Consider the following 144,179-nt stretch of genomic DNA (forward strand, 5'->3'; position numbering starts at 1 on the left):
AGCTGGGGAGGTCTCCGGACGAGGTGGCCCACACCCTGGTAAGCTCTGGCTGCCTCCTGCCCTCAGGTCTCAGCAGGCTCTCGCCTCTGGGCCCCGTGGTGGGGAAGGCCTGGCCGATACATACGCAGGGCTGAGGGGCCTGCAGAGCCAGTCCCCAGGCAGGGTGAGCTCTGGAGGAGGCTTCCACAGTCCCCAACAGTCTCCGCATGGTGGCCCATCTGGTGCCAAACACCTGCCACCCACAGCGAGAAGTCCCAGCCACTAGAAAGTCCAGAAGGGGCCCCGCCCTTTGCCTTTGGGCCGGGGTTAAGCCACCAGCTGGGCTTGCGTGTGACCCCTGCCACGCCCCCTGCCACGCCCACCCTTTCTCTGTGACACGTACAATGGATATGTCATAAAGCCAGGCTGAGCCAGTGCTATAAATTCGGAGGAGTTAGAATCTAGGAAGAAGCTCTCCCACTTTCACTCTCTGCTCTCAGATCAGGCAGGCAGTACCTCTAATATGGAAGCTATGGACACCACACCTCCCTCCCAGGCTGTCCTCTTCCATTCTGCTCATGTTTTCCCCAGCACCCCACTGACGGCTTTGGCGGGTATCGGTGCTTCAGCAGGCAGCACGTCTCACCCCGAACCTATGGACACCACACCTCCTTCTCACGCTGCCATCTTCCATTCTGCTCCTGTTTTCCCCAGCACCCAATCTATGGCTTTGGCGGGCATCGGTGCTTCAGCAGGCAGCACCTCAGACCCCGAACCTATGGACACCACACCTCCTTCACACGCTGTCATCTTCCATTCTGCTCCTGTTTTCCCCAGCACCCCACTGACGGCTTTGGCGGGCATCGGTGCTTCAGCAGGAAGCACGTCAGACCCCGAACCTATGGACACCACACCTCCTTCACACGCTGTCATCTTCCATTCTGCTCCTGTTTTCCCCAGCACCCAATCTATGGCTTTGGCGGGCATTGGTGCTTCAGCAGGCAGCACCTCAGTCCCCGAACCTATGGACACCACACCTCCTTCTCACGCTGCCATCTTTCATTCTGCTCCTGTTTTCCCCAGCACCCCATTGACGGCTTTGGCGGGCATCGGTGCTTCAGCAGGAAGCACGTCAGGCCCCGAACCTATGGACACCACACCTCCTTCACACGCTGTCATCTTCCATTCTTCTCCCGTTTTCCCCAACTCCAGCCTGAGAATGTGCTGAGCCCTGTAGCCTAGTTACGCCAGCTCAGAACAATGATGAGCACACCTTTTTCCAATCACCTTTCCTCATGCTCCCCATGCCTCATACTGCCCTGCTTCTTTATTCTTTATGCCACAGATACCCAAAGCCCCTTGCATTTGGGGAGGCGGATTTGAGACCTATTGTCAGGTCACGTCCTCGCTTGGCTGCCCTGTGAATAAACCTCCTCTTTGCTGCAAACCTCAGCATTTCAGTGTTTTGGCTTGCTGCGCCTCAGACAGAATGGTTGGGAGCAGTGGTACAGGTCCCTTGCCTGTGAGGGAAGCTGCTTCCTAGTGGTCACGTTGTGGATGTTTTCTCCTCTCGGGGTGGGGGCGGGGCAGACATCCTGCTCTTCAGGAAAGGGAGAAACGCAGGTGCCAAACCCTTGCCCTCAGCATCACCGTCACCTAGGAACTTGTTAGAAGCACAGAATCCAGGCCCCACCCAGAACTACTGAATACCAGCCTGCATTTAACAAGATCCACAAGAGAGGCATACCCATATTAAAGTTGGAGAGGCACCAAGCTGTCATCGTCTTCTCCACGGCTAATGAAAACGAAGCAAAGGTTCATCCCGAGCCGACTCTGCCTCAGTCACCTGGATATCACATGAGCTCATTTCATCCTCCCCAGAACCTGCAAATGAGACTGAGGGTCAGAGTGGTCTAGCACCCAAGGATCCATAAAAGAACATGACCAAGGCTCACTGGAGCCCAGACTTCCAAAAAAGAAGGCCCCTGAGCACAGCATGGCACCACTGCAGCCCAAACCGTGGGCCTGGAGGGTAGGCCAGGCTCCCCACGCAGAGTTCACACCATCCGACAGATGCCCACAGCAGACCGCAAGGCGATATGAGAAGTAAGTTCTGATTGTGGAATCTCTGAATTTTGAGATTTGAAGAAAAAAATCTGTTTTCGGGGGATGGTTAAAACAGTTCTACCAAGGAGTAAAGAGAGGGCATCTCAAGGCCCCTTCTGGACTTAGAATTTAATGCCTACTTATTGAGAAATGCTCCGTGCATTTGCTCAGCCCTACGTCGAGATGAAGTTCTCTGTGCCGTAGAAGCTTAGGTTCTAAAAAGGCCACAGAAATGGGTGAGACCTAAAAAATGCCAGAACAATGCAACGGCCTTAATCAGACTGTCTTTGCTTTGCCTTGCTTACAAGTCACTGACTTTAAACTGAATATGGTGTCATGTCTTTATGTTTCTTGAAGCTTTTTTTACAAAAGATCATATAAAGATTTTCTTCCATGGTAAGACTTTTATAATGTATTTTTTTCTTAAACTGGAGTGTGGTACATTTACCCTCCATCGGATGATTGCTTATAACTCACCTTGCTTTATTAAGGATACCGCTAGAGGCTTCTATGACCCTACTAAAAAAAATACATTTTCAGGCCCATTCAAACCAATGAAAATCCAAGATTTCAGAGCACAAGATAATGAAAATTCTCTCTATCCGCGTCTTTTACTACTTTTAACCTGTTAACTGTCCCTAAGTGTGTCAGATGAAAGGTACTGTCGCGGGAATTGACATCGTTAACAGCATTCCATACAGGTAAGTCTTGCTTGTTCCAATTTCTCAAAAAGTTGGACACATTTACTGCCTCTATGTCATCTCTAGGGTGTGTGGAAGAAATAAAAAAGAGGCCTGTGCAATGTATTTCTCAAAATATACACACAAAGAATTTGCACATACAAACAGGGAAACCTTATAAATAATGTATGGGGAGCAACGTAATGTCAGTAACGGAACTACTCATTTCGAAAGACAACACGGTCACCAAGTGTCCCCTCACCAAAACTGACTGGGAATTTTTAGGGGTCGCCAAACCAGAGGTGGAGATTTATAGGAACCTGAGATGTTTGAAAAATGGTTTTGGACGTCCTCCTCGAGGAAGGCAACAAGCGCCATCCCAAATTGCAAAAATGGCTCCAGGTTGACTCCTTGTGTCCTCACTCTTTGTAGTGTAACATTCCAACTTCTCCCATCAAGAGGCAGAGTTGATTTCCCCACTCTTGAAGTTAGGTGACTTGCCACGGCCAATAGAAGGCAGCAGAAACGATGGTGTGCCAGCTCAGAGCTAGGTCCCACAATGCTTCTACTCTCCCTCTCGGAGCCCTGCCACCCCCATGAGCACAAGCCCCAGTTACTAGCTGGGGCATAAGAGGCATGTGGCCCAGTCAGTCCCCCGGCCCGGCTACAGCCAGCCCACAGCTGACCCCACAGGGGTAGCAGCAATTCCAGCCATGATAAGCAGGGTTGTGAGGAAGAATTAAGAGCATAAGCGTATGCTATTATTTATAAACCACTTGGTCAACCTATGACATTATTTTTCAAAAGCATTTTTGTTATTTTGAATCCCTGCGTGGACATATTGAAAACAGCACTCCAATGATTGCTGGAGAGCAAAGGACGCAACCTGAAATTGAGAGTAAAATATATTAGTTTATCCAGATTCACATATTTGTATAAATTACTAGAAAATCATCTGAAGAAAAACAGACCCGAATGAAAAAAATGTCCAGGGTCAGCTGGGGAGTGGCTGTGTTTGGGAAAGTGGTCACACCAGGGACTCTTCAACAGGAATGGTAATGTTTCACTTCACACAGTGGCTGGAGGACACAGGAGTGTCTGCGATGTTATAATGTGAGCACGTTGCATGTAAAAGCCATTGCTGACCTCATCTAGGGGATCTGATGCGCGGGAGCTGGTAGTGGGTGGAGGCACCCAGAAGGTGGTGGTAGAAGAGGAACGTTGTACACGTAACGCCTAAGGCCTGACCAGAGGACGACCACTGTTCTAGAAACTGGACACAAATCCAACTTCTACGGCCAATCTTAGAAGACAAACTGAGGCATATTTAAAGTTTTAACACTTTATGTGAGCAAAAATAGATTCAATTCAGGCACCACAAAGCAGAAGAGGTGAGGAGCACTCCAGCCACAGGAGCTGCAGAGATGTTTATTTTAAAAGGGCAGAAGCAAAGCAAGGAAATGACTGATTTACTATGGCTTTAACGCCTAGTTGGTCGTTTGTGACTGGTTGTCCTCAGCGGTTTTCGTCACCCTGAGGCGTTGACAGGCTTAGATTTTGGTTGGTTTACGTAGGCAGCCGCATCACTAGAGCCACTGCAGTCTAACGGCCTCCTTGCAGGGTTAATTTACTGACACCAATCGTCTGAGTCCTTCCTCTCACTCAGTCACTTCACTTCCTACGCCTCAGTTTCTCCTCTGTAAAGTGGATATTCAGTAGTAAATTCTCGGAGTTGTCAGTACAAATAAATAAAGAAAGTGATTATTAGTAACCACAATCATGTCCTGAATGCACGGAACACGTCACCGTTTGCCAACCACCGTGTCAAGTCAGCAGAAACTGCAGAAATTAAGGGCTCTCCGCAGAAATTCACACACCCGCGCACCAGGTAACGGACCACAGGCAAACGTTCGCTCAGCCTCTCCTGTGTCCCTCGCGAAGTGCACACTCCTGGGCGGCGCGAGCACAGACACTTAGCGGGAGTTTACTTTTAAAATGCGCTGATACCATCATGTCTCACTTTTGTTTGGATCAGTCAGCAAACGCGTTTTCGAAACCCCAAATTCTCCACATCTCCTACCTTTCGCGCCGTCCTAGTCTCGAAGCTTCCACCACTGCTCCTCAAGCCGGGTCCCCGTGGGAGGCGGGGTTGCGTGCTGGCGCACAGGGCGTGCACTGACGTCCTCGAGCCCCGCCCCCACGGGCCCGCCCGGAAGTTTAAACCGCCACGCCGCGTCTCGCGAGGCGTTGAAGCCGGCGCCAACAGCCGGCGATGCGGGGGTGCGGGGTCGTGGCATGGAGGGGGCCGGCGTAGCTGGGGCCCGTGGCCCTGCGTCTTCCGCCTGCTACGCGGGTCCTGCCCACGCTGCGGCGCCGCAGCCGCCGGGCGGTGGGCGCCCGAGGGGCCGGGAGGCGAGCAGGGACCGCCAGGCGGCTGTGGGCATCGTGTCCGCAGCCAGCGTCCCCGAGGCCACGCTCTGGTCATGATCACTCGGTGAAGCTGCGCCGCGACAGCGTGGCCGACTTCTGGCGCTGTGAGGACCTGTGTGCGCTGCAGGACTCACTGCCTCTGCCCGCCGTTCGCGCTTCCCTGCGGGAGGGCTGCTGACTTCAACACCGACCGCCTCGTGGGATAGACTGGACGCCGCTCTTGAGCACCCTCTGCCCGTGATCTGTATCCAGAGTTTCTTCCAGCCACGGCTTGGCGAGACAGGTTTGTAGTTCCCGCTTCCAGGGGCCCTCATGTGGGCGCTGAGAAGCGAGGTTTTAGATGGTGCAAGGTGGAGGGTGGGCACTAGAACCGGTGCCCAGTGCCCGGGTGTGCGTGCACTAGACGGGGCGTGCGGCTTAGGACCCCTGCCAGCTCGGTGACCCCGGCCGAGTGCTTTAAGGCTTCAAGGTCTCAGTGTTCTCATCTGAAGCATGGGCTTAACAGGACCCACTCTCTGTGGGGGTTACAAGGGTGCACTCTGTTAATGCTTGTAGACTCTACAATGTAGAACACTTAGCACAGTTTGGAGCGTCGTTAATAGTTGCACAGATGTTACCTGGTGTGTTGAATGACTTTGCCTGGTACAGACCAAAGCGATTAGGAAATTGATATATCCCAGCTTCATTTCCTTTCCATTCAAACAGGGCTCAGGAAAAAGAAATTTTTTTTCAATAGTATCCTATAGTGGAAAGAGCACCAGTGTGAAGGCAGCTTAGGGTTCGAATTCCAGGCCTTATGCTCACTGTGGCCTGGGCAGGTTTCTTTTCGCTACAATCCCCACACTTGTAAAATGACATTAAAAACCACTCTTTCTGTGGGTTCTTAGAATTAATTAAGCAGGTTATGTGTGTAAAGTATCCTGGCACTTGAATGAGTTGTCAGAACCAAGGGCTGCTGGAGATGACGCTTCTGCCCTAGGTAAGCTCCCCTTCTACTGGGTGGCAAGTAAACACAAGCACAGTAGTCAGTGTTCTGGAAGAAGTGAGTTCTGGTGCTACAGAACATAGAATCTCTTTTTTCTTTAATTTAATTTTTATTTTATATTGGAGTATAGTTGATTTACAATATTGTGTTAGTTTCAGGTGTACAGCAAAGTGATTCAGTTATACATATATCCATTCCTTTTCAGATTCTTTTCCCGTACAGTTTGTTACAGGATACGGAGTAGAATTCCCTGTGCTATGCAGTAGGTCCCTGTTGACTATATATTTTATATATAGTCGTGTGTACATGTTAATCCCAAACTCCTAATGTATCCCTCCCCACCATCTTTCCCCTTTGCAGAGCACAGAATCTTGGAAGGGAAAGTTCAGGGTAGGCTCCTTGGAGGAGGTGCCATCCTTTCTAAGGATATGTAGAAGCTCCTGGGGTGGCAGGAGGGAGCAGTGTGTGTCAAAGTTTGAGAAATATAAAAAAATATGGCAAAACTCAGGCACAGGACTGGAACTCAGGGTTTGGGAAAGCAATGAGAGTTGATACTGGAAACCTAGTGGGGCCCCACAGAAAGGGGCCTTGTTTGTCATGTCAGAAGTTTGGATGTTTATCCTGAAGGCTGTGGGAAACACCAAAGAACAGTGAAATGGAATTCTGGTTTAGAGGCTCCCTGGGACTTCCATGTGGAAGGCAGTTGATTGGGTGCAGCGTGAATTGTAATCAAAGGGTCCCACTTAAGTTATAAAAGGTGGGACTGGATTTTGCAGATCTGAGAGAGAATGGGTGAGGCCTGGTGACCAGTTAGAAAAGGGAGGGCAGCAAGTGTGGGTGACAGTTTACAGCTGCATCTTTTTGTGAGATACAGAGCACAGTAGAGGGGGATTGGGGGTGGCGAGAGGACCTTACTTGATCTTCAGTGCTTTAGAGGGACCTGGTAGAGGGGCCAGGTCTGGGCCCAAGATACAGATCTGGGCTTTCTGGAAGGACAGGTGTTTGAAGGCATGGGAGAGACTTAGGTTATCCACAAGAATATCCAAAGAATTATAGGTCTGAGAGTTTTTTAAGTGGGTATATTTGAGGATGTTTATAAGCTGAGAGAAAGTAGCCAGCAGAGGAAGGGTGTGAAGATCTAGGAAAGGAAATGATTGTTCGTTTGTTTTCGAAAAGCTGAATACTTATCGTGTGCCTGGCCCTTTACTAGGATCTGGGGTTCACACCATCTGTTATCTCTCCTGCAAGGACAGTTCAATTGTACCTCTGAAGGGACTTTACTTAAGCAGAGTAATAAGTTAGAAATCAAAAGAAATTAGAGCTGGAAGGGACCTTAAAGCCCACTGTACTTAATTTTGCCACATATTTTACATTGAATGTAACAAAAATTTATTGTTGAGCCCATTCTCTTCAGAGTTCCTTCACTGAACTTCCTTTATGTCTTGCATCCAGTGGGGCTAGCTTGTAGATTTTGGCCTCCTCTTAAATTTGCTTCTTCATCCATATTACATTTTGCCCAGACTATGGCAGAAACTCCTGGGTGGTTTCGCAGCTCCTGGGCTCAGCTCCTCTAAGTTCATCTGCCTACTCGGGTTGAGTGATCTTGTAACATAAAAAGCTATGCTTAAAATAATGCTGCTAATGGCTTGCCCACACAGAGTTAGTGCATACTAGCCACCCAGCATTTGCCCTGCCTAGAGGCGTGTAGTCTGAACTGTGCTGGGCCAAGCCTCATGGGGCTCTTTTTTTTTTTTTTTTTTTTTTTGCGGTACACGGGCCTCTCACTGTTGTGGCCTCTCCCGTTGCAGAGCATAGGCTCCGCACGCGCAGGCTCAGCAGCCATGGCTCACGGACCTAGCCTCTCCGTGGCATGTGGGATCTTCCCGGACCGGGGCATGAACCCGTGTCCCCTGCATCGGCAGGCGGACTCTCAACCACTGCGCCACCAGGGAAGCCCCGTCATGGGGCTCTTTGGCCCTGAGGAAGGGGAACTTTTGGGGATCACTCCCTTTATCTAATTGGTCCTTCAGCAGCGGGGCACCCTTTTCTAATCAGCGGAGGCACCCTTACTCAGCCAGTGGTAGTCCCAGGCCTCATCACCTGTGGGATAAAAGCCATGCTCGCTCCCAGGCTTGCTTCTGCCAGCATCTCTATTTTCCTTTGTGTCTCTTCTCACACTTGGACCCCTGGCCTTTAGTCGTCCCCACCTGAAGTATTTACAGTGCCCAGCAGGAGTCAGGCTTGAGTGTCTTTTCACAGATGTTCCCTCTGCAGTTAATGCACCTCCTACTCCAACTCTGCATAGCCTCATCTTTCTAGATTCTACTTCAGGGTTCTCATGAAGCTGTCACTTAGATATAACTTTTTGCCTCCATAGGCACCTCTATGCATAAAGGTTATGTTTATTTATCTCATGTGATTGAAATTTTGAGTTTATACATCTTCCTCCTTAACGAAGGCTTTAAGGGCAGGAGTCGTTTCTAATCCTTAGCACAGAGCAGATGCTTTTTTTCTTTTTATTTAGGTGCTTTTTAATGATGATAAAATGTATGGTTTAAACCACTCATTTTACAATATTTTTGCTTTAGGTTGTGACAGAAATGAAGTTTACATAAGTCGTGTTCCTGAGATAAGAAATAAAGATGTGACCTTCCAGTTGTGTAAAGCTCATGAAGGCTGTAAGTGCATCGGGTGCGCTAAGGAACCTGGAGCTAAGTGGGCTAGTTCTGAGAGAGAGAGACTTAACTATGTTAACAAAGGTAAGCCTTCATTGTGTCCTGCCAACCTTTGATAGTTGCTTTTGGGGCAAACTAAAGCAATAAAATTTTAAACTGTTCCTCCCTATTAAAGGGATTGAATATTTGGCCACTTTGTTGCACCTGTGTCTTGCGAATTGTCCAGTTGGAGACGGAGGTTTCGAAAGTGAGTTTCAGTCTTGTTTAAGTCTCTTCCCATCGGACTGGTCTCGTGATTTCCTACACACCATGTCTGTCTACCTTTTCCTGTCTACCTTTTCTTGGTGTTGTGCATGCGTGGATTGTCTCCTGTACCTGCTCAAACCTTGGTCCATTTTCATTTGTATCATGGAAGTTTGTCATGCTGGATACTGTCAGAATTAATCTTACTTAAGTTTGTGTTAAGCCACAAACCACACGTTTTGTATATTTCCTGTTTTTTGTGTTTGTCTATATTTTTATGGTTTCTCTTCAAGAAATATTATGGGAAGGGAAATAGCAAGATGTAAAGAGCAAAAAAGTCATCATTCTCTTTAAATTGTTAGAACATCTATCTGCAATCATAATTGTAATGCACTGTGGTATGTGTTCAAATAGGAAATATATGTAACGTCCCGTAGGAGCAGCAAACTCAGTGGTGTTGGTCAGGGTGTATGATGGACCTAATCACAAAGCAGGTGATTCTTGATTGGGGTCCTGAAACATTAGTGTACGTTCCCTGTGTCCATTAGTGGTCTGAAGGGGTAAGGAAGCCTGCCTTTCAATTTGAGGGAACAGAGGGTTTGAGGTCCTCCCTCTTCTATTGCTCTAGCAGCTAATAAAATACTGGGTTTATAGTTGACATTTAAATCGCTGATTGATCATCAAGATTGGCATGTATCATTGGAACTGAAAATCGGAAGAGTCTTAGGCTCTTTAGGTTTTTCTTTTTTTTTCCTTTGTCTCAAAAGTATGTAGTACTTTACTGAGTGGTTGGGAAGAAAGTTTGCAGTATCCAGTGTATTCAGTTTTAGTACTAAATAGAATTAAACTGTTGCTGTAAACTGGAATAACTTTGTTACTGACAAGCTTTAGAATGCATCAGTTCATCAGTTACCTGTTTGGGAAGATTGTAGTTAATGATTTTAAGAATGTGGCTGTAAACCTCCAATTGACTCAAGAAAAGCAAATAAGTCAAGATTGACAAATGTATAGGCTCTTCATCTTACTGTGTGTGTGGGTTTTTTTTTTTTTCCTTTTAGTTATTTGGCAAGGTGTAAAGAACTCTATCACTCTTAAGACAGTAAACTTCACGGGGTATAATCTGACATGGCAGGGAGCAGATTACATGGCCAAGATCTTAAAGGTGATTTTATGTTTAAACTTTCATGAAAACATATGTGATTGAAGCACATTAATACATTGACACAGATGGCAGTTAATTTTTGTCTTTTGATACCTGTGAGTGCATCTTTCATTTTTTTGAAAGAATAAGACCAGTTTTCAGTTTGGGATTCTACCATTTAGTAAAGATAGTCCACTTAATTTTAGAAATAGGAGATTTAATATATAATACATAATAATACTTCTATGTATTTTTAGTTACTGAAAACATTGATTGTGATGCTGTGAAGAAACTATGCCATTATAGTCTTCAAGATTTTAATGAATCAAGTGTCTATTAGCTGCTGTAGTTTATAAACTAATAAACATCACTACATCGGCAACTTGTAAATACAGTTTTTAAACTAATGCCTTAACAACTTTACAGTGGTTATAATTACTGTATTTAGACCTAAATTATTTAATAATTTGACATGAAGTCTTTTTAATAGTTTGATGGTGCAGAGCAGGGATAGGTAAACTATGGCTGGTGGGCAGATCCAGCCCGTCGCCTGATTTTGTAAAGAAAGTTTTTTGGAACATAGTGGAACCCATTGTTTACATGGTAGCTATGGCTACTTTCAGCCTACGCCAGGGGGGTTGAGTAGTTGCAACAGAAACTGTATAGCCCACAAAGCTGGAAATGTTTAAATTTAGATTTTAGAAATTGAAAAATTCTTTGAGCCTATACAGGGCAAGTCCATTGACCCCTCGGGTAGAGAACAGTCAAGAACCTGGGTGCCGAAGCCAAATGGCCTAGGTTCAAATTCCCTTTCTCCCTTTTCATAGCTAGTGACCATGGACAAATCACTTAACGTCTATGCCTCATTGTGAGGTTTAAATGAACTCATTTGTATAAATAGTGCTTGGCACATACTAAGCACTGTGTAAGTGATTGCTGTTATTTCTGCTTGGAGCTTTTATAAGCCATTGTTAATAGGAAAATGACACTAATGATTTTGCTTTTAGAGTGTCAAAGGCACTTTGAGTCTTTTATGTTTTCAAGAATGTAACAAGACTTTTTTGATTTAAAGTCAGTGTTCCCTGTTACCAAAATTGATTTTATGAATATAAAGAATTGAATGTCTTTTAAGACAAGACTTGTGGTTAAATGTCAAACCATTATCTTCCCAAGGCACATCAAACTGCTGTGCATAGTCCAGGCCTCTGAAGTTTGTGTCCACATGCTAGGTAGCATGTAAGATCCATTTTGTAAATATAGTTTTAAAAATAATGCCTGGGACTTCCCTAGCGGTCCAGCAGTTAACACTCTGCGCTCCCAATGCAGGGGGCCTGTGTTCGATCCCTGCTCAAGGAACTAGATCCCACATGCAATAAGTAAAAGATCTGGCAGGCTGCAACTAAAGACCCGGTACAGCCAAACAAAGAAACAAATAAATAAATAAATACTTTTTAAAAATAAATAAAATTCAATAATGCCTTAGGAGTTAGGAAAAGAAAATATTAGAACCTATTTAGCTTTGTATCATTTAAAAAATATCTGTGTAGTTTATAATGTACCTAAATTATATGTATAGAACTTTGTGTATATAATTTGTTAAAAAATAAGATGCATATTAAAAAGTTTTCTTATGGGTTGCCCAGTCAGGTGTTTGGAGACCATTGGAGGACAGAATGATGAAATTTAGAGCCTCAGCAATGATAGAATTTAGAATCAATTCCCTGACTTAGATGATAAGGAAAATAATTCTTAGACTGTAATTGAGTTATACAACTTTACATAACTGTTCAAAAACAGGTCATCCAGTGGCTGGAATCTAATCACTGACCAACTAGAATGTGGGTCACTGGACTCGTAAAGCAGAACTGTTTAATTTCTCAGCTTGATTCTTCTGGCATATATGCGTGATATGTGTGTGTGTAAATCTCTGACATAATAAGCCATACTCAGTAGGCACATCCTGTTTCCTTATTGAAACATCTTAATTTTGTCCCATTAAATCTTTGAAGTGTCAGACTATCAGAAGGCATGAAGAAACCTGGGCTGAGAGTCTTCGTTACAGGAGACCTGATCTTGACTGTATGCCTGGTTTGAGGCGCATCGCTCTGAACTGCAACAAGCTCATTGGTGACCTGGGTGCTCGTGCTTTTGCAGAATCTCTTAGTGAGGATTTATGGCTTGGAGGTAAATTCTTAAATTGAAAATACTGAATTTTTAATATAATATATGCTTAGCTTTTGGCATGATACTGTTGTGATAGGACTTTTTTTAAGGCCTCATTTTTCTGATAGCTTTTATGTTGCTTTTAAACTTTCTCTAAGAGTTACATATATTCTTTACAGAAAATACAGAGTAACAAGAGAACAATTACCTATAAATTTAATACCCAGACATAATCACTGTTCATTTTGGTGTATATATTCTCAGTCTTTTTATTGTTTTCTATAAATATATTTGTACACTTAGGGATTACAAAAATAGAATTGTAGTATACTTGCTATTTCATATTCCTGCTTTTTTCACTTAATGAGGTATCATGTAGTGTTCCATCATATTGATGTCCCATAGTTTAATCAATTCTTTGCAATTAGATTGAGACAGTTTGCTTTTCCCTGTCAGAAACAACGTGAATACGTTGTATATACATCTCTGTGTCCATCGGGCTTACTTCTGTAGAATAAGGTACTACAAGTGGAATGACTAAGTGTGACATATTTTTAAGACTTTTCATACACATTGCCAAATTACCACCCAGAAAGGCTATGCCAATTTGTAGTCCACCCCAAGAGTGGATGTGAATGAAGCCTGCCTCTCACAAACACTGGCTGGTAGCACTTTTAAAAAACCGTAAGACTACAAAAATGAGTACCTCTCCCTTTTTTATGCAAGTGGGATTACTCCAAATTTTATAACTTTTTTCAGTTAATTCAGTATGACCATCTTAGCAAGTCAGTAAATTTGCATCTTTTTTTTTTTTTTTTTTTTGCGGTACGCGAGCCTCTCACTGTTGTGGCCTCTCCCGTTGCGGAGCACAGGCTCAGCGGGAATGGCTCACGGGCCCAGCCGCTCCGCAGCATGTGGGATCTTCCTGGACCAGGGCATGAACCCGTGTCCCCTGCATCGGCAGGCGGACTCTCAACCAGTGCGCCACCAGGGAAGCCTTACTGCATCATTTTTTTTGTGACCCTTCAGTGTTCCATTATATGAATATGCCACAGTGCACATAGCTTATCCGATCTTGTATAAAAGGTATGTCCAGTTTTTCAGTTACAGATAGTACTCTGATATATATCCTTACCTATATCTCTGACTATTTCTTTTGTATCAAAAGGGTATAGACATTTTAAAGACTTCTCTTACAGAATCTTGGCTTAATCTGATAGAATAACCACATTTTGTTTTATTTTGTATTCATTTGATTTACTGGTGAGGTTTACTGGCTGTTTGTATTCATTTGGCTAGTTGGTTAGTTACACCAGGTGTCCATTCTTCTGTAGTGAGAGTTTGTAAGGGTTGTATCATATGCTGTTAGTTCCATATGTCTGACTTGCTATTTCTGTATGTCATGGGGTGTTGAAAGACTCCAGTTATTTTAATGTGATGGTCCACTCAACACTTAAATGACTCATGATAGTTTCCTTTCATGTAATATTTTTTAATACCTGTGCTTTTGCGATGATCCCTTTTGATTAAGTGAGTAGGTTGTTCAGCCCCAGAACTACTAGAATTCATGATCATTTGTTCTGGTTTTTGTCTGACCTTTTACCGTGAGAGTTCTTGACCATCATACTTTCATGATAGGTTTTTAGTGTGTATTCTCTATACACACATTGTTTGAATTTGTTAATTGTTTGTATCCTAGAAAACAGTACTTTTCTAATGTTGTACTTCCCTTATGGTTTGAGCAGATAATTTACTGATTAAAGTGATTTATACTTGTAAATTGTTCTTATCTCTACTCTGAATAGAGGTGAACCTAGATACTAAGCCTGCTTCCACCAAGAGCATTATTTGCTTCTTGTGCAACCTCTGAATTCTTGCAAGGAGTACTTTATTCATTTGTCAGTTTCACAAGTAATTTTTTTAATACCTTCTGTGTGCCAGATACGGGTTTAGGCACTACGGATAAAGCAGTGAACCAGACAGACAAAAGTCTTGCCCTCATGGAGCTTACATTCTAGTGAAGGAGTTCAGATAGAAATTAGTAAAGAGATAAGTAATATCATTTTAGAGAGTAGGAAGTGCAAAAATATGTTAATGTAAGAAGAGTGGGGGGGGGCAGGTAGGACTCCATTGGACAGGTTTGTTAGGGGCCAGCTTCACTGGAGAAGTGGCATTTGAACGGAGACCTGAATGAAGAGAGGAGCAAGCCATGGAAGATCTGGGGTAAGCACATTCCAGGACAAGGGGGCAATGAATATGCAGGCATGTAGGTGGGTGGAGTATTTAAGGAAAAGCAAGAAGGCCAATCTGGGCAGAGTACTGAGTGAAGAAGAATGTGGTATGACATGAGGTCAAGGAGCTAGCCAGGGGTCTGCTCTTGTAAAGTCTTGAAGGCCAGAGTAAAGATGTGGATTATTCTAAATGAGTAGAGGGTTTCAAACTGGAAGAAGGCATGATCCAAATAGTATCTGAATAAGGTGACCTGGTATAGAGAATGGACTTGGGAGGATAAAGAAGAGAAACAGGGAGACCAGTTAGGAGACTATCACAGTGGTCCAGATAAGAGATGTTTATGGCCTAGGTTAGGTTGGAAGTTTGCAGCAAGTGAAAAGTGGTTGAATTCAGGTTGTGTTTTCAGGGTGTAGCTAACAAGACCTGCAGATAGATTAGTTGTGAGGTATGAAGGGAATAGTAACAAGGAGACAAGTCGTTGATGATTATGTGTGCAACTGGGTGGTATTACTTAGAAAAAGGGGGCTGATGGGAGGAGCAGCTTTTGAGGGAATATCAGGACTTTGATTTGTTATCTTAGATGCCCTTTAGGTATCTAAGTGTCTGGACAGTGCTCAGACTGTACTTTCAATCCAAAGGTATCCAAAGCCACTTTAGATGCAAAATGTTTGAAGTTGACCTTTGCTGCTGCCAAAATAGTAGCCACTGGGGGCAGTCTGCAAGATGGCATCTTAGGTTTCTGAGGAAGAAATTAGAATACACAAAGGGGTATTAAGTATATAATTACATAATGTAGATTTCATATTTAAATTTATGGGAAAAGCAATAATTAGTTGGCTTTTGGTTTTAAATGGAAATAGACACTCATTGGGAAATAATTACTCTAACTTCAGTTCATTTTACTTTAGATCATTCTGTGATGAAAGCAATTATCAAAAAAGTTCTCCAGATGGAAGGAGTGCCAAGTCAGACATACATAACATGTTTCAGTTCGCTCAGAAGAATTTCTCTTTAATGGCTTGTTTTTCTTTCTTTCTTAAAAGAATATTATCAAGGTACTTTCTGCCATCTTAAAACTAAGTTTTTAGTCAAATCAAATGGCTTTTCTGTTTTTGAAAATGTTGTGTGATGCTTTAATTTAGGTTCCCAGAAATGCAGATTGAAAACCTTTTAACTTTTTATTTTCTGGAACATATTATCGTTAGTCACAAATAGTCTTTTCTTTTTTTGGTGATAAGAATGAACAGCAGGAGCAGCATTTGTGAAACCAAATCTAATATGAAACTGACTCTTTCTTGTGAGTAAATTTGAATTTTGAAACAGCAAAACAATAAGGTTTGATATAAAGCAAAATAAATATTTTATGTTTATGATCTGCCAATTTCCCAGAAAGAGTTTTGTGGTGACTTTAGTTATATACCAGATACATTAAAATCACCAATGGACAACACATCTTTTATTCAGGTTCCCTCTGAAAGTTTTAAAAATGTGTTGACTTAATATCACTGAACGGTTCGCTTTAAAATGGTTAAAATGATAAACTTTCTGTTTTGTGTAGTTTACCACAATTTTTTTAAAATGTGTTGTTTGAAGATTTTTGGGTTTTATAAAGGTATTGTATTAGCATAAAAATGAAAAATTTAAAAGACCACCTCTAATTGCGTTATCCTATCTAGCAATATTTACTTTTTTATTTTCTCTTCCTGCTGTCTATAAACATAATTCCACATAACTTCAATATAATTTGCCATCCTTATCTTTTCATACTAAATTTAAATTCTGTGATTCATAGTTATACTTTTTAACATTGTATTCACAAGGTTTCATTGAGTTGGTCAGTTTTTTAAATTGGTGAACAATTGGAAATAACCTAAAATAAACTATTGTAAACATCTTCATAAATACAGCTTTTTTTTTTTTCTACTTAAAGATGTATGTTTTTGATTCTCTGTTAATCAACTTGCTTGGACAATAGTGTATTAAATAAGTTGTTAAGAGTGTTTATGAAGTCAAAAAAAAGCTTATGATTGTCTGCCAATTGTTATTTCAAGAGAGTGATATTTTAATAATCAAATAGTACATACAAAGAAGTTAAGATTTGTGGTATCACACTAATTAGATATTATTATTAAAAATTTATATCATGTGTACAGTATTCTTAAAATAGCTAAGTTGACTTTCGCTATGATATTAGAAATGGAAATATATATATTAATAAAGCATGTATATTAGGAATTCTGTAAAATTAGTACCTGGTAGTATATAATAGGGCATCATGGAATGAGAAGAAAACAGTTAAACGTTTTTTTTTTATTTAGCATGATGAAACAAAGTGGAAATATAACTGAAATATACAAACTCATTGAGCTATTTTAAGAGTAATTTTATTTCTTGGGCTTTTTTTTTCTATTTGCCTCAGTTATTTGGAGACATAGAGGTAAGCCAGTCAGTATCTGGGTATATACCTAGATCCTGGTGAGTATAGGGTGAAATAATGGTGTGAATTGTGTCACATTTATATTGTCATTTTGTATGCCTAAAAAAAGATGGGAACTTTTATTAGAAATTTTTTTATCTCCTAACAAGAAAAGTATAATTTAAAAAACTTTTAATACAAATGTATTTGCATTCGTTTCTGAAAGTAAATGAAGGGTATACACATACAAACCACATGCATACAAACATTTTTTTGACTGTAATTAAGTTAAAAAACACAATAAAATAGCACAAAATGAACTGAGCTCCTATATATTTTTAAGAGGCATGTAAATCACACAGGATCGTGTGGTGATTATCAATAAGCTACACTCTATGAAATATTTGTCCTATATTACCACATACACTCCATTTTACCCTGCATCCTAATGTTGCTAAACTATAGTAGAAAGCAACAGCATAGCACAGGGAGATCAGCTCGGTGCTTTGCGATGACCTAGAGGGGTGGGATAGGGAGGGTGGGAGGGAGGCTCAAGAGGGAGGGGATATGGGGACATGTGTATGCATATGGCTGATTCGCTTTGTTGTGTAACAGAAACTAACACAGAATTGTGAAGCAATTATACTCCAATAAAGATCTATTAAAATAAATAAATAAAATAACACAAAATATAGTAGCTTTGAAGGATAAATATAACCATTTTAACCTATGATGTTTGTTTTCAGTAAATTCAAATTAAATATTTAAATGTGAATTTTAATATGTGGCTTGTTGTAAATAAAATATTAACACGTAGGTCTAGTTTTTGCAACCAAATATTTCATATAAAGATACTTGCCTCTTTACTACTGAAATATAGGATAAGTCTCCACATTTCACTCTTTTATCCAGTGGGTTTCATTTGTGTTTTTGTGTGTTTTCTGTATGAAATCAAAGGAGCAGTGAAGGTTGACAGGCTTATAGGAGAGTAACATTGACTCACCTACCACCCAGCAACTTGCAGCCTTATAACTTTTATTGTTTTCACATAGAAAAATTCATCTTAAATTGAAATTTTGGTCTAATTCTGAAGATTCTGTTTGGCAGAAGTCATGGGTGTATCTGTGTTTCTGTGTCCTTGAGATTCAGAAATGCCAAAGGTGTTCTAAGATTCAGTAAACTTGAGTGTTTCTGCATAATACATAAAATGTATCATACTTCGGGAGTATTTTAAAAATTTATTTTTGCATTTCTGCACATCTCAATACTTTTGTTTTAGTTAAAATAACTTGTTACTGTAGAGAACTTATATTTTTTAAAAATGCTGGCTTATGTAAAACCTTTGTACAAAACAATCCTCTTTTTAATGGCCTTGGCATCATTGTCAAGTCCCTGTTTGATTCCTTTCAAAGTGTACACATGTGACAGTTGCTCTGTAGACCTTTGGTGCATCTTGATTCCTTCGTTTCATGCTTTGTCAAACATAGGCTTGGCCGCAAAGCAACCTGTAAGTAATGGAAGGAAACACTCTGCTGGTAAAGAATGTTATGGTCCTGAACCTCTACCACCTGGTGTGTCTGGTTTCTGGCCGTGGCGTACTGCAGAACGTGCAAAAAGCAACAGGTAACGTGTTTGCATTCCCTGTCTTTTTCAATCATTCAGAGTCCTTTATTTTGGAACTTCTGTTATGTGAGCGGTCTCTGGTGCTTTCTATAGAGGAAAAAAGATAACTCACACATGGCTTCTGCCTAATGAGCCCTCTAAGGAAGAAAAACAAAAAGTAATTGGGAGTTTCAAGTTGTTTCTCAAGTGTCACAACAGAGCTAACCCCGTGGGAGTCTTGAGGAGACTAAAATTATCACCAATTGTGCATGTGAGAAAAGTTTCATTAAAGGCAGGTGTAGTTGCGTGAAGCCCTACAGCACAGAAGTAGGAATTTGGATATGTACGAATGGGCAAAAAGACATTTTAGACATGGGAAATAGTTTAATACAGAATGGATGAAAATTATGCATTAGACCTTTTCTAAAACAACTGGCTTATTAACTCAGTAAATCAGATTTAGTGAGTCAAACTAGCTTTACCTGATTCCTTATCCAGGGGATAGCTGTTGAGAGTAATTTTTGTCACAGAACAGTAAATAAAATGGTTGAACTATAGCTTTAGGCTTGCTAAGTGAAATAGATTGCTCTAGATGATTTTCAAGTGACTGACTTGGTAGTATTCACGAAATTGGGGATTAACAATTGCTTAAGAAAACAAAGAGAATTGATTTTAAATAGTACTTGAAGTAGTTACTGTGTAAAATATCTGTTCAGTTGCTCATGTTAAATGGATGTTTATAATCCCCATTCGACAACCGACTACTTTTTTGCAAATGGTAATGTGAATTGCTGTGGCATAAACTATAGTGTTGAATCCCCAGTCTTTGCACTTGAGTTTAACAACTTTGTGGTTTCCTATCTTCTTCCTGAGACACTTAATCTCAGGTCCATCCTCCTCACACAGGGTGGTAAATTAGAGAATGATTAATATCACCATTTAAAGAAGTGAGACTGAAATCTCAAGCATCCTGAACATAGGAACTGAAGGGGTCTCTCAGCAGTTCAGAGAGTTATTACCGAGCCAGTCAGCTGAATTCTGTTCAGTTTTCTCCATAGCAGAGCCCTCCAGGTCCTTGTTTTGAGCTTATTTATTTTTATACACAATTCTGTGTGGATACTGTACATAATAATAAATAGTTGTATTAACTGGGTTTAACTGGTGATGTATTTACATGAAGATCTAACTTCGTTTTGTTGATATCTTTTTAGGGGCTTTCCATTCATCAAAGCTCGTGATGTATGTAATCCGTTGCTGGTGTTTAGCTATCATATTTATGATATATAGGGCTTGAATTGGGAAAGGTGGATGGTCATTCTCCTTGCTTTTTAAACTGACAGAGCCTTACAAGAAGCATTTCCCTCTCTGAAATAAATCCATGTAAAACATGTTTGGTCACTCTCCCAATGCAACTGTGTAGTTGTGTGGATTTGGCACACAACTGGCAGCCTTGTGGTTATGCCTGTAAACAAGGAAGCCTGTTTTCCAGTCCGCAAATCAGCTGTTACCCAGTGAAACGAACTTGAGTGCCATTTCTGACCCCTCACATGGAGCTCTCATACTGAAGAATGTTCACATGTTTTCAAGAAACGTTGTTTGCAGGCTATATGTACAAATTCCTGATCTGAAAGCCAATATAAAGCAACATCTCCCAAACCTCTGCTCTCTCACCAAGGCCACACACATTCCCTCGCTTATGGCCTCATGGCAAGCTAATACTGTCAGTATCAGATTCTCCTTCCCAGTGGTTCTGGGAGACTGCATAGTTGCTCTGTGAAAGGCACCACTGCTGAGGTTGAGAGAAGAGCATCTTGGGTGTCAGTCCTGCCCTTGCATGCCCAGAGAGAGAGGTGTGCACCTCGTTCTCCTGTTACGGTTTTCCTGTGCTGCAGGGTTTGCTGCTTGTTGTCAAAATGATGTCCTAGTGACTTGTCTTCTGCGTGGTTATATAATCCCAGCACACTTCTTTATGATCTGTAGACTTTTATGGGGTTGTGGCCAGGTCAGGTTTTAAATGTTTGGAACTGTCCTATTAAACAACATTGCAGTGGCAGTGAGTCTTGATGGGAGAATTGTATTACTGTTACCCTAGTTTTGGCTTAAGTGTGGTGAGAAGATGAAATTTTTGATGGGTTAGTTTTAGTTGTGTATGTGTATGTGATTTCTTTTTTAAAGTTCTAATGTCTGTTATTCCCAGCTTAGATATGTTGACTTTCTGATTATTCATCAGTCCCTTTACTGATGTATTTTCCTCTGAAAAACTACATTTTCTTCCAGACTGTTTGTGTCTGATGGTGAAGAATAAATTTTTCATTTGCAGTATAAAGTTGATCTGAGAAAAAATGTTTACCTTGGCTCTTCACTTGGCTTCTGTGAAAGAAACTTAATAAAATAATATGGGCAGTTCCCATTACTAATCCTAACCATGTACAACAGAGGTCTGTACAGTAACATAGCAAAAATAAGTTCCTGTAATTTTACTTAGTCATTGCCTGTTTTAGACTAAGGAGCAGTGAGAGACATTTATAAATAATGATACCTCAGATCACTTTTGTTAAATGTCCTCTAATATTTGGATATTTGGATCTGGCTTGTGTTATCTTTTTTTACAATCTTGTCTTCTTTCTTTGCACTTTAGTGTAACAACTCTGTGATTTCCTGTCTTCTTCTTCAGACACTCAGGTCCATCAGAATTTCCTGTGACTGTGACAGTAGAGAGTCCTTCCTCCTCAGAAGTCGAAGAGGCCGATGATTCCTCAGAAAGTGTTCAGGAAGAGCCAGAGAAAATCCGTTTGAAACAAGAAGCACTGCAGGTACAAAGTTATCACTTTAAAGCTATAGAGAAGATTATTTTTCAAATGGAAGCCTGATTGCAACACGGCACAGCTTGTGTGAGGGTTCTGTTTTCCCCTCCCATCTGCATTGTATCCCCTTGAATGGTTCCTTAAGCTTAGACCAAGGTGAATGGTGGACATTTGAACTCTAAGAAATAAAAATCAAAACATGTCGTTAGTAATATACTTTCCTTTCCTCAGAACCTTAGTATATTAGATTTAGGTGATGTATGTAATCAGTTGCTGGTGTTTAGCTGTCGTATTTATGATACAAATGATAGCTAAACACCCATCACTAAGGTGATAGTGACCATACGATAAAGAAATTGAGTTCTGAATGAATATAGTCAGCTGATTCAGTGTTCTTGTTTTACAGATGAGAAAATTGACAGTTCTAGTTGAACTCTGTTTTTATAAGAGGAAAATATGGCCTCATTTTAAATAAAAGTAAAAAAAAAGTTTTGATGTTGATATCCTCCTTTCCTAAAATAAAAAATATCAAGAAGCTACATTCTATTACCAACTAAACCTGACCTCTAATGTCATTCCATACTTTTGTTTGTATGGACAGAAAAGAAAAACTGATTTTCATAAGAAATTTTTGTACCTCAAAAATAATATGTTTCTTTTTTTTTCAACTTTAATGCAGAGCTGAACATTTCTAGTAAATAAAGGAACAACATTTTGGGGGACCTTGTCTTTGTGCTACAAAGTTCATGTTTAATTTTTTTAAATTATTTAATGTGATTTTCTTTTCATATGAAACATGAAACTTGACAGGTTTCAGAACTAATTATCCCATTATTGTAGGACTATGGGAATTACTCTTTGGTTTTCAAAAGAGAGTTAGATTTTTATTTTTTTAATTAAAATTAATGATAATATAGAGAAATTTTAAGAAAAGAACTTAGAAAATTATGAAATGTTAGAGTAGGAGAAATCTATAGTTCGTGTAGGGTTACCCCCTTTCGTTTTATAAATGAGCACCTACAATTTGTAGCACGTAGTGGTTTATTAGTAAATGGCAGAGTACGACAAGACCCTAGAGCATCTAACCCGCCTTCCTTGTCATTTTAGATGTGATGTATTCATTTCCTTCACGAATAGACCAGGAGATTGTATTTCTAAAAGCAATGATAGACACTGGGGAAGACCAAGAAGTTTAAACACTGGACCACAGAATAGCAGATTCAGAAGGCACTGAGAACCCTTTTAGCTCTTCTCCGTTTTCACAAGACACTACAATGATGGTATCAAAGTGTTTAAGTATATAAGCCCACAAGAATCAAGAGATTTCAACATAGTTTTGAAAGACGGAAGACAAGTGGAAGAGTGTGAAACTGAAGCAGTAGAACAGAGGAAAAGCATCACCTAGAATATGCACAGTGAACACCTGCAACTGAGGAGGATTCTGACCCCACCTGCAGAAGTAGGCCCATGCTCAGATGCGCATGTAGGAGAGAGGGTGGAGTTAGTTAAAAGTGTGACTGAAATAGGGGAGCTCATTGAAGGGTTGTGTTTGGAGGAGTGGACTCCCAGCCCCGCCCTCACACTCCTGAAATGAGATGATTTCATTTTGAAACCAGTGAAACTGGCGAGAACTAGGGCAGCTAGTGTGAGTTTTTACACCCTAGAAAATTGTGTTTGGGAGAGATCCTATTACAGTTACTCCCCGCTTTTTCCTGCATAAGAAACCAATCAATCGTTGACTTCAGGGAGCTTTCTGCACTCATTCTTAAATAGAAAGTAACTGTCATTTGCCTGATAGTTGAGTAAAGCTTCCAACATGAGAGGGGGAAAAAGAGTGAAAACGTATCCTAGTAGGACCAGGGACAATTTAGGGAACAAAATAATTTAAGAAAAAACCCTAATTAGTATCCTGAGAGAGGTTTAAAAAGAGCTAGCAACTATAAAATAAGATTAGGGTGTTAATTAAAAAGAGAATGGTCAGAAAGCAAGAGAGGTCTCTTGGAAATGAAAATATGGTTGCTGAAATAAATTCAGTAGGAATTTAAAACATTTCTCAGTATATAAAGAAGAAAGACATAATGGAAAATGTGATAGAAATATGTTAGAGAGGCTGCATCTGGGAGATCCAACATGTTACTATTAGATACTCCAGACCCAGAAAAAAAATGGAAGGAAGCTGTCAAAGGGCAACAAAATTCCCCACAGCTGAAAGTAGACATCAGGCCTCAGACTGAAAATAGTTACACAAAATGAGCAAGAATAGACTCATACCTAGGCACCCTTCATTGTGAAACATTAAAATACTGAAAAAATAAATTAAAATAGAATAAAATACTGAGAGGATACATCCATTCCCAAGAGAAAAATACCGCCCACCTAAAAAAAAGAGTTAAGGGCTTCCCTGGTGGCGCAGTGGTTGAGAGTCCGCCTGCCGGTGCAGGGGACACGGGTTCGTGCCCCGGTCGGGGAAGATCCCACATGCTGCGGAGAAGCTAGGCCTGTGAGCCATGGCCGCTGAGCCTGCACGTCCGCAGCCTGTGCTCCGCAGCGGGAGAGGCCACAACAGTGAGAGGCCCGCGTACTGCAAAAAAAAAAAAAAAAAAAAAAAAGAGTTAAAATCTGACCTTATCATACTTGTCATCAGCACCATGCATCCTGGAAGGCATTAGAAAGATACCTCCAAAGTTTTTCAGGCACATAATTTTCACCCTAGGGGTTTGTATCCAGCCAAACTATCAGTCATAAGTGGAGGCTGAAGAAGATATTTTGTACACAAAGAAATTTGAAAAATTGACCTCCTGTGCTACACCTTAAGCTATTTATAGAAATAATCCAGCACAATGAGGCAATAAACCAAGAAGGAAGGTAATAGGGGATTCGGTGCAGATTGCAGCTAGCCTAGAGTGGAGAGGCTTCTATTGATTGTGTGATTGAGAGCTTAGAAGCACCTTGAGGCATATTGTACTTACTTGGTATTAGGCACTGTTGGAAGGGAGGAGGGAGAGGAAGAGGAGAAGGAACTTGAACTCCAGAGGAGAAAAGGCTATATGGGCATAAACATGAAGCAAACTAAACCATCATTGATTTTTAACGTACTATTGGTGAGGAAGACAAGAATCCACTTAAACTTGACACTATAGATGTCCCCCTTTTCAGTGACACACAGGGGTAATGACCACCTACCTCATTTGTTGTCCAAACCAGAACTTGTCCAAACTCCTTACACTTCAATAGTGTAAGGAGGCGCTCTAATGCTGTAACATCAGGACAACAGGTATAAACTGGAACAGCCCAAGGCGGCTTGGGGTATGTGGTCACCCTGCACAAGGGCAGTGACACTGGTACAGTATGGAACAAGGTGTAGTCTGTACACAGAGACACAGTACATCTGCAGTGGGCAATATTAATTTAATTGTAATAATGGCAATACTGTCTTGGTTTGCAGCTTTTATCGTCAACTTGCATGTAATCACTAATAACTAAAGTAAACTATACTTAGTATGTATTAGTATTAAGTTGGTATGTACTGAAATGTATTGTGTACTAGTATGTACTTAGTATATATTGGGCTCTAAGTGTTTTTGCATATATTAACTCATTTAATCCTCTGAATAGCCTTATGAGGTTGGTGCTAATATCATTCCCACTTTTTTTTTTTTTTTGCGGTACACGGGCCTCTCACTGTTATGGCTTCTCCCATTGTGGAGCACAGGCTCTGGACGCGCAGGCCCAGCGGCCATGGCTCACGGGCTCAGCCGCTCCACGGCATGTGGGATCCTCCCAGACCGGGGCACGAACCCGTGTCCCCTGCATCGGCAGGCAGACTCCGAACCACTGTGCCACCAGGGATGCCCCATTCCCACTTTTGAGAACAGGTAACTAAGACAGGGAAGGAACTTGCCCAGGCTGTACCTATTTTAAGGTTGGATCGAGGCTTTGAGTTTAGGCTCTCTGCCTGTTCTCTTAAACCTTACTCCTTACTGACTCTCGAATAACAGAAGACTTAACTGCACATAGAACAGAATATAAATTTCAACTTTGACAACGTAAAAGCTAGGTTTGGAAGGTAGACAGGAGGTAGAAAAAAGGGAAGATGGTATGAATGTCCTCATTTTACAAAGCGTGACGTTGAGAGAGTTTATAGTTGATCAACAATGTAGGTTTTTAAGTATATCACTACAAGTCAAAGAGATCATGAGCAGTGGAATAACTCATGATGACATAACTTTACAGAGCAGTGTGGACATAGGAAAGAGTGTAAAGGAACTAAACCCTTATTAGTAAGTTAGAAAGTGAACAGATAATGCCTCCAGTTTAGTGAGAAAATAGTCATGTAAGAGTATTACTTGGAAATGGAGAAGAATTCAAAATAACAATAGTTGGACCTCCCTGGTGGCGCAGTGGTTAAGAATCTGCCTGCCAAGGCAGGGGACACGGGTTCGAGCCCTGGTCCGGGAAGATCCCACATGCTGCGGAGCAGCGAAGCCCGTGCACCACAACTACGGAGCCTACGCTCTAGAGCCTGCGAACCACAACTACTGAGCCCACGTGTCACAACTACTGAAGCCCGCGTGCCTAGATCCTGTGCTCCATAACAAGAGAAGCCACCGCAATGAAGAGTAGCCCCCGCTCACCGCAACTAGAGAAAGACTGCACGCAGCAACGAAGACCCAACACAGCCAAAAATAAATAAATAGTAATAAAAAAATAAATAAAAAATAACAATATTGACGTAAACCTCATGAAAAAGGAAATCCAGACAGCCAGTAAACACAGAAAAGTGTATGACTTCATTAAGTAATAAGAGAAAAGTGAGTCAAAACCAAGGAAACTACATGGCAATCAGATTGACAAATACATAAATAAAGTCTGGTAGTATCAGGTATTGTAGACCTGAAGTACTATGAGAATCTTCTACCCTGTTTATACTGAAGTATAAATCAACACAACTACTTTGGAAAGCATTTAGCACTCTCCGTCAACTGAAGGTATATAAATAGCCTGTGAGCCAGCAGCCCTCACCCCCGCCCTGTGTAAATACACCAGAATAACCGGTACAGCAGGATTCCTGTCCATGATTTGCATTAGCACAAACTGAAAACAAACCAAATGTCCATTAAGAGTCAAAAATTAAATAAATTTTGTGTATTCGTACAGTGGGAAAACTATCCAGCAATAAAATTGAATGAACTAGAGCTACAGGCAGCAATGTGGATGAATTTTTTAAAGCAACGTTGAGAGAAAGAAATAAGATAGAAAAGACTTCATATACTATGATCCTCTACATAAAGTTAGATGTTGACAAAGCTAAACTCTTTTGTTAGGGATGCATGCAGGTTAAAGGAAATGATTGTCAAGAAGTGAGGATGGTGTTTAACCTGGAAGAGGGAAGGAGCTTGTGATGAGAAAAGGATATGGGGCGGGGTTTGAGATGCTGACAAGTATCAATACTTTCAGATTCGAGTAGTGTTTATGTAAGTATTCTCTTTTTATTTGTCACATTGACAGTTTTGTTCTGTGCACTTCTCAGTACACATATCGTATTTTACAATTAAAAACCTGCGTAAAGAATCGGTCACTTCTTGAGTGCTGGATGTGGGAGTGGGATGAGACCATTTCATTTTAAGCCCTTCACTACTGTTTGCATTCGCATGTTCATTCATTCAGCATTAATTGAACATATTCTATGTACCAAGCACTCTTCTAATTTTATATGTGTTTTAACTCATGTAATCCTCACAAGAGCTCTGTGATATGGGAGCTTATCTCCATTTTATAGATGAGGAAGTTGAGGCCTAGAGTTATAGAACTTGTCCAAGGTTATATAGCTAATGGGTAGTGCCAGGCCCATTTGCCTCAGAGAATCTGAATTTTTACAATATAACCTAAAAGAGAAATTTAATTACTAATTATAAGCAAAAATATTGCACATTAAAGAAGATGACAAGTTTTCATCTATCCAGTTAGAGAAAAACACAGTCTGTCTTTCACACACGTACATCTTGTATTGGCAGGGATTTTCCTTATTAAGCAATTATTTATTGACCGTCTACGTTGTGCTAGGCACAGGTGCTGGGGATAAACACTTAATAAAATACACCCCCTATCTTCAAATAACTTGCACTCTAAGTGAGGAAGTAAGCCAACAGTTATAGTAGAGGTTATATACCAAGTGATACATCACTGATGGCAGTGTAAAATCTCAGAAATCTTTTGGAAAGAAGTTTGGAGACAGGTACCTCAGAGCCTTAAAAATGTTCATTTGCTTTGATCTCAAACTCATTTTTATGGATTTATTGTAAGAACGTTATTCTCAATATGGAAAAAAGCTTTCATGCATAAAAACGGTTATTGTCTGATAATATTGAAAAGTTGGAAAGAATTTAAATGTGTAAAATGGTTAACCAGTAAACCCACTCAGTGGAATATTTTGTAGCCCACAAAAAAAAATCAAGGTTATGAATCCCCTGATTATATGAGAAATGATTGATTTCAATGTTAAATGGAGAAAAGTTGAACATAAAATTTGATATCCAATATGATGGAAGCTTTGTCCCAGAAAAATCACCCTAGCCGGTGTACAGAAGGGAGGAAGGAGAGCAGATGACAGGAAGGAAAATTATTCCAAAGCCTTATCAATAGTCTTACTTAAGTAATAGAATATCAAGCAAATTTACTTTCTAACTTTTTTGGTTCCATATTTCCATGTAAGGGACATGAATTATGAATACTTTGTTGGAGGAGGATACACTTTTTCACAAAAATTTAACACTTCTAACACAATTAGAAGATTGATTAAACCATCATATTAAAAGTAGAGGAATTTTGCATTTTTTTTCCTTTTTCCCCATTGAAAACTTGACTGGCTTTAGTAATGAAACATTAAAGAATTTGAAGTTCTTAGACTCTCAATTTTTTAAACATGTTCTGAATATAAAAATATATGTTCATTGAGCAAATGTTTGTAAACAATGAACAGCTTCTCGAAGGAAATAGAAGCCACCTCTGCGTGTACACACACCTAATCTGCTCTTCTGTCTTAAAAAAGTATCAAAAATATTTTGCCATGTCACTAAATACTCTTCTACATCAGAGAATTTGATTAAGCTTATGCATCATCTCCCAGGAAAAACGCACAGATATATTATGTATGTAGAACTCCTGAAGCCCATTCATTAACTCTGGTTGAGACCTCTTGTCATTCTTTTCTTAGTGGCTTCATAGCGCATTCCTTCAGACGGTGAGCTGTTTTTCTTTAAACCAGTCCCAATTTGGAGGCTCTTAGCTTTCTTCTAGGGTTTGGTTGTAAACAGTCTTATGACATCATGTTGGTAGATAAATCTTTGCCCACATCTTTGATTTCCTTAGGGTAAACTCCTGATGTAGGATTATTGTTAGGTACCAAGAGTTACTCTCCAGAAAGTGATACCAGTTCCTCTCCCAATGATGGCATATAATAGAGTTCCTCATTCTTTAAGTGATTGTTCAAAGCAGTTAAAAGGTATAAATATACCGTACTGTTTTCATAAGTATAGGAATTCTGATTGTTTATCGCTGCATAAGAAACCACCCCGAAACAGTGGCCTAAAACAATGACAGTCATTTATTTTGTTCACGAACCTGGAGGTTGAGTAGGATATTGATTCTTTTACTACACTCTTACTGACTGAAAACAATACCTATTTGACTAGCTCACAGTTCTGCAGGTCAGAAGTCCAGGCACAGCGTGACTGGGTTTCCTGCTCAGATACACACGGGAACATGTGAGTTCCCTCCTCAGAGTGTTGAAGCACGTGAAATTTAAGTGTAAGACATTGAGCCCCAAACGCTGGATGTTCACCATAGTTTGTGTGGGTCACAGAGCTGAAATCAAGATGTCAGTCTGGCTGTGTTAGCATCCAGAGGCTCTGGGAAAGAATGGCTCCAAGATTCTTCGGCTTGTTGGCATAATTCAGATTCTGCAGTTGCAGGACAGAGGTCCCCATTTCCTTGCTGGCTGTCATTCGGGGGACAGTCTCAGCTCCTAGAGGCCTCTCACTTGCCTTCCCTGCAACAGCATTGGACTTATTCAGAGCCAGCAATGGAGAGTCTCCCTCTTGTCCCTTTTGTACTTCCATTCAGGAAGAGTTCAGGTCCTTTTCATGGGGTGCCTGAGTAGGTCACATCCACCTAGAATAATCTCCCTATCTTAAAAAAATCAACTGATTTTGAACCTTAATTCCGTCTGCAAAATCCCTTCACTGCAGCACCTAGATTTAGAGTTTGATTGGATAAGTGGAAGGTTTGTGTACTTCAGTAAGTAGGAGTCTTAGGGGCTCTGTTAGAATTCTGCCTATTGCAAGCAGTGTCCCCACTTCACGGACCGAAGTGTCTTATTTCCTGAAACTCCTAAGGGAGTTTATCAGTGTTCATTTTATTTCAGTGACCTTGGTGAATGGGAAGACTACCACCTCCGTGAGCAGGAATGGCACCCAGCTTCCTGAGTCCACAGTGTGGCTCTGCTACTTAGTGGTGTGACCTTGGCTGTGCTGCTCTACTTACTCTACTTCTCTGCCTCTGTTTCCCTCATCTGTAAAATAACATGGAGTTAGTGATTGTTCTTTCCTCGTACGGTTTGTTTTTTAAATAAATTTATTTTATTTATCTGTTTTTGGCTGCGCTGGGTGTTTGATACTGCTCTCGGACTTTCTCTACTTGTGTCGAGCGGGGGCTACTCTTCGTAGTGGTGTGCGGGCTTCTCATTGCGGTGGTTTCTCTTGTTGCGGAGCACGGGCTCTAGGCGCGCAGGCTTCAGTAGTTGTGGCACGCGGGCTCAGTAGTTGTGACTCGGGGGCTCTAGAGCGTAGGTTCAGTAGTCGCGGCGCACGGGCTTAGTTGCTCCGAGGCACGTGGGTTCTCTCCGGACCAGGGCTCGAACCCGTGTCCCCTGCACTGGCAGGCAGATTCTTAACCACTGCGCCATCAGGGAAGCCCCCTCTTAGGGTTTTGATGATTAGATTTAATGCCCAGGGAACTCCAGGAACAGTGCTTGACTGTAAATTGCTTTAAAAGTGATTACTTTTGGAGCTTCCCTCCCTGGTGGTGCAGTGGTTGAGAGTCCGCCTGCCTGCCGATGCAGGGGACACGGGTTCGTGCCCGATCCGGGGAAGATCTCACTTGCCGCGGAGTGGCTGGGCCCGTCAGCCATGGCCGCTGAGCCTGCGCGTCTGGAGCCTGTGCTCCGCAATGGGAGAGGCCACAACAGTGAGAGGCCCGTGTACCGCAATAAAAAAAAATAAAGTGATTACTTTAAGAAAAAATGCTTTTGAATCTGCAGTTATGCAATTCAGGTGTGTTAAGCATGTTCATTAATAGGAGTTCCTACTATAAAGAGACCCACAAATAAAAATAGAACTTTTCTTTCTTGTTCTTAACTATTTATTTCTGACTTGCTATGTTATACGCATATGCCTTTTATGGTGGGCTGCCACAAATTTATGTTGGAAAAAGTGGAATTTAAATAAATCTTTACTATGCTAATTTGATAGATTTTGATAATTCATTTCACTAGCATGGTATGATATTACCAGTAGCAGACTAAAATCTGAGTTCACTTCTGGCTCTGCCCCTAAATCCTGATGAGTCCTATAGCTGGAAAGGCTTTTGGATATTATACTACGAATTAGTTATAACATTTACTCTGTTTGTTTAGGAAAAACTGGAGGAGTGCCTAAAGCAGTTAAAGGAGGAAAGAGTAATAAGACTTAAGGCTGATAAATGAGTCAATGAAGTAAACAATTTCTTATACTTTTGGGAGTGTTTTGGTTTTATTTCGATTTGATTTTAATCCATATACACATAGTTTGTAAACTTTAAAACTGTAATATGTTGCAAATTGGTTGTATCATACGGACTTTTGCATTTACTGGTATTTAGTGATCATATGATCTATATTCCAGAAAGCATGTTTTTAAAAATATGAAAATCTCGTTGTGTGTGTGTGTGTGTGTGTGTGTGCGCGCACGCGTGCACGTGCTTTATGACATTAGCTTATGATCTGTTCATGATTCTTTGATTCAAGAAAGCACTTTTTGTGCATATACTATATATACAGTAGCATAAAAGACATGATGAGACTCTCCTGGCAATGAATTAGGAAAGTGAATCATTTAAATAAATTTAAGATATTGGAAAACTTCTAAGAATGCAATGAAAGATAAAAATATATACTATAAGAATTACATTAGGTAATGTGCATGAAAGCAGGGCATAATCTAAAAAGTTCTAAATATACTTTATCAGAGGTTGAGCATAGGGAGGAATTTTTCAAAGTGCATATCCACTGGATTGGCGGACACTCATTCAACAAATGGTGAGCATCTGCTTATATAAGGCAAAAGGGGCATCATGAACATAACAGCCTTTCTGAGAAATACTGGAGTTGAGCTTATAGGGGGTTTTAAGTGCATAGGTGATGAGCGGAAGGGGAAGAGTGCACGGGAGTGAATATTTTGAAGGAGCCAAAGAAAACATTGGTGATCGTACATTTAAGGGTTGGGTATGATTTAGGACTTTTAAACGTAAGCATTAGATATTTTGTTCACTAAAGTTAATTCTTAACATTCAACAGAGTTGTAATGTTTTGTTCAGATCAGATTCTATAATTCACTTTCTAATTTAAGGGAAACTTAAAGCAGGTAATTTTCTGATGTGGAATGAGGCTCCATTATGAATTGAACCAGTTAGAAATGTGATCTTTTGTGAAAGATCATTAATAAAACGATAACTTTGGTTTATTTATATACCACCTAAGCGTTATATAGGAAACTTTGTTGGGTGCCTGGGGGTTTTGGTTATTATGTGATAATGGTCTCTGTCTTTACTGGTGGAGAGTTAGGTTAATTACAGATTAATTACATTTTGAGTGTTTTAGTTTTGTTCCTTGAAACTAGGCAAGACTACTTTTGATGACAATGAGAAAAAAATCATGTCAGACATTTTCCGTCTTCTTTTATAGCTGGAACATGAAAATGCCCAGTTAAGAAATGTAAATTTCTCTTTGTCTGAAGCCCTTCATGTCCACAAGCATGATCCTGGATGATGAAGGTGTTTTGGGCAGCATTGAGAATTCTTTTCAGAAGTTCCATGCTTTCTTGGATCTCCTTAAAGATGCTGGGTTAGTTCATTTCTCTTCATGGCGTTCTTCTCTTTGCGACTATAATGGTAGTTTGCTGAGGAACTGGAGCAATTTTCATCACTTACGTGGCCGTATTTAGCCAAATTTAGTGTAATTATAGGTAATATAGTTGACGTTTTAAAAGGAGGAATTAAATTTTTTAAGAAATGCAAATAGGGGAGCCTGCTTTGGTAGAGTGGGGAGCCCATTATAAAAGAGTAACCTGTAGACAGAGTAATTAGTAGGTACAGTTTTTTGTAAAGACTAAATTGAAAGCAGTTTTCATTGAAAATATTCGGGAATGGATAAGAATTTTCCTATCTTCCATTTACTTTGCTTGTTTGATAAGTTTGAATTAAAGTTATTTTTGTCTTAGACATAAAAATTATTATTAATCTGCAGGGAAGATATAGGTCAGTGGTTCTCAACCGTGAGCAATTTTGCTGAAAGAGGGAAGTGGAGATTGATAGTTGATGGAGTGGTGTTTTGTCAGTGAATGAGTTGGTGTTGGGAAGGAAGGAACAAACACATTCTTGGAAACTGGAGGAAAGGTGGTAAAGAAGTGTGGGAATGGAGGTGTGACTGGCAGTGGACGGGGTGCATGGTACATGTTGAAGCTGCTAGTGAGACAGTGGGATGTCTCCTAGAGGATGAATCTGGAAAGGGCTGAGAATTTGGGGGAGAGAGAGGCTTGTAGTATGGAGTAGGATGTTGGCTTTTAAGATTTTAGAAGTATTTCATGATTGTAGGTCTGGGGAAATCTAAACTGCTCTTCTGTGATTGTAATAACCTTTGTCTTTTCTCCTTTCCTCCTCTGGTCCAGGCTTGGGCAGCTGGCCACAATGGCTGGTATAGATCAGTCAGATTTTCATTGACTAGGTCGTCCCCAGATGAATTCTACTGTTAGTAGTCCACCTAAAGAAGAAAAGAAGGCACTTGAAGAAGAAAAATCAGAATCAAAGCAGAGTGCCCCAGGACCAACGCAAAATCTCCAAGTAAGTGGAGAGGACAACACTTAAGGATTCTAAGAGTGATTAGCAAAAAGGAAATGACCAAGTCAGAGAGAAAATAATAATGGTCAGTCTCTAATAGTTCACATGCTCGGGAGCTAGAAGACTCTGGAGTCCTCTCCAAATCTGAGATTAGTAAATGTGGGCCTGTTTCATGATACTGTATTGTTGTACATAAGAAAACTGGAAGTTCTTTAGAAAATGTATGAGTTAAAGCAAACTCTCCTTAATGAAGAAAGAAAACATTACAGAAAATATTCCAAATTTAAAATTGTATAAATGTCTGTTCTATTCATATTTTATCTAGGTTTCTATTTGTATGCAGTCAGCTTAACAATGAAGGAACACTAATGGAGGTACACGTACTGATATAATTTTTAAAATAAGTAATCTTGACATAGCTGATACGTAAGATATTACAGTGACTCACCTGGTCATGGGAACGGGAGGGGAAACCTGTCAGCTTTTCCTCCAGCCTCACTTGGAGCCCCCTTCACCCAGCTCAGCCAATCTCAGACTGGTCTTGGGAACTGACTGGTCTTGGGAACTGGTCTTGGGAACTGACAGTCTGGTCACAAACTATATTATATACTGTTTACATGTGCCTGGAGGATAGCAAAGAAATTAATTTTGTAGCAGACATAGCCTTGGATATAGCTAGGTTAAGCTGAGAATCACTTGGCAGGATATAATTAGAGAAAAACTGGCTCTGAAATCTTCTGAATAATCAATTGACTGTGTTAATAATAAGATCACAGAGTAACACTGAAGTTTTGAACTCTACTTTTGAATGGTTGGCTTTGTTCATCACTGAATTTTTGTCTTGTCTTTTGTCTTTCCCTCCAGTTTCAGAAAATTACAGGTGATGCTGGGATTCCTTTGCCTGTCGACACCTTCCATGTCCCAGTCTCTACTCAGGAGGCCTTAGAGACTTCCAAAGACAACCTGGGGGTCGCAGTCACAGAGCAGCGGCAGGAGTCTTTTGAAGATTTCATTGCTAGAACATGTTCTCCTTCAGCAGACGTCATTTCTGGAACTGGAAGTCAAAGAAAAGAAGAGGAATTACCTAGAAATACCAGGTCTTCCTCAGAGAAAATGACCAGAGCATAATATACCAAAAACTACTCTGCTAAGAAACAACCTGGGAAGGACCTGCATTCCTGCTCTGACTCACCTGTAAAGCAGAAAAGCAAAGGAATTGGGCAAAATAATTCTTTGCTTAATGAACCAATTAGAAGTGAGTCTTCGAAAAAACACATTTCTGTTAAGAAAGAGAGTACAATAGTGACTGTTTCTTCAAAGACAAATAAAAGTAAACTCAGTCTACTAGAACATTCTGAAAGTGATACTCTTGGATCTGATTGTGAATTTCCAGAAAGCATCCATATTCCATCACGCCTAACATAGGTCTAAATCTTTTAAAATCTCTTAAAATTATGTTTTTGCCTTCAAATTTTAATAAATTACTTACGTTTTTATTATAGCATATGGTGTTTTAAAATACTTGACTGGAAGCCATTAGAGAAAGATTTGTCTATACTTTTTTATTTATAATGAAAGTTTTGGTGTATTTTTCCTTGTGACAGTTTGCACCATTCATTCAGCTAGTGTTTACTGAGGGCTTCATATGTACAGTACTTTTCTGGGTGCTATTGCTTTCAGCAGTGAACAAAATAAAGCTTTTACTCTCCTGGAACTGACACTCTGTGGTGGGAGAAAACATAAACAACAAAACAGGGTAAGGGGTAAAAAGAGATGGGAATAATAAATGGAATAGTTTTACCATTTGGTTAACTGTCAAACTATTATAAATCGTATGGCCAGAAGCCATTGACATATTTTAATTCACAATAACCAAAGAGCATCAAACAATTTACCAAGGCACTTAACCGTGTTTATGGATTACAGCAACACTATGAGGTAGGGAACTATTACCATCCCCATTTATAGATGAGGAGTCTGAGGAGACATTATGTGAGTTGCCCAGAATTACACAGCTGTAAGTAAGTGGGAAGCTGGGATGTGACCAGAACCCATGCTCTTTTTTTTTAATGTATGGACTTTATTATGTTTCATTTCTTTCTGATTTATGTGATTTTTTTAAAGATTTTTTTGATGTCAACTATTTTTAAAGTCTTTATGGAATTTGTTACAGTATTGCTTCTGTTTTATGTTTTGGTTTTTTGGTCGCAAGGCACGTGGGATCTTAGCTCCCCAACCAGGGATCGAACCCTCACCCGCTCCATTGGAAGGCGAAGTCTTAACCACCGGACCACTAGGGAAGTCCCCTTCTGTGGTGATTTTTATGGCAGTTTTTTTAAATTTTATTTTTTATTGACATATAGTAGAATTACAGTGTTGTGTTAATTACTGCTGCACAGAAAAGTGACTCATTTATACATTTATATACATTCTTTTTCATATTCTTTTCCATTACGGTTTATCACAGGATATTGAATATAGTTCCCTGTGCTATACAGTAGGACCTTTTGGGGTTTTTTTAAATACATCCACTTTTTAAAAAATAAATGTATTTATTTTATTTTTGGCTGTGTTGGGTCTTCATTGCTACACACGGGCTTTCTGTAGTTACGGTGAGTGGGGGCTACTCTTCTATGCGGTGTGCAGGCTTCTCATTTTGGTGGCTTCTCTTGTTGCAAAGCATGGGCTCTAGGTGCATGGAGTTCAGTAGTTGTGGCACACAGGCTGCAGTAGTTGTGACTCGCAGGCTCTAGAGCGCAGGCTCAGTAGTTGTGGCAAAATAGTCAATAATTTAATACTGAATGGAGAATTAAGGACTCTAGAGCTAACCTTTGGAGAAAAGTAAGAACAGAAAAGATAAGATTTGGAACACTCATTATCCCTGTTTTCATATAACAGGGTTTCTTGTCATCCAACTATTCGTTATCTACATCCTAATTTTAAGGTGTCTATAGATTCCAGCCCTTCTAAGTCAGCAAACTGATCATGCTGTTTCAGCAAATTACTCACTGATGGATTCATAACATAAACATAATACCGTATAATAGAAATAAAATTCAACTTTAAAGTGAAATTCTGAATTTTAAAGATATACTATCATGAAGCCATTGTAAATAATACCAGAGATCTGCTGGGTTAAACATACAAAGCCATTGATAAATGAGGATGTGTAGTTAACAATTTAAAAAAGAGATACAATAGAATAGAAGTAAAAGAAAAAACAATTGAGTATCAAATAACTAAGAGAAGGCCTTGGAAAACTGTTGAATTTTTACCAGAATTAGCCTGTTTGAGCTGCTAACATTGAACATGCAGTGAAGGACAGTTTACTGTCCCATAAACCAGTTTTGCTGAAATAATCACTCAAAACAAAATGTAATTCTTTTTTTTTAATTGTGGCACTTGTGCTTAATTAAAATTTAACCTAAATTTTACTGGCTATAAGAGAAAATATACTGGATTCGTTTATATAATATTTTGACATAAGTTTCAAATGAAAATTATTTTCAAATGTATTTTCAATTACTCTTCAGTCACTACAGATGATTTTAAGTATATGGATTATTTTTTTCATGTACAAATCATCCTTGAAAAATAAGGATTCTTTTACTTGAGTAGGACTTATCTTAATCCAGAGATCAGATCTAGGCCCAATAGACAAAATTTTAAAACTTAAAATTTTCTAATAGTAAAAGGCACTTAAAAGGTTAAAACCTCCTAACAGACCAGCATTCTGACTATAGAATCAGCTGATTTATGGGTAATGAGCATTTTGTTATCAAAATACTCATCCACAGCTGAGTGAGCCTATAGCATGGATACATGGCAGATTTCTGTACCAGAAATTGGATGAGCTTGTGTGTGGATCTCCTTCCAAATGCTAAGATTTCAAGGGCTTAACTGAGACCAGAACAGCATTTTCCAAAGTTGCTAGAAACAGAGTCCTTTAAAATGTTCCACTGACAAAGGGTTGTAGAGCCAAATAAAGTTTAAAAACACTTCAGACCAAACTCTACTTAACAGTGAAATTCACAGAGCACATTATAGCTCATTCCACATCTCAAAAGTCCTGCAGTCACGACACATGTTTAAATTTACTGAACCCAGGATTTCTCAAGTTTATTTTACTACAAAATCCTTTTTCTTACTTTTTTTTCCTTTTTTGTTGACTTCATTCACTAATGTCCCATGGGAGCATAGGTGATATTCAAAATATTTAACAAACTTCAAGTGAAGGCGCTAAACAATCAGGAAGCTGTCTGACTAATTAGACTGACCCTAAAACTAGTGTTCTTTGGATCACTATTTAGAGGAAAAATCTGGTTTAAAACTGAGATCTTAATTGATAATCTAATGCCATCAATCTGCAAAGTTGCCTTAATTAGTAGGGTTTTTTCTTTCTTTTTTTTTGGTTACAGTTGCTGGACTTAAAGTGTAGCTGATATAATGTAAATCATTTCAGAAAGGTCAAATGTATGATGTCACATGTTCTCTAGCATCAAATCCATTTCACTAAGTCTAAAATAATCTCTTTGAAGAGACGCAATATTTTTTTAACCCTGGAAGGTTCGGTTCTAACCTTAAAATAAAGACACTTTTCAAAACTAAACTAAAAATTGAAAAAATAAATAATAAGTAGAAAAGGGCAAGAGCTAAAGTAAGAGACATTTTCACTGGCCATTAAAAAAATTCTCTTCTTAAATCTGATTTTTAAAAATTAATAGAAAAGACTGGCAATTAACTTATTTTCCCTGGTGACTACTGCCTGTTTGGGGTGATACAAACATTTACCTAGATAACTGTGCTTTAGGAGTAATAAGAATTATATTTTTGGTCTCTGTCCCAGTTTCTGCCACAGTTTCTAAAACCCTTGGGATTTCCTAAGTGATGAGATGATAATGGTGTCTTTTGTTATGTTAACAAGGTGATCTTTGGAAAGCACCTAAGGATGGGAGCGGGCAGCCTGTGGAGCCAACCTTGTGATTAGAGGTTGGAACTTTCAGTCCCACCCCCTTGCCCTCAGGGCAGGGAAGAGCCACTCAAGACTGAGCTCAATCGCCCATGGCCAATGAGTTATTCAGTCACGCCTGTGTCCTGAAGCCTCCATAAACCCCCAAGGACAGGGTTCAGGGAGCTTCCCAGGTGGTGAGCACATGGAGATTTGGGGAGAGTGGGCTCCATGCTTTCTCCTCATACCTCATCCTATACAAGTTTTCTATCTGGCTGTTGCTGAGTTTTATCATTTTATAATACACCGGTTAATCTAGTTAATAGAATATTTCTGTGAGTTCTATGAGTCACTTGGGCAAATTAATTAAAGCTAAGAAGGGGGTCGTTGGAACCTCTGATCTGTGGTACAAGGGTCAGAAGCACAGGTGACAACATATACTTGGTGACTGGCACCTGAAGTGTGTGTGTGCATTCCTGCTGGACTGAGCCCTTAACACGTGAGATCTGATGCTGTCTACAGGTAGATAGTGCCAGAATTGAGTTGAATTATAGGACACCCAGCCGTTTGAGCACTGCTACGCTCTCTCATTGGAAATGGGGTGCTCAGGACCACTTAATGCTTTCCAGGCTCTGGCTTCTGTGAGTTCATGACAACAGTAACCTCTGAAACATACACATGTACCTTTGCCACAAAAAACTTCTGATAGACACATAAGAAATTAACAAAAGTTGCTAAGAAAGGGGGTAAGGGACCTAACATTGGTTGGATGAGGGGGAAAAATATTCCAGAAGGAATTACTACTACTATCTATCTTTTGATAGTATGTGATGTTTAAATATGTGATCTCATTAGATTTTCCAAATACAAATAAACAATTATCATTTTTTTTAAAAAAAGGCTGAAGAAAATGTAGTTTTATATACTTCAGGAAAAAGAAAATTGAGGGAGGATTTAATTATAGTGTTCAGTAGGCCAAGAAATGTGAATAAAGAAAGAATTACTATAAAGGGGCCATAAAAATGATTTAGGAGACAAGACTTTAGGAGACACTTTCTGATAAGCAGAGCAGTAACTCTTGCCCATTTCCTTTGTTTTTGGCCACGAATGGTTAAAGGCTCCTCTGAGAGGGCTACAAGGGGACTAGTGTCCACATCAAGTGGATAGCTTAGATCCTGATACCAACTACTGGAAATTATCCAGGGCCCAGGAAAGAAGTGCTGGTAAGCTGCAGTTGCCAGCACAGTGCTTGGTAGATGTAAATATTTGTGTCTGCTAAATTAATGGTAAGACTATAATTCATAGTATCTTGCACACAAACTAGATTGGTAAGTTTTCAGTGGATGACTTTATTACCATTCAGAACTCAGTTAGATGGAACAGTACTCCTCAATGACTGAGAAATCAATCTTCCTCAATCTTCATGTATCACCATCTGCAAACATTGCTCTCTGTCACAGATTACCTGCCTTCAGCTATGGATGAGACAGTGAGACGCATTTCATTCTCCTCTTCCTGGACACACAGAACAATGACCTTTTCTAACCTCCCTTGAAGCCAGGCAGAGGTCAAGTTTTTGCATTCTTGTTGAAAGGGTATGTCAGGCCTGGCCAGGAGGTATTATGCATGATTGCCCATGTTCCCTTCTGCTGTAGTTTAGGTAGTCATGCATTTAAGACAACACCTCAAGGTGGAGGGGGCATGGGTTCCTGATTCACTACTTGAAAGCAATCTGCTAAGAATGAACCACCTAATTCACACGGGTCTCTGACAAGAGAAATAAACATTTATTAAGTTAAGACACTTGGCTTTCAGGAGTGTTTGTCATACTACCTAGCATCAATTACCTTGAGTAATTCATTGCTAAACCTGTACACTGGTAATAACCACGGACTAGTGATGAGTCTACTTAATTCCAACCCTCTCCGTTTCTCATTGCTGATTTACTCTATACTCACCAGAAATTATTTTTCACAGGACTTCTTGATGACCATGTCAGTCTAGAATTATCCATAGTACCTCTATGTCTATCTCTTCCTCCAATTCAACTTCCCAGTAGGGGACTGGCATTACCCCTCTGTGTAGATACAACCATGGAGGATCAGGTCCTAACGAGATCATATCTAGAAGGGCCCTGTTCTGCAAGGTTAATGGTTTATTTTGCTATACCTTGGATTCATATGTTGATTTAAAATAAAAAGTGACATGATGTTTGAAGGTTGAAGCTGAGTGGCTGAACCAAATTTCTATAATCAAATTAACATATATTTTCCCCCTGACTCTGTACTAGGTCATTCCTTAAAAATTATTTTTTCTATCCTATGAATCTATATGTTTACATGAGCATTAGTTATTATTCCCAACGTCTATGTTATGGACGGAAAATAGGATTCTTCTCGTGTCCCAACTCAAATCAAACAGTAAAGCATTGTTTACATTATACAAGGCTTACATTGCACAGGACTGTTTATATTCTACAAGGATCCTGAGGTCATGTCTAGACCCAATGGGGAAAAATGTCATAATAGATTAGTAAGGACTGTAATGAAGATGGAAGGGGAAAGTGGTGGCATATGTGCTAGGCATTTATTTCCCCAACTGAGGTCATTTCCTTGTCATGTATCACAATGCTAATGTAGTTGCTCATGTACTGCAATCCACTGCCCACCCATCCACTCATCTAACATTTTTGAGGACTTAATCTGTGCCAAGGACCCTACTCTGTGCCTGAAAGGCAAGTGAAAAGTACAACCCAGGTCTTTCCTGAAGGAGCACATAAAGGAAGACTGATCTCTGAATAGTAAGTGACACAAGATAATGGCTGAATGGGTGGTTGCTTTTATCATGTACTTGCAGGATAGAAAGCAGAGAGAAAAATAGCTCCAAAGAGTTGGACAGTTACATTATCATTGATTTTCGAGTGACCACCAATTAAAGGGCATGCTTAGCAGCTAGAAATGAGGACCTCATTAGATGATTACAAGAGCCAGACACTTTCAAAACTTTCCCCTAAACTCTCAGTTCCATTTTCATTTCATGAAGAGACAGCTTGGGAAGTCAGAGGTCACACTCTTGTATGTCCACAACAGGGATGATTTAAGGCACTGGTAAGCTCCTGCTGAGCTGCCACCTAAGGTCATACGACTGTGAATCATGGCGGGATATAATGACTTGGGCAACATTCTTTCCTGCAAATACGTACAAGATAGATGATGAATAGTATTGAAGTATAATATATGGCGCCGATCATGAATTTAAATTCCCTCAGAAATGGAGGAGAGACAATTAGCAAAGGGCATTCTTGACTTCGTTGAGCAGCAATGCCTCTCTGACTCCTGAGACACTCATTTTCAGCAGTCAGGCCACAAGATGTGTCTTCAATTTCTGCAAAATCTAGTTCTAGCTAGATTTTGGGAACTAATGGGAACATGACCTTAATGGATGTCTCATGTTTCTCATGCAGTGTGGCTGTGGAATTTTACGGGATGGAGTCAACAAAAAAGACAGGTCCTTTTTTACAGCATTCTTTATATCTGTTCAATCTTGTCACTACCATAGTGTCCTACTAAAAGGACGTTTCAGGGACTGTGTGAGGCCTGGTACAGTGCGTTTTTATAGTCAGAGTGGGTCAGCGGATGGAGAATCACATGAGAGAAAACAAGAGGATGAGGTGCTATTCCTGGCTCCAGCTTCACCTCAGAGAATGAACTTGGCAGAAGCACTTAACCTCACTTTGAATCTTTGAACCTCAGTTTTCTCATCTGTGAAATGAGGAAAGAACATCTGCCCCTTTGCTCCCTCTCAGGATTGTTGGAGGATTAAACAGATCAGGGCTATAACCTGAAGTACAGTGAACTCATGAGGAAAAAAATTAGACATCACTTAACTGTATAATATTCTTTTTAATCATTACTAATTTCCAAAGGTGAAGAAAACCTTGTTTAAAAAAAATATGTAAGCTGATTGTTTTTCTGGAAACAAAATAAAGGCTCAACTAGCAACCCTGCATTATAAAAGAGAACCTGAAATGCACATTCCAAATCTACTTCGAGACAGAAAGACCCCCAAATTCCTTCCAGTTTCCTAAGATTTTTCCACTATAATTTTTTTTCGTTATTGTCTTCTTCATAAAATGTTAGTTATATTTTGGGGTTTTGCTATTGCATAGTTTAGCATATATAAGGAAATCGTCTTTCCAATTCACTAATAAAAAGGGAGTACAGGAGAGAAGGAAGAGAGGGAAGAAGGAAGGAATAAATAGAGAACAAACCCACGTGGCTAGAAGAAACTGACCTGAGAAGACAAAACAATTCATAATTTAAAATACTATATAATACAAATGAAGTTAAAGATGTGTTTGCCCAGAAGAGGACTGACTTGAAGTAAACTGATACGATTTTCTGGATAACACCCTGTATTTCCCTGCTTTAGTGAAACAGTCACTCATAGAAGAGCTCTATCTACAGGGAAATTATGAAAGAAATAATCTTCATTTCTCCATGATTCTTTAAAACCAAATTGGACTTTATTCCTTCTTATTTCTCTCTCAAACTCCACTCTTTGACATAGAAAATAGCATTCTGGAATGACTTAGAATTAGAGATCAGTCAATATTTCATGATTTTAAGGTTCTTCACTATGAACAATGTGAATTTGGACCCAATAATCCTAATCCTAGCTTTTTCTTTAGCTCTATAGTTCTATTAGGCCATGTTGTTAGAGCACTGTTTACACTTATTGCCAATAGTCTCTGGATTGGAGGTCAAACTGTTACTTACCTTCTTCAGCATACCCTTCAATGATTAAATGCCCCCAAGGACTTTTGAGAATCATTTTCATCTTGTAAATATTTTTAAATTGACATCTTAACTTTATAGTTGCTTCCCCTGTGAGGGAAAGAGACTAGGGTGATGGAGGGTTTTTGCTTCTTACTTTGTATTTTTTCAAGTACTTATTACTTTTTAAATTAAAATCAAGGAACCAGCACAAGAATGCTAGTAATGTGTGAGTGAGGTGTAATGCTTGGTGTGCATAAGGGTTCAATAGTCCACTGTGAGAGTGCAGCCTTTTGAACAACCTCAGTGATAAGTGGGAACCACTTGTCCAAGACTATTTTATTTAAGATGCAATACTCATTTCTATCCCCTTCAATACATTTTAAGTACCCCAAGCTAGAATAATGGGGCTAGAGGTACAAGAAGAATATTATACCAAACAGGGGCAATATAAAAAAACATTACAATCAAATTTTCCTTATTAAAAATATGTCAAAAACCTAAATACACTATTATTCCACGGAGTTTTAAGATATATTAAAAACATTGTGATAGGATGTTTCAAAAATTATGGTACAATCCCCTTCTGACACCCTCATTCCTGAGTCACCACTTCAGCAGGACTGCGCTTTGGCATACGCAACCCACATGATGAGACAATAGCAAAAGAGCTTGATGGCTCAGTTGCCGAGGACTAGCCCACTAGGTTCTGAAGACAAGTGGACCAGGTGCTCCCACTGTCCATGCCAACCACCAAACCTGTGAGTGAGGCTGTCTCAGACCAGCTCTCACTCAGCTGATCCATCAGTTGACTAAAACTGCATGAAGGAGCCCAGATAAAACCAAAAGTAAACACTACCCAGATGAATCCAGTCCCAAATTGCCAAGTAACTGCTATTTTAAGCCACTAAGTTTTTTGTTGTTGTTGTTTTGTTTTTTATATCTTTACTGGAGTATAATTTCTTTACAACGGTGTGTTAGTTTCTGCTTTATAACAAAGTGAATCAGTTATACATATACATATGTTCCCATATCTCTTCCCTCTTGTGTCTCCCTCCCTCCCACCCTCCCTATCCCACCCCTCTAGGTGGTCACAAAGCACCGAGCTGATCTCCCTAAGCCACTAAGTTGTGAGGTGGTTTGTAATACAGCAAAAGCTAATCTATACTCTAATACGATTTGGTCAAGTGGGTTTATCCTTGAGAATGCAAGGTTGGTTCAGTATTGGCCAATCAATTCATGTGATTCACTGTATTAGTTAAAAAAAAGGAGAAAATCATATCATTCTTTTTAGATAGAGGAGATAAAAAGCATCCCATGAGGTTCAAAATCTATTGGGTAGGGTAAATTTTATAAAACTAGATCCAAATAATAACTATCTTTCCTTGATAAAGGCTATACACCAAAAATACATGGCACATGTCTACACTAACAAAAATTATTATACTACTAATTTTTTTAAAAACTTAGCATTTCCTTTAAGGAGGGAATTGAGATAAAGATTTCTAACATTACTGGTCTATTGGAACTGACCTTTTTGGAGCTGTGTATTGAGAGAAATAGAAAGAGAGAGAAGGTTTAGAAGAATATAGATAAAAATGTCATATTTATAGATTGTTTTGATTATGTATTTCATTGGAAACAAAGGGAAATCAATAAGCTATTAAATCTAAGAAAAGAGCTCAACATAGGGGCTGGAAAAAAATTAATACACCAAAATCAATTGTGTTCCTCCATAGCATCAATATCTAGATACAACACAAGATGAATTTACCATAGTAACAAAACCTATAGAGAGTATGGGGTTTCACCTAATAAATTATGCAGAAAATCTTCATAATGAAAACTTTATTAGAGGACACATGAGTAAAAGAAATATATATCACAGGTATGGATGAGATGACTTGCTATAAAAATATAAATGTCCTTATATTAATCTATAAAATTAAATGCAACTGTAATAAAAGGCCAAGCTTTTTTTTTTTTTTTTTTGAGGGACAGCATAAAAAAGTGATTCTAAAACGTATCCGGGGGACTTCCCTGGTGGCGCAGTGGTTGAGAATCTGCCTGCCAATGGAGGGAACGTGGGTTCAATCCCTGGTCCAGGAAGATCCCACATGCCACGGAGCAACTAAGCTGGTGCACCACAACTGCTGAGCCTGCACTCTAGAGCCCACAAACCACAACTACTGAAGCCTACGAGCCTGAAGCCTGTGCTCCGCAACAAGGGAAGCCACTGCAATGAGAAGCCTGTGCACCACAACAAAGAGTAGCCTCCTGCCCCACCCCTCGCTGCAACTAGACAAAGCTCACAGGCAGCAATGAAGACCTAATGCAGCCAAAAGAAAAAAAAAGAGCAGATTGCTCTATCTCCTATACAAAATTAAAATAAAATAAAATAAAATAAAATGTATCTGGAAGAATAAAGTTCTCCATATAGCTAAGGTAGTTTTGAAAAATAAGCTCAAAATGGAGAATGTGCCCTATACATTAAGATATATTGGGAAGTCATGATAGATAAGAACTGTGTGATGCCCTTGGAAGAAATGGCAAACAAGAAAACAAATCAAACAGGTGGCCTAGAAATAGAGCTATATACAGATAGGAAGTTGGCACATGAAAGAGATGGAATCATAGTCCAATGGAGGAAGCTGAATTACAGCTTTTGGGGAAACAGTCTCATTTTGAAAAGAGATATGAGACTGGATCTTAACCTAGTGATATCACTTATGTTGTACCCAGTCCTATATAGCTCACCTAATCTTCACAAAAAAATCCACAAGGCATAAACTATTATCCTCATTTTACAGGTGGAAAAACCGAGGTATGAGAGATAAAATGACTAGCCTAAGAAGTACATGATGGAGCTGGAACTTAAACCCCACAGAAATCATTCTATTAACCATTATGTTATATAATTCCACCTAATGTACAAAACTAAAATACAATAGTTTTAATATCTAAATGTGAAAAATAAAATCTAGAGAGAATAAAAGAAATTGCTAGGTAGTATATTTGTCATTTCAGGGTAAGAGATGAAATAGATCTTTGAAAAATAAAGAAGCATACATTGTATGAAGCAAAAGTGATGAATTTAACTATATTAAAATTATAAATTTATTAATATAAAAAATCTGATTTAAAAAAATGGGCAGAAGAGCTGAATAGACATTTTTCCAAAGAAAACATACAGATGGCCAACAGGCACATTAAAAGATGCTCAACATCACTAGCCATCAGGGAAATGCAAATCAAAACCACAATGAGAGATCACCTCACACATGTCAGAATGGCTATCATAAAAAAGAACAAAACTAACAAGCCTTGGCGAGGATGTGGAGAAAAGGGAACCCTGGTACACTGTTGGTGGGAATGTTAACTGATGTAGCCACTAGAGGGGTGGGATAGGGAGGGTGGTTACACAAGAGGAAGAAGATATGGGGACATATGTATATGTATAGCTGACTCACTTTGTTATAAAGCAGAAACTAACACACCATTGTAAAGCAACTATACTCCAATAAAGATGTTAATAAAAACAAAAACAAAACAGAACAACCATATAATCCAGTAATTCCACTCCTGGGTATATATCTGAAGAAAACAGAAACACTGATTTGAAAAGATGCATGCACCCACATCCAGTGTTTATAACAGCGTTGTTTACAATAGCCAAGATATGGAAGCAACCTAAGTGTCCATCAACAGATGAATGAATAAAGAATATGTGCCATATATACACAATGGAACACTGCTCAGCCATAAAAAATGATTAAATTGTGCCATTTGCAACAACATAGATGGACCTGGAGGGTATTATGCTTAGTGAAATAAGTCAGACAAAGACAAATACTGTAATGATATCACTTATAAGTAGAATCTAAAAAATAAGACAAATGAATGAATACAACAAAACAAACAGATTCACAGATATAGAAAACAATCTAGTGGTTACCAGTGGGGAGAGGGAAGCGAGAGGGGCAAGATACAGACTGGGAATTAGGAAGTGCAGACAACTATGTATAAAATAAATGAGATAAAAGGATATATTGTAGGGCATGGGGAATATAGCCAATATTTTATAATAACTTTCAATGGAGCATAATCTATAAAAATATTGAAACACCATGTTGTACACCTGAAATTAACATAATACTGTAAATCAATTATACTTTAATAAAAAATTAGAATTTTATGTACAATAAAGGATACCAAAGTCAGACTGAAAAACAGTTGATGGGTAGAAGACATATACATTATCTAAAACCCAATAAAGGACTCAAAATCTGAATACAAAAACTTTTACATCTCGAAAGACACAGAATACTCAATAGAAAAATGAGTGAAGGTCATGATAGGCAATTCATAGAATGGAAAACATGAATAGCAAGAAAGTATATGAAGACCTAACTTTTCTAGAATCAGAGCAATGCAGAATTAAAACATCTTACTTCATATGAATCCATACATGCCAAATTTCCAGAAGTTAAAATGCAAATTATGCTGTGGAGCAACTACGCCTGCGCACCACAACTACTGAGCCTGCGCTCTAGAGCCTGGGAGCCACAACTACTGAGCCCACGCGCCTAGAGCCTGTGCTCCGCAACAAGAGAAGCTACTGCAATGAGAAGCCTGCGCACCGCAACGAAGAGTAGACCCCTCTCGCTGCAACTAGAGAGAGCCTGAGTGTAGCAACGAAGACCCAATGCAGCCAAAAATAAATAAATTGATTACTTTTTAAAATGCAGATTAACAGCATGTGGTGACAAAGGATATGGCAAGAGAGAAATTCCAAGTATTGCTGGTGAGGGGAAAATGGTACAGCTATTCTGGGGAGGAATCTGTGAAATAAGGCATGTATATGACTTCTACCTCAGCCATTCCACGGCTGCACTGTTACTCTGCACTGTTACTCAAGGGGACATGTGGAAAGAGTGTATTAATGCTTTATGGTGGACATAAAGTGTTGAAAATAGCCTAAGTATGTATCACCAGGGTAATGGATAAGCAGAACATGGTATTAACATATGGTGGAATATTAGACAGTGGCCAGAAGCAATCATTTCTATGAAGCAACATAGACAAATTTTAAAACAATAATTTTGTGTAGAAAAAATAAAAGAATAGGATGTGATTTTTAGTCGATACTAGTTTTGCAAAAATTAGAAAATACAAGACAATTCGGTATTTCAAATATATACATATGTTTAAAATAACTATGAAAGGTGAGTTGGGAAATTACATATTAAATGGCCCAAATGGTGCTATATAGGGGAAAATAAAGGAAATAAATCTGGCGGAGGAACCTCAGGGCCAAAACCAATCTTAAAAGTATTAGAAAATTGAGTGACCATACACACTGATGATAGAGTGACATGAACTGAGGCATATGGTCCCTTTTGAGTAAATGCCTTAAATACAAACTAAAAAAATAATGTCATAAGATTTACAAGCACTATAAAAATATTTAGCATTATTGCAGTAGATAGTAGAAATATATAACTTTTCAACTTAAATAAAAACAAGACTGATGAAATATCATCTTTGTTCCCATGTCATCCATGCTAAGGAAGAAATAATAAATCAGCTTTTAAGATAGAATTTTTTACAATGAGAGATTAAAAAAACAAAGAAAAAGAAACCCTGTTTATCCCATGAAGGGAGAAAAAAACAATTTGAAAAGTCAGAGTAGAACTCTCTGAGGACAATATTTAACATCAATTTTTGTAAAACAGAATTTTAAGAAGCTGGTTTTGAATTGTTTATAGAGTTTCTAATTAGCATGCTGAGGAAATACAGGGTCCATCTTAATCCAGAAGCAAATAAAAAGTTCTGACTCTTAAAATTCTAGGCTCTAGAGTAGGTGCGTGCTGGTGTGCTGGTGTGTATGTATGTGTGTGTGCACATTTGCTGTGTGTTTTCAATAAACTCAAGAGTACATAACGGTGTATGTTATTACATTGTAACAATTCTTGAGCAAGTCTAACTGAAGGTCAGTAGCAAACAAGTAGATGCCGCTTAGGTGGCCCCCCAAACTCTCAGGTAATGCGCAGATCTGGCTTGGCAATCATGTTCTGCTTTTAGACATAATGCATTTTCATGTTCTTGTTAGCACTGAAAGACTAACTTGAATATTCTGCAACTGATGAAATGGACAACAGAGCAGTAACCTAGAGTTTACAAGTATTTGGGGCAGTAAAACTTTAGTTCTAGATTTAACTTGGATTTTAGTCCTAATTTAACTTGGATTTTCTACAACGCATTTTTTTTTCTATAAACTGGAGGTATATACCACCATAATCCTAAAAAACCTGTGACTTTGGGCTTCAGGGGTCTAAGCCTTCTCTCTAAGTGACTGAAAGGTACAACTGGATATTAGACCCGTCTAAAAATTGTCCTTTTCTGTCCTCACATACAAGGGTTCAGCTTGATTTCTGGATAGCTGTCATTAAAAAAAAAAAAATGTGCAAAGAGCTAATGCCTTTTGCTACAAGACAAAACAATTTCTCCTGGACATGCAGTAATAGGAGGCAATGCCATGTGTTGGAAGCATGCACATATTTTATGATAGATATTAATCTGGAGGTTAACAGCTAGGTGCTCTGGTTGAAGTAGTTTATTTCAAACATACATATAATGTTAACCCACTTTGTAACAAAGCCTTCAACATTTCATATGCAAATTCGTTTTTCTTTCTAGTTTAAGCCCAAGGAAATCCCTATAAATCTTGTCTCCAAAGAGAAAATATAAAGAATTCATAAGATTAAAGAGTTCTTATCAATTGTATAAAAAACTAGAAATGTACTAACTAGACAAAAATGTAGACGTCTAAGAGAACGTCCAACAAATAGAAAAGTAGAGCACTGCACTGAGATTGCAATCCTGAGAAAAATACATTATTTCTAAATGAAGAAGTAAAAGGAGATAGTATAAATTGAAGCCAGAAGAAAAATTTAAAACCTACAAAAATACGAGTCAATACAAAGTTAAAAACCCATTAATTTTACTATATACCCAAAGGCTTCACAAAAGATCTCATGAATATCACAAATCAAAATAAAACAAACAAAAGCCAGAAATCTTGTTTTCCCCAAATTGTACTACTACCTGCTTACTGCTTCAGTGGTAAGAAGAAAAATTACCTTCAAACAGTTAAATTGTATACCTACTTATATTTTAACTCTTAGGTGGATTTGTTATATAATATATATGATCTTTAAAGAAAACTTGTTGATTGTTTATTTTGGCATCTGTTAGGAAATTCCTATTTAATTAGATAAATCTCCTTAGATAACTCTTAAATAAAAATAGATGCAAATATAGTATGTTTCATATCATTCATTTTAGACCTCTAAGAGTTGGAAAAGCTCAACCTGGAGAAGAAACTAGTTTTATTGAGGGAAGAAACTACTTTCCAGTTTAGAAGAGGAGGGATTATCCCATTTCTGTAGAGGAAGCAATCAGAAAGATACAAAAAGAATGATCCTTGCCTACTGCTAAGGCCAGAACTACTGTGAATATTGTACCAGATCTTGTAAAAACAGCCACTGTGCTGGCACTCACAGGCCTGGGTCATGGTGTGTTCAACAATAAAACTTTGTTCCAAAGGATGGAACTCCTTTGGGCCAAAAAGCTTTCACCTGCATTATTCCATTAACCTCACTGTTTTGTTATGGGAAATGTGTTTATTTTTTGAAATGACATTGAAATATATCCTTAAAAGAACACTTTAGGTCTCAACAAGATTCTCTTCTCTTTCAGCCAACACATTACCTTTTAGAAATCAACAGTCTACTTCTTTCTTTAAATCATCACATTTCAAAGCTGTAGCAGCTAATAAATGTTAATGTGATTTTTCCAAAACTGCAATCTCCCTAAATTTCTATGCTGTCTTCTTTATCCTGTCTTTTCAAGGTAAAGGTATCTTTCCAGTTTTCTTAGCATTATCAGGATTATGGATTTTGTTCATTGTTAAAGTTCGTTATTTATGGACATAAGTTAATGTAAATGCAAAAATATCTCGTATTATTCACAAGCTGGCTGACTTAAATCACTCTCTCTTAAAACAACTTTACTGCTCTCCAATCTGTTCAAATGCACGGAAATATAAATTCAGGATGATGTGGCTTTTCTGCAATGCTTTCTTTTCAGGCTGCAGTCTACATGACAGTGTTATATCTTATCCTTGCTGCTGTTGTTGTTCAATCTATAAAATCTCTCTTGAAGACCCCCAAAACAGCTTGTAATTTAAACTTTTACAAGTTTGGTGACTTTTACTTTGGTGACTCACTGTTTTACTTTTACTTTTACTTTGGTGACTCACTGTTTTCAAATTGCCATCTCTGACCATATCCCCCTTCCAGGGGAATTTATGCAGACTCTTAACCCATAATTGCTTTACTCTTTACCTCTATTTCTGGGTTCTTAAATTAACTGTTACATCAGTGTGCTTCATTACTCAAATTATTTTTTCTTAGGAACTTTTCCTGGAAGTAAGTTCATGCTATTTTTGACAAGCAAACATTTGACTTCTGAAAGAATTCTTATGGAAATGGGTTTATATCCCAAATGCACCACCAAAAATCTTTGTGACCTTGCATAAACGTCCCTTACCATTTCAGGTGCTATCTTTACTTGACTCCAAAGTGAACTGATTAAAACTATGAGCATCTAGCTGTTATGCACTTTTGTCTCAGTTTGGTCAGTGAAACTCTCAAAAATCCATCAGATTTTCATTATTTTTATCATTAGCCTGTTTGTATAAAATAAGTTACCATTTATGGAGCCAGTGTTCTCCTTTATTCCGGCATCCAATCATTGTAAATATTTCTCATGGACACATTGTTAGAAGGCCTATGAATAACCTGGCCTCTTACTGATTCTCCCTTTTGGAGTCTTACTAGCCAGACTTCCCCAATAACTTTCAGAGAGAGTTTTCCCCCTTTCCGGGTCTTCTTTTTGACTTCTATACGCCATAGAACTTTCAAAAGTCATCACACCAATACTAATATTACCACATACCCTCCAAAAAGCTCCAAGCTGTTTATGCCTATTCATTAAGTTAATACTTTATCAAAACTTGTCCAATTAAGTAGTTTTAGCACAGATATTTTACACATTTTAGCCCAGACATGCTCTGTTTAAGGCTGACAGATCCATTAGGAATTAACTTTCTGGTACATTTTCCCTCTGACATTTTCCTCACAACTGGGTTTCCTCATAACCGAGCCATCAGTTATCTCTTGCCTATAGAAAGGCAGATAAGAGAAAAGAAAGCTAAGTGAGAAAAGATATGTAAATAGACTAGCACAATATTGGACACATAATAAGTATTCAATAAATGATAGCAAGTATTCTTACCCTTATCCTCACATTAGTTTATATGTATTAAAAACTGATTACTGGACTCAACTCTTACTTCCATTGCTCATTAGATCCTCACAGAAACCTTGGAGGAAGCAAGGTTTTATCCCCATTTTACAGGTTGGGAGACTGCAGCCTAGAGGGCTTAAGTACCTTAACTGAAGTCATATAGTCAAGAAATAAGCCTATATTTGTCACAATCACTTGCCCATGCTTTGACGTGACACCATCACCCATCATTTACCCAGCTTCACCAAGGTACTACTAAATTTTTTACTCTTATTCTCTTCTCTTTGCTTCATACTGCCATTGTCACCAGCCCACTCAAATTCACTTTTAATTTTCCAATGTTAATGAAGGGAGTAGAAGGTGGAAATTGAGGTTAAAGGAGGAAACTTTAATGTTATTCAAGGATGACTTCATCTTAACTTTCAGCCTTCGTCTACCCATTCTCTGCTCCAGTCACACGCAGAGTATTTGCTATCTCTTCCATAAGTCTTGACTTTTCTTGTCTTTATGCCACTTTTCTTTTCTCCATTTGCAATGAATCTCCCTTTCCCTTGGTTCTTCACAATTTCTTACTCCATACTCTCCATTAAAATTCAAATCTACCTTTAAAGCCCAACTCATATACCAGTTCTGTCCTACAGTCTCCTGGATCTGCCAAGTCAGAACTAACCACTTACTCCTCCATGCTCCTGCAATGGCAATGATGTTAGAAGGGCGAGTGATTTTACAGCTCGCTCACCACCTGTGGGAAATATGTCCTATTTGCCCTTCCACATCCGTTCTCCACCCAACTCTATATGGATGGCTTGCATGGCCTATCTTAGTAAGTTGTCCTTGCTCTGGCTTCTGTTTGGCTCACCAATGAAGAGTACCAATAGAAGATTGTAGGGAATGAAGGAGGGGAGTGAAGTTAGGGTATTAATTCTTGCCAAATTGCTGGGAGTTGGCCACATCCCCCAACTAACGTATAGTGCTTCTCTGTGGGGCGTCACAGCATCTTTGGGGAGGACTCTCTCTCCAGCAAGGCTTCCTTTCTCTTTCATCTCCTATAAAGTAGCCACACTTTTACTGAACCCAGGGCACTACACTATCTCTTGATTCTCTACATTGGGCTCAATTTATCCTTATTGATGTACCCCTGATTTCCTGCTGAGACCCTGTCTGATGAACTTCGTAATATGCTCTTCTAAGCTGTTAATTTTACAAACCACATTATTACACTTATTAGAAGAATGTCTTCAGGACGTGTCAGTAAGCTCTGATTGATGATAATGGTAAACAGCTAGAACTTATGGAACATAAAGTATGCTTTGGTTACTCTCTTGAGTACACCGTGTGCATTATTCTAATTAATTAAAATCACTATTAGCTAAGCAAGGCACACAGATGCTAAGAGGTTCCCAGAAGTAACTTGCTCGTGGTCACTCCAGTGTCTCAGTAGTGTTTAGGACTCAGATCTGTCCAAAGCCTAAACCTTAAGTTCTAGGTCTAAGCAGTGGGTCTCCAACTTGAGTATGCATCAGCATCACCAAGAGAGCTTGCTGAAACAGGTAGTGGGCCCCAACCCCAGAGGGTCCAAGTCTGTAGGCCTGGAGCAGGGCCCAAGACTTTCATTTCTAAAAATTCCTACGTGCAGCTGATGTGCTGGTCTGGGTACCAGACTTTGAGAACCACTAGTCCAGGCATTTTAGGTCCAGAATTTCAGGTGTTAGAATAATTTTCTGGTGATAAATGTCCAAAAAAAAAAAAAAAAGCACTGCATTTTTCTGTTTGTAAGGAGGTAATACATTCAATCTTAAAGAGTCAATAATGGGGCTAAGTATTTAAGAAAGAAGAGTTATTCTCCGGGAAGATGGGAGGAGATGGACATTCTAAGGACAGGAATGCCCTTTCAGGAAACTTGCAAAGGGAACAGAAAAATAACATAGTAAGATTCTGCTATCCAGTGTTCACAGAACATGAGTGGGATACTCTTGACTGTAAAATGGGAAGCCAACTTTTGCTCACCATATACATACCTTATTCAGTACAAATGTTTATTAAGAATCTCCAAAAGCTAGACATTAGGCATCAGGGCTACACTGATAGAGCAGATAAAGTGCCTGGCCTCAGGGAGCTTGTGCTTCAGATGATGTACATCAGCTAGACAGACTGAATGATGGATACTATATTGGGTTCACACATCGTCTCAAGAAAAAAGTATATCCATAGACGTGATCCAGGAGTCAAATGGCAAAAGACCTAGCCTCAAAGTGTTAATTTCATTAAATGGTAGGTAAAAATTATTTTATATGCCGAGATAGGCTCTGCTTAAAAGACACACTATTCCTCCAAACATATTATACAAGCCAGTTTATGAACCTGTGACTTTTTCTAGGAGAAATGTTGCCTTCTTTCCCAAGAAGGGAGCGGTAGGGGTCGGGGTGGAAATAGTTTCATCATCAGAGGCACAGTCTCACTACTACTGCTCAGCTCCAATTCGCAACCTTCTGAATGGTTTCCAGACTAAGTCATTTAGCAAAGTGATGAAGAAAAAATGGCCCATTAATCTTATGATGCGTGTTATAACTTAACTCTGGGTTTAGCATAGGAAAAATATTATTTGCATTGATTAGAAATATGCTTTATGGCTGCATATATCATTCACTCTGAACATTCTAAAATTATTAGCTGGGTTGACATGATGAACTGCACAGGAGTACTTCTAGATGGCATCTCAATGTCATCTGTTACTCACATCATATAGGTCTAGGAATCAATATGTATTTTACTCAATATGAGATCTTATTCCAAACACCAAAAATATGCCTGTTTTTATTCAATGGTTATCATCACGAAACTACCAGCTAAACATCATTTAGAAAATTCAAAGCAAGTAAATTACTGTATTAACTGTCCAACTATGATTATGACTTTCCTCCACTTATAGCTGAACCTAATATAATGATCTGGTCAGTCTGACTAGGAGGATTTATTCATTAATTTACTCAAATGTTCTGAGGTATATTTTGAAGGACTTAAATTATGGTCTGGTTTGTGGGATCCAACAGTAAGGGTGCAGGTTTATCTCCTACAAGCTCTGTGACCTTGCCCAAGTGACTTAGCATCTCTGAGCCTCACTTTCCTAATCTGTAAAATGGAAACAATAATAGAACCCAAGTTGTAAAGCTGAAGGAAAAAAAGTAATATGGTAATGTATTTTGGCACGAAAGAGCAGTTACGCTGATGGTCATTATTTGTGAATACTGTTGCTAAGATTACTGAAAACCTGTTGTGTGTTAGGTGCTGTTCAAGGACTAGAATTTTAAGACTGTTCTTCACCTTTATCCCAGTTTTACCTGCAAAGTTCTGCCATGCACTGGAAAAACATACTGGTATTTCTAGGGAAGGGGACCACTCAGGTGACATTTTTGTTTCACCAGGTATATAAAGTATACAAAGGTTATAGTGTACCTTTTAAGTCCTTTGGACGTCTAGTTACCTTTCACTAGAATGATTCTAGTAGATCCTGATAGATACCTGAGACAAGGTCAGGTCAGTGATGTTGGTACCTTTTCTGGCTTAAGAGCATAGGGCAGAAACACAGGAAGAGAGGTCTTCCTTTTCGACTCCTGTTACTAAGAACCCTCTCGAATAATGACAATCTGAAACAGATCACTACATTGTTGCATGTTGTAGAATCAAAGCAGTGTACAAAGCAAAGAGCACTGGCCTCCATTATACTTGCATTTCACTTGAGATTCACTTTTCTAGACCGTGGAGAAAGCAGATGTTTCAACACTTTCCAGGTACTGGAATATTACAATCTGGCAATCTCCACCACTGCATGTTTGATCACACTATTCCCTGCAAATGGAATGCTGTTCCATCAAGGTCAGATTGACCAGTGCAAATACCTGATTTTATCATACGGTCAGAACCAAATTAACTTACTGAAATTCTGCCCAGCTCAGGGTCTACCTTCTCTGTGAAACCTCCTGTGAGATCCCAAGTTACAAACAACTCTATCTTCTTCAGAAGACACTGTATACTATATAAATAGTAATTTACATATAAATATATGTATATGTGTGTGTATTTCTTTGTTACATTAAGTTATAACTCCTGTGGTTTCTCTTCTTAACTAAACTGGACCCCCTTATCATCACAGTGGCCATGTACATCATTGTATCCTCCAAAACATCCAGATAATAATATCACGGATTCAGTATATAGTTGTTTAATAGAAAACAACTAACCACTGCAGAATACTAGTGTCTCTCAAGGTGTGTTCAGTGGATCATAAATCCTATGAGACAGTCCACGAAGGAAAAGATTTCAAGTAAATTTGGGATCTGTTATCCACTACATCTCCTTATCAGAGACTCATAATTCACAAGACTCGTAAAAAGCTCTGTAGCCAAAGAAACTGTTGACTTAGTTTGACCCAGTATTTCTCTTACAAGAGTGTCAGTTCTGGAGGTCAAGGACATTTTCCACCTCTAATACAACATCCCTACTGCCTAGTAGAGTGCCTGGCACTTAGTAGACACCTAATAAATATTTGAATAAGTTTCAACATACATTCCCCTTTTAAGCTATAGAAGAAAAACATAGTATATAGTAGATTTTGATTGGGGAGAATAATAATATGAATAAATCTACACAAATCATTTTAAAGTATATATATTTGATAATACTTTTTTCCATAAATCTACACAATTGCACATTTAGTGGTGATAGTAAACGAACTACATTTGCTTCTGAAAACTTGCTAAGAAGCATGGCTACTAAAAACTACAACTTGAACCCAAAACAATTGATTTAGTTCATTGGTCCCCACTCCTTAGCAGTTTTAATATAGAAGAAAATAGACGCATATAGTTCTTTTCTGCCATAATATGACATCATATAAGGAATGCTATTTTATTAGCGAGAAATAAGATTTGCTTTTGTTATTTTAGTACATTTTATCACATAAGAATAATTCTAGATTTTTTCCCCTCCTGTGACTCTCATAGCATCCCCATCTAAAATAGACTTTGGAGATTTAGATCAAATGTCATATCAATTGTCCTAGACTGCTTACTGAGTGCTTTCACTATAGATTTTAATGTCAATAGAGAAAGGAGAAGGAAAAGTCAGAAGGAAATGAAACAGGTGTATGCAACACCTCTCTCTACTACAGACATTTCTCAGAATTCTGGGGGAAGTTGCATCTATAAGTGGAAAGTTTTTCACCATGGAACTCACGGTGGTTGAACTTCTCATGAAGAATTTTTTTTTCACTACTGAAGAAAAATATGTTTGATTTTACCATAACTGAAAAGTTCTCCTGTTTCTACTTCTGAGGTTTGCCCTCAAGACTACTGTTTACCTAATGGAAGTGACTCTTATGCATGGAGGAAAAAGTGCACCATTTGAAGGAAAAGCTAAAGGAGTGATATTCAGGTAGCTCCTCATTCCACCAATGAAAACATACACATAGATTTTCCACTTTACACCTCATTTTCCACCTTATTTTCATGATTTTGAAATGAATATGTAGGGTCTGATGAGTTTGTCGATAGTCTATAATTATTAGTGTTATTAAAATAGAATACAAATGATAAGCCATATGTAAAAATGCTGTGTGAATAAACTGCTATACCCCAAATAATACAAATGAGTGAATGGCAGTAAATGCTAAGAGGGATTAACAACATAAAGGATATTAAAAAAATGATGACCGTATTTCATATTTATGTGTCTTTTTCTCTCTCACTCTTTTTTTTTTTCTTTTTTTGCGGTACGCGGGCCTCTCTCACTGTTGTGGCCTCTCCCGTTGTGGAGCACAGGCTCCGAACGCGCAGGCTCAGCGGCCATGGCTCACGGGCCCAGCCGCTCCGCGGCATGTGGGATCTTCCCGGACCGGGACACGAACCCGCGTCCCCTGCATCGGCACGCAGAACACTCAACCACTGCGCCACCAGGGAAGCCCTTCTCTCTCACTCTTACTCAACTCCTAAATAACTAAGAGAATATGCTCACAAATGGTAAGCACGTTTTGGATGTTCGATGTGTGTTTGTGGGAAAGAACAAAAAAAAAAACTGCCTCAATTAGGTCAAATATCATACAAGAGATGAATGAGATTAGAGATGGGATTGGGATTTGTGTTAGTTACTCAATAGCTAACCAATCACAGATATGACAGTGTAGTGCAATATGCAAATATACTTTTAAACAACTTCTCTTAAGTTATCTACTGTCTGTAAAGACAATCACACTCAACTGCTCTGCACTTAACCCCAGAGCTTCTGAGTTAGAATCTGTTAGAAATAGGTACACGTTTCATTGCTTTGGCAACATTTACATGGCTCTGCATCAGGCGATACAACTGCTAAGATCACACTCTGGGCATTCAGGAAAGGCTAGTGTCCAGTTCTGGTCGTTCTACCACCCAACTCTGATCTAGGATAAATTCCTGATTAAAAAAAAAAAAAACAAAGAAAAACCCTGAAGATGCTGAAACAGTATTTCCTACTTCACAGGGTCGTCATGGGGATAAAAGGTCATTAGGATAAAGTGCCTCTCACCCAGGAAACACTGATAAATGCTACTGATGCTACCATCATCATCATCGTGACCGATCAAGAACATATTGCCACATGGAAATTCAACATTCCCTGGGCCATTCACAACTTTCCTTTAAAGGACTCATATTCTATGTGGGGTCTTAACACCTTCAAATAACAGAAAATACAAGTCTTTAGCCTTTTTTTCTGTAGCTAATTTTGGCATCTTTCACCTCTGTCCACTTAAGTGTTGGTTTAGCATATTCTTGTCACACAAAGAAGCTACTTCCCAAAGAGAGGAACAATGTGTCAAGTGACAAAGACATTGAGTGAAGTCTTTCACATCCTAGATTGTCCACGGTACAGCTCAGCTGGTCTCTGGGTTGGAAGGCCTGGGTCTACTTTGCTCGTCTGTTACAGGGGAAGGGACATGGTCCTTAGCATGTGGTCTGTGAAACAGAGGCAGCTGCGGGTAGAATTATAACACAAGCAGAACTGGCTTCAATTCTTCCTTCTTAGGTCTTCCTTCTTGTTCAGCTGTTCAAGGAGCTTGCCTGCCCTCTGTCCCTGCCAGGACGATGTTACATCTGCCTGGATAAGTAGGTCACCATTGTATATCAGGAAAGGTCTTATTTGTAATCATCAGGAACCATATACGGCTAATTTGAGCAGAAAAGGAAACTTTTGGTAGTTTATGGTTAGGTCTCAGTAACTAGAAGCAGACTAAACAACCGAAAGCCAAGGCTATGCTATTGCAATTATAGGATCAGGCCAAAGTGATGTTATAAGTCCTAGCTGGCCTTGCTACCAAGCAGGAACAGGAAACAGGAGGTTGACCCAGTGCTGCTGGCCTTGCTTCTTTACATCATTTATTCGTAATTCAAAATCCAAGAGAGGAGTGCAGTTGGCCAACCCGAGGTCGCCCGACTGTTTTCCATCTGTAAGGGAGACTGAGCATGTGAGTAAACAGTGTATCTGACATGTTCAGCTTGTATAACGAGAGGAAGGCTCTGTTTCTCATCAAGACCCACAAAGTGGAAAATTTCCCAAAGAGAAAGGAATTTCAGATCAGATGCTTGAAAAGTTAAAAACAACAACAACAAACAAATGCAGATGTGGAATTAAAGACATGGAGTAATTAAGAACCTATATGTGGAGTGATTCAGACCTGAGTTCATACCTGGAGCAAGCTACTCAATCTTGCTGAGCTTCAATTTTCTTTAAAGGAAACAACGTGAAAGATGATATCCACATGTAACTTGTGGTATACATGAAGGAGGGTAGTACAGTATATGATGCCTGGCACATCCTATGCATTTTCTAAAACTACTAGTAGTACTATTATTATTGTTACTTATTATACAATTTATTGTAGAAATTAACAGGGAGAGTATTAATAAATGTTAATACAGTGCTAAGTGTCACCTTTATGATCTCAACTAATTATTTGTTGATTCAACAAACATTCCACATATCAGAAAATAACCTGTTAGTGTGTATATATATATATATATATATATATATATATATTTTTTTTTTTTTACAGAAGAAAAGAAACCCTGAGGCTTAGAAAGTGTAAACAATGTACCAAAAGTCACTCATTTAAGAGGTAATGGAATATTATTCAGCCTTAAAAAAATGAAGGAGATCCTTTCATTTGTGACAATATAGATGAAACAGGAGTGCATTATGCTGATGAAATAAGCCAGACAAGATAAATACGAATGATATCATTTATATATGGAATCTAAAAAGAAAAAAGCCACACTCATAGAAAGAGAGAGTAGAAAACTGGTTGCCAGGGGCTGGGGTGTGGGTGGGGAAAAGAGGGGAAGATTGGTAAAAGGGTACAAACTTTCAGCTGCAGGATGAATAAGGTCTGAGGATCTACTGTATAACATAGTTACTACAGTCAATAATACTGTATTGTATAACTAACATTTTCTGAGAGAATAGAACTTAAGTGTTCTCACCACAAAAAGGAAAAAAGGAAAAAGGTGTCATGAGCTGTTAGATGTATTAATTAACGTGATGGGAAGGATCCTTTTGCAACGCATATGTATATCAAATCATCATGATCTACTCTTTGACTATCTTACAATTTTGTCAATTATACCTCAATAAAACAAAAAAAGAGGTAATAAAGACGAGATTCCAATCCAGGATTATCTAGCTCAAAAAACTACACTCTTAACCATTACAATATAGTATCCATCCATATGTTGTAACTGTAAAATGCTTAACACAAAGGAAACGTTAAATAAATGGTATTTATCCTAACTCTAATGCTTACTAGATATTAGTTATGTGGTATGCTTTACTTCTAATTACAAGGGTATAAGGTGCAAATTCTTGCTACAGAACATAAAAGCCCCTGTGGTACCCTGTAGGATAAACACAGTACCTGTAAATCTCTCAACCCAGAGTCTCCTCAAGTTGGAGGTCTTTACCCCCTTTATAATGTGGGAATAATGCCTTTCCCACATTTGCACTGGGCCTGAAAATCCATACTTCCAGTTGTATACTGAACCTCCACTTAGCTCCTCGTCACCTTAGAATCACCAGACCAAAGATCATTTATTCCATTAATATAAATGATCTAGGGATAGAAGTACAGAATATACAGAGAGTGTGGGAGGAATCCAAACAACAAGTCCTCCACTCTCAAAACAAATTTTAGAGTTCCAAAAGTAAAGAGCAATGTTTGGAAATAAAACTATAAATGAAACTAACATCTACAATTAGCCAAGTATTTATTATGGGCCAGGCTACTTACTAGGCACTTGATAAACATTACAGCTCATCTTCCTGCAGTCCTTCAAAGCATATAATATTGTTTCTATTTCATAGAGAAGAAAATTGTATCTAAGCAGGTTAGTGATTAGCCCCAGACCACAGGGCTAGGCTGTAAGAAAAGAAGGCCAAGTTTCAGTGGTCAAGATGGTGATGGATGTTATAACTAGAAGATTATGGCTAATCAAATAAAAATATTCAAAACGGTCCTAATGTATTATTAGGATTTCTTTAGAATAACTTGGGTGCCTTAGTGAATACAGTAGTGGTAGGCACTATAGTCTCTTTAATTTGCTAATCATACAAATCTACTTTAATATTCTTGGTGACAAGGAGCTAACTACTGATAAGACAGCTTCTTCAGTTTTGGGGCTACTCCAGGGTGAAATGCCGGAACGTCTTACTGTCTGCAATGTTATCTAGTTCTACCAGGGGGAATAAAGCAGAACAAGTAGCCACTGTTCTTGACAAATGGATACAGTTTCAGTTTTTCAAAATATGAGTGTCACATTCATTCACTGTATCAGATAGATCTGTCAAATGGCTTTGCCCATTTACTAATGGATGGCACACTGCAGACACACGTTGGGTCAAAGGACTCAACGTCACCTCATTGATACTGTCATCAATATAATTTGTATTGGCATTTTGTCTCACCCTGACTTTAAGGACTATGTGAGGAGGTCCAAGTCTCCAGACCATGGACTGATCACCTCTGCTTGACACAGTATTCTCTGCTCATTTCCAGAGGGGACCAAGGATGAGCTCTTGTACTTCTGAGTCTATTCACCCTACCTGGCAACACATACTAGCTGGGCTGATTGGATCAAGCAGGAGCCCCAGAGTTTAAATTTCCAGCTGCATTGAAGGAAACACAGGCTATGCCCCAATCCCATAACCCCTCACTTCTTACTGCTAGCCTATCCTAGGCTGTTCTTGCTGATAGGAGTATTTCATGCTAAAAATTAATTTTGCTTACCTGATGGCAGTCACACAACCTTAAATGCCATTTTTATAAATAAGGCAACCACCAATGGAGTGTGATTTAGGGTTTTTTCTTCTGTAGACCCTGCCTACCCTATAAAATCTCCCATTACTGCATCATGGAGACTATAATCCCTTTCCGAGGGAATAGATTCTTTCCAACCATAAGATGAAATAAGAACTTACATTTCCATACTGCCCAAAAGGAAATAAATTGATTACAAAATGCAGGAGAATGACTGATTTTCCACATTTGTTGTGTTCATTAAAGGGTTTTTGAATAGATTTGACAGTATTAAAGAAGTTCAACACACACAAAATAAAAATTAATAAATGAAGAGAAAAAATTGCATTTACAACAAACAAAATAAACACATTGATATATAAAAGGTTGTTATACATCGATGAAAAATGGATGTCATAAAGTCACAAACTAAAAAGTATTAACAGCCAATAAAGATATGAAAATATGTTCAACCTTGCTATTATTAATCAAAGAAATACAAATAAAATAATTCAGGTGTCATATTTTACTGACTAGAATGACAAAGTTTTAAAAAACTTGATAATACTGGTATTGATATTGATAATACTGGTACTGATGAGTGTGTGTAAGAAACCACACTGGATGTTAAATTCTTGGTGGAAATAAAAAGCACGGTAACCTTTCTGGAAGACAATATGTCAGTATGTACCAGAAGTGACAACCAGCCATTCAAGTTCTAGAAGTCCATTCTAAGGAAATAAACAAATGCTCAAAGACATATGAACAAGGATGCTTGTCTCATTGTTTAGCAAAGCAAAACAGGAATAATCTAAATGTTGAACAGTAGGGACTGGTTAAATAAATAATAGAATGCTGTTCAACCATTAAAAATGATGCTGCAGATTTTTATTAGGTGATGGGTAATCATACTTATATTACTAAATAAAAAACTTATAGAACTGTTTTGTAGTTTGATATAATAATTAAAGGTATTTTATACTTGCATTGTATTTATATGCACCCCGTCACAAAAAAGTTTCAAAAGATACCCTCAAAAATGTTACAGAGATGATTTATCAGAAATGGGATTTTGAGTTATTTTTCCTTTTTTCTTTAAATCCTTTCAATTTTGGAGTTTCTGCAATGAGCCTGTATTATTTTTACAATTAAAAATATTTAAATTTACAACAAAAGGATCTAAATTCCTCCAATTTTCCATTTATTTTCCACCCTGGCTCAGGGTATTTGTGTAAAAAAAAAAAAATCAGCTTATTTTCTCTTTTGTATCAATCTAAATTTACTTTTCATAAGTTAACTATTTTAGTCTGGCAAAAGTTTCACACAGGAAAATTGTTAAGGTCTGAGTATTCTATTACCTTTAAAAGCACTGGAAACTTTGAAATTATTTCTTTCAGAATTTTCATATAATACTGAAAGGCGGGGGGGAGGTAGCAAAATGAAGGGAAATAGATAGTAGTAGTCAACTTCAATTAAGAAAAAGCAACAAGAGGCATTTTGTACTCTTTTGATACGGCAGAAGCCCCATGTGTCAACTCTTGCTAAAAAATGTATATATACACACACATATGTTTGTGTGTATTATATGTATATGTGACACACACACATAATTAATCCACAGTCTTAGGCTAATCACTCATTGTGGCAGAAACAACGAGCTGTTGACTACACTTTAATTAGCTCCTCCAGCCTGTAGAGGCATCACTAGGACCAAGATAGGAACAACATTCTCCATCTCCGCTTGCATCTGGGTATGGTTCTATTCCAAAGAATGTGACCAGAGGTGACCTGAAGAGTTTATGTCTGAAGGATAACGAGTTGATAATTGTAGCTTGCAGCTTCCTCTCTCCTTTCCTTTTTAGGACAAACGTAGAGCCACTTGATGAAGGTGGTGGGTCCCTGAATAACTGAGCAGAAAACTGACCCTCAGACCACCAAAGTCCATACTACACTCCTGAGTGAGTGAGAAATGAACCGTCCATGTGTTGCTCCACTGAGGTTTAAGGTTTATTATTTAGTGTTTAACAAACGCATTTTTTCTTTAAACCTCAGTTGCCTTCTCTGTAAAATAACGTATTTGAAAAGGATCAACTGTAAGTTTTTTCCATTGCTTACGTTTTTATCTTAGTTTTTAATTCTCAGAAACACTGCGCGCATTTTAAGTTAGTAAGTCTACTTTTTTTCCCACAAAGACGGGTTCTTCAAGTTATGGAGAAGTCATAGCAGACTGTTGCTTCAGTTTAAGATACACATTCACATATGAGATAAGAAGGGTGAGGACCCAGAGAAACGCCTTTGACAGAGGGGAGTGAGAGCATACTGAAGAATGTTTAGTAATAAAGAATTCAGATGGGAGAAACGGATGGGTTACATCTAACAGATTTGCTCAAAGGAATTCTGGAAAGGCAAATATGTGAAAATGTATAGCAAAGACATGAAATGCCTTTTGGTCCCTAAATGGATTTCATTTCAAAGACGTGCATATTGCAAATACATGTACCATAACACTTCTCTGTCCACTTCTAGAATTTTCTAAAGCCTGACAGAACATCTGCAGAGAGAGGATGTCATTCCAAGATAATCGACTGCAAGTTACTAAATTAAGATAAAAATGTCCTTAACCTTGAACAGTTTTTAAAGAGATTTTAGAAGAAAGGAGCCCTCCAGGGCATTGTATAACTATATAATTGTACCCTTTCTAAAAGGCTATTTACAGATACATAATGTTTCCCCTCCATTCTTTAAAGTAAAATATAGAATAAAAAAATAGTTTAGGGATAATATTTGTTTGGGACAGCAGGCACTGCTAATCAGTACCACTCTCCCCTTATTCCTTACTATCAGAGCCCTGGTTTAGGAGACCCCATTATCCTTAAGGCTAAGGTGGCCAGTTTAAAATCTGAGCTGATGAGATCTAAGTGCAAGTCTGCTGACCATCTGTGGTAAAAAATTTGCTCTCTGATTTACACACTGCCTTTTTTTTCTCACTTAATTTCTTTTTTTTTTTTCCTTTTCTTTCTTCCTGCCCAAATTGCTGGAACACTATTGGAGATTCTGGGGTCACTTTGAAGCTATGTGGACGTGCTAGAGATGTGGAAGCTGGAAGAGCTAAGCAACCCAGTCCCCTGGTGATGCCCTTCAGCTGCTGGACTAACGCTAGAGGAACTAACTCCAAACTTCCTGCTACCCGTGGAAAGTAAGGTAAATCACTCATTCACTTTCTGTTGCCTACTAACTGATCCAGAACTCTAACCTAAGGGTTCTAGAACCCTTCTCAGTATCCCATAGTCATACTCATGTTCCGGACTCCTGATCATCAGACTTGCTTATAGCAGATGTATGGGGAGGGTGGGCTCTTCTGGAAGCCCTGATACTTCCTCCCCTACCCCCACCACACACAAATAATGATCTTTATGTCCACTCATCCTTCTATCTACACTCAGAGGCCAGGGCCCCCAGGAAGGCTTCACTGACAACCCTTTACTCCTCTCTACATGCAGAAAGGGTAGAGGTGTGGGTTCTGGAATCAGACTTCCTAGACTTGAATTCTTAATCTGTTACTTACCAGTTTAGGACATGGGCAAAGTAGTTACCTTCTCTGGACACCACTGTAAAAGAGGAACACTATGTAGCACCTATGTACCTTACTGAAAGGATTAAATGAGCAAATGCAGGTAAAGTTCTTATACTTTTTTCTTGGGTCAATCAATTCAAGCTGCTATTGTTACCTTTGGCTAATTTAGGGCAGAGTCCCTTTGCCCTCCTTTGGTTCTCTGGGCCCGTCTCATTCACAACACACACAATCGCATACTGCAGAGTTTTGAAAGGTGGTTCTCAAAATGTGGTCCCTGGGCCAGCAATATCAGCCACACCTGGGAACTGGTTAGAACTCTGGCACTGGAGCCCAGCAATCTGTGTTTCAACAATATTCTCAGGCAAATCTGATGCACACTAAAGGTTGACGACAACTGAGAACATCTGTCTCAGACTCTCCTGGAGGCATTCACCAAAAATAGAGTTACAGGACCTTACACCTGACCAGCTGGAGAAGGGGTCTAGTAATTGCCCTGGTTATCATGCTTGTCATGATTTTTCAGCACATAAATGTTTGAGAATCACTGACATTTTGAATGTGTGTTTCACTTGTCTGTTTTTCCAGTGGACTTTACTTCCTTGCAGGGAAGGTTTGTGAAGATTTGTTGTTGTTGTTTGCATTATTAGTTTTATTATGCTAATTCTAGAATCTCTGGTGCATAGTGCAATCTCAGGCAGGAAGTAGTGGCTCATTAAAACAGGTATCCCAAACGTCTTAGTAGAACTTCAAGATTAATTCCTTCAGGAAGAGGTAAAATTGTCATTATATGCAGATGATATGATACTATATATAGAAAACCCTAAAGACTCTACATGAAAACTACTACAACTGATAAACGAATTCAGCAAGGTAGCAGAATACAAGATTAACATACAGAAATTGGTTGCATTTCTTTATACCAACAATGAAATATCGGAAAGGGAATGTAAAAAAACAATGCCTTTTGAAATCACAACCCCAAAAATAAAATACTTAGGAATAAACCTCACCAAGAAGGCAAAAGACTTATATGCTGAGAACTGTAAAACATTAATAAAAGAAAGTGAAGATGATTCAAAGAAATGGAAAGACATCTCATGTTCTTGGGTTGGAGGAATTAATATTGTTAAAATGCTCATACTACCCAAAGCAATCTACAGATTTAATGCGATCCCTATCAAATTACCCATGACATTTTTCAAACAATTAGAACAAATAATCCTAAAATTCATACAGAACCATAAAAGACCCAGAATTGCCAAAGCAATCCTGAAGAAAAAGAACAACGTTGGAGGCATAGCCACCCCAGCCTCAGACAGTACTCCAAAGTCACAGTAATCAAAACAGCGTGGTATTGGCACAAAAACAGACATATGGATCAATGGAACAGAATACAGAGCCCAGAAATAAACCCACACACCTCAGTTAATCTTTGACAATTAATCTTTGGCAAAGGAGGCAATAATATATAATGGGAAAGAGACAGTCTCTTCCGCAAGTGGTGTTGGTAAAGTTGGACAGCCTTATATAAACCAGTGAAGTTAGAACACATCCTTTCACCATACACGAAAATAAACTCAAAATGTCTTAAAGACTTAAACATAAGACATGACACCATAAAACTTCTAGAAGAGAACACAGGCAAAATATTCTCTGACATAAATCATACCAATGTTTTCTTAGGTCAGTCTCCCAAGACAATAGAAATAAAAATGAAAATAAACAAAGGCGACCAAATCAAACTTACAAGCTTTTACACAGCAAAGGAAACCATAAACAAAATGAAAAGACAACCTACAGAATGGGAGAAAATATTTGCAAATGATGCAACCAGCAAGGGCTTAATTTCCAAAATATACAAACAGCTCATACAACTTGATGACAATAAAAGCAAACAACCCAATCAAAAAAATAGGCAGAAGACTTAAAGAGACATTTCTCCAAAGAAGAAATACACATGGCCAATAGGCACATGAAAAGATGCTCAACACTGCCAATTATTAAAGAAATGCAAATCAAAACTACCATGAGGTACCACCTCACACCAGTCAGAATGGCCATCATTAAAAAGTCTACAAATAACATATGCTGGAGAGGGTGTGGAGAAAAGGGAACCCTCCTACAACACTGTTGGTGGGAATGTACGTTGGTGCAGCCACTGTGGAAAACAGTATGGAGGTTCCTCAGAAAACTAAAAATAGACCTACCATATGATCCAGCAATCCCACTCCTGGGCGTATATCCAGACCAAACTATAATTCAAAAAGACACATTCACCCTGATCTTCACAGCAGCAATATTCACAATAGCCAAGACATGGAAACAACCTAAATGTCCATCAACAGATGAATGGATAAAGATGATGTGGTACATATATACAATGAAATACTACTCAGCCATAAAAAAAAAGAATGAAATAATGCCATTTGCAGCAGCAACATGGATGCAACTAGAGATTATCATACTAAGCAAAGTAAGTCAGAAAGAGAAAGACAAATACCATGATACCACTTATATGTGGAATCTAAAATATGACACAAGTGAACCTATCTATGAAACAGAAACAGAATCAGAGACATAGAGAATAGACTGGTGGCTGCCAAGGGGGAAGCAGGTGGGAGAGGGATGAACTGGGAGTTTGGGATTAGCAGATGCAAACTGGTATATATAGATTGGCTAAACAACAAGGTCCTACTATATAGCACAGGGAACTATATTCAATATCCTGTGATAAACCATAATGGAAAAGAATATGAAAAAGAATGTATATACCTATGTATAACAGAGTCACTGTGCTGTACAGCAGTAATTAACACAACGCTGTAAACCAAGTATACGTCAATAAAAAATAAGTTAATTAAATTTTAAAAAAGATTAATTCCTTCAGAAGAACAAGTACTACACATTCACAAAAAAAGCACCCTTTGAAAGTTTAAATTTTTGAATTTCTTTGCCACTTCCTTAGTTTTGATCATCTTGGACAATATATTTTTAATATTGACTTTTAAAAAGAATTGTGTTTCAGTGTTTGCTATCCTTAGAGAGACAGAAACAGATAAGTACAACTAAATACTTACTTTTGAAAAGTCTCAAAAGTATAAGGGAAATGAAAGTAATTATATCTTCAAATGATTTTGGGGTATGTTTCTAATTTCATACCTCTGATGCGATTCAAGATTAAAACTGTATTAAGACATTTGAGACATGCTGCATTGGTATTAAATGAATTTAATTTTGTGAAAAGTGGTAGAAATATTTTCTTCAGCAAACATACCTGCAGATATAAAATCACAACCATAAATCTACAAAAAAGCAAGCTATTGAATGAAATCTGATTGGTTATTTCCCTGCAGTATGGATCTGCTAATAATTTAATTTACTACTTGCTAACAGAAGCCAAAATTTAAATATACATATATATATGTGTGTGTATATTTATATATATTTATATACATATGTGTGTATATTTATATATATTTATATACAAATGTATGTACATATATATATCTTCAATTTTAAATCATTCATATATATGAACAAATATACATACACATATATAACAATTGTTCATATATATATATATATATATAAGCAATTTAAATTAAAGAAAGTACATCTGGTGGCCTATTTTTTCCCCCCGATTTCTAAAGAACACCATATTCTATTCTAGGCAGTGGAATGTCAATCCACCTTAAGGGTTGTTCAATGAGCATATCTGAGAAACCACTGGTTTAGCCAATGATGCACTTATTGAGGAAGGCCCTAGTGCCACTGTCAAGAGCTTATCCACAGGAGAGGTAAGAAGGTACTTGTTTGGTTTGTGAAAAGGAGTAGTGAGGAATGGCAGGTAGCTGCAGTCTGGTGACACGTGATGTCCATATATATGTAGAACCAACATGCCCATAATTGCACCCATTTTCCATACCCAAATCCAAAGCCTTTATATCATTAATCCCAGGCAAAAATGGTAAGATTCATGTGTGTTACTATCCCACGGCTTCAAGATGCCTATAAACTAATATGAGTATGTCTTAGTTTTATCAGTGGAGGACAAACCAGGCTTCTATCACCAAGCCCCATTCCATAACAGGCAAACCAGTCCAAGACTTCTCTGAGTGCTGCAGGAGAGTCTATGGAAGGGGCACTCACTCCACTGTGATGCCTAAAATGCCTTTGCACAGAGCAAACATTCAATACATGCTGAGTGAATGAATGAGTGAACTGGTGTCATAAAACAGGCTTATTTCAGGGAAATTCCATTCAACAGGCTGGCATTCCTTCCTACCCATCTTAATTGTTAAGCTTGCAATCAGACAAAAATTTAATTATAAAACGTTAGAGCTAAGGAAATTTTAGAAACTATCTACTCTCCAGAGGTATACAACTTTAATTTAGTGGTAAAAATCACTAGGAGTGATTTAGTTGTCTATCAGACCTGAGTCCAAATTCCACATCTACCATATTTTCATGAGCAAATAACTACTTCTGAGGCTCTGTTCCATGTATGCATTATGGGATATCATAATAATACATACATTAATTGTATGACTATCAGGGGACGAAATGACACAATCCATTTGCCATGGTCGGCTAAGTAATTTGCACCAAGTAAGCACTCAAGACATTAGCCAATATTAATAGCGGAGAGATGAAAACAAAACTCTGGGACTGATGCCTACCCTAGTGGCCCCAGTGGTCATAATGACTTTCTTCCATTCAGCCTGCTCTCTTCTCACTAAGACTAAGGAAGAGAAGATGAACAAATTAGGAATAACAATTTGAAAATGGTTTTATACTCCCTGAATGAATGGAATTATAATAAAATGATTCATGAGTTCTGCAGAAATATGATAAGACTTTAGATCTTTATGTAAGTTCTCTACAAAACCAATTTATGGCCCTAAGATGTACCTTCCCACCCAGCCCCATCCTTACCAGGATCAGATATCATTGTAAATGGAAAAGTCAACAACACATAATCAACAAGCTAAGTTACAAGCCAGTGAAGTCTCGGAGCTTTGATAGAGAAAATTCAGATTTATCATTATATGTAAAAATAAGATGATATGAAGAACTCAATCTAAAAAATATTACCTGGAGATCTATAATCTCTATAATAGTGCTATAAAAAGTAAACAGCTAGAAATCTATTTAGATGGTTTTCCTTATAAGAAAGCACTTTCTGTATAACTTTTAATGTACTATTGACGAGAACAATTCAACAAAATTCAAATAAATATCTGCAGCTGTCCTACGAGAAGAAAAGAACAGAGTTAGATGCGACAGGGGATAACTGGACTTCAGGATGAGTAAGACCCTATACTTGGCCTCAATAAACATGAAATACAGTGGATGAGTCATGTACAGAATGTCAGAATTCTAAAACGCCAAGCTAAGTACCAAAAGGAACATGTGGGGACTCTTAAGAAGGAAGTAAAATATTGGTTAGTTGATTACGAAAAGGCAGAAGGGAGTAGGTTCCCTTTGGCTGCTCTTTGAAGAGATCACTTCCTTTCCCCCCTAGTCCTGAGGCTAGGATGGCATGGGCAATAGAGGAATGTGGCGATTGAGAATCATTTCTACTCTCACCAGAGTGGCTGGAAGCAGATTTTCTTACCAGGATGTAGTAGTAGGCTAATATTTAAGGGTTCTTGAGGTCAGAGAGAAGGGTTTGAATACTCCGGCTCCATCTCTTGCTGTGGGTCAAGTTTCTTACCTTTCCAACACCTCAGTGTCTTTATCCGAAAATTGGGGATGATGATAATGTCTCCCACCTGAGTGTGAGAACTACATGATATAGTGCATACGCAGGGCTAAATTTGGTGCCTGGCACACAGAAAGTGCTCAGTACGGCAGGCGAGTGTAGTGACAATAAAGGCAAAGGACGGGGGTAGTGCTGGTGTTGCTTCTGCCCCCAGAACAGGCTCTGACTGGGAGAGAGTTAAAGCACCTTTGGGTTCATGGGGGTTTATATATAAGCAACGGTTGATCAATGTGAGCTGGTTGTCCAAACGATTATGTGCAATCTAAGAACAAAATGGGCCTCAGATTTGCTCAGCTACTTAATAATATTAGCAGAGGTAGTAGTCAAAGAAGCTAAATTTTATTAAGTGTTTATATGCCAAACAACGTGCTGAACGCTTTAAAAGGATTTACTCACTTATTACAACGAGGCTATATGCTAGGTCCTGATAATGTTATTCGTCTCTTTCAGATGTTGACTGAGCCTCAGAGGGGTTACAAAAGCACCTAAGATCCCGTTGTCAGTACATGACGGAAATGAGTTCAAATCCAGCCTGTCTGACTTGTTCTTAATCACTAAGGTATGAAATTAAGCATGTTGCCCTTTCTCCTTCTGAGGCCTGAATATTTCACTTAGCTCTCTGAGTGCAGAAGACAGAAAATTCTCTCTCCTTGACTGAACTTGGCATCAATATCCAACTCCCCTTCTCAAAATGGGTTGCTTCAACGAGCAGCAATGAATGCCGGGTCGTGGACCAGTCACCTTGATGACTAAGAGTCAGACACTAGGGAAAGAAAATGCTCTGTGACAAACCTACCCTTGTACAGAAACAAGACAGAAATGGGGGGGACAGGGCAGAAGATAATGGAATAAGGCATAGGAAAAATAGCACCTGGCATCGTGATAGTAATAATAATAATAGTAGTAGTAGTAGTAATAGTAATAATAATAGACTTTACTATGCTCTAGGCATTGTATTAAGTGCTTGGTGTAAGTGACTTCATTTTAACATTGAAAACAAGTCTATGAAGATGAAATATTATTAACATCATTTTATAGGCAGGAGTATTGAGGTTCAGGTAATCAGGTAAATTGCCCAAGCTCATATGGTTAGCAAGTGGAAAGCAGAGATTTGAACCAGCACCTACACTCCTAACCATTATGCTATAACCATTACGCTGAAGACATAAGAATTCCAATGGTCTTTCCCCATAACCCACTCCTGCACTACAGACTTAAATAGTCCAAGATCAAGAGAGAGCAAGCTTGGAGTTGCCACTCTTCAGTGAGCTTCAATCATTTCAGAACAGTGTATTTGCTAACAAGATGCAGTTCCTGTGATAATCTTGTCAACCAGGTATCAAGAAACAGGAAGCAAAGATTCAAGTAACAGTATGCTCCTACTTACGAGGAAGGTGGGACAGCATAGTTGACACTGGGCTTAACTGTTCTGGAAAACGTGGTCCCAGTAGGCATACACGCTGGTACATTTTCCCCACCTACCAAATACAAAAGCAGTATTTCATTTCCATGTTGCTCTTCAAAGTTCCACCTCATTCGTGCCTGTCATTCATTCTCTGGCCTCTTCCTGTCTCCATTTCTGTACAGAAAGGTGCTGAGTCTCTGCTCTCGGATACGAAAAGGGTGTGTTAGGAGAGGGAGCCATGGTACCTCAATGTTTTTTTTTTCATCTTAATTCTATTACGCCAACTCCACTGAACTTAATTAGAGTGAATACAGAATTACACAATTACCCTCTGTTCTATTCTTCAGATGTTGTATTTTGATAAAATTTACTACATGCTGCTCTCCCCTTGAACACCAGATGAACACTAGAAATGGATGTGTGTTGACATAAAATCTGTTATAATTACAATTAAAGTATAGCTTACATAGTGTTAACATAAAATTACAGATGTGTAGAGACAACGTGGTCATGCATTTCTTAGTATAAGTACATGCTTAGACCAATATCTGTTAGCGGAATGAAGATGGGAGAGAATTTTGGTTAAGCCACAAAGGCTGTTTAAGGACTTGCAGATGGCTAAGGGGAACTCAAAGACCAGTAAGATAATATTTCCCCTGCCATGTTTTCAATTGCAAAGTGAAGGGAAGATGTGAAAGTAAGTACCCCTATGGAAATTACAAGACAAGTACATTTTTTTCCTTGAATACCTGGGTAAATGCTTAAATTCTAATGTATATCAGTGATGCAAATTTTCAACTGAGTTTGATAAATCATAAAATAATAATTATACATATATGTATATAAAACTGCATGGAACTAGACAGTTCAGAATTACTTCTAATTAAAGAGGTACCCTATGACAACTAACTTAAACCTTACAAAATATGGTTCCAAGTACCCTATCAGAGTGAAAAGTAGGAGACTGAAAGGTTTATTGTAAATGTTTGTAGTCACGGTGTCTTAACTAAAACTACTGTGTCACAAATACTATTAAAATAATTGTGACATTTTATTCACTTTTACTGCAAACAACAAAACAAACTATAGGTATTTTTTCATTTCAGGTAATTATTTTAGCTAACAGTTATTAAATGTTTTGAGAAGACAGAGTGCTAACTGCATGACTTCATTTTATCTTTAAAATAGCGCTTCCATGTCATTATTCTTAATATCTCCATTGTATTAAAGTGTATCTCTAGTTTAGACCTTTCTTCAGAACTGCAGACTTGTGTATCCAACTGTGTACTCAGCATCTCTACTTAGACGTCACGAAAACATCTCAAATCTTACACCTCCAAAACTGGTCTTTAATCCCCCAAACATGCTCTACCCCAAACTTTTTCCATCTTGGGTGACAGTAACCACACCTTTCCAGTTCCCCAGGCCCTAAATCTCGAATTCACCCTTGACCCCCTCTTCCTTTCCATTCTTGCATTCAATCTACCACGAAATGCTGTCAAAACCTTCCCAATGTGCCACTTCTGAGAATTACCAGCCGCTAGCAGCCTGGTGCAGGCCACCAACATAGACCTCGAGGATCCTGTAGTCACCTCCCAAGATTCTCCCTGACTCCACTCTCTCCCCACATCCTCAAGACCACAGATAGAGTTATGCTTTTCAAACAAGAGACAGTTCATGCCACACCTCGGCTAAAATCCTGCCCCTGGCTGCCTACATTTACAGTAAAAGACACAATGCATGTGATGGCCTCCCAGGACTTACCCAATCCATCCCATCACATATCTGACCTACAGCCCTCCTGCTGTCTCTTCCTCCCCACTGACTAAGTCAGCCAGGGTGGCCTCCTTGATATTCCTCCAAGCTGCCCGGCATATTTCTGCCTTAGAGTTTGGGGACTGGTTATTCTTGCTCCCAGGGAGTGGTCTCCCCCTCATACATTCTGACAACTCCCTCACTTCAAGTCTTTGCTCAAATGTCAACTTATAAAATCCACCTTGACTACCCTATTTAAAATCAGAACCTACCTGTACACTCCTCCAGCACTCCCAACCCAAGCCTCTTCAGTGAGCTTCACATCCTTTTCCTTATCCCGTAGCGCCCATCAACTTGTGACAAAGCATAGAATTTATTTATAACATCCGTTTCCACACGAGAGTGTAAGGAGGGAGAAAGCATGCAAGAAGGAGCACGCAGGCAAAGGTTCTTGTCTAATTTATTCATTGATACGTCCAAGCATAGAGAACAGGAAGATGCTTGATAAATAGTCCTGAAAAAGATACAGATGAGGAAACTAGTAGTAAAGCTCAGAAAGTTTAAGTAACTTCCTCAAGGTTCTAGAGCTAGAAGAGGGTCACAGTAGAATTCACACTTGGGGATGTCTAACTTCAAACCTCTTAGCCTCTCTGCTATCTTTTTTTTTTTTTTCTTTGCGGTACGTGGGCCTCTCACTGTTGCAGCCTCTCCCGTTGCGGAGCACAGCCTCCAGACACGCAGGCTCAGCAGCCATGGCTCACAGGCCCAGCCGCTCCATAGCATGTGGGATCTTCCCGGATCGGGTCACGAACCCGTGTCCTCTGCATCGGCAGGCGGACTCTCAACCACTGCGCCACCAGGGAAGCCCCTCTCTGCTATCTTAAGTCCATGCAATTCAGAATTTGTTTTAATCAGTGCCATGGAAATTCTCACTCCACTGAATAGGATCACTAAAAACATGTTCTCTGTCTAGATTTATATATATATTTTCCACTTAAACAAAGGAAACAGAAGAGGGGAATTCATCATGGGTTATTGCGGTAATTTTACAGCAATTTTAGCAATAGTGACATTTAAGTAATGGTGATATTTAATGATAGCATAATAATAATAAAATAATAGCTCTTTAATGTATTGAAGACGAATCGCATGCTAAACTCGGTGCTAAAATATTTCCATGTGTATTTTGTGCAAAATCCTTATGAAGATTCTATCAGATGAGCTTTATGTGTAACTCCACCAGGCATACTTCTCTTATTCTGCTTTCAAAGATAAGGAAATTGATGAGAAGTGTGGTAACCGTTTGATCAAGATGAGACTGGTAATAAGTTGTGAGTATGAATTTAAATTCAGGTCTAACTCCAGATTTTGATTCTCAATCCATACGTGAAAATTCTGATAATTCCTTTGATAAGAGTATGTTTTCTCCTGGAAAACATCCCCCATTATGTCTGCCTGTGCTCATACCTTCAGAACACAGTCAAGTTTAAAACATGATAAAAATGTTTAAACAGTGTGCTTTAATAAATGGAAATATCTTCATCTAAACAATAACACAAAAAGGCAGGCTGAGCCCTTTGAAGTGGCTTTGTTGCTATCTTCCATCCAGAACAAGAGAAGGAATCAACAGCTGCAGAGTAAAGAAAGCATGAAACCCAGAGATGGAGGATTCTGTAAATGACCAATTACAAGACTATTAAGCCGCACTTTCATAGCAAGAGGCAAAAGATTCCATTAAACTGAAAATTCTTCTATCCCTCACTCCAAGGCCCACACAAACATTAATGTTGCATTTATTAGGATGTATTTCCTGTGCTCTATCAACTTGACTTTCAGCAAGTGTATTAATACAGTCCTTTCGCTTTGCACATATATCTGAATGATGGATTCCATTACTGGAGTTTTGTAGAAAGAGTGGAGTGAATGAAGTAAAGTTTGGGAAGAGCCGTCATAATCCATAATGATGGGCACTGAATCAGGACAAGAAGAAACCTCTCTTCTCATTTATTTGAATGAAAATTCTACTATATATTTATTGCCTCTGTACAGGGCCATCTGTTGAATAATGGAAAACAAGCATCTTTCATTTGGAGGTAGGATTTGTGTGCTCAAGTTTCTATGGGCCTGCAGAATTAATCTTGTTTTAGAAATGAAATAAAATGTAATTTCTTACTGTAAGTAGATGTGGTTAAGCAACTGGCAACTTTGATGTCTTTAAATCACTGCAGTTTCAGGGTAGGCAAATCTATAATTATTTCTAGCACTTCTTTATTGGTGCAACAATTGAGCAGTGTACATAGTGGTCAACAACCTGGGCATTGTCAGACGACTCTAAGTTTGAATCTAGACTTTGCCACTCACCAGCTATGTGACTTTCAGCTATGAGAATCACTTTCTTCAGCTTTACAGTGTGGATTATTATATGCCCTTTGCAGAACTACTGTAAGAACTAAATGCATATGGGCACAGTGGCTCATAGTAAGGGCTCAAATTAGTACTGTGGTCACTACTAGTAGTATTGAAAAGAAATTAGAACTTCTATTCTCACAAAGTGGGATATGTGTCCCTTTATCATTGTAATTTCATATCATTTTACTTTTGACCTTATAATTTAATAGCTTGATCCAAGAAACATTTAGCAGTAAATATAATTGAAAGAAGATTACTTGTCAAACATGAAATACTGTAGTATCAAGTGTGCTGGCACAATACTCTTCTCAGATAATTAACCTGTAAAAATATGTTATTGTTTTCTTTTTAATTAAGCACATTGAACATATATATTTACTGTGCCAATTGGCAAAAGGTCCATTAATTAATCTAACTATACGTTGCATAAATGTCTTCTAAACATAATCGTATATGTATTTTATTTGTTGGGAAAATGTGTTTGAGATTGTTCTTTTCTGCCTATTTAAAGTAAAAGAGGGTGAGAAGTAGAGTTAGGCTTAATGTACTTTGTACTCCATTATGCCATGAGAATGCTTCTGTGCCCTGGAGACAACAACAAAAGATTTGCTTTAATGACAAGAATCAAGTATGTTCTAAAGCTTCCAGGTAGGAGGCGTACAGGTTGCAGTTTATATCAGAAGTATTTGCTCTTTCTCTCAACTGCGTCTAGATGGGAAAGATGTGGTCACAAATGCTTCAAGGTGATATAGTAAATGTTGGAAAGAGGGGGGTAAGAGGCAGAGTTTTGAATATCTCAAACCTGAGCTAGAAGGATTTTATTTAAAGAAAATAGCGGGTATTATTTTTCACTTAAGGAATGCCAGTCAGCAAACCTGACATTAATGTAGGAAATTAGTTCTTTTAGCTATGATGCTTTCAAATGCACATGGCTGAAAACAAATTCAAAATAGTCAAAGGAAATTTAAAAACAAAAACCAAACAACAACAACAACCTCAACAAACAAGTACTAGAAATTCCGGGATGCAGCCATATTCAGATACAGTTGGATCTGGAAGTTCCAGAGTAGCAGCAGGGTTCCAGCTCTCTCTCCATCGCTCAGCCCTGCTTACCTCTGCAAGACTTGATTTTACAGAAAGTCTCTTCTTGTGCTGGATGGTCACTGGGAGTCCCAGAGTCATATCTCCCCAGCTTAGAAATTCCAGAGAGAAAAGACAATTCTTCCATTTTTCTCTGAGAGAAAAGTCCTGGGGAGGAGTCTGATAGACTTAGCCGAGGTCAGGTGCCTACCCATGAGCCAATCACCTGCTTTACTGGAGTTCAGTCCCTGGGCGACTCATCCCCGGGGCCAGTGAGGAGGCAGGATGGCATTATCTGGCAGTTCTCCAAGAAAAGCCTGCTGTTTTTGTAAGATGAAAGGGGAGAGGACATGGATAATGAAACCTGTATCTGCTTCTGTAAAATCCACAGAATCTTACTCCCTGCCCTGTGTCGATGACCATGCAGTAAGCTGACACAGGAGCTCATTTTTCCCACAACAGTCTTTATATATATGACTAAGGAACACACTGGTAAAAGAATATGGGAGAAAGTCTGAGTATGACAAGTCAGCTAGACTGATATTAACTAAAAAAGCTGTGTGAAAATATCCTTAAAAAGTTGCCCCCAACTCACTCAAAGTCCAAAGTTGGAGCTGGAAATACAATGTCATGGAGTTTGGATAAGAACAGGTTTTCTCCAAGCTGAACTATGACACAGAGATTAGAGACTTCTAGAAACTATACTTTTTCAAAGAAAAAACATCACATGAGAAAAATGAGGCCTAGAAAAATTAACTGACTTAAGCTAATTAATGGCAGGACTGAGACTAGAGTATACTTTGTGTAATTGACTATGGTCTTTTTTTTTTTTTTTTTTTTGTTATCACTTCAGAACGAGACAAACTTAAAGAAAGGAAACACAACCAAAACTCAGTGGTTGGAAAAGAGATGGATGTGAACGCCCACTTGTTTCTTACGTATAAAGTTACCCCTCGCAGTGTTTTGGAGGAGAAAACGCTGGCTCTTCCCAACGTTGTTTACATACACAAAGATTCCAAAGACAAGACAAGTGCTTTGCAAACAAAGTAACTAGAACCAGCTCAGGCTTCCCCGCGCCGGGTCCTACGTTCCACGGTCAGAACCACCAACTGTATCCCCCCGGGTAACAAGGTGATTCAGAAAACCTGGCGCCTTCAGAGAAGGGAGAAAACTTAGCCGGGAAGAGAGTCAGGAGGAAACTTGCTCAGCTTCTTGCTGGGGTCTGAAACGATCCCAATAGAGTCCTTAAACCCCTCAGGTTTCCACAATCAAGCACCCTCGCCTCCAACCTGGGCCACCCCAGATCTGACTATCAGACGACAGAAGTCTGCGGACGCACGGAGAGCTGACCACCCCACGAGAGGGACCTACGCGCGGCCGCGCCCACTCACCCGCCGCTCCCCGGGAGACGGGAGACCAGCCCGGGGTCAAGTCCTGGGCGTGACCGACTCGCCCCTCTCCGGGCCCGGCTCCAGCTCACCTCGGCGCGGCCCACCTGGGCGCCGCCATCTTGACCACAAAGGGGGCCTCGCGCCGGAGGCCCCTGAGCGGGCGCCCGGAACGGAGCCGGAGCGCCGGGGAGCCTCAGGTCGGCGCCCTACGTCCCCAGCGCGCTCGCGCCCCGTCCACGCGCGACGAGAGTCCCGCACGCAGCGCTCGACCCAGGCTTCCGCGGAACCGGCGCCCCGCGCAGCCCGCACCGCGGCTCAGGCGGCGCCGAGGGCGGCCCGGGCGGAAGAGCGGGCGCGGGGCACGCGCTCGGTAACCTGGCAACGCGGAGCAACCCGGCGTCTCCGGCGAACCCCAGCCCTCCACCGCGAGGAAGCACGGACCCCCGCACCCGCCGCCCAGCCCGCGCTCCCCCTCGGTCGCTCCGCCCGCCGCTGCCCGCTGGCTATCGTCTTTTAAGTCCATGATACAACGTCTATATGTAACAAATCTGTTAAACCCTAAATGTTTACGATATTCAAGTAATCCTTTATCTGAATTATTCTTGAAGATAAAACATCCAAAGACTTCTTAATTGTATGGGTATACATACATAAAATACACGTGGAGGTAACTTCAAATATAGAATGTGCCTGTCTCTATTCCTTCCCTCTCCGCTCTTTTAAAAAATGCCGCTTTAAAAATTGCCCACTCACCATCTGTTAGGTAAATTTGCTGAAACACAGTAAATGTGAAGACAGAAATTGTTATAGAGACTATTCCAAATGGCACTGACACCTGTATTTATGAAATTTTTAAAAGAGTAAGTTAGAGTTGTTTTTTTTAAAAAAAAAAATCCCACTATAGTAACACCACATCATCCTAGGTGCCCAGTTCTATCCAATTACATAAGATGGAGAAAGAGAGAGAGAGAGGAGAAAGAGAAAGAAGAAAGGAAGAAAACCAAGTACTTATGTATAAAATGTTGCTCCCAAAGTTTGAGATTATACTCAAGCATCAGTGAACAGAAGGAAAACACTTACAAATTTACAAATGTATTTCATTTATGGTACGAGGGACACAGGTTTAGATTTGCAACACGCTCCCACAAGGGTCAAATTGACCACTTTTTTCTGTCTAGTTGCTCTTGAGAGAACAAAACAATTGAAACAGATGCCATTCAATTCCAAGTCTATAGCTTAGACCATGTCACTGCACATGAAATATTGTTCATTCAGAGTCAGCACATAGCAAGAGTAATTTATACTCTCAGAGTGTTTGCTCTCAAGTCAATAGCAGAGAAGCCTTGAATAAAAACGTTCCCATTACTTTCCATTGTAATATATCTTACTTATAGCCCATGAAACAGTAGTCAGAGGAGATTTATTCTTTGGACACCATATTATATAATCTCTCCACTTTAAGCCATCCCCCACTCGGCGATTATTTTTTAAATATGTTACTCGTAGTCAATATTAATTTACATTTAATCTTTCTTAGCATTAGGAGAGTATTATTTTGTACAGGCTCAGAAACGAATCTCCCGAAATTCCTCCCTGATGCTCCCTTCAGGCTGAAAATGCATTGCAGGGTGGCTGCAGTGACTTAATTCTAGTTGGCAGAGCCCTGGCCACACACTAATTTCATTAGCCTCAAACTCCTGGATTTGAAAGATCCACTGAATATGATTCCTGTCCTCTGACATGTCACTTACTAACCAATTCAGTGTGCATACAGAGGAGAGAAAGGACTTGCTCAGCTCTGGCCCACCGGCAGGCAGATGAGAATTCCCAGTCAGAGACACTGTTTACATCTGAGTGGTCATTCTTGCCCGGGTCCTCATTTTCAGGAAGGAACTTCATTCAATCCAGGCTTTGTTGGCTGCTGCAGCATTTGTTACATCCATTACTAGCTCCTTGTTCCTTCCTGCCCCCCAGTGCTTAGCATCCCCCATTTCAGTCACTAAGTCTTCCTTCCCCCAGCCTAGAAGCTTACCTCACCATAAATTTTTATCTCAAATGATAGGTTTGGCACATTCCCCACAGCAACCCACAGGGACTGGGGAAAAGAAAACTCAAATCTCTGGAGAGCTAAGAATTCAACCATTTAGAGGAGTTTCTTTTATACAGGACAGTCTTCATTGAGCTGAACCCTGCAATCCCAGAGAAGATTCACCTACACGTTCTTTTCCTCTTTCCCTAAAGCGACTGTGTCTTTGAACAATGGGTCTGTGTTCCACTATTCTCTCTATTCATTTTGCAGGTTTACAGAGGCTGGGAAACTGGGGACTGGACTTACATGCCAGGAGCTTCTAAGATCACATGCAAAAATAAGTCTACTGGAAGAGATTGTTGGAATCTATCTCTGTATATTTGAACATGGGCAGTGGTTAACCAGGATGCTCACACCAAGCTTATATCCAGCTTGCAGCACAAGCTACAAGTTGGTGCATCCCTCCTACTACCAGCCTCTTCTCAATAAATGCATGTGAAAACTGGGGGCTCTTTTCCCTCAGCTGTTCAATCCAACATGAATAGCTGCAATTTGCAAATTAGAGGAAAATGACAGTGTTTTGTCTGAATGGTTTTGGTCCCAACGCACACTGCTAATGCTGGCATTCAGTTCCTTTCCTTCCCAGCCCAGGGAACGGGGAACTAAGCATAAGGCAAGCGTTCTCTTTTCTTGCAAGTGCCTCAGATCCACACACCAGAGAAGGAATCAGCTCCCCCTGGAATCTTTTTCAGCAAACACAATCCTTCAGCCTAGTCTGCAAGCTCTCTCTTGACTTTAAGATTTCACTCTTTTTTCGACAGGCAGGCCCATCTGCAGTACCGCCCAAGCTCCAAGTGAAGACACCAAAATAATTTTTAAAATGTCAAATAGCAAATGTGCCTTCAACCCCCAGAGCTCCAGTAAAATTACTGTGAGTTGCCCCTGCGGTTCTCAGGTGACCTCTGGCCTCATCCTCCCTGCAGCGCTGCCTCCTCAGGCTCTCTAGTTTAAGCTCAGAGGTAAAGGAAGTGCTTCTGGGTTTTGCTTACAACAACCCAGGCTCTTCCTGAAAGCATTACCTCAAAGTGAAGGCTGCCCAGAAGCACTTTTGGCCTTGCAAACATCTAGAGGTGGCATACTCAACAGGTGCTAGGGATGCTCAGAGGCTCAGAGGGGCCATACCAGGCTGCAGCTTTAGACAGGCACCCCTCCTTCTGGCACAAACACAAACTTCATACCCCTGGGTGCTGATGTAGTGACAGCTTGAATCTCACAAGGAGTCCCCTCCAGAAACCCAACATGCTTCAGGAAAGGCACTTGAGAGGGAGCCAACTTTTTAGCTACGGGGAGCATAAGGGTCAGCCAGAACATCTGGAGAAGGGACTAACTGAGCTTGGGTCCTACCAGGCAGGGAGAGAGCTGTGCATTAGGAAAGGATCACTTCAAGACAGAGATGAACAAAAAACTTGGAGATAGGGGTAGAGAAGGAAAAGAGAGGCAGAAATTGAAAGGGAGAACATAAAAACAGAGAGACAAAAAAAAAAAAGCAGGGAGAAAGAGACACAAGGTGAGAGACACACAGGAAGAAAGACAGAGAAACAAAGAGAACCCATAGTCACGCAGACCCTGAAACTCAATTTCTTCATCCAGAAGCCATCCATCTATACCCAGGGCGGCACAGGAGCCGTGGGGCGGAGGCTGCGGGAGCAGGCGGTGAGAGAGCACTGCAGCACCGCCCACCGCTCAGCGGGCCCGATCCGCCGTCCTCGCAGCTTCCGCCGTTGCCCGCCTGCACCCGGAGCTAGAGGACCGCCCGGCCTTGCTCAGCACACCCTACTGCCTCCCTCCAGGCGCCTTCTTGTCTGGCTCTGAGAATCGTCCTCAAAACCCAGGACTGGGGTTGGGGGCTGCGTTAGGGAGGTCGTGGGAAAGGATGGACACCGGGTGGGTGCAGAAAAAGCGACTGTGTTTCGCAGTTAGCATGAGCTCACCTCCGGGCTCGGGCTCTGAGCTGGCAGGAGTAGAAAGCAGATCGCCCGGCTCCTGCCAGTGGCCGGTCGCAAAGGCAGTTTAGACGGTGCAAACAACTGCCCAGAGCAAATCACCTGGGGGCACGTCTGCGGGTGGCTTCTCCCCTCTTGAGGGCAGTCCCCACGCCTTCCGCCCCATGCCCTCGCAGAGACAGGTTACAGGTCGGGAAATCCAACCCGAGCGAAATGGGCAATTCACGTCCAAATGTAGGTGAAGACCTAGCCTTCGGTTTAAGAACTGCCTCCCTAAGCTCTTCTCGAAATTTTCCAAGGGAGTTGCAGCTTGTCGGGCGGCTTGGGGCAGGGAAGCTGGGGAGTTGAGAAATGCCTAGTTTCTTGGCGTCTTCTCATCTTTCATATTCCTTACGCCTAAGTGGCTCTCACAGGAGCCCGGCACTTTTACAAGCTTGTTTTGGAACCATATTTCACTCTAATGCAAACCCATTTAAATCATCGTCTTGTTTTTCGGAGACTGTTTCTTGTCAATGGGGCCATAAATCCAGAATGTCAAGCCGGATGGAGTGGAGCGCGGACAGGGGAGAGATGGAAGGGAAATGAATCAAGCACGGAAAGTACCTCCTCGGGTGAGGTGGGAGGGATTCGGCAGGATCTCCAGGGTGGAAATGAGCGAAGGCTGACCAGACCCCGCACCCCTGGAGTCCAAGCCAGCCTTCAGGATAAAGAGCGCGGGGAGCTACGGCGCGCTCTGCTCCGGAGGGAGCGCCCCCCTACCTGGAAAAGCCTCAGGATGTTGGCTACCATGATGGAGACCGAACTCCCCGAAGCCCCAATCACTCCAACTACTTTCTCGGGCTTGACGAAAACCGGAGGCTCGCCGTTGGTGCAGCGCACTTCGGAGGTGTCCTTCTGGATGAGCGCCCGGACGAAAGTGAGCGACTGTTCGAGCGCGTAAGTGTCCCTGGAACAAGTGTCCAGGATCCGCGCTCCCAGCGTCACGTTGGGCAGCAGGTTGGGATCGCTGTTGATCTGGTCCAGGGCGTAGAGCATCGCTTCCAGCCTGTGGATCCCGTTCTCCCTCTTGATGTCGCCGCAGGGCACTCCGCTGGGACCCTTCGTGTGCACCGGGAACAGCGCCCCGAGGGTGACGTCCCCCTCGATCCTAATGGAGTGCGGGGCGTACATCTCCTGGCCGCGCGCCGCCGCCGCCAGCGTGCACAGAAGCACCTCCAGCACGCAGCAGGGAAACTTCATCAAAGTCAGGGCGCGGAACAGCTTCCCCAGCTGGATCATGCTGTTCCCGCGGCTGCGGTGGTGGCGGCGGCACTCGAGGGGACGGTGGCGGGCTCGCCGGAGTCCTGGCCCCTTGGGGTGAGCTCCTCCGGGGAAGCCCAGGGTCTCCTGCGGGCGAGGAGGGTAGGGGCGCCCGGGGAAGGGCAGCCGGCGAGGGCGGGGGTTCCCGCGGCGCCTGTCAGCTTGGGGCGCCGTGCGCTCTCGGGTTCCCCGGCCAGCGCGCCGCGCTCGAGCTCGCGCTCGGTGGCTAGCAGCTCGAGCTCTCCAACAGCACAGCACTGGGGAGAGAGTGAGGATGGCTATCGCTTTAAATGCGCGTTCGGCTCCCTCTCCTCCTCCTCCCACTCCCTCCCACCCTCGCTCACTCTCAGGCTCTTCCCACCCTTCCCAGCGCCCACCCTCCCCACGGTTTTGTATCATCACGCAGGGAGGGGCTGCGTGCTGAGGTAAGCGGGGAGGGAATCAGTGGGCGGCTGTGGGGGGGGGGGATTACCTCCGATTGGGAGTTTCGAGGTCCCCAGGGAATCTGGGGATTGCAGGTCGCAGGCGAAGGCTGAGCTCCTGCTTCGGTCTCACTGTAGAAGCCACTCGCTTGCCCGCCTGCACCCACATGCACATTCTAGGCACAGGGTGGCATCAGCCCCGGACAGGGCGGTTCTAGCTGGGGCTGACTGCTTCCAACCCTGAGGTCCGGAGCCGGGGCTGTCAGCGCCCGGAGAATACGAGGTAGTCGAAGGTGATGCCGCCAAGCATGAAGGGTAGTAGGGAGACCCCAGTCTCTACTGCTAATTCGTCTGTGCCAGTTTTCCCTAAGAAAAACACACATACACACAGGAGCCTGATTTATGACCTAAAGAACCTTTACGCAGAGACTTCTCCGGGGCCAGGCACTGGGCTAGCCTGTAGGGAAAGACGCCAACAAGAAATGCTGGAAATGGAAATGCATCTTTGGTCTTCAGGGGTTACTGTGGCCGGAGCCGGATGAAGTAACCCTGGTCTCCAGTAAATCTGTGGCGGATTCGCTCCTTTTCTTCCTCTCATCGCGAGAGATGGAACAACTGAGAACTCTGCAGAGCGCACTTTCTTCTCTGGCGCTGACAGACTCCCTCCTACCCATTTCCAGAGATGCTTTTGGGCTGATGTCAGGTTTCCTCGGGCAGGAAATAGCAAGAAAGAGGTGACAGTAGGAGGAGCAGACAGAAATCTCCCCATCGATCCAGTGATCCAGTGATCCATTCTTTTTTTTTTTTTTCTGGCTGAAGATTTGGGGGGGTTGGGGAGTGGAATCAGGATGTCAGAGCAGGTTGTAGTGCAGTTAGGAAGCTGTTTTTCAAAGGTGTCCCCTCCTGCAGGTCCAGCCCAAACTTGGCCCATTAAAGCGACAAGTGGCCCTAGTTCCTACACAAGGAAGGGCAATGTATCTGCCCTTGGTGCCCATGTGTACTGCTTATGGTGGTCTCTACTCTTGCTGAGCCTTTCTGTTGGAGTGCAGCGAAACTGTCTTATACAGAATTGAGGGCGCAGAGAAAACCAAAACAAGACTATACTTTCTGTTGTAATGTTAGTGTACTAAAGAAAAATGTCCTTGTGCATAAACAAAACAACACACACACACACCTAAAAAGTCAGAAGTTGGGAAGTTGGTTGTCTCTTCCACCAACCACCTGTATGCCCTTGGCACTTCTGTTCCTGTGCCTGAGTTTTACTTTGCCCATCTGTAAAATGATGAAATTGAATTGAATGTTTTACAGGTTAACTTTTAACTTTCAAATCCTCTGTTGAAATAGGCCATGCACCTTTGGCCATGGTGTTCTTTTTAGACCAATATCCTTTGTTGCTTTATGTGTAGGGCACCCGTTTTTTGATACCCAAACAACACTTCAAACATTTCCTGGTACAGAGGATTTTTTTTTTCTTTTTGACCACCCATTTATCTTCCTTCTAGGGAGAGTCCAGTCCATCATTTTCTTTTCAGACATGCCCCTCCTCCAGGTTTCAATACTTAAGGTTTGAGGAGGAAAAAAACCTTCTGGCTACAGTGTTCAAGGAAGGGAAGAGAGGCTAACAAGAGTTATGCAGGGCTAATCCCTGGACTTCTGCTGGAGTAACGAGGTTGATGACATAGGGTTACCACTGTCCAATAGACAATCCGTGCCGGAGTTAAAAGAAAAAGGAGCCTCCTTCCTCTAAATGCTTTATGTATATCTTTTGGACAATGTTACACTATTTGATTTTGTAAAAACATACCATTTTACTGCCATCTTCAAGAAAAGTGATGTAAAAACTATGCGAAGCTATCCCTGTATACAATGTGATCATCAATCACTCATAGATGTGATGCCCTGCTATATAAGTGCACACCTTGTGCAACCTTATGCTGTGATGCGCCCGCCCCTTCCAGCCAGCCCTGGACCTGCGAGCGCATAAGCCCGCAGCTGTGCCAGAAGCTCCCACATAAACAGGGAAATATTTGAATCCCATAATGAGAGATACCAGAGAGGAGAAAAGGCAGAGAGAAGAAGGGGTGGGGAAGAGAGAAAGGGACCTGGTTAAAACATGTGAACTCCTGGATCCAAATGTGCCTGAAAGATTGTCTCCTTTTTTTCAATTATAAAGTATTTTATTTCTGTTGTTTGAAGTCAAAATATCCTCTTGTAACTCACCTATTCTGCTATTCAATACATTGGATCAAAAAGGCTGGAACAAGTGAAATAAATATCCTGTTAAGGCAGCATTAGCTAATTTGGAAAGGGGGAAAGAAGCAAAGCAATAGAAAGGCATCCTTGGGAACACAAATACTGTGATCCTAGTATTTAGGCATCAGTACCTCAGGCTATATTTGATAGAGACTGTATCCTTATTTAGTTTTTAATTTAAGACTATTTAGTAGGCACTTGGTGCCAAAAAATATATTTGAAGAGCTGTGTTACAAGTAATAACACTTGATTTTTCACCTGCCCATGTGAAGATCTATGTTCTCCTCTTCCATTTCCAGGTCACAGCTTGCAATTGCTCAACAAATAGTTCTTGGCTGACTGTTGAATGTTGCCTTATTCTGTGTTCTCTCTTTGCTCTACTCATTCTCCCCAAACATCTGGCAGCAATCATTATCTTCTTTTTGTTGCAGTCATCTGTGTGCATGTTTTATTTCCCTTGCTAAGCTGGAAGATCCTTGAGGGTAAGGGGCTAGGTATTATAAGGGGCTAGGTATTATTTATCTTTTTACCTCGGACAATGTTCAGAATGGTGTTTTGTACCTAAGAAGCACTCATGTGTTGAATGAATCAGAATTGGTTTGCCATTCCCCACTGCCTTTATCTCACAATAACAGAAAATTAAAGTGGGCAGAGCAGAAACGACAGCAAATAAATTGTCCTCTTAGTCACAGAATGCAGTTTCTAGAACTTAAAGAATAATTAGTAGATTTTGAAATAATTTTGTTTTACAAAAATTTCATAAGATTGAAATACTCTAACCTTAAAGCTCTTGATCAACTCTAAAGGAGGGCTTTAATTGGCTCTTCCTGAGTCAAGTGTTTATTCCTGGGCCGATAACTGGGGCCATTGTCATAATAGAAAGTGTGATTTGTTACCAGAGAAAGAGGAAAGTGACGCTGGGCTTGCAAGATATTTATATCTTCAGCCAGAGTGCATAGGATCTGGAACTTAATTGATGACGCAGTGTTTGTTTGAGATTATATGAATGAAAAATCTTTGTGTAAGAGTGATTAATCTAAAACTTGGTCAGTCATTGTCCTAGTGTCATATTAAATTGCAGGAGAATCTAGTTTTAGGCACAAAGATCATAAATATAAAATGTGTTCCCAGGCTTGGTTCTGTGTAGTCAGTAATCTACACTCACCCAGTCATTAATGAAAATGAAAGTTAAGGACTCAGTCCTAACTTATATGCTTAGCATTGTATTTTGTTAACAATCTCAGTTTTATTTTCTTTGTTCTCCCCTGTCCATCATCTTCTGCAGAATATAATGTCTCCACTTTCAATTCCCTGTCTATTTAAATCCAATTTGTAATTTATCAAGTTTTCCTCCTTAAGGGCTGTTCCTTCTGCCAGAATAATGTACTCGGGCCATTATTATACTCTTCCATCTTTCATGTAGGCCTCCATCCATAGGTTTTGTTTTCATAGCTTTTTTTTTTTTGGTGGTACACAGGCCTCTCACTGTTGTGGCCTCTCCCGACGCAGAGCACAGGCTCTGGATGCACAGGCTCAGCGGCCATGGCTCACAGGCCCAGTCGCTCCGCGGCATGTGGCATCTTCCTGGACCGGGGCACGAACCCGTGTCCCCTGCATCGGCAGGCGGACTCTCAACCACTGTGCCACCAGGGAAGCCTGAAGAAATCAAAATCTTTACAGACAAGCAAAAGCTACAAGAATTCAGCACCAGCAAACCAGCTTTATAACAAATGCTAAAGGAACTTCTCTAAGTGAGAGACACAAGAGAAGAAAAACACCCACAAAAACAAACCCAAATTAATTAAGAAAATCGTAATAGTAACATACATATCAATAACCACCTTGAATGTAAATGGATTAAATGCCACAAACAAAAGACACACACTGGCTGAATGGATACAAAAACAAGATACTTATATATGCTATCTACAAGAAACCCATATCGGACGTAGGGACACATACAGACTGAAAGTGAGGGGATGGAAAAGGATATTCCATGCAAATGAAAATCACAAGAAAGATGGAATAGCAATACTCATATCAGAAAAAACAGACTTTGAAATAAAGACTGTTACAAGACATAAGGAAGGACACTATATAATGATGACGGGACCAATCCAAGAAGAAAACATAACAATTATAAATACTTATGTACCCAACATAGGAGCACCTCAATACATAAGACAAATGCTGACAGCCAAAAAACGGGGAAAATACAGTAACACAATAATAATGGGGGACTTTAACACCCCACTTACACCAACAGACAGATCATACAGACAGAAAATAAATAAGGAAACACAAGCTTTTAAATAACACAATAGACCAGAGAGACTTAACTGATATTTTTAGGACATTCCACCTGAAAGTAGAAGAATATACTTTCTTCTTGATTGCACATGGACTGTTCTCCAGAATAGATCACACCTTGGGTCACAAGTCAAGTCTTGGAAAATTCAGGAAAACTGAAATCATATCAAGCATATTTTCCAATCACAACGCTATGAGATTAGAAATCAATTACAGGAAAAAAAAACAACAGTAAAAAACACAAATATATGGAAGCTAAACAGTGCGCTGCTAAATAACGAACAGATCACTAAAGAAATCAAAGAGCAATTTAAAAAAATACCTTAAAACAAATGACAATGAAAACACGATGGTCCAAAACCTATAGGACAGAAAAAGCAGCTCTAAGAGGGATATTCATAGCAATTCAAGCTCACCCCAAGAAACAAGAAAAATCTCAAGTAAACAATCTAACCTTGAACCTAAAGCAACTAGAAAAAGAAGAACAAAGAAAACCCAAAGTTAGTAGAAGGAAAGAAATCATAAAGATGAGAGCAGAGATAAATGAAATACAAATGACAAAAACAATAGCAAAGATAAATAAAATTAAAAGTTGGTTTTTTGAGGAGATAAAAAAAAATTGATAATCCTTTAGCCAGACTCATCAAGAAAAAAAGGGAGAGGACTCAAATCAATAAAACTAGAAATGAAAAAGGAGAGATAACAACTGACACCGCAGAAATACAAAAGATCAAAAGAGACTACTACAAGCAACTATATGCCTATAAAATGGACAACCTGGAAGAAATGGACAAATTCTTGAAAAATTACAACCTTCCAAGATTGAACCGGGAAAAATTAGAAAATATAAACAGACCAATCATAGGTAATGAAATTGAAACTATAATTAAAAACCTTCCAACAAACAAAAGTCCAGGACCAGACGGCTTCACAGGCAAATTCTAACAAACATTTAGAGAAGAGTTAAAACCTATCCTTCTCAAACTCTTCCAAAAAATTGTGGATGGAGGAATAATACCAAACTCATTCCACAAGACCAGCATTACCCTGATACCAAAACCAGATAAAGATATCACACAAAAAAGGAAATTATAGATCAATATGACCAATGAAAATAGATGCAAAAATCCTCAACAAAAAATTCTAGCAAACAGAATCCAAAAACACATTAAAAGGCTCATACACCATGATCAAGTGGGACTTATCCCAGGGATGCAAGGGTTCTTCAATATAAGCAAAAGAATCAATGTGATACACCATATCAACAAATTAAAGAATAAAAACCATATGATCATCTCAAAAGATGCAGAAAAATCTTCTGACAAAATTCAACACCTATTCATGATAAAAGTGCTCCAGAAAGTGGGCATAGAAGGAACCTACCTCAACATAACAAAAGCCATATATGACAAACCCACAGCAAACATCTTTCTCAGTGGTGAGAAACTGAAAGCATTTCCTCTAAGATCACGAAGAAGACAAGGATGTCCTCTCTCGCCACTATTATTCAACATAGTATTGGAAGTCCTAGGCACAGCAATCAGAGAAGAGAAAGAAATAAAAGTAATACAAATTGGAAAGGGGAAGTAAAACTGTCACTGTTTGCTGATATGATACTATACATAGTATCATGCAGATGATGGAGCAAGGTAAAAACACAGCAGATGATGCAGCAAGGTAAAAACCCACCAGACCTAACAAATGAAGAGGAAACAGGCAGTCTACCTGAAAAAGAATTCAGAGTAATGATAGTAAAGATGAGCCAAAATCTTGGAAATAGAATGGAGAAAATACAAGAAATATTTAACAAGGACCTAGAAGAACTAAAGAGCAAACAAACAATGATGAACAACACAGTAAATGAAAATAAAATACTCTAGAAGGAATCAGTAGCAGAATAACTGAGGAAGAAGAACAGATAATTGACCTGGAAGATAAAATGGTGGAAATAACTATTGGAGAGCAAAATAAAGAAAAAAAACAAATGAAAAGAACTGAGCACAGTCTCAGAGACCTCTGGGACAACATGAAAACACCAACATTTGAATTATAGCAGTCCCAGAAGAAGAAGAGAAAAAGAAAAGGACAGAGAAAATATTCGAAGATATTATAGTTGAAAACTTCCCTAATATGGGAAAGGAAATAGTTAATCAAGTCCAGGAAGCACAGAAAGCCCCATACAGGATAAATCCAAGGAGAAACATGCCAAGACACATATTAATCAAACTATCAAAAATTAAATACAAGGAAAAAATATTAAAAGCTGCAAGGGAAAAACAACAAATAACACAGAAGGGAATCCCCATAAGGTTAACAGATGATCTTTCAGAAGAAACTCTGTAAGCCAAAAGGGAGTGGCAGGACATATTTAAAGTGATGAAGGAGAAAAACCTACAACCAAGATTACTCTACCCAGCAAGGATCTCATTCAGATTTGACAGAGAAATTAAAACCTTTACAGACAAGCAAAAGCTAAGAGAATTTAGCACCACCAAACCAGCTTTACAACAAAATATAAAGGAACTTCTCTAGGCAGGAAACACAAGAGAAGGAAAAGACCTACAATCATAAACCCAAAACAATTAAGAAAATGGGAATAGGAACATACATATCAATAATTACCATAAAGGTAAATGGATTAAATGCTCCAACCAAAAGACACAGACTGGCTGAATGCATACAAAAACAAGACCCATATTTATGCTGTCTACAAGAGACCCACTTCAGACCTAGGGACACATACAGACTGAAAGTGAGGGAATGGAAAAAGATATTCCATGCAAATGGAAATCAAAAGAAAGCTGGAGTAGCAATTCTCATATCAGACAAAAGAGACTTTAAAACAAAGACAAGAGACAAAGAAGGACACTACATAATGATCAAGGGATCAACCCAAGTAAAATATATAACAATTGTAAATATTTATGCACCCAACAAAGGAGCACCTCAATACATAAAGCAAATACTAACAGCCATAAAAGGGGAAATCGACAGTAACACAATCATAGTAGGGGACTTTAACACTCCACTTTCACCAATGGACAGATCATCCAAAATGAAAATAAATACAGAAACACAAGCTTTAAATGATACATTAAACAAGATGGACTTAATTGATATTTATAGGACATTCCATTCAAAAACAAGAGAATAAACATTCTTCTCAAGTGCTCATGGAACATTCTCCAGGATAGATCATATCTTGGGTCACAAATCGAGCCTTGGTAAATTTAAGAACATTCAAATTGTATCAAGTATCTTTTCCAACCACAACGCTATGAGACTAAATATCAATTGCAGGAAAAAGTGTGCAAAAAATACAGACACATGGATGCTAAACAGTACACTGCTAAATAACCAAGATATCACTGAAGAAATCAAAGAGGAAATTTAAAAATACCTAGAAACAAATGACAATGAAAACATGATGACACAAAAACCTATGGGATGCAGCAAAATCAGTTCTAAGAGGGAAGTTTCTGTCAATACAATCCTACCTTAAGAAAGAAGAAACATCTCAAATAAACAACCTACATGTAAATGAATGAAATTAGAACACTCCCTAAAACCATATACAAAAATAAACTCAAAATGGATTAAAGACCTAAATGTAAGGCCAGACACCATCAAACTCTTAGAGGAAAACATAGGCAGAATACTCTATGACATAAATCACAGCAAGATCCCTTTTGACCCACCTCCTAGAGAAATGGAAATAAAAACAAAAATAAACCAATGGGACCTAATGAAACTTCAAAGCTTTTGCACAGCAAAGGAAAACATAAACAAGACGAAAAGACAACCCTCAGAATGGGAGAAAATATTTGCAAATGAAGCAACTGACAAAGGATTAATCTCCAAAACATACAAAAAACTCAAGCAGCTCAATATCAAAAAAACAACAACCCAATCCAAAAATAGGCAGAAGACCTAAATAGACATTTCTCTAAAGAAGATATACAGATTGCCAACAAACACATGAAAGGATGCTCAACACCACTAATCATTAGAGAAATGCAAATCAAAGCTACATTGAAGTATCACCTCACACTGGTCAGAATGGCCATCATCAAAAGATCTACAAACAATAAATGCTGGAGAGGGTGTGCAGAAAAGGGAATCCTCTTGTACTGTTGGTGGGAATGTAAATTGATATAGCCACTACGGAGAACAGTATGGAGGTTCCTTAAAAACCTAAAAATAGAACTACCATATGACCCAGCAATCCCACTACTGGGTATATACCCTGAGAAAACCATAATTCAAAAAGAGTCATGTACCAAAATGTTCATTGCAGCTCTATTTACAATAGTGAGGATATGGAAGCAGCCTAAGTGTCCATCAACAGACGAATGGATAAAGAAGATGTGGCGCATATATATATACATGGAATATTACTCCACCATAAAAAGGAACGAAATTGAGTTATTTGTAGTGAGGTAGATGGACCTAGAATCCATCATGCAGAGTGAAGCAAGTCAGAAAGAGAAAAACAAATACCGTACACTAACACATATATATGGAATTTTAAAAAGCCATACTGATGAACCTTGTGGCAGGGCAGGAATAAAGACGTAGACATAGAAAATGGATTTGAGGGCACAGGGGAGGGGGCAGGCGATGCTGGGATGAAGTGAAAGAGTAGCACTGACATATATACACTACCAAATGTAAAATGGATGGCTAGTAGGAAGCTGCTGCATAGCACAAGGAGGTCAGCTTGGTGCTTTGTGATGGCCTAGAGGGGTGGGATAGGGAGGGTGGGAGGGAGGCTCAAGAAAGAGGGGATATGGGGATATATGTATACATATAGCTGATTCACTTTGTTGTACAGCAGAAACTAACACAACATTGTAAAGCATTTATACTGCAATAAACATGTGAAAAAAAAATATGGGGCAATCTAAATAAATTATGTAAATCACAGGTTGCACAGGGATCTGGAGAAAACAATGGCAGTGGTACACAATCCCTGTCATTCAGACAATTCTGCTCTTGGTATCGGTAGACAGGAGAGTTAGGTATGTGAAAACATGATGCAAGAACACATGCTAGCATGTAAAGGAGGCCAGGATTCATCCCTGTGAATGGAGGTGTTCAGAGACATTACTATACATTCACATGAGACATATTCGGGAAAAGGGAGATCGCTTTGGCCAAAACAGAGTTAGTAAACCAGAAGCCAACTGCAACTTATCCTAACAAAGTGAACAGTAATGGTGGAAATATCAGCAGAGGCTAAATTATGAGGAACTTTGAATATTAACTTTAGACTTGCTTATATAGTTACAAACGCTCATGGTATATGTCATTTTTTTCTTTCAACTTTGCATATAAAAGTGATACAAGCTCCTAATGAAAATTGCAATCAGTAATTAAATGTATAAATTTTAAAAAATCTATTTACATTTATTTCTAAGAGGTAGCTGTTTTAATAAAATAGGGTATAGCCTTCCAAACTTTGTCTGTACATACAGATGTACATATGTAAACACATACTTATTTTCTCAACTAAATTGTGTATCTACTCTAAAATCCCTCATAGCTTGCTTTCTTATTTGACAATCCATCTTGGGGATTTTTCTGTGTTAAGCCAGGTAGATTTATCTCTTTTAATAGTTACATAGTATTCTACTTTGCAGATACAGCATTATTGATTCAACCAAGCCCCTGTTGATTGGCATTTGAGTTCACTGATGATTTTGAATAGACAACAAAAACTTTAAAGAAAAGAAACTGTTTAAATATAACCATTAAAATATCTCACATACTAAGAGTGGTAATTGTTCTTTGATCTAGAATAAAACATCCTATTGCACAGATGAGCTGTCCACTCTGAACATCCATACAGACTTGTATAGAATAATGTTAAAAATTTAAAGCAATGTGCCAGAAGATGATTTACAGAAGGAATCTTTAACTTTTTTCTAATCATAGATTTCCTCTAAAAATCAGATCAAAATCTGACTGTAGTATTTTGCATTCAACTTCAGGGGCTGAACCTTTGAAATTGATAAGTGGAGAACATAATGTATTATAGAGAGCCAGGACTCCAGATAGTGAAAATAGCTGATTATTGCAAGTGCTTAATTATGGTAGCAACAATTAGAATAAGGGGGAAAAGACTGATGAGATATCAAGGAAAACTATCAATACAGCTTGATAACTAATTGCACAAGAAGAGTAAAGGGGAGTGTATACTCAAAAGTGGTTTCAAGGTTCTGATTTGGGGTGAAATAATGATGGTTTTAATTGTCACTTGACAACTTTTTCACATTAGAAAGAAGATAGAAAGAAAGACAGAAAGACAGGAAAAGGAAGGAAGGGTGGGAGGAAGGGAGGGAGGGAAGGAGGAAGGAATGGAGGGAGGAAGGAAGAGAAAGAAAGAAAGAAAGAAAGAAAGAAAGAAGGGAGGGAGGGAGGGAGGAAGGAAGGAAGAAAAGAAAAGAATACCTCTAATGTCACTTGGTCAAGAAAAGTGGGAAAGGTAGTTACATGATTAAGGCAAAATCATATTAAAAGAACCAGGACCCTACAAGAATCTGATACAAAGGGGTAATACTACTACACTGAAAGGAAAGACTTCCCTTCCAAGGAGACACTTTTATTTACCTAAAATATCAAGATGAAATAGAATCCTCTTCTAACAAGTACTGTGAGCCATTAGGTTTCAGGGAAGTCAAACAAAGACAGTCCTACAAACAAAACCTGCATTCTTTGAAGGAAGTGTAAACTGAGACAAGCTGAAAAGAAACCATTTCACTGATCTCAGGGTATCAATAATTCACAGGTAATGATCAATAACTGGCCACCTTAGTTGATCTGTAAATCAAAGCTGTACCACACAGCACTCCATTGCTCTTCATCAACATTTTTATACATTATAATGCAACTTTTACTCTGTGCTTTCAATAATCAAATCTGCCGATATGAGATCTGGTTGCAGTTTCTAAGAACAGAAACCCATGGTGGTTCTAAATTATTAATTGCAATTTTAAAATGCAAAAGGTTCATTTTTCTTCATCCAAAAAAACCCTTACCTACCGTGTTGATAGCAAAATGGATGGTATTAAAGTTACAAACTAATGATTAAAATCACAAAAGCAGATAGAATGGACCTGATTCTGGTTGTTATGAGGAGAATGTTAAGGAGATGGGGCATGGAGGGCTTTAGAGTTTATGGCTCATCACCATTTGTTGGAAACAAGCAATCAATAGGATATATGACTCTGACAAAGATGGGAAATATTTTGAGCCATTATTTTCACCCTCTCTCACAGATGAACGGGATATGAGGAAAGAAGTGTGGACTTGTATATTTTCCAATGACTTACAAATTTAATGAAAAAGAAAGAACATCCATTGATCCTTTTTATGGGTCCTAAAGTATGGATGTTCATAGAAAGAATTGTAAGAAATAAAGCATCACATCTTTACTCACTACTTTAACTGCATGCTTCTAATGGCACATTTGTTTGAATCAATTTTTAGACTGCTATTCCTTTTAGTAGTATTTCCCTCCCTCACTAGCAAGATTCACTATGGAAAAATATTAACTATTTCTCAAGTACGTGCTATATTATAGTATGAAAAGTCTCCAAAGGTGTTTTGGGGGGTAGAAATTGGTTTAAACCCAGCATGTCTTATCCTATCCAATTGCTCTTCCTTACCTCCCACTAACTCATAAAGTCAGCAATGAGGTAATAAGAGCTGCACCCAGAAAGCTTTCTCCCAAAACTGTCATTAGGCTATCTAGTAGAGCAGGTCATATGGTACATGTCCTCACATCTTTTGGAGACAACTATTAAAATACCCTCAGAACAAAAGAAATAGGCTTGTGTTTTGAGAGCAATCTTTTGTTTGAGATTAAATTACAGAACCCACCCAGTAAAGGCAATTTCAGTGTAAGCAAACTGAAGTTTGGTGACCTTTTCCAGGTGTCTGAGGTACCACAGGGCACTTCTGATAGCTGGGGCAGGGGGCGGGGGCAGATCAATGTAATACTGTGATGCTAGAGAACTGTCCACAATACCGCCCTTTCTTCTGACACCATCTAAAGAGTCTGGGCATTTCACTAATCACCCTCACTTTTGACACAATTTACAAGTTCAGAGATCCCCAAGACCACCCGCAAGTTCGATAATTTTCTAGAAAAACTGACAAATATCACTGAAAGCTATTATACTCATGGCTATAGCCTATTACAATGAAAGAATACCAATTAAAATCAGACAAAGGAAAAAATGCAATTGGTAGACTTTAGAAGGTCTCCAAACACGGATCATCCAGCTGTCCTTTCCTGGTGAAGTCATGGACAGTGTTAACTCCTCTCATCAATGACGTGTGCTAATAGACATGAAGAATTTGCATTCAGGAAAGCTCACCTAAGCTTTGGTTTCTAGAGTTTTAACTGGAGCTTCGTCACAGACCCAGTTGACTATCTCCTGGAGGAGTTGGTCGGGGTTATTCTATAAAGACATTATTAAGAAACTGACAAAATTGAAAGATGCACTGTAGATTAAAGGATTATATTCATGTAAATTTATAAAGTTGATAACTGTACTATGATGTGAAAATGTAAGAGGATATCCCTATTCTTAGGAAACACACACTGACATATTTAGGGATAAAGGGTCAAACTATTATACATGTGTAACTTACCCTAAAATAGCTCAAAATATGTGCATATGTATATATATAATTACTTACATATATACTGTGTGTTTATATAGATACACATATATACATATATGTGTGTGTGTATGTGGTGTGTGTATGTCATGTATATGTGTGTGTGTGTATATATATACACAAAGACATATATATGTTATAACATGTTATAATATATATGTTAGAGAGAGAAAGATGGAGAAAAACAAGAGGAGAGAGAGAGGGAGATAAAGAACAGATGGCAAAGCAAATTGGCTAGAGTGTTAAGACAGGTAAAGCTGGGTAGTCTGTGTAAACAATGATTTTTCTTCACACTATTTTTATTATTGCAAATTTTGTAAATTTGAAACTACTTTGAAATAGTAAAAAATAGTGAAAAAAAACCATCTAAAACTGAACAGAAAACACTTCCAATCCTGTTTCAAGATGAGGCAACAAAACATTCTTGTATGAGTGAGGCTTTCAGTTGCAGGTAATGCTGAAAACTCAAAGGAGCTCACACACTAAATGGAAATAATAGAGAACAGGAGAAATGTCAGGCACTCTGAATCTATGGATTCCAACTATGTCACACAACTCCATCTCTGCCTTTCTTAAATCCATTTTCCTCTTTGTTATCTTCACTCTTTCAGGTACTCGAAATCCTTGTGGTAATAAAGGTGTTCCCCAATGACTCTTAGATTCAAGTGATTCTTACAGCTAGTGATTGCAGCAAAAAGATTCAACATATTTCCTAATAATTCCAGAAGAAATAAAAATTAAAACGAATTCTCTAGGTTTTCAATGGTTTTGCATGTATTAAACACCAAGGATTAAGCACTATGGACAGTGTGTGGTACTCTGATTGGCCAGGTCTGAGTCACATGACCAACTGTGAGCCATGGGGGGTGGGGACTGTGAGTGTCAAGCATGCAGAAACCACCTGATTGAGAGATGGAAGAGTGGTTCCCAAAAGAAAATAAGGAGTACTGTTACTATACAAGAATAGGCAAATAATAAAATAAGAAAATCCCCATGACCACCATTCAATGAACTTTACTATACTATCACACTTCACGTTCCCCTAACTCTTAACACCTTTCCTCGCAGCAGCATCTTTTGTTGAATCTGAGGAAGAGGCTTTGTATCACAAGGCTGCCCACAGCGAGTGCTCAGGGTCTACTTACACATTCAGTAGAGACCCACTCTGTGAACACAGTAGGCTCGGGGCTATAGGGGTTGGCACTGCAGGAGCTGAGGAGTAGGCCAGCCATTAACTCCACAGGCAGAAGCACTTGAACAGTTCTTCCCAGTGAAATTTATGACATTCACGAATCCACAAGCACTCTGAGATTTTTCCTCTTACATGGGCAATCTATAAAACCAAAGCTTCTGGATGAGACCTGCAGGTAGTTTATTTCAATTGAAAGTTGTATTCATTTTAACATGTATTAAATTTATCACAATGAATGCATAATACATGAATATTTAATGAGCATTCAAAATATATTTAAACTATCAAATATTCATGAATAAATATCCATATACTACCAGAAAAACAGAATACATTTGCCAAGAGAGTTGATATCCTTTATTTGGGGGACTGTGATATTCATCTCAATACTATAAGGATATAAACTGATTTAAACAAAAACAACTTTTTGAACTTAATGTTATCAATGAAAAAAACTGTTGCCTTCCATATCAGTAAACAAAGGATGTTGCAGCCTCAAGCCATTACATTACAGCAGCCTGAGGGTGAGCCCTGAGGGAACTCAGGATAGAAACAGGATGCCTGCCATCTACCAGTCAACTGCTACAGCCACCCCCTGAAGGTGCATCCTGAGGACACTCAGGATGAGAAAGCACAGGACTGGCCCCAGATAGCTGAGATGCATATCAAAGGAATAATCTCAATGAGCCCTGACATTTGCATGTTCCCATACACAGAAAAGCACTAAATTCCTTAACTTGAGATACCTGGTTTTCTTTAATTAACAGTAATCTTTTCACATTCAAACTGCCTGGTCTTTGTTGCAAAGTCCTGTATATCCTGGCTTCTCCCTTACCTCTTCTGAGCTTTCTCTCAGAGCTATCTGAGATGCTGTGTCCCCAACTTAAGTCCTCAGTTTTGTCCACCAAATAAAACATAATTCTCAACTTTTAGGCTGCGCATTTTTTTCAGTTGACAATGTTAACATGACACTTTTGTCAGATAAAAAATGATTTAAAAACAATCCTTGTAGAGTCTATTATTTGCTGGCAGCAAAGCCAAAGACTTGGTTCTCGGCTAACTAGTCCAAAGGAGAATCTAGTAAAATAGCTTTCTAAATGAAGAAGCACCAACTCTAACCTGCAGTGCAATAATGTGTTTCTTCTTTCCACAAGAGAGCACTTAAAATGAAATCTCTACCTAAATGCCAGTCATATGATAGCAGTCACTGGCTTTATACAAGTAATTGTCCAAAAACAAGATAATTTTTTATGTCACTATCCATCCAGAACGAGGGAAACAAAATTATTCCTATCTCCAATTAAAATATTTTTTGTCTCAAACATTTCATATGAAAGTCCACAAAACAACAGGGTGTAAGTGGTAAAAAGATAAATAAATAAAAATAAACAAAAAATTTGTGGTTAAAAAAAAAGGCAAATTTTCCCACATCACAATTAGAACCATGTTTAGTTTTCCTCCATCTGTAACTACAAAATTAAAGTATATATTCCTGCTTTCCTTTTCTCCCTTTTAGCTAAGCTCTGGGGCAGTAAACAGGTATATTTGTGGAACTAGGGAAGTATGGGAAAAAATGACCAATCTTTGATATTTTTCTAGCCAGTTCCCATATCCCATATCCTGAAATTAATATTTCACCGCTGCTCCGTTCTACATCTCTGCAAGACTTCAGAAAGATGCTCACTGATCACTTCTAGAATGGAGATACAGGGTGAAAAGAGAAGGATAGAAAACGTCTGACAGCTGTGATTTGCTACAAATGGAATGGTGGCTCATCCAGAAGAGATTAAATAATTTCAATTCAGTAAATACTTATTTTACTAGACCTATCACTTATATGCTATGTTCAAAGTCCCCTTGTAGCTAAACAATGCATTTGCTCAGGCAAAGGATACCAAGCTACTCTATAACCTGGTTTACTTATTTCATGGGTTGAGTCATAATCTAAAATTATTTCAATTACATAAATATATATTTGTATCTTCCACACAAGCTATGCCCTGTAAATGCAGAATCTTGTCTGTTTTGTCCTCTCCTTTCCCCTGGGTGCCTGTCACCTAGTGGGTGCTCAGTAAATATTTGTTGATTAAATGAAGATAAGGTGTTTAAGAATTAGGGTATACCAATAGCTTTAATAAGCCACCCCCACCTCTCAGTGGCTTAACCCCAAAATAGATTTACTCCTGGGTCACATAAGAGTCCAAAGCAAGTCAGTGGGGATGGTAGATACCGCATCATCCTCAACATACAGCTGCTGATTTTTTTGTTTTTTAGGAAATGACATCCAGCTGGCAGATGCAGGGGGTGGGGGAGCAGAGAGATAGAGAGAGAGAGTTAAAGGCACTCTCTCTGTTAAATTATCTAGGCAGAAGCAACACATGTCACTTGTGATTTTTATATAGAAATATAGTGACTGAAGCTTGAATAAGGGTTTCTTAGAAATAAAATAACCCAAATTAAAAAAATTGTGTTTTGAAATTGAAACTATATTATTTTTATGCACTCATATATAAGGACTTTTTCAGGCAAGTTTTTGCTCCATTTAAAATAAATTTGATGGAAATTCTCACGGTTCAATGCCCCCCAAAACAATCATACTCTACCTTTTAATATGAGAAGGGTTCTATTTACTGAATACAATTATCCTCTATCCTCTATCCTCCACTGTTTAATTGCTTATATTATAATCAGCATTTCTGACATAGAATAACACAATAATTTTGTTTCTATTAACAACTTAAAATTACTTTGCATGATTACAGTAGTTTCCCTTATTTATTTCATTATTGGCATCAACTATAAGAAAGGCTCATGGTAAGTCCAATAAAATGTGAATCCTAAATTTCAGAACCTAAACTCCAATATGTTTCAACCATACTGTGGTATTCCTAAAAGGTTTCATATTAAAAAAAGTAAGATAGATTTACAAAGTAATGTTTTAAAGTCTTATAATTTTTAGAGGACACTCACATATTACTTCATATGATCCTTACCAAAAGCTTGAGTTAGGTGGCATATACAGGTGGAACTTTTTTTCGTGTGTCTGTCTTAAAAATTAGGAAAGTGAGTATGCAGTTGGTCCAGTGACTGAGGTGATCTTCCCCTCTGCTCCCTACCTAAGAATAGGAAATTCTCTCCTCAAGAAAATACAATTGACCCTGGAACATTGTAGGGGTTAGAGACGCTGACTCCCTGTGCAGTCAAAAATCCACATATAACTTTATGGTCGGCCCTTCTTATCTGTGGTTCTGAATCTGAGGATTCAACCAACCACAGATCATGTAGTACTGTATTACTTATTGAAAAAAAAAATCCATGTGTAAGTGGATCTGTGCAGTTCAAACCCAGGTTGTTCAAAGGGCAACTGTAATGTCATTCAGATTCTCTACAACTTTTCATAGCCCAAATCTGGTATTCACTGAAGAACAACCAAGACTACCAAGAAAAGGAGAATTAGAATAAAAAACAAAACAGAATCAGAATCATAGATGACCTAAACATTAAATTTCATACATATTTTGGTAAATATTATCAAGTTCAAGAAAATAGATGACAAGGTGAAGAATTTAACTTGACAACTAGAAACTATAAACTGATTGAAGTTGAACTGATAGAATTAAAAATTATACGAAATTTAAAACTTGGTAGTGGATTGGACACAGGTAAAGACAGGTAAGTGAACTGGAAGATAGAGTAGTAACAATATTAAGACTAAAGCACGGGAAACGAAAAGAATAAAAAGGACACAAAAGCGCATTTGAGACATATGGGCCACAGTAAACATTTTTATCATATGTGTAAACTGGAGTCCAAAGAAAAAAGGAGACAGAGATTGGGATGAAAACAATATTTCAGAAATGTTAACAGCTGAGAGTTCTCTAAAACTAAAAAGAATATATGGAGCCATAAATTCAATAAGCACTAAAAAAACGCAACAAGAACAAATACAAAGAAAACCACACCTAAGATCACCACAGTACAATTCATGAATGGCAAAGAAAAACATGACATCTTAGAAGCAGCCAGACGAAAAAGAGAGAGATTACTTTCAAAGGAACAATAGGATTAAGATTACAGCTTACTTCTCAGCGAAACTGAATGGATACTAGAAAATACTGGAATAACATTTTTAAGTGCTAAAGAAAAGAACTTCCCATTGGGAATTCTAGAGGCAGAGAAAATGTTGTTTGGAAGGAAAGATGAAATAAAGATATTTGCAGACAAACAAAATTTAGAAAATATTTTCTCATCAGAACTGACTGAATTAAATTATAAAGGGAGACCTGCAAGCAGAAGGAAGATTATCACAGATGAAAATAAGGACTTTATAAAGAATTATGTATAACAGAAAGGATAAATAAGTGGATAAACCTAAATAAAATCTAACAGCACAAAAGAGTAATAATAAAATATATCAAAAATTAGAATGCATTGAAGCAAATGGAAGAGGAAAAAGTAGTAAAAGAAATTTAAGATCTCAGCATTGCTTGAGAAGCAGTAAAAGAGCTAATAAGTCATGGTACATATGTAACTGCTACTTATGCAAAAATAACAAGCTAATACAAGGGAAAACGGAATTTGAAGAAATCTCAAAGGAAGAAAGAAGAGCAAAAGGAACATAACAAGGTGGGACAAATTGTAAACAAGGAGTAAACGGTCTATAAGAAAATACATTAACTGTAAATACTCAAATTAAAGGACAAGGATTATTGAAACAAACAAAAAACCTAATTCTATGCCACCTACAAGAGACAAGAGTCAGATTGAAAATGAAAGGATTCAAAAATTATGTCATAACAACAATAAGCAAAATTGAAGAAGATTTTTTAATGTTAACATAGATTTGAAAGCAAAAAGTATCACTGGCGATAAGGCAGGATAATAAAACCCACTGTTACTTTACAAGGAATATATTATAAATCTAAACTTCAATGCAATATATGAAGGGAAATTCCAAAAATCTAAGTAGAAATAGAAAAATCTGAATTACCTAGATCAGTAACATAGAACCACAACAACAAATCAGCAGATTATAGGAGATCTGAATACCATCATTAAAAACTTTGGCCTAAATTTACATAAAACACTGAACCAACAATGATGGAATATATATATTACGCAGAAATTTTTAGGTGTGCATGGCACATTTATAAAATTGACTACATTCTGGTTATAAAACAAGTCTCTGAATAAGCAAGGAATTTAAAACTATACAACCAATATTTTACCAAATAGTTGGATATTAAAAACATACTTCTGATCATTATGTAGGTCAAAGATAAAGTCACAATGGGAATTAGAATTTTATTAATTGAATGATAATGAAAATATGCCATAACAAAACCTGTGGGTTGCAAATAAAGCTCTGGTCACAGAGAAGTTTATGTATTCCAATTATACTCTCTAAATGTAAAACAGAAAGGAATAAAGCAACTAGAAGAGAACCTATCACCCTGAGGTAGGCAGCTCCTGAACTGTACCTGGTGGGGAAGGCAGGGCAGAACTTCAGGAGGCCAGCTGGGAGCACGGTGAACACCATGTCAGGAGCAGTCTCCAAGAAAGAGAATTTAATGTACAAAGGGATGCCTAAAATATATTTAAGAGCTAGCACCCTGACCCCTCTTAAGGATAACTTATGCTGCTGGGGAAAAAATAAGAAGTGCTCGATGTAGAAGGTGAATAGCTTTATAATTTCCAGGAGAATCTTGGTACCAGGACCACACAATGAAGAACTTGGAGTCCCCATGGCTAATCCAGCAGAGAGAAAATGAGAAACAGAGATGCGAGAGAAAATAAAGGGAACTCTTGGTGCAATTTGGTGCTGCTGCAGGCCCAAGTCCAGGTATGTGCTCTCTATCTCCACATCTTAAATAAAAGCCACCATGATCCTCAGTCTTTCAGGTACTTAGAATTTCTCTTTAGAACCTGAAAATGGGGTCAGGTTTGCTGTCTGCATCGCTACAGTACAAAATAGAGGCAGGATGTTTGAAATAGTTCTCCATTTGGCAGAGGAGGCCTTGAAGCTTTGAGCCACTCGCTGCAAACCAGCAGGACATGAAGGATTCTTGAGAAGGTCTGAAGCTACTGGGAGGCCTTTGAGGAGTTCAATCCCATAGTAAATACTGTATCTTCAATGGCCCCTTCTCCCTCTCTGTCCAGTCTCCCTCCACTCCCATGGGGACCCAAAGGGGTTAAATGAGCACTCTGATGTAATCAATATAGCAAATTACTGGTATCTTCTATGGATTATTGAGATCATAAATGCCCTATGTACAGTATTATATAGAAAGCAAGAGAGTTGACATAATACTTATATAAAACCATGAAGGTGGAACTATCGTCCTTGGTCCTTACCATATAAACACACACACATAGACACACACACACTTAATGGAGACTGAAAATTTACATATTTATTGTTTTCCAAACCAATAGATGCACACCTAAATCTCCAATGATAATGTCTATGATAAGCTTTTCTAGTCAGGGTATCACATGTAGACAGCAGTTTCAATTCAAAATCAGGCTACCACCTGTTAAATATACAGGAGTCCATGTTTATGTGCCATGATCCATCACTGTTGTGCTTAAGCCATGTAAGAAAATTAAATGGGGATATCTAGGAATCACAACTACTACAGTTTTCATATCTTTGACAGTAATACACATCTCTTCAATAATTCCAGAAATGCAGTATTGCTGTTGATTTCAATCTCGTTGGAATGGGAGACAAGTTCAGTTTAGTTTCATTTGGCTTTCCTACACAAATTTGAAAAGCAAGACAAGGGGTGTTCTATCACTAACTGTGTTTTTTTCACTTACATATCAGGAACGGGATAAATATCCACAAATTTCATTATGAACCAGTGAGCACACTGTGAGTTGGGCTTGGGTCAGAACTCAGTTTATCACCTGACCTCCATATCTCTCATGCTAACAACTTGAGAGGGTATCATTTCTGTTTAATAGACGTTATTGATACCTCAGACCACTTATCTAGATGTTTTTGAAGTGTCTGAATGTTACTCCAGGTCAGTGTCAGATTCAATAATTCAGTTGCTGATTCAAGACTCTTATAAGATACACATATGCATGTGCACGTGCACACACACACACACACACACACACATCCATTCATTCATCTATCTGTCATCTACCTATCTATATCTATTAATATTTTTTGACATAGCATTAAGTGAAAGAAGTGTGAGAACATTTCCCAGTTTGTGGATTTTCAATTTTCCCTTGTGAAGACTGAGTTGCTATATTTATAGAAGCTTGAGAAGCTGGAGTTACTAGGTCTTCTTAATGATTCATACATTTTATCATAGTAAATATTTTTTAATCCCTGATAGAATTTTTGACTTCTTTTTCTGATATTATTATAACTAAATCCATTTCTTCTTGATCAGTATTCTCCCCTTAGATTCTTTCTGTCACTTATACTTCAGACTTTCTATGTCCTGTTAAATTGGGTATGTCATAAATAAATAATAATAATTGTCTATTTAGCTAAATTAAATCTTACATTTAATGTATTTATTGTGATTTTAATTTTAACATTTTTCTTTCTTAAAAACTTCATTGGATATTTTGCAAATAGATATAGACTTTTTCTTGATTTTGTCTTTATTTTATAAAATAATTTTATATAATTTCTTTACCTTTAGAACTGAATTTTCAAAAATCACTGGATTTATTGAAAGACATGGTATGTATATCAGTTCTTTTTTTTAGCTGACTTTTATTTATGTTTGACTTCATTTCATCTACAGTTCATATTTGATATTGAGGTCATTTTTTTTTTCAATTTAGTTTGTTGAAATTCTGAGGGCTTAAGTAGAGAATAATTTCCTCTAAAATAGGTTTAAATGTGCTTCTTCTGGGTTCCAAGGAAAACTATTAACCTGGGAAACTATCTTGAGCTTAGCTTCAATTTATCAATATATGATTTTTATGATTAGAGATCTACTTCTAATTTGAACTTCAGACCCAAGTGAGATCTGTAATTGTAAACATGCAGGGCATATTATTATTAACCCCCAGCCACAGCATAAAAATATGATTTCTTACAGCCTTCCATTAGTGATAGGCACATTTTTGTACCTTCCTGTTTTAGCCCCCAGTGAGACTCTGCACTTAATATACAGGTGTAAGATTCATCCCCAACTTAGCAAAAGTCCATGATTTAGTCAGTATTTCCTAAACTGATATTGAATTTGCCTCTAAGAAAGTCTCAGATTTCTTTGACTAAAATCACTTCTCTGATTACAAGTCATCTTTTGTTATTTTTATTGTTTTGTGTTTTATTTCTTTGGTGGGAGAACTTAATTGCCTGCCTTATCTTCTTACAATCTCAGTAATGTATTAACTTTTATGTTATTTTATCCTCTCTCTAGTAATACTGTGGCCTGGTATTCTTTTTAAGACCTACTCTAATACACTTATTTATATATTTTGTAAAAGGTATGTTTATATTCTTAATATCAAATTTTTTTTCTTTTTAGCACCTTGGTAAAATCCACCACGTACAGACAGGCATAAGGAAGACCAGGAGTTTATTCATCATCAGAAACTCATCCTATTAGAAACACCATGTATTGGATAATGCGATAATATCTAATTGACCCAATCAGATTCTGTAGCAGATAGAATTCCCTTGGAAACAGACTCTAAGAATATGAGATTTGTAAATAGTAGAGCTATTAATGTGTGTTCTTGGGAACAATATCTGTTAATAATATAGTAAAACAATGCAGGAAGAAATACAACATAGTTCTCCAAAGAAAATACATCTAAAGTTAGTTGAATTTCCCGAATGTCTTGTAATCATGAAAAGCTATATATGGAGTCCCTATGATTACTGTACTTACCTATGGGGTAGTACTGCTCTTATATTTCCATCAGTTCTATCAATCTTCATGTCCTAAGCCTTAATACATATTTTTATCAAGAAATCCAGTAATTTCCTAGTGTCCTTACAGTAGATATGGTTGTTTGCTTAAGCCATAGCATTGTTTCCTTTTACATACAACTCTGATTTTGATTAGATATCAACCTTCCCACAGGCAGCTTGGATATCCATAGGCTGTGGATGACACATTGGAAACCAATAACATGCCATTCATCAAACATTCTGGTTAAGCTGTCATTCTAATTGTCAGTGATCTTTTTTTTTTTTCAGGAATAGAAATGCAGTGAAATTCAGATCACAGAGAATCATAAAGAAATTTGCTTTTGGAAAAATCATTTCTCTGTAATTAGCAATGATTTCCAGAAACATTTCTTCTTCTATCACTGATGTGAAGGAAAATGCAGGTAATCATGATCATTCTTGGCAGTAATTCTACAAGTATGTACAGAACCAATTTTAGGGTGGCATCAATACTGTGGCCAGGAGAGCTGAGAGATAGTAAAACTTGAGCCTTTATAATACTAATGAGCTCCTAAATTGATAAATTCTGAAGATTGTCTTTCTCCTAGACTTATTCTGTATCAGCTTAATCATAGCAATCATATTTAAGCTGTTTGAATCAGAGTTCCTTGAGTCAGCATCCTAAATGAATAAAATATTTGTGTTAGAAATGGAAATCTGAAAATAACATTCTAAAATATGGAATTGAGTAAAATTGATATAAGGCAATAAGGATAATATTTTTCTGTCACAGGAATCTGAAAATACTAGTTATTCTACAGAAAAGTTCTGTTTAACTATTGCCTATCATATATTGAGATGTATCAACTTTTGATGATGGCTGAGTCATCCTGAATCCTAGTAGGAAATATTTATGATTGAACTAGGTTGAATCTTTTCTTTGGCATTATATAACCCCTTAAAATATGAGAAAACTTTTGTCTGCAAGTGACTCATATGAAATCTGAGCGAGAAAAATATGTCTCTGCTAAGAGAGGTCATCTTCACTTATGGATTATAATCAAAACATTTGGAAGTTTAGTAATCAGGGGCCTGGATGATTTAGAAAAGCTAAGGCTTGTAAGAACGATACTCTAAACATTTGGGAATTTGAGAGAAAATAAGATTAGAACAAAACACTTGTCCCCCCCAAACCTCTTCCAAGCACCTCCTGTAAAGCATTGTGTGACTGATGAAGGGCACAGTCTGATTATTGTGAAGATACAGCTGTCTAAAGCAGCGATATTCATGCCAGAGGCAGTTGGTTAAATCACCTGGTAACTGAGACCAAGAGGAAAGGAAAGTGTTCCATTAAGGTCTCATGGCACAGACAGAGCACAGAGCTTGTTATCATAAACCAGAAACTTCCAGATTCATAGGCCCAAATAATTGCTGATTGTGTATTAGTAGTCATGCAGTTAATTGAAAACAAGTAGACTGTATAACTAGTTTTAAAAGAAATGTATACCAAAGTGACCCCAAGCCTCGTTAGAGTATATGATTGCTAAACCTTCTAAAGTAAACACTAGTCCCAAGAATTTTCACCTACAGAAAGTACATTGCTAAAGTGGTGCAGACCCAGACAAGAAATTTTACACTGTCCACTCTAAGGTCACAGAGACAACAGAGATGGCTATACTCTGAGAGAGGAGAATAAAAGCTCTCTGATTCACAAGCTATGAAAATCACTTCACTGACAGAACAGGAAGTTTTTGTATCCCTGTCCAACAAGTAAAGTATATTATAGACAACTGCATATTTTCCCGTTGTCCACCTTTACAAAAGGGAGTTTTTTTATTGTAATTATCATGCTTTTTACCACTTTGTGTACAGTTAAGGAAGATAAATCACTTTATCACTGGACCATTGGGAGCCATATCAGAGGACTGAATACTACCCAGAGATCTTGTACTTCAGAATAAATGCAGTAATTGACTTTGGATTTTCTCCCTTTGGGAAGGAATTAAGACATATTTCAAGTGGGCACGAATTTTTTTAAAATGTATTGTAGAATGTGTGGAATGAAAATATGTATGTGGAATAAGTTCTTGGATAGCCAAAGAGCTTGTAATATTGGATTTTAATTGTTGCTTATCCATTTATATTCCATATGCCCCCTTCATTTCCCTACTAGAAACTGAATTCATTTCCCCCAAATATCCAGTTCATTCTATGAAGCTTATATAACTTAGTAGAGACTGAGTGGGCTCTGTTTAGTCTAAACCAATCACAATATTTATCTTTACACCTATCAGTGATTGGTTGGAAAATAGACATGGAATTTACTGAGAATTAAAAGAATTGGGAAGTCAGCTAAGGGCTTCTGGGAAAGTTCTTCTTTGCTCTTCAGTCAAGAACCTAAGAACAGGAATAAGCCTCTAAAACTGATTGCTACTGGCAGTCACCTTGTAACCCTGAGGGCAACCAGTCTTAGCATAAAGCCAACCTGAGGACAAAAGAGATAAAAGACAGATAAAACCAATGACTCTGATGACCTCATTAAGTCATGTATTCAGTGAGCTTAGAAATCTGCTCCAACTTTCAGTTTTATGGGACAATAGATGATCTCATTGTTTTAGCAAGTTTATATAGAATTCCTATTAATTAATCCAAAAGCATTCTAAATAATATAATCGTATTCCCCATCTAATCCCTCTGGAAAACCTAGAGGGTGCTTGTGAAGAGATTCTATATAGGACAGTTTTCCAGGGGTATCCACAGTAATTCCATACATCAAGCATCTCTGTGGCCTAGTTTTACAGAAAACTAAGTGCTTTTTATTCCATTCTGTCCTCTTTTATGATAACCCCCTGTAAAACTGGATGGTCTATATATGTCTGTACTCCATTTCTGGACTATTCAGGTACTTAGCCATGTGACTTCAGGTTTCCTTGAAGAGCAAAAAATTACACTGGGTATTTATTTCAGTGTCTGGACAGCTCATGATAAGAATATTCTATTTCATTTTCGTTTTGTCAATAGAGAGGGTTGTGTGCCCAGAGAAAAATGATAACCAAAACAGTATAATGTTTTCTCATGCTTGAGAATACTAATGCTGTTAAATGTTTCTTCTGAAACACTATGTGTAGTGAATGACCGGAATTCAATCCTAGATGTAAACTTTAATTTACTCCATCTTTCCCCAGTTTTTATACTTACATTTTTTATTGTCCTTTGCTTTTGTAAGCAATGCCTCTATAAATATTTTTATACAAAATCAGTATTATTCAATAGAATTATTTTTGAATTCCTATCTTAGCAAGATGCTTATGTATTTCAAATTTAGTACTAGGTATTCATTAGGAAATTTGATTCTTGTTATCATGGAGCTTACAAAGTACTGAGGAGAGAGATGTGAAATAAAATCTCACAATAGCATATTTTTCTGTGATGAATACTATCCAAAAAATGTATAGTATTTTATGAGACTAAGAGTGAAAGAACAAACATGTTTTCCATTAAGAAAAAATCTGAGAGACACCTTCAAGATTGCAGAGGAGTAACACGTGGAGATCACCTTCCTCCCCACAAATACATCAAAAGTACTTCTATATGTGGAACAACTCCTACAGAACACCTACTGAACGCTGGCAGAAGACCTCAGACTTCCCAAAAGGCAAGAAAATCCCCATGTACCTGGAGAGGGCAAAGAAAAAAGAAAAAACAGAGACAAAAGAATAGCAATGGAGCCTGCACCTCTGGGAGGGAGCTGTGAAGGAGGAAAAATTTCCACACACTAGGAAGCCACTTCACTGGTGGAGACGGGGGCGGGGTGTGTGTGTGGGAAGTTTCAGAGCCATGGAGGAGAGTGCAGCAATGGGTGCAGAGGGCAAAGCGGAGAGATTCCTGCAAAGAGGCTCAGTGCTGACCAGCACTCACCAGCCTGAGATGCTTTGCTCACCCACCGGGGGACTGGGGACTGGGAGCTGAGGATCGGGGGTCAGATCCCAGGGAGAGAACTGGGGTTGGCGGCGTGAAGACAGTGTGAAGGGGTTAGTGCACCACAGCTAGCCGGGGGGCGTCCAGGAAAAAGTCTGGACCTGCCTAATAGGCCAGAAACCATTGTTTCAGGATGCGCGAGGAGAGTCGCTTCCTGCTCTGTGTGCCCACAGACGGCAGAGCAGAGCGCAAGCAAGCTCCAGAGATGGGCATGAGCCGCAGCTATCATCTCAGACCCCAGAGTCAGGCACGGACCACTAATGCTGCCGCTACTGCCACCAAAAATCCTGTGTGCAACCCCAGAGTCAGGCACGGACCACTAATGCTGTCGCCACTGCCACCAAAAATCCTGTGTGCAAGCACAGGACACTACCACACTCCCCCAGGAGCCTGTGTAGCCTGCCATTGCCAGTGTCCCATGATCCAGGGACAACTTCTCCAGGAGAACACAAGGCACGCCTCAGGCTGTTGCAATGTCACGCCAGCTTCTCCCGCTGCAGGCTCACCCCACATTCCAATTATGACTATCATACCTTTCCTCCTCTCCGACCTGAGTGGTCAAGAGAGCCCTAATAAGCCGCTGCTTTAATTCTTTCCTGTCTGGGCGGGGAACAGATGCCTGAGGGTGGCCTACACACAGAGGCAGGGCCAAAACCAAAGCTGAACCCCAGGGGCTGTGCAAGCAGAGGTTAGAAAGGGAAATTTCTCCGTGCATCCTCAGGAGCAGTGGATTAAATCTCTGCAATCGACCTGATAAACCCTGCATCTGTGGAATACCTGAATAGACAATGAATGTTCCCAAAATTGAGGTGGTGGACTTTGGGAGCAACTGTAGATTTGGGGTTTGCTTTCTGCATCTGATTTGTTTTTGGTTTTATGCTTAATTTAGTTTAATTTTTAGTGCTTGTTATCATTGGTGGATTTGTTTATGGGTTTGGTTGCTCTCTTCCTTTTTTTTCTTTTAATGAGTGTGTGTGTGTGTGTATGTTTCTTTGTGTGATTTTGTCTGCCTAGGTTTACTTTTACCATTTAACCTAGGGTTCTGTCTGTTCATTTTTCTGTTTTTTTTGTTTTTTTTGTTTGCTTGTTTGTCTTTTCTTTTAATGAGTGTGTGTGTCTGTATGTTTCTTTGTTTGATTTTATCTGTTTAGTTTTGCTTTGACCATTTGTTTTGGTGTTCTATCTGTTTTTTTTCTTCCTTTTCTTTCAAGGCATGTGGATGGCAGGGTCTTGGTGATACAGCCAGGTGTTGCACTTGGGCTTCTGAGGAGGGACAGCCGAGTCCAGGACATTGGACAACTAGAGACCTCCCAGCCCCATGTAGTATTAATTGGTGAGAGCTCTCCCAGAGGTCTCCATCTCAACACTAAGACCTAACTCCACCCAATGGCCAGCAAGCTCCAGTGCTGGATGCCCCATACCAAACAACTAGCAAGACAGGAACACAATCCCACTCATTAACAGAGAGGCTGCCTAAAGTCATACTAAGTTCACTGACACCACAAAACACACCACTGGATGGAACCCTGCCCACCAGAAGGACAAGATCCAGCCCCATCCACCAGAACACAGGCTCCAGTCTCCTCCACCAGGAAGCCTACACAGCCACTGAACAACCCTCACCCACTGGAGATAAACACAAAAATAGCAGGAATGATGAACCTGCAGCCTGCGCAACGGAGACCCCAAACAGAGTAACTGAAACAAAACGAGAACACAGAGAAATATGTAGCAGATGAAGGAGCAAGGTAAAAACCCACCAGACCAAACAAATGAAAGGGAAATAGTCTACCTGAAAAAGTATTCAGAGTAATGATAGTAAAGACCCAAAATCTCTGAAATAGAATGGAAAAAATACAAGAAACCTTTAACAAGGACCTAGAAGAACTAAAGAGCAAACAAACGATGATGAACAACAAAAGAAATGAAATTTAAAATTCTCTACAAGGAATCAATAGCAGAATAACTGAGGCAGAAGAATGGATAAGTGACCTGGAACATAGAATGGTGGAAATAACTGCCACAGAGCAGAATAAAGAGAAAAGAATGAAAATAATTGAGGACAGTCTCAGAGACCTCTGGGACAACATTAAACACACCAACATTCAAATTACATTGGTCCCAGAAGAAGGAGAGAAAAAGAAAGCGTCTGAGAAAATATATGACGAGATTACAGTTGAAAACTTCCCTGACATGTGAAAGGAAATAATCAAGTCCAGGAAGCACAAAGAGTCCCATACAGGATAAATTCAAGGAGAAACATGTCAAGACACATATTAGTCAAACTATCAAAAATTAAATACAAAGAAAAAACATTAAAATCAGCAAGGGAGAAGCAAGAAATAACATACAAGGGAATGCCCATAAGGTTAACAGCTGATCTTCCAGCAGAAACACTGCAAGGCAGAAGGGAGTGACAGGACATATTTAAAGTGATGAAAGGGAAAAACCTACAACCAAGATTCCTCTACCCAGCAAGGATCTCATTCAGATTCAACAGAGAAATTAAAAGATTTACAGACAAGCAAAAGTTAAGAAAATTCAGCATTACCAAACCAGCTTTACAACAAACGCTAAAGGAACTTCTCTAGGCAGGAAACACAAGAAAAGGAAAAGACCTACAATAGCAAACCCAAAACAATTAAGAAAATGGTAATAGGAACATACATATCAATAATTACCTTAAATGTAAATGGATTAAATGCTCCAACCAAAAGACACAGACTGTCTGAATGGAATCAAAAACAAGACCAATATATGTGCTGTCTATAAGAGACCCACTTCAGACCTAAGGACACATACAGACTGAAAGTGAGGGGATGGAAAAAGATACACCATGCAAACAGAAATCAAAACAAAGCTGGAGTGGCATTTCTCAAATCAGATAAAATAGACTTTAAAATAAAGACTATCAAGGGATCAATCCAAGAAGACGATATAACAACTGTAAATATTTATGCACCCAACATAGGAGCACCTCAATACATAAGGCAAATGGTAACAGCCATAAAATGGGAAATCAACAGTAACACAGGAATAGTAGGGGACTTTAACACCCCACTTTCACCAATGGACAGATCATCCAAAATGAAAATAAATAAGGAAACACAAGCTTTAAATAACAAATTAGACCAGATACACTTAATTGATATTTATAAGACATTCCAACCAAAAACAACAGAATACACTTTCCTCTGAAGCGCACATGGAACATTCTCCAGGATAGATCATATCTTGGGTCACAAATCAAGCCTTGGTAAATTTAAGAAAATTGAAATTGTATCAGGTATCTTTCCTTATCACAACACTATGAGACTAGATATCAATTACCGGAAAAAAAATCTGTAAAAATACAAGTGCATGGAAGCTAAATTATATGCTACTAAATAACAAAGAAATCACTGAAGAAATCAAAGAGGAAATAAAAAAATACCTAGAGACAAATGACAATGAAAACATGATGGCCGAAAACCTATGGGATGCAACAAAATCAATTCTAAGAGGGAAGTTTATAACAATACAATCCTACCTTAAGAAACAAGAAAAATCCAAACAACCTAACCTTACACCTAAAGCAATTAGAGAAAGAGGAAAACAAAACACCCAAAATTAGCAGAAGGAAATAAATCATAAAGATCAGATAAGAAAGAAATGAAAAAGAAATGAAGGAAACAATAGCAAAGATCAATAAAACTAGAAGCTGGTTCTTTGAGAAGATAAACAAAATTGATAAACTATTAGCCAGACTCATCAGGAAAAAAGGGAGAAGACTAAACTCTACAGAATTAAAAGGAAAAAGGAAAAATAACAACTGACACTGCAGAAATACAAAGGCTCATGAGATACTACTACAAGCAACTCTATGCCAATAAAATGGACAACCTGGAAGAAATGGACAAAATTCTTAGAAAAGTACAACCTTCCAAGACTGAACCAGGAAGATACAGAAAATATGAAGAGACCAATCACAAGCTCTGAAATTGAAACTGTGATTAAAAATCCTCCAACAAACAAAAGCCCAGGACCAGATGGCTTCACAGGTGAATTCTATCAAACATTTAGAGAAGAGCTAACACATATCCCTCTCAAACGTTTCCAAAATATAGCAGAGGGAGGAACACTCCCAAACTCGTTCTACAAGGCCACCATCAGCCTGCTACCAAAACGAGAAAGATGTCACAACAAAACAAAACTACACACCAATATCACTGATGAACATAGATGCAAAAATGCTCAACAAAATTCTAGCAAACAGAACCCAACAACACATTAAAAGGGTCATGCAGCATGATCAAGTGAGGTTTATCCCAGGAATGCAAGGATTCTTCAATATATGCAAATCACTCAATGTGATGCATCATATTAACAAATTGAAGCATGAAAACCATATGATAATCTCAACAGATGCAGAAAAAGCTTTTGACAAAATTCAACACCCATTTATGATAAAAACTTTCCAGAAAGTGGCCATAGAGGCAACCTACCTCAACATAATAAAGACCGTATATGACAAACCCACAACCAACATCATCCTCAATGGTGAAAAACTGAAACTATTTCCTCTAAGATCAGGAACAAGACAAGGTTGCCCACTCTCACCACTGTTATTCAACATAGTTTTGGAAGTTTTAGCTACAGCCATCAGAAAAGAAAAAGAAATAGAAGGAATCCAAATTGGAATAGAAGAAGTAAAGCTGTCACTATTTGCAGATGACATGATACTATACATAGAGAATCCTAAAGATGCCACCAGAAAACTACTAGAGCTAATCAATGAATTTGGTAAAGTAGTGGATACAAAATTAATGCAAAGAAATCTCTTGCATTCCTATACACTAATGATGAAAAATCTGAAAGAGAAATTAAGGAAACACTCCCATTTACCATTGCAACAAAAAGAATAAAATACCTAGGAATAAGCCTACCTAAGGAGACAAAAGACCTGTTTGCAGAAAACTGTAAGACAGTAATGAAAGAAATTAAAGATGATACAAACATATGGAGAGATATACCGTGTTCTTGGATTGGAAGAAGCAACATTGTGAAAATGACTATACTACCCAAAATAATCTACAGATTCAATGCAATCCCTATGAAACTACCAATGGCATTTTTTACAGAAGTAGAAACAAAAATTTTACAATTTATATGGAAACACAAAAACCCTGAATAGCCAAAGCAATGTTGAGAAAGAAAAACAGAGCTGGAGGAATCAGGCTCCCTGACTTCAGACTATACTACAAAGCTACAGTAATCAAGACATTATGATACTGGCACAAAAACAGAAATATAGATCAATGGAACAGTATAGAAAGCCCAGAGGTAAACCCATTCACTTATGGTCATCTTATTTTTCATAAAGGAGGCAAGAATAGACAATGGAGAAAAGACAGCCTCTTCAATAAGTGGTGCTGGGAAAACTGGACAGCTACATGTAAAAGAATGAAATTAGAACACTTCTTAACACCATACACAAAAATAAACTCAAAATGGATTAAATACCTAAATGTAATTCCAGACACTGTAAAACTCTTAGAGGAAAACATAGGCAGGATACTGTGTGACATAAATCACAGCAAGATCCTTTTGGACCCACCTCCTAGAGAAATAGCAATAAAAACAAATGGGACCCAAATGAAACTTAAGAGCTTTTGCACAGCAAAGGATACCATAAACAAGATGGAAAGACAACCCTCAGAATGGGAGAAAATATTTGCAAATGAAGCAACTGACAAAGGATTAGTCTCCAAAATGTGCAATCAGCTCATGCAGCTCTATGTCAGAAAAATAAACAACCCAATCCAAAAATGGGTAGAAGACCTAAATAGACATTTCTCCAAAGAAGATATACAGATTGCCAACAAACACATGAAAGGATGCTCAACATCACTACTCATCAGAGAAATGTAAATCAAAACCACAATGAGATATCACCTCACACTCATCACGATGACCATCATCAAAAAATCTACAAACAAATCCTGGAGAGGCTGTAGAGAAAAGGGAACCCTTTTGCACTGTTGGTGGGAATGTAAACTGATACAGCCACTATGGAGAACAGTATGGATGTTCTTTAAAAAACTAAAAATAGAACTATCATATGACCCAGCAATCCCACTACTAGGCATATACCCTGAAAACCCATAATTTAGAAAAAGAGATGTACCACAGTGTTCATTGCAGCACCATTTACAATAGCCAGGACATGGCAGCAACCTAAGTGTCCATAGACAGATGAATGGATAAAGAAGATGTGGCACATATATACAATGGAATATTACTCAGCCATAAAAAGAAATGAAATTGAGTTATTTGTAGTGAGATGGATCAACTAGAGTGTGTCATACAGAGTGAAGTAAGTCAGAAATAGAAAAACAAGTACCATATGCTAACACATATATATGGAATCAGAAAAAAAAATGGCTCTGATGAACCTAGGATCAGGACAGGAATAAAGACACAGACATAGAGAATGGACTTGAGGACATGGTGGGGAGAGGCTAAGCCGGGATTAAGTGAAAGAGTGGCCTTGATACATATACACTACCAAATGTAAAATAGATAGCTAGTGGGAAGAAGCTGCATAGCACAGGGAGATCAGCTCGGTGCTTTGTAACCACCTAGAGGGCTGGGATAGGGAGGTTGGGAGGGAGGCGCAAGAGGGAGGGGATATGGGGATATATGTATACATATAGCTGATTCACTTTGTTATACAGCAGAAACTAACACAACATTGTAAAGCAATTATACTCCAATAAAAGTGTAAAAAAACATAAAATAAAATGAAATAAAAATTAACAAAAAAAATCCTTTGAGAGGGACTAATGTTTTTACTGAAGTTTGAGTGCGTTGTTGAGGAGAGTGGGCTTTTCAGGGAGAAGAAACATTTTTCAATGATGTCTAAGTGTCTGAAAGAGCTTTCTGCACTAGAGAAGCTTGAAGAAATATACTATGCTTGAAGAGGCAAGAAAGTACACAAGATAAAGGTGAAGAATTGGAAGGAACTAGAATATGCAAATCTCAGATTATGTGAGGAATATACTGGTGTACCAATTACAGATTGCTTAATATAATAACTGTTTTACATACTTTAAAATATCTGGTGTAGGGAATTAGAATTTTACACAGTATTATTCTTAGTTACCAAGACATAGTGTAACTCAACATTATTTGTCTAAGAAATTTATAAATAATAGATTGGCTGCAGTGTGTAGGAGGAGAATGTACCCAAAAGGAGCCCAGGTTTCTGATGTGTATAACTGGATAGGAAAAGCTGAGGAATGGTTGAAACAAAGAAATTAAGCACTTGATTTTGAAGAAAGAAAATGAAATGTGGTATAATATTTAGTATAGATAAAAACAGAAGAGGCTTGTGTGTTGATACAGTTATGGTCTACTGGAAAATTCCAAGTGAAGAAGCTAAAATACAATAAAGTAATAATGATTAGATTTTCTATGTGTTTCTTTTTAATAGCTCAGCAAACATTTTTCATATAGGGACAGAAAATAAATATTTTAGGTTTTGAAGCCATATGGTTTCTATCTCAACTCTAGAAATCTACCATTGTAGAATTGAAGTAGGCATAGTCTATAGGTAAAAGAATGAGACAAAACTCCACAGATGGATTGAAATTTAATTACGAAGTGTTATCTGGAACTCTATTTCAATAAATTTGAAAACATAATAATAATTTATGTGTAAAATACCAATCTTGATTTTAAATTAACTAGGACACTTGAATAGATCAATCACCTTAGAAAAGAGATGCAGAAAAAGATTTTGCATCTTTTTTCAACATTCATTCATAATAAAACCTTTCAACAAAGTGTAGAAGGAACTTACTTCAACACAATAAATGTATATGAGAAGCCCACAGCTAATATAATAATTAATGGTGGAAAATGAAAAGCTTTTATTCTAAGATCTGGCACATGGCAGGGATGCCCACCCTTGCCAATTCTATTTAACATAGTACTGGAATTTCCTAGCCAGAGAAAGTAGATCAGAAAAAGGAATAAAAATCATCCAAATAAGAAAGAAAAAATAGAATAATCTCTGTTACAGTCATATCTGTAGAAAAAATCTAAGGATTCAATAAAAGAATCTGTTAGTATAATAAACAAATTCAGTAACTTGCAGGGTACAAAATCACTGTACAGAAATCAGTCACATTTTCCATTGTCAATAATACTGTATTGTATATTTAGAAGTTGCTAAGAGAGTAGATCTTAAAAGTTCTAATCACAAGAAAAAAATTTTTTAACTTTGTATGGTGATGGATGTTAACTAGGCTTATGGTGATGAGTTTTCTGCAATATATACAAATATCGAATTACTACATTGTACACCTGAAACTAATATAGTGTTATATATCTGTCATAACTGAAAAAAAATCAGTCATATTTCTACACATAAACAATAAACTGTTCAAAAAGAAAATTAAGAAAAATTTCCCATTCACAGTAACAACCAAAAGGATAAAATACTTGAGGATAAACTTAACCAAAGAGGTGAGACACAGTCAAATGGAAAGATATCCAGTGTTTGTAGATTGGAAGAATTAATACTGTTGAAATGTTTGTACTACCCAAAGATATCTACAGATTCAATGCAATCTCTATCAAAATCCCAATGATGCTCTTTGTAGAAATATAAAAAACAATACCAAAATTCATATGGAACTACAAAAAACCCCAAATAGCCAAAGCAGTCTTGAGCAAGAAGTGTAAAGCTGGAAGAATCACACTTCCTGATTTCAAAATACATTACAAAGCTACAGTAATAAAAACAGTATGGGACTAGCATAAAAACAGACATGTAGAACAAAGGAACAGAGTAGAGAGGCCAGAAATAAATCCAGGTTTCTAAGGACAACTGATCTTCAACAAAGCTGCCAAGAACCCACAATGAGGAAATGATAGTTTTCTTTAATAAGTAATGCTAATAAAACTGAATATTAACATGTTGGAGAATGAAACTGGACACTTATACCACATACAAAAATCAACTCAAAATAGATTAGAGTATTAAATGTAAACCTGAATCTATAAAATTACAATAATAAAACATAAGGAAAAAGCTTACTGAAATGGGTCTTGGCAATGAGTTTTGGGATATGACACCAAAAGCACAGGCAACTAAAGCAAAATAGACAAACAGGACTACATCAAACTAAAAAGCTTTGACACAGCAAAAGAATCACCAGAATGAACTGGCAACCTAAGAATGGGAGAAAATATTGCAAATCTTATATGTGATAAGGAGCTAATATCCAAAATAGGTAAGGAACACATACAAATCAATAGCAAAAACACAGACCAATTTAAAAAATGGACCAAGGGCCTGAATAGACCTTTGTCAAAAGAAGACATCAGAATGGCGAAAAGTTACATTAAGTGCTGCTCAATGTCACTAATCAAGGAAATTCAAATTTAAACCTCAATGAGTTATTACCTCATACCTGTTAGAATGACTGTCATCAAAAAAGACAAAGAATAACACGTATTGGAAGGATATGGAGAAAAAGAACCTTTGTCCACTGTATGTAGGAATGTAAATTCATATGGCGATTATGGAAAACAATAAGGAGGTTCCTCAAAAGATTAAAAATAGAAGTACCTTATGATCTAGCAATCCCACTTCTACATATACAACATATCCAAAAGAAATGAAATCAGTATCTCAAGAAGATCTGCACTCCTATGTTCGTTGCAGTGTTATTCACAACAGCCAAATAAGGAAACAACCTAAATGCTCATCAATGGATGAATGGGTAAAGAAAATGTAGATATATAATAGATTATTCAGCCTTAAAAAAAGAATGAAATTCTGACACTTGTGACAACATTGAGGAACCTGGAGGACATAATGCTAAATAAAATAATCCAGATTCAGAAAGATGAGTACTGTGTGATCTCACTTAATATGTGGAATCTAAAATAGTCATGGAACTCATGGAAACAGAGAGTATAATGGTGAGTTCCAGGAGGCAGGATGGGAGGAGGAAAGGGGGAGATGTTGGTCAAGGGGTACATAGTTTTAGTCATGTAAGATGAATAATTTCTAATGAACAGCAGTGTGACTATAGTTAACAATATTGTACTGTATACTTGAAATTTTCTGAGAGCGTAAATCTTAAGGGTTCATACCAGACGCACACACACAAAAGCAAATGATAACTATGCAAAGTGATAAATATGTTAATTAGCTTAAGTGTAGTGATTATTTCACAATGTTTACATATATCAAAACAAAGCTATACACTTTAAATATAAATAATTTTTATTTGTCAATTATGCCTTAGTAAAGCTGGAAAAAATAACAGAAAAAGGAAATGAGGTAAAGATATTTGGACAGTTAATTTGTCTACAAACTTTATTTATTTTTTTATTTGCTGTACGCGGGCCTCTCACTGTTGTGGCCTCTCCCTTTGCGGAGCACAGGCTCCGGACGCGCAGGCTTAGTGGCCACGGCTCACGGGCCCAGCTGCTCCGCGGCATGTGGGATCTTCCCGGACCAGGGCACGAACCCGTGTCCCCTGCATCGTCAGGCAGACTCTCAACCACTGCGCCACCAGGGAAGCCCCGTCTACAAACTTTAAATGGTAAGTAACTTTAATGATATTGAACCCATTTCAGTCATGAAATAAAATGTAAAACTTTTTATTCATTTTGTAAAATAAAAATATAGCAACATAAAAAGATTAAGGTTAAAGCCCAGTTCTATATCAAATGTAATTGATATGTTTATATATACAATATAAATAATATAATAAACAGTGTACTGAAAGCATAATATGTTATGATAAACTAGAATATATTGCAAGGCTGAAAATTTAGCTCAGTAACAGTAATACTATCAATACATCTCATAAAATAAAACAATATTTTCTCTAATATCCAGGCAAATTTCTTGGTATCATTTGAAATTTGTTTTTAATAAAATCTCCAAGCAAAATGGAAATTGTAATCAAAATCATTTATCAAATTTTAATAGCAGCAACACTTTAGATAACAGGTCTCTAAATCTTCAGCATAGAGAAACCAGGATTAAGACAGAGAGGGATAGCATCCACATTATTATGCAATATTATTATAAATTTTCGGTTACAACCAATAAGATAACATGAAATAATCTTTATAAATTTTAAAAATGAAGAGATAAAATATATCTTTTTGATGATGTATTTTTGTACCTACCAAAACTAAGAGACAAGTCAATTCTTAAAAAAACTATTAAGGGATCTAGGAAAATTGAAGGGATGTAAAATGTAATTTATAACTAGGTCTTTCCTATTAGAAGTAGTAATAGGATTTTTTAATAATCCATTCAACACAGTAGAAAAACTATGATACTTTGGAATAAACTTAAAGGGAAAGTACCCAACTTTTATGAAGAAAGTAATACAGTTTTATTGAAGGACATAAAACAAGGCCAGAACAAAGGGAAGGAATATACCATATTGTTTGATGGAAACATAACATGTCTATGAAATCGTCTATTTTTCCAAAATTATATTAAAATTCAATGTGATTCCAATTTGAAATCAATGTTTAGAGTTATGCTGTGACCTTTATGCCAATGTGAAAGTTTTGCCTTGTTTGTTTGTTTACAAACTTGGAACTATTTATTGATTGTGAGGAGAAACTTATGTACAAACAAGGCATGAGGAGAAGGGGGAAACTGTCCAGTGCTGGCAAAGGTAGTGGAGGCTGGAGAGTGGGCCTGACAATACACCAAGAATCAAGAGAAGTTTTCTGAAAACTAGCTCAACTCCTAAATATGCTTCATGGGAACTAGGCTTCAGGACACAGTCCCTGTGGAAGGGGACAGGCAAAGTTGGTTCTAGAAGCCAAGAAGTTTAACTCCAGTGGAGTCCCTTCAGTGGAGTCTGATCCACATTGATAGTGAAGTTATCCTTAGATTTGGTAACATGGGGTTTGGTGGGGTCCTCCAAAGACCACTTTTAATAGAGCAAGAGGAGCGATGCCAAACTGTAGTTGATTAGTTGAGTAGTGTTTAGGTGATCCTTTGAAAAAAAAATTCTATGCAGATAGTTCCTTCAATAAGTTTGGCTGTGGAGTAGAAGAAAATACAGTCTACCTGGTAAGGAACATATAGTCAATATGAATTGTTTCCTTCTTTCTTTTTTTTAATCTTTTTTATTTAAAAGTAAACTAATGTTTACACAACAGCAAGGAAATTGGCCAGCAGAACAAAAGAACATTAGTTCCCCTGCTCTGTAAAAGATATTTGGAGATAAATGACATCAGTTGTTTTTATTGTCTGAAAACCTTGCTGCAAAGAACCAATAATCTTGGTTAAATGTAAAAATGTAGTGTTATTTTTTTTGTGTTCACCTTCCTTTCAATAATAAGAAGACTCTTAAGGATTTATAATTGTAGCTTATTGAATGTAACATTCACAGTGGAACTGACGGCCAGTTAGTCAAGGATCTGTTGAATTAAGTAAAACTGCAATTTTTACTTAATTCAACAGAGGGGAAGAGTTTTGGAAAAATGCTACACGTTTTATGTACAGAAATATCCTTGACTTTCTCTTGTTATAGGACTTGTCATTAAAAATAAGAAAACTGTAACTTGCAGCTAAGCTATGATAATATCTATTTATTCAGCCATAAGTAAGTTATGTATAAAATATTAGACACACATAATTGGTATATATCACCACATATGATTTGTCTATATTTAGTAAACTCAGAAGGTATTTTTCTGTTTGTAACCCTATTATAGAAGATGTACTAGTTTTTAAACCAATGTAGTAATCCTTGGCTCTTAAAAATAAAAATAGCGAGTTGGGTATCTGGTTAGAAATGCAAGTTTTCTGAGAGTCAAAAGAAAAATACATCCAAATTATATTTACTAATACAATTATATCAGAGTAGACTGCAGGCAATCATTTTACTTGGTCTGGTGTGATATAATTTGAAATGTAATTTTTGTAAAGAAGCAGGAGATGTCACTTTTTACAGTGATATAATACCCAATGACAAGATTGTTGTCTGTAGTATAATGTACCCAATTAAGGGGGCCTGGGATTTGCTTGGGGGAAATGACTGGTTCTGTGTTTGAGGCAGGAAATGTATAAGGTGAATCTAACACATATTAAAACACCAGAAAAATTGGCTACTCGAAACTAATGGGGTCATGTCAAGAGGACCCAAGAGTCAGTCAGCTTGAATAGAATCTTTAAGCCAATGATAAGATAGTTAAAAAAGATTTTTTTAATGACCTCACAGTTGATTAAAACTCTAAATGTAGAAAATGAGTTCATAGAGATAGTGATAAAAAGAAGAAAAAAGTAACATATCAAAATGATAAAATCATTAGAGTTTGCTTAAACATCAATCATTACTCTCAAAATAGATAATGGTAAGGAAATACACATTTTACTATCTTTATGGTAGGAACTGTATTTTAGATAGTCAAATAGCTCTGAGGGTCACTGTTCTTAAAAATGAATTCTGTCTCAAAAATGGAGAAGAAATGATCAAATTTAAATAACTTTTTGCAATCTATATTGAAATAATGGATTTAGGCAACAGTCATGATGGCTGTTAGCATTGTACTAAGGTGGAATGCTAACGGGAAGAATTATAAAGAAGGAGTTATGTCATGACTGGAATGCAGTAATCAATCTTAGTATCAGAAGCAGGTTACCATGAAGGTAATTAAGCTTCAGCTTCAGGTTCCCTTATTTGCATATGTCACTTCCAAGCTCTGGGAGGGGCCAGAACAGTGTATGATGTTTGAAGAAATTAGTTAGGTTTTATGAATTTTAATTTTTGTGTCTGTAATTTCTTTACTATTCTAACTAAACATTTATATTTGTCACTTTTTTTGTAATTCTGTAGCGTTTTTGTTAAAGAAGAGACTTCAAATTGTAAAAGCTTCAGGCCTTAACTAATCTAGACTTATTCCTGATTAGAATCACTAGTCCTGAGACAAACAAACATACTATGCTTCTCCATGTTATGCAATTGAATCACCCAAAATTATCTACACGGTATTCTTTTTTTTTTTTAAATAATTATTTATTTATTTATTTATTTTTGGCTGTGTTGAGTCTTCGTTTCTGTGCGAGGGCTTTCTCCAGTTGTGGCAAGCAGGGGCCACTCTTCATCGCGGTGTGTGCGCCTCTCACTATCGTGGTCTCTCTTGTTGTGGAGCACAGGCTCCAGACGTGCAGGCTCAGTAGTTGTGGCTCACGGGCCTAGTTGCTCCACAGCATGTGGGATCTTCCCAGACCAGGGCTCGAACCTGTGCCCCCTGCATTGGCAGGCAGATTCTCAACCACTGCACCACCAGGGAAGCCCTACACAGTATTCTTGACAAAATTTTTGAAGTTTAATATATTCAAACCTTTATATCTAAAATATTGAGAAAATATGGAGAACAGGGAAAAAGTTAAGCTACCTCATAAGGAAGCAATCAATAAAATCCAAAATTTGGAGTGTACTATAGAATAATTGCCTACATTTCTTTAGAATTTTAATAGAATTGAAAAACAAAAAATTAAAATGGAGGATTTTGCGTGATTTTTAAAAATTCTGATGTGATCAAAAACTGTGAAAATAGATTTTTTAGAAGGTAAAGGAAATTGATTATGAATTGAATATTATTACATAACATTAATAAATAATTAAATTTGTAACAAGTGCTAATGTGATTTTGTTTATGTAAGAAATATTTTTATTACTATTTTTGAGATTCATATTAACTTTAAAGCTGTTTGGTTTAAATAACAAATATTATTTGTTTTAAACATTTTTTAAGCTAGATGATGAATTCATAAGATTTATTGACCTTTCTTCTTTTGTAAATATTTGAAAATTTTATAATTTAGAAATATTTGTTAAATTTCCCCATAAACATTCTGTTTACTTACACCATGACCAAGTGGGATTTATTCCTGGAATGCAAGGGTGGTTCAGCATATGAAAATCGATCAATGTAATATTGATACATCACATTAGCAGAAAAAACCAAACCAAACCAGAACAAAACACATGATCATCTCAATGGATTAAGAAATAGCATTTGACAAAATTTAACACATTTCATGATAAAAACACTCTAAAAACTAGGAATAGAAGGAAATCACCTCAACATAATAAAGGCCGTATATGAAAAACTCATAGTTAAATTCATACTCAATGATAAAAGATTGAAAACTTTTTCTCTTAATATCAAGAACAAAACAAGAATGTTCTTTTTCAACACTTATATTCAACATAGTCCTGGAAGTCAACCTGGGCAGTTAGACAAGAAAAAGAAAGTTAAACGTTCCAAATCAGAAAGGAAAAATTAATCTTATCTCTGTTCACAGATGACATGACATTATATGTAGAAAACCAAAACAATTACACCCCGAAAAAGAGAAAAAATGGAACTAATAAATGAACTCAGCAAAGTTATAGGATACAAAATCAACAACGAAAATTAGTTGCATTTCTGTATGCTAACGATGAACAATCAAAAAGGAAATTAAGAAAACCATTCAATTTACAATAGCGCCAAAAAGAATAAAATACTTAGGAATAAACTTAACCAAGTAGAAAAAATATTTACACTGAAGTTAAAGAAACAAATTTTAAAAAGACACAAATAAATGGCGAGATGTCCCATATTCATTGACTGAGATATTCAATATTGTTAAAATGTCAACACTACCCAGAGTAAACTACAGATTCAATGCAATACCGATTAAAATCACAATGATTTTTTTTTTTCAGAAATAGAAAAACCCATCCTAATGTTAACATGGAATTTAAAGGGACCTCAAGTAGTCAACTGGTTTTTGACAAGGATGCCAAGACTATTCAATGGGGAAAGAAACATCTTTTCAACAAGTGGTTTTGGGAGAAGTAGATGATCTACATGCATTGAGAAAGAAAGTTATGCTTTTAACATATATAAAAGTTAACTGAAAATGGATCCAAGACCTAAATGTAAAAGCTAAAACTATCAAACTCTTAGAAGAAAACATGGCAAAATTTCATGACATTGGATTTGATCATGTTTTATTGGATATGACACTGAAAGCTCAGGCAGCAAGAGAAAAAATAGATAAGTTGGACTTCATCAAAATTTAAAACTTTTGTGCATCCAAGGACACTATCAAAAAAGTGAAGATGTAATCTACAGAATGGGAGAAAATATTTGCAAATCATATACTGCATAAGGGATTGACACCCAGAATACCAAAAGATGTCCTACACCTCAGCAATAAAAATACAGGGCAGTCCAATTAAATATAAGGGAATTGAGTGGACATTTCTCCGGAGAGGATGTATGGGTAGTGCATGAGCATATGAGAGGATATTAAATATCACTAATCTTTAGGGAAATTCAGACTGAGAGCAGGATGGCATGTCACCTCACACACTTGGGATGGCTGTTGTTGAAACAAAACACAATGGCAGGTTTTGGCAAAGATACGCAGAAATTGGAGTCCTTGTGCTTTGCTGATGGGAATATGAAAGGGTGCAGTGGCTCTGGAGGACTGTCTAGTCCTCAAAAATTGTACACCAATTGCCATGTCATGCAGCAGTTCCACTTCTGGGTATATACCCAAAAGAGGTTGGAGTAGGGACTTGAACAGCCACTTGTACACCTATGTTCTGGCAGCATTTTTAACAGTAGCCAGGAGGTGGGGGTAACCTAGGTGTCTATCCAAGGAAGAAAGGATAAACAGAATGTAGTTTATGTATACTGTTGACTATTGTTCAGACTTGAAAGAGAAGGAAATCCTGGCATGTGCTACAGCAAGGATGAACCTTGAAGATGTTATGCTAGAAGAAGTAGGCCAGTCACAGAAGGATAAATGTTGCAACATCCCACTTGTGTGGGAATAGCTAGGGTGCTCAGGTTCATGGAGACAGATACTGTTACTTGGGGCTGTGGGGAGGAGGAAATTGGGAGTTGGTATCTAATGGGTATAGAATTTCAGTTGGGGAGCATGGAGAGGTTCTAGAGATGGATGGTGGTGATGGTTGCGCAGCAATGTGGGTACGCTTAATGCCACAGAGCTGAAGTGATAAGAACTGTGGATTTTGCCACGATAGAAAAAAATGAAAAAGTAACTATTAATGAAATAATTTTTAATTAAAAATACACAAAAGATATATAAAAATACTGTGTTTACCAAAAGGCATGCATAACTTCATATTTATCCTTTCACAGTTACAAACTCAAACTTTCTCAGTAATTTCTGGTGGTAAATATGGGTTGATGCTTTTCACACTCATTAATCAATAATGTAGACTCCTGTGGGGACCCCCTTGAATTTTCACATGTACAGTATTACATCAGAAACAAGCACTACTGAAAGAAAATATGAGGAAGAAACAAAAATAAAATCTTTATCATCTGTCATGTATGCACTTACACTGGTAGCCAGCAAATATTTCTTTAAAACTCCAAAGAGTAAGTATTTTAGACTTTTCAGACCATACAGAGTTTTTTGTAACTACATAATTCTTCTGTTGTTTTATAAAGGCAGCCATAAACAATACATAAAGGAGTGGGCATGGCTGATTCCAAGAAAACTTTACCTACAGGAACAGTCATGGGCCAGCCCTGGGTAATTTGCTGACTGTAATCTTTACCATGTAGTAGTTTGATTGCCAAGAGCTCCAGCTTTTCTTTGGGCACTCAGCTGAAGCTAATGGCTAGAATATTTAACATAGGTATGCCTGTGAAGTGCACTGGGAGGCCTCCTCAATAATTGTAGCACTTATGATTGGTGTTGGAATCATCCCAGGTTTATTCCTCTTCCATTATCTTTAAATTAAGAATTGCCATGTGATTTGCTTTGGCCAGTGAAATGTGAACAGAGTATTATACGGATTTCGAATTGGAAAACTTGAAATACAGGTGCAACTTGCCATCTAACCTTTTGCCTACTGCAATGGTTGTAGAATTACGTGTCCAGAATGAGTCTGTATCACCCTAGATTCCTGAGCGACAGTTATAAGCAGAAAGCCCTTGCAGTACCACAATAGATATGCTTAATTGGCAAGAAATAGTGGCTGTGTTAATCCAGTGAGATTTTGTGATTGTAAATTATCACATCATAATTTAATCCATCCTGCTTGATAGTACACTATTTGATTAATAATTGTGTAATTTTAAATTTTCATTAATTGTAAATCATGATTTGCCAGTATCTGAAGCAGCGATTAAAGGCGTTTTATGTGAAAGGGCATCGACAGACTCGTATCTGCATTGTAATTAGGGATTACAATGCATATTTTATAGTGCTGAAGAATTCTGGAAATCTACTGTGTCTTTCTGAAGCTGACCTAAGCAGTATGACATAGGCCCTTTTAGCTCACAGCCCATATTTGATGTTTATTTGGAGTACCATAAATCTATATCAGTGCAATTCTTATAACTTCTGTTAAATCTTGACTATCAGTATGAAAATTAGGGATTACAGTGAATATTTTATAATGCTGATTTTAATACTGAGGCATGTCAAAATAAAGTGATTTTCCTTTACACATAGAAGAAAATAAAGATGTCAGTCACATTCCTTCCCTCTGCCTATTGAGAAAGCTCATCCCAATTATAAAACATCATGCTTTTTATTATAGCTCTGTTTAACTGTATTTAAATAGAAAAACTCTAATGTATAAATTGATAAACATAACATGAATTCTAAAAGTCAGGATCAAAGAATAAGTTGTATTGTGCATATTGCTAATTCTTGTAGTTCATTTCATTATAATGTATACCTGACTTTATAATATTGAACTTATAACCCTTTATCATGAACATTTTAAAAATAAAATCCAAATATCTACAGCATGCCAGTTGGGTCTCTGAATTTTATGTACCTGATCATTCTGATACACAGCATTTGTCACCTTAGTTTAATGTGCAAAAAGCGCTGAGAGCATCTTATTCCATATTCCTTGCCACAGGTATAGACAAATGATGACAAGCTGTGAATCTAAAAACTGTCTTTAATGGTCTGTTAGAACAGGTTGAATATTGAGAGTGAAAACATTTACTGATAAAATTTCTAACTCATGCCGTATTGGGGAATGGATGACAGAGGGAACGGACTCTTGGCAATCAGCACACACTAGAGAAAACATAAACAATGAATGTCTTTGCAACCTTTGTCACCTCCTACTTGCTTTACATTTGTCATTGGTTTTAGTGAATAGGAGCTGGGTTCCAGGAAATCTCTGCAAGTTTCTTCAACTTCTCTCGTCTCTGAGCTTCTGCAACCAACACGTCTGCTTGAACCCATCAGCTGTGGTAAGTGTACATTTAGAGTCTTAAGGGAATCTGCAACTTGAGTGCAGGCAGCACCAAAGTAAAGATCCTACATGGCTTTAATACATTTATACATTTTTAAAATCCCATTTCAGGTGAATTTGTCCCTGAGATCAGTGTATGTGAAATCTCAAGTAAAGCCTTAAACATGTGCTTGAGACACTGGTGTTTCACAGACTTCAAAGGCAACAGATGCGACAATCCAGGGTGAGTCATTCAGTGCCAATTTAGTCAGAGACTGGGAATATCAATGTTATGCTTTAATTCAAGTAAATATATTATCTGAGTTATTTTTTCTTAGCAAAGTGTCTGTTCATTAATTTTTTACAGTGCTTTTATGTAGTTTACTTTGGCTTTCATTTTACAGCCTCCACTCAGTTCCACAGTTACTTAGGTCAACACCATTTTCCCCAAAACTTCTTAAGTGAAGTTATTTCATACTTGTAATACAGTTAGATGTTTTGTCACATTCTGTGTTCCACTGTGGATTCTCCAGAATATCTAAATGGATGTTTTTTTAAATTATGTATATTAAGGTTCACTCTTCGTGCTGTAAATTTCTGTGGGTTTTAACAGATGCACAGTATCATGTATCCGCCACTACAGTATCATACAGGGTAGTTTCACTACCCTAAACATTCCTCTGTACTTCACCTATTTAACACTTCTCAGTCCCCAGACACCTGGCAACCACTGACTTTTTAAAATGATCTCTATAGATTTGCCTTTTCCAGAGTGTCATACAATTTTTCATGATTCTTTTCAGACTGGCTCCTTTCACTTAGCAATATGCATTTATAATTTATCCATATCTTTTCATGTTTGGTACCACATTTCTTTTTCTCATGGAATGGCATCTCATTGTTGGGATGTACCACAAATGTTTATTCACACCAGTTAAAAGGAGATCTTGGTTGCTTCTGATTTTTGACAATTATGAGTAAAGCTGCTATAAATATTTGCATTAAGGTGTCTTTTAGGATCTTTATCTTTGATTTTCTATGGTTTGAAAATGATACGCCTACATGTAATCTTTTGATATTTATTCTGTTGGATGTTCTCTGAGCTTCCTGGATCTGTGATTTGGTGACTGACACTAATTTGGGGGAAATTCTCAGTCATTATTGTTTAAAATATTTCTTCTGTTATTTTCTATTGTCTCCTTGTGGTATTCTTACACGTGTATGTTACACCTTTTGTAGTTGTCCCACACACTTTGGATATTCTAGAGATTCTTTCTTCTGTCATGTCTAGTCTACTAATAATCCCATCAAAGGCTTTCTTCCCATCTCTGTTGCAGTGTTTTGCTTTTCTAGTGTTCTTTCTTAGGATTTCCATCTCTCTGCTGACATTATCCATCTGTTTTTGCATGCTGTTTATCCATTAGAGCTCTTAACATATTAAGTTCTTTCAAAATCCTGGTATGATCATTCCCAATCCCTGCGATGTGTGGTTCCTTCTATCTCTTGTGTTTTCTTTGCCTTTTACTATGCCTTGTAATTTTTCTTGACAGCCAGATTTGAACAAAGAACTGCTGTAAACAGGCCGTTAGTAATGTGGTGGTAAGGTGTGGTGGGAGGGGAAGTGTTCTATAATTCTATACCTATAATTCTGTAATCTCTAATAACTAGCTCTCAGTTGTTTAGTGGGCCAGTGCCTCTGGAGCTTCACGAGTGTTTTTCAGTTTTTGTCTCTCTCCTTAGGTGAATGAGGATGGCTCAAGTGGGCTAGAGCTGTGTATTCCCCCTCTCCTATGTGGAAGGCTACAGCTGACTAGAGTTGGGTATTTCCCTTCTCCCAGGTGAGCTAGACTCTGCTAATATCGCAGCCAATTAGACTCCGGTTAATTAATTTCTCCTGAGCGCTGGCCTTGTTAAGTAGAACAGCCTGCTCTCTGGCATATTTCAAAATGGTTCCTCTTCCCTTCCTGCCGCTGACAGCACAAGGGGATTTTTCTCTGACACTTAACTGTGAGAATCCAGTTGAGCTCCTGGAGGTAAAACTCACTAAAGTGTGGGAGCCCCACTGTGACTGGGCTCCCCTGGAGTTTTTAACCGTCAAGATTGTCCACACTGAGACTCCAGCAATTAGACAATTCCAGTTCAGGTTTTCCTGCTCCGGCACTGGTTCCCTTGCCAGTTTCTGCCCGCCAGACTCTGCTCAGGTGAGTCATGACTCTCTGTATTCACTTGTCTGACTTTCCAGTCCTGGAGATGCAGTTTGCACTGTGTCCTCCCCCTCTGTTATGAATTCAAGAAGAGTTGTTGATTTTCCAGTCTGTTCAGCGTTTTACTGGTTGTTAGGACAGGGTGGTGACTTCCAAGCTTCTTTCCTGTAGATCAAAAACCTGAAGTCTGCAGGGGTTTTGTGAATATGTTTTAAAATAAGTTGAGTAAACATCTAGGAGCATAACTGCTGGATTGTGTGGTAAGAGTATGTTTAGCTTTGTAAGCAATTGCCAACTGTCTTCCAAAGTGGCTGAACCTTTTGCATTCTCGCCGTCAGTGAATGAGAGTTCCTGTTGCTCTGCATCCATGTCAGCAATTGGTATTGTTAAAATTTTGGATTTAAAATCTTTCTAATGGTTGTGTAGTGATATCTCTTTGTTGTTTTAGTTTGCAGTTCCCTAATGACAAATAATTTTCAGCATATTCCTGTTTATTTGCCATCTGTATGTCCTTTTTGGTGAGGTATCCAGATATTTTGCCTTAATTTTTTTTTTATTGTTGAGTTTTAAAATTTCTTTCTGTATTTTGCATACAATACCTTTATCAGACATGGGTTTTCCAAATAGCTTATCCCAATCTATGACTTGTCTTTCTATTCCCTTAAAAGCTTACTTCAGAGCTTAGAAATTTTTAATTTTAAAAATCCAACCTACCAAGTTTTTCTTTCATGGAATGTGCTTTTGGTATTGCGTCTAAAAATGTGTCACCAAGTTCAAGGTCACATAGATTGTTCCTTACTTTACTTTCGTACTGGTACACTTCAGCATCTTCTTATTTGCAAACTTCCTTTTTTAAGCATTGCAATTCAGTAACAGCCCCCAAACCTGAAGATTTTTAACCTCCTAATTATCTAATCTTTAATTATTGGTTTTTCAGTCTGAACATGATGTAATCAAAATATAAAGGACTTTCTACCACAATAGTTCTATGTTTTTAAACACACTTAAGTTGTTTATAAAGCTTCCCTTCAAAGGCTTAAATATTGATATTTGAAGAGAGGTAGCAAAGAGAAAATTCACACTGCCACGTGGGAACTTTTATTTTATTATTTTGCTGTTCTAGTTTCACATTAGTAAATTTCACCTTGGTAACTTTTTAAAACCACCACTTATTTTCTTTTCGAGTTTTATTAAGAAATAATTGACATATATTACTGTATAAGTTTAAGGCACACAGCATGATGGTCTGAGTTACATGTATTCTGAAATGATTATCACAGTGGTTTCAGCTGATATCCATCATCTCATATAGCTACAATAAAAAGAAAAGAAATAAGAAAAAAATATTCTCATTGTGATAAGGACTCTTAGAATTTACTCTTTTAACAACTCTCTGATATATCATACAGCAGTGTTAACTGCTATTAATTTTTTAATAAACATCTCTGTTAATTGAGATAAAGTTTAACACATTCCTGGACACAAGGTGCTGACACAACTTGGAATCCATGTGTCTTTTACATTGACTCTCGTTTCCAAAGGAATTTAACATACGAAAATTCTATACATTTTGGGTTTGATGTTTTTTAATACATTATAGATAAATAGACATAATAGATAAGTTTTGATAAAAATTGAAGAATCAAAGAAACCAGTGTATTCAGTACCCTAGAAACCTCAAACCAAAAGGAAATAGTAAACATGATCACAAAAGGAAATAATATGGAAGGAAAGCATAGGCTTTTATAAGTTGTCCTAGAATCATCTTCTCTTACATTATAACTTTAATGACTTTAAACTCATTTAATCTACATGTATTTAGTCAGCTTTTTTCAGTGATTATAGAACAACCTCTTAAATGATTTATGATTAAAATTGACTAATCTGGACAGGAAATTCTCTTATAATAAAAGAGTTCCATGTGAAATACTCTATTTAAATTAAGAGGAACAATTATGGAAAATTCCTACCATGTAGTGACCTGGCACAGTGAAAGTACTCAAATATGTTTGCTGAATAAGTTATAAAATGATAATAAAAAGTTAGCAGAGCAAAAAAAGATGAATAAATTAGATCTATATTTTTGAGTCTAGATTGACAAGATTATTAATATTTGCTTAATATCATTAGGTACTTTCTGTGTTTCGAGCTTTATTCTAACTATTTTACATTAATTACTCCTCCCAACACCCTTATGAGATAGTTGTACTTTATGAGAGCTTTGCCACTTCTAATAAATGTTTGCTTTCTATTTGAATCATATGTATTTCTAAGTTTGACTACAAGCCTATCCATATTTAAGATACTCATACCCATTGCATTGAATTAAAGGATTTGGGTGGCTAATCAAGGACAAGACATATGCTAGGAGGTGGCAGTAGCACACAAAGAGCTGCATTGTGGGCAGCACTTGGACAGGATGCATGTGAGGGGAGATCCCTCACAGCAGGAGACCTCTTAGACACAGCAGCCTAGATCCACCATCCATAAAGGGAAGAGGACAAATAAATGACTGGGGAAGAGAGCTGGAGAGGAGGCTTAAGTGTCTAGGTGACGCCTGGGTCAGAGAGCTTTCAAAGCCAGCAGGGACTTGGGATCTTTAAAGGGCCATGGTTTACCTTATTTATGGCTAGTAGATGTTGGGTGCAGTTTCTTGGGGTTTGCAGAGAAGACTGGCTTCTAAATGACTAAAAATAGGCCTATTGGGGCTATACTTAAAGGAATTGGATGTGTAAGAATTTGAGTTTAGCACCAGTAGGCTTTTGAGCTAACAGTCTAGACTGCTGTGATGAAGTAAAAACATGGGGGCCACAGTAAACAGGGGACATCTTTGGCTCATTTGTATAACACCTATAAAGTAATATCTATTCATTCTTAAATATACAAAATAAAAAAAGCATACAAAAAAAAGCATACATATTGCCGATTTTAAGTTGCTTGGGGTATATGTGTGTGTATATACATATAAATATATATATTGCATGAGCTGTATTTTCAAGCACACGCACACACACATGCACGCATAAACCCTAAAACTATTAAATATATGAAAAAAGCTTTCTACACGCACTATCAAGTTTTCCTTAGGGGATTTTTTCCTTGTGTCTTTAGGGTTTAGGCAGTGGTATTAGGCAACTAGGGATGTCATAACAAAATGCCACAGAGTGTATGACTTAAACAACAGAAATGTATTTTCTCACAGTTCTGGAGGCTAGAGGTCAAGGTGATGGCAAGTTTGGCTTCTCCCTGAGACCTCTCTCCTTGGCTTCCTGCCTTCTGTGTCTTCATATGACCTTTTATTTGGTTTCTCTTCTTCTAATAAGAACACCAGTCTTATTGGATTAGGGCCCCATCCTTATGATCTCATTTAACCTTAATTACCTCCGTAAAGTCCCTAGTTCCAAATGCAGGCACATTGGATGTTAGGACATCAATGTATGGATTTAGGGGAGACATAATTCCATCTATAAGTACACTGTACCTCTGGATTGCAATTTTGTATGATATATGTACTTAGATATAGAGCCAATAATATATGCCCTGCACGATTTCACTATTTTAATTGCATGTGTATTATATACCACATTTTTATTTAAACTTGGACAAGAATTGCAGGTTCATTTGGCTTATGAAATTCAGTTCATTTATAACCTGTTTCACACAGCACTTCAGAACAGAAAATTAACTTTCTTAGCTGAATAAAACCAAAATGGAAACAAAATTTTAGTTCCTAAAAGAGCTTTGTAAATGATTTTGTATTGCACATTTCATTTAATTTATTCCAACCAGGATTAAAATATGTTAAATACTCTTTTTTGTTGTGAAGATACTCACAACTATGAAATGAAGTGGTCATTGTATTCTTAAGAGCTCAACATAATTAAGACTATACTTTATTGAGATCAACCAATTCCATTAAAATATCACTAGAAATGAATAAATTGAAAGGATCCTCAGCGAAATGAGAAGGAATGATTATGAGTTACTGAAATTTGAGCTCTATGAAGGCAGTATTTTGTTGCTGTGGTTTTGTTCATCTGTACAAATAGGAGTAAAATCTGGTAGCATTACATTGAAAAATAACTCTATATTAAGCTTATACTTCCCCACAAATATTTGGCAATGTTTAACATTGTATCTTCATGCCAGGAACTTTTCTAGGATTTAGGAATAGATCTCTTAATAAAATATGCTCCCTGCCCTCATAGAACTTCATTCTAGCATAGAGACAGAAAATAATCAAACACTTCCTTTAACTTGGGTTTCCCCTTTAGAGCTAGCCAGTGACCCTGACAGAAGTTTTTAAGTATTCAATGTATAAAAGTATATCTATAATCTCTGAACTGTATAGTTCACATACAATAATTGTACCTACAGTTGCTACATTTCAGGGCACTATCATGTCGACCTACTCTATATGACTAAAATAATCAGCAATACAGTTCAGTTGTAGTTTCTAAATGTACTAGTGGTGAACAGACGACCAAAATGCAAGATGTCATATAAAAGAGTGGTAAAGAAATTAGTTTTTTGCTCTGTTTGACTCAGTTTTCTGCTGCATACTTACTATGATATGAGACAATGTATTCTACCTCTACAAAACTCAGGTGAAATGAGAGAAATAATTAAAGGATGGCTCTGAGTGTTATAGAAGATAGTATGTGCATTGTACTTAACATGATACTTGGTATGTAAGATTCATTGAAATTCATGGTAGCTACTACTATTGCTAAAATGCAGATGTGTTGAAGGGGGCAAAAAGATGAGCTTTTTTTTTCCATTTGGAGCAAATTTCTTAGATTTCACAACATGGATTAATTATTTTTAAACCAAACATTCCATTAGATATGGGAAATTTCCCATGACTACTATTATGATAGTAATCACCCTAGGAAACTGATAACTTAATCTTAGCTGTTTATGTTCAGAAAAAAAATTGAGAATATTTTGATGTATTGTTTGTGGGGAGGTTTTTAGTAATTTCAGTTTTCTTGATACATTTGTATTCTCCATGTTTTATATGTGTTATTTTTGAAAAGTAAGAATGTATTTGGAGTGGCAGTTTACAGATAAGCAAGGAAAGGAGGCAGTTAAAATAAAAGTTTTTCAATAGTAAAAACTTTATAGTGGAAAAACTGGACAAACACTACCTCAGCCAGGTGGTCAAGGTCAACATCAACAGTGCTAAGTCATGTTCATAATATGTACCCTTGATATGACATGAAAGTGTCACTTTACTTCTGTAGTTTTCCTTCCCCAAAATCCCAAACTCCAGTCTAATGAGAAAACATCAGTCAACTCTCAATTTAAAACATTATACAAAATACCTGAACAGTTTTCAAATCTGTCAAGGTCTCCAAAATATACAAACAGCTCACATAGCTCAATATCAAAAAAGAAAAAAAAAACAATCAAAAAATGGGCAGAAGACCTAAATAAAAATTTCTCCAAAGAAGACATACAGATGGCCAAAAAGTGCATGAAAAAATGTTCAACATTGCTAATTATCAGAGAAATGCAAATCAAAACTACAATGAGGTATCACCTCACAGCAGTCAGGATGGCCATCATCAAAAATTCTACAAACAATAAATGCTGGAGAGGGTATGGAGAAAAAGGAACCATTCTACACTCTTGTTTGGAATGTAAATTGGTACAGCCACTATGGAGAAGAGTATGGAGGTTTCTTAAAAAACTAAAAATAGAGTTACCATATGAGCCTGCAATCCCACTCCTGGGCATATATCAAGAGAAAACTATAATTCAAAAAGAAACAAGCACCCCAATGTTCATTGTAGAACTATTTACAGTAATCAAGACATGGGAGCAATCTAATGTCCACTGACAGATGAATGGATAAAGAAGATATGGTATATATACAATGGAATATTACTCAGCCATAAAAAGAAGGAAATAACACCATTTGCAGCAACATGGATGGATTAAATATCATCATACTTAGTGAAGTAAGCCAGACAGAGAAAGACACTTATCATATGATATTGCTTATATGTGGAATCTGAAAAACAAAGATACAATTGAGCTTACTTACAAACGAGAAATAGACCCATAGACATAGAAAACAAATTTATGGTTACCAAAGGGGAAAGGTGAGGAAGAGGAATAAATTAGGAGGTTGGGATTAACATATACATAGTTATATATTTTATATATAAAATAGATAACCAACAAAGGCCTAGTGTATAGCACAGGGAACTATACTCAATATTTTGTAATAACCTATATGGCCAAAGAATCTGAAATATATATATATATATATATAAACTTCAGTTTATGTATATTTATAAACTGAATCACTGTTCTGTATACCTGAAACTAACATGACATTGTAAATCAACTACACTTCAATAAAATTTTTAAAAATTAAAAAATAAACTTTCAAGGTCATCAAAAGTCAATAAAAGTATGATAATCTGTCACAGCTAAGACGAGCCTAAGGTGACATTACAACTAAATGTAATGTGGTATCTTCAGTGAGTTCCTGGAAGAGAGAAAAGGCATTAAGTAAAAATTAAGCAAATCTGAATAAAGTTTGGAACTTGTTAATAATTATTTAATAATTAACAATTTGGGTTCATTAATTGTGACAAGTGTACCATATTAATGTATGATGCTTTGATAGAGGCTACTGAATATGAACTATTTGGGAACTTTCTGTACCACCTTCACAATTTTTCTGTAAATCTAAAACTGTTCTAAAAAATAAAGTTTACTAATAAATATATAATCAAAAAATTTTTAATTCACATAGTTTGGATAGTTCAATGACAAAATGGTGGTGTTCAAAGAAGTCTTGGAAATAAACACAAAATTAAAAGTCTACTTACAAAATGAATGGAACTATTTTTTCTTTGTAAAAATATCAAAATTTTGGAAATATTTACACAGTCAAAATAAAGGCAAAAGAAAATAAAAGTAAAAGCAGAAGATTTTTAAGTCATATCAAATGGATACTGTTGTCTACACTTGGCCAAAATTTTGCATCAAAATTAGTATTTTTATCTTGTGATTTTCTAAATATGTAACAACTGGTAGAACTTAGAACCTGGCAAATGAGAGCAGACAATAGTAAACAGTGCTCATAACTATATAACACCTAAATATTAGAGTGGTATTTCTAAAACAGAATGTCAGCTCAGCCCAAACACAAAACGTTTAGATTGAGTACCTGAAGTCTTGCTATGTTACACAATGGGAAGAAAATTATATTACAAAAACAGATACAATGCAAGTTTCCCAGACCAGATAATCTCAACAACTATAAAGCCCTAAATCTATACCAGCCATAAACCTAAAGGAAGGATGGAAGGAAGGAGGGAGGGAGGGGCATTACAGCTCTTCCTGGCCTCACTGCCTCGCTTGCTGTCACTTGGGACTCCCCTTGCTCTTTGACTATGAAATTTGGTATATACATCTCCTCCTTTGGATAGCTTCCTATGCATCCTTCAAGACCTGCTCAAAAATCACTTTTGCCAAGAAGTCTTTCATGAAACTACCAGAAAGAGTTAGCTGCCCCTCATCTGAGTCCCCATAGTATTGTGTTCATTTTGTCACTCTTTCAACAAACACTTAGCAATTACCTACTGTATTCCAGGCCTGTATTTGTATCTCTGTACCATCATTTCCTGAACTCTATGACAGCCATGTCTGATTCCCCTGCTAGATTCAGACTAGTGCTTGGTGGTCTCCTAAAATGAATGAGAAAAAGGAATCAGCAGTTACTCCTCATGGCCTGCCTTGTTTGAGGTGTGTCCTATTATAAACCATACTTTACAAATGTGAAAAATGAGACACGAGAATGCAAGGTAACATGTCTGAGGTAATACTGCTGCAAAATTTTCTTCTTTAGCCTTTTGATGCAATGGATTACATTGATTATTGAATGTTTAGACAGCTTTGAATACCTGGGATAATCCTAGTTGGTTATGGAGTACATTCTTTCTATACATCTTCGGATGCAGTGAGCTATAATTTTGGTTAGGATTTTTGCAGCTACCCATGAGATATCGGACTGTAGTTTTCTTGTCTTTTTCTGGTTTTGTTATTGGGGTAATTCCGGTCTCAAAGAATGAGTGAGGAAGTGTGCCCTCTGTTTCTCTTTTCTGGAGGATACTAAAGAGATTTGGGATCATTTCTTTCTTAAATGATTGGTAGAGTTCACCAGTGAAAAAATCTGGGCCTGGTGCTTTCTCTTCTGGAAGGATAATTATTGTTTGAATTTCTGTAATAGATATGGGCCTATTAAGATGATCTATTTCTCCTTGTGTCAGTTTTGGTATGATGTGTCTTTCAAGCATTAGTCCATTTCATTCAAATTGTCAAATTTGGGATCATACAGTTTTTCATAATAGTCTATATTTTTAAATGATGATCCCTCTTTCATTTCTGGTGTTGGTAACTTATGTCTTTATATTTATTCTTAGCCTGGCTAGAAGTTTATTGATTATATTAATGTTTTCAAAGAACCACCTTTTTTTTCCATTAATTTTCTCATTGTCTCTATTGATATTTCTCTATTTCTTATTTTAAGATTCATTAATATCTGCTTTAAGTTTGTTACTTCTTCTTTCTTTTGGTTTATACTGCTCTTCTTTCTCTAGTATCCTAAGGTGAAAGCTTACATTTTTGGTTTTAGATCTTTACTTTTCCAAAAAATATGCATTCAATGCTATAAATTTCCCTCTAAGCATTGCTTTCACTGCATCTCATAAATTTTGATAGGTTTTATTTCAATTTTCACTAAGTTCAAATTATTTTTAATATCTCTTGACATTTCTTTTTTGACCCATGTGTTATTTACAAGTGTGTTGTTTGTTTAATCTCCAAATACTTTGGGATTCTCTAGCCACTTTCTGTTGTTGATTTCTAGTTTATTTCCATTGTGTTCTGAGAGCATACTTTGGATGATTTCAATTCTTTTAAAATGTGTTTGAGGTGTGTTTCATGTCCCTGAATGTGATGTATCTTGGTGAATGTTCCATGTGAGCTTGAGAGGAATGTGCAGTTGACTCTTAAATAACATGGGTTTGAACTGGGCAGGTCCACTTATACCTGGATTGTTTTTAAGAAATATATAGTCAGCCCTTCAAATTCTTGGGTTTTGCATCTGTGGATTCAATCAAATTGGATTGAAATTTCCATTCATTTTACTACTACATTTTATATGAGGAGCTTGAGCATCAGCAGATTTTGGTATATGCAGGGGCTCCTGGGACAAATCCCCCTCAGATACCAAGG

The 144,179-nt window shown here is 38.2% G+C and overlaps 1 protein-coding gene and 1 pseudogene across 11 annotated transcripts; one reads left to right on the top strand and one right to left on the bottom strand.

The window, feature by feature from the left end:
- Positions 1–4,959: 4,959 nt before the first annotated feature.
- LOC149747821 (uncharacterized) lies at positions 4,960–85,334 on the bottom strand. 11 transcript variants are annotated; one of them, XM_089921702.1, is made up of 6 exons: positions 75,784–80,384; positions 73,739–73,829; positions 34,406–34,657; positions 34,052–34,226; positions 33,402–33,526; positions 4,960–24,037 (listed from the first exon to the last, which is right to left on the bottom strand). In XM_089921702.1, the coding sequence occupies exon 6, from the start codon at positions 5,507–5,509 to the stop codon at positions 5,111–5,113; it is 399 nt and encodes a 132-aa protein (XP_089777828.1). In that variant the 5' UTR covers positions 5,510–24,037; positions 33,402–33,526; positions 34,052–34,226; positions 34,406–34,657; positions 73,739–73,829; positions 75,784–80,384; the 3' UTR covers positions 4,960–5,110. The 11 variants fall into 11 exon arrangements, with proteins under 11 accessions (XP_089777828.1, XP_089777821.1, XP_089777823.1 ...); XM_089921695.1 differs by having other exon boundaries at positions 4,960–21,634; positions 23,833–24,037; positions 34,052–34,657; XM_089921697.1 differs by lacking the exon at positions 75,784–80,384 and adding an exon at positions 80,481–85,333 and having other exon boundaries at positions 34,052–34,657.
- On the top strand, positions 34,405–37,274 carry LOC149747822 (centrosomal protein of 78 kDa pseudogene; annotated as a pseudogene).
- Positions 85,335–144,179: the final 58,845 nt, after the last annotated feature.

The sequence above is a fragment of the Delphinapterus leucas genome, chromosome 12, assembly GCF_059928025.1.
Source record: "Delphinapterus leucas isolate spDelLeu-1000000601 "Yukka" chromosome 12, BTC_Dleu_Yukka2, whole genome shotgun sequence".
In the NCBI taxonomy this organism is placed as follows: domain Eukaryota; kingdom Metazoa; phylum Chordata; class Mammalia; order Artiodactyla; family Monodontidae; genus Delphinapterus; species Delphinapterus leucas.

Excerpts from the sequence above, each read along its gene's own strand:
- LOC149747821 (XM_089921701.1), bottom strand. The coding sequence starts at position 5,509 with ATGAGGGCCCCTGGAAGCGGGAACTACAAACCTGTCTCGCCAAGCCGT.